Raw genomic sequence first — 144,179 nt, 5'->3', positions numbered from 1 at the left:
AATCTGCGTTCGGTAACGTGATCAAAGATGGAGTATGTTCGGCTGGGATCGAGGCTCTTATGAAACGCCCACAGACAGTAAATTTTTTTTTTCAATCGCCCTCAATGATACTGCAGTGGAGCGATGGCGCCCCTAAGCGGATCTGGCCGGTATTGCATGTTTCGAAAATCAAATATGCGGGTAGGTCCTGCAAGTCGATCGGGGACGTTAACACTTTGAGTGCCACGCCCGAGAATATTCGGGTTTACGCCCCGACCGTTGAGTGCCACGTCACGGCTATTCTCGGTATTTTTATTTTTTTTTTATTAGCAATCTGAAATCATATTGCATCACGGGAGCCTACCGTTGGAAATCCAGGGACCGCCGGCGCTCAGATCTGAAAAAAGCGCCCCCTATCCTCTCATAGATGGTAAATCACCCTTTTGGAATGGACTCAATGAAAGTGAATGGGAGAACGGATTTCTGACTCCACATTTTACTTCTCACTGATGCAGCCGGGGTCTACCAGAGTTCATTCTGGAGCCTCTGACCCGCGCGGATAATGTGTTCTACTGTATACACGGTTGATCAATACATTTATCGATTTTTTCGAATGGCGATCGGAAATTGGAATAAACCATTTGGATACCATCTGACCTCAGGTAAGGAAGCTATGTTATCAGTGTTAGGATAATCAGACTCGTTTTCACGGAGATATAAGCGTTTCCACTATATGTGATATAGCTGTTTTGACTGTAAAAGCCATGAGGAAATAACAGCAGCGATTATCAGCGCACGGCACGAGCGTGCGTGCGCACACATATACTATCGATCATCTAGCGTTTATTTGAAAACGATTCATAAATAGGCCGACAAATGACAACGTTCTGGAATATTCCAGTAAAAGGCGATTATCATAGAATGTGTTGTTTTTCCCCGGAAAACGGGTGATTTTCAAAATGCTATCAAACGGAAATGAAGCGATAAAAATACAATCTGCCTTGCCAATGTTGACTGGAAAATGAGTCTTTGATAAGCGACGGGCAGATTAGACACATAGCCATAATTTAAAACATAGATTAGGCGATATTAACGTTAACATTGGGAGTGGATGGTGGCATCAAGGGGGGTAAAAAGGAAAACCCGGCGTGGCACTCAAAGTGTTAATATGGAATAAAACAATAACAACTTGCCACGGCTATATACGTGGCTCTGGTCCACAACGGGTGGAATCGAAACCCGTACTTATACGTGGCCGGTCCTCAAAGTGTTAATGTTATTGTATTGTGATGTCTTGTTCTATGTTGAAAAATGGAAAATAAAAACATTTATAAAAAATATATATATATCAAGTCCCAAAAAACAGGACTACTCTCAATAAAGAGGTATAGTATAAAAGTAAATAAGCCACAAGGATACCTCCTAATAAAGGAGTTTATATTGGAAAAAGTAAAACAATAAACCTCCACTAAGGGAGTTTATGTGTAGAATCACGTGAGTAGCCTAAAATAAGAATGACTACCATAAAGCTCAATTCTGAATCAGAGATCAGACTACACTTCAATATAATGAGCGTGACCAAAAGGACAGCCAACACTTAAAAAGCAGTTGACACTGCGATCTCCAAACTTAAATAGACTCCACATGGCCATAGGCACAGCTGCACTGCATCAGGTGCAATCAAGCCCACACACCTGCCGACCCATGAGGCAATTAACCACAGGGAACGGATTGACAGCTATCCCTCACAGAGAGGTGAAATAAAGCAAAAATAGACAGCTGTCCCTCACAGAAAGGTGAAATAAGGCAAAAACCATGACACTTTCTTAGCTGAGAGAAGGAAAATGTTAATACTTATCTTAACGTTATAAGTTATAGCAACCTAACTTGTGACAAATGCAGTGTCTATATTACAAAGACCTTCATCATAAAACACGAGTCGGGACTCAGGTGTATTGTCATTAAACAACATTAAAACACATTTAGAATGTCACAAATTTTATTGAATTTATTGCAACCTAATGGCATAAGAAAGTAAATTCATTCAATAGGGAAACTCAAAGAAAATAACAAACAACTTATGTATTATATTTCATCAGCATTTTCCATACAGGCGCCTTTCAAGATGCGCTATTGATCAGGACAGGCCGCGGAGTGATACCAATGCATTCCGTTTCATTCGGAGCGAGAGAGGGGGAGGGATGGTGTGTGTGCGAGCAGCGAGCTGTGCTCCTGATGCATGCTGAATGAAAACAGACAAAATCCTTTCACTACCACACTACAGAAGGTTAACTCTTTCACTACCACACTACAGAAGGTTAACTCTTTCACTACCACACTACAGAAGGTTAACTCTTTCACTACCACACTACAGAAGGTCAACCTTTCACTACCACACTACAGAAGGTTAACCCTTTGTTGAGGAGCCACGAAGTGACCCTTTTATTCTGACATCCTGTTCTCTCTGTCACTTGTATGATGCGGTATATTGAGCATTTAACATGTAGAGGATTAAATATGAGTACTGTATTGTACAGGTATATATCTGTATATATCTGTATATATATATATAAGCGTATAGGCTATTCATGCTAGAAGGACCATGTATTGTATATTACACAGGGCAATTGCTACATTCAATACTGCTGGACGCCCTCAGGAATGTGCCTACGACCTTGTGGGCCTCTGCTAGCCTGCTGGAAACAGATAGGAATTCTAGGGGCTTTCCACAGCCATAAGTAATCTGTTACTTCTCAAGTTACAGTAACGACTGGAAAAGGGAGGAGTGGTCATTTTATGTGTTAAGTGTTGATTGGCTGGTAGAATGACATCACTATGACATCACTGTTTTTAGACCAATAGCAAAGAGGTCTTGAGCCCGTATATAAGGGCCAGCTAGCTGGATCCCAGGAGATTTTCAGTTAATTTTGTCATTAATTGTGTACGCGAGGTGGTCGCTCAGTGACGACGCTAACATGAGCTAGGTTAGCTAGCATGAGCTACCGGGAGGCAGAAGACTAACGTTACTGGTGAAAATGTGATTTACGTTGGAATACTCCTTTGCCAACTTGCTGTACTTTGCTTGCAGGTCTGCAGCCATTATTGCTGGATTATGAATAGCCCCAACTTTAGCCAACGTAACGTTATGGCTAAACCTTTAACATTAGTTAACGCTAGCTTTCGGTTAGCTGTTCAATGCTAATAACACAACCAAGCGAACCCATCAGAGCTCCCCATCAACACCGCTCTGTCGGGAGGATGGCATTTAAGAAAGTATCTGCTGTTAAAATGACACAAACATTCGTTTTGTGACATTAACATTATATAGTTAGTTACACGTTCAATTACATCAGCATAGTATTTACCCGAAGATAGCAAGCAAGCCGTTCATAGCTCGGTCCCATTCCGTTGCTCATTCCGTACCCAACTACCCATTCTGCAATCTGTTAATAAAGTTTTCAACCAGACAAATGTATAGAAAGGCTTTGTTTTATTATAACATTTGTTGCAGTAAAATCATTGTGTCTCGTTTGGCCATCCTGTGGAGCGCGCTGGTCGGCGGGCACTGCCGGGCAGCTAACGTATTAGCTTGTTGTGGTTCTGGGTTTGACTCGCATTCTCGCAAGCAGATCAATGGCGGCATGCCCCGAAGTAGAAAATGAATAAACGCTTGCCGATTGGTGGTAAGAACAGCAGGAGGTGGGTGCTAGCGGTGTGGTGTAATTGGCCGAATCGACTGTCAATCAAAATGGTTCCATTGCATTGGTTGAAAGCTCTGGTTGAGAGAATAGTATCCTGCTGCAGGCCGCCAGAATGGTTCCATTGCATTGGTTGAAAGCTCTGGTTGAGAAAATAGTATCCCTCTGCAGGCCGCCAGACGATACTGGGAGAGGGATAGTGATACCATAAACATATTTCTTGATGTTTCCTTTTTTTAAGTAAGTAAAGAGGCCTACAAATACAAACATACACATACAAATATATAGTAGTTTCATTAAAAAATAAATATATATTAGAAAAAATTACAAATACTTATTTTTTGCCTCAAGTATCGGTATCAGCCGATTGTGTTAGTTGAACAATCGGTATCGGTGGCCAATTTTCATATCGGTGCATCCCTCTTTTCCATTTTGACTTGAGGCCTTTTTTTCTGCTGTAATAGATCCTATGATAATTGTGCATTTCTTTTGTAACTTGTATTTTTTAATTAAAACTTTTTGAAACTAAATCTTTTTCTTCGTGTTACTTCTAAAAATACTGGGAAGCTATAATATCATTTCTACTTTTTAGCACCCATTCAAAGTCATGCGGTGTAAATTGAGACTTGAATGAAAGGTCGTTTCGAGAAGATACTTTTTCCTATGATGGTATTGGTATTCATTAGCTCCTAAAATAGCATTCTGTCACTGTTTAAATGTTAGATTAGGTCAGAAACACGGCAGAAACGCTGCATGGATCAGAAACACGGCAGAAACGCTGCATGGATCTATTTCATTTATTATGTATAGATCTTAGGTGTAATGGGTACAGATGTCAGTCTTTTCTCAAAAAAATAGCAAAAGAAGTAAATAAGAATCAGTAATCTATTTGTATTCAATGCAAAAGGGGATAATTCCAGAACAGCAAGCATTTAGAAAGAGATTACCTCACTCATTTAAGCTCCGAGATGAACTCTCACCGGCGCCGTTTGACAAATGAGGGAGGGATAATCACTTGATTGATGACAAAACTATTGTTATACTCAAGTAAATTTACTAATGACAGACTTGTCAAATAAATCTTCCTTGTTATGAATAAAATATAGATCTCGCAACCTCTATCACTTATCTACATCAGTGCCGGAGGGGGTCGGGACGAGCATACGGTATAGCAGGTCTATTGATACAACTCTTTTTTAGATTCACTGGGGTTCGAGTGTCAAGGCATTGCAGGACGCTGTTTGATGTCAGATGAGCGGACCACTGAGTGATGGGCTTATCAAACTGACCTGATATACTGGGGCTTAATACACCCTTTCACTACCACACTACAGACGGTTAACCTTTCACTACCACACTACAGAAGGTTAACCCTTTCACTACCATACTACAGAAGGTTAACCTTTCACTACCACACTACAGAAGGTTAACCCTTTCACTACCACACTACAGACGGTCTATCATGACTTTTCCTTCTATGGGTAGATATAGTTTTATTGTCATTAACACATTGGGCGCCAAAAACACTTTCCAGCGCTATTGCCCGCCATGCGTTGACCGCCAACATCGCTGTACAGCGTTTTTTAGATCAATATTAAATTTTTTCGCCATGGCATTCATAATTCATCCACCCACCCCCGGTGCTGTAACTGGACCCTAAATGGGACTGCAACGGCTCAATACCGCCGCCTGGTGGATGGTCGGGCGAGTTACACTCTCGCCAAAACCGGATGTTGTCATCGGTGCGTCAAGGAAATTCCTCCGGCAGTCACATCTCGCTACGGGACTCCTGACAAACACTATAGTACATATGGATCGCTGCCATAACGCAATAATCGATATGATTTCGGCGTTTATTGCGCCATACAAACCGGAAATGGATATAGGCGATCGGCATCGAATAATTGGGATCTTTCTCCTCCAGTATCATTGGCGCACGGTAAGAGGACACTAACGTTATTTTCAACCTGATTGTGCGTTTTCTTGTTTGCAATCAGTCTGATCAATATATCCACCCAACCTACATAAAGCCGTTACTGACGATCAAGGAATTATAAACGATCCCCCCCCCTTTCCTCCACGCATGATGAAGCATAATGTATACCGATCATATACATTTGAATTTTTAATATAGCGTGTATGGGAAAGAAACGCCAATCGATAACCTATCATATGCGTCAGGGCCTATAACTAGCGTTTTTGGAATTACAGCAGAAAAGATTAAAAACATACTTATATTCTAGAAGGTATTAACACAACAATGTATGAATGAAAAAGTATAATGTTCCCACATCCTGAACGATAGATAATCGATGTTGAATGGGCCATAGTAATGTCAATATAGCAATACAATTTAAAAAGTTATAGCCCTGCAAAGAAGGTAAACATCTCCATAGGGTTATAGTGCTGGCAGACTGGCTATATTGATGGATATAACCTATGGCGGGGAATGTGTTAAACATCCACTTTGTTATTGCGTGGCTTGAATCTGCGGCAGTAAGCCTGATATTATTAACGTGCCTTTCAAGATGCGCTATTGGTCAGTACATTAACCGTTTCGGGGCCAACCACGGATAAATCCGTGTTTCGAATCCAACGGTTGAGGACCGGCAAGGTTGTTTTGGCTTTTATTCCATTGTAATATCCTACTCGATGTCACCGAGCTGCACTGCAGATCTACCCTCCTCTTCGAATTCTGAAAAGTGCATTACCGGCCAGATCCTCTTAGGGGCACTGTCTCGATAATGCAGTGTGCCCTGTGGCAGAACGGTGCATTTTTTTTTTTTTTTTTACTTTCAATGGAGTTTCAAGTTAGCTGGATTCTGGATGTGCAGCCTAGTAGCTTGGAATACCTTTTGCGACACCGAATTCACTATGCAGTAAAGGAATATATCATCAGCCAATGGACATATGGATCTACCAGATGGCGATCGATAACTGGGAAATGCTTTGGGGGATCCAACCGGCCCACGGTAAGATCTTTTTCACGTAAATTACATGCTGATCAGGGCTTGTTATGATAGCCATCCACCCGATCAGCGAATGAGGCTAACGCGGTTATTGGTAATCAATAATCAGAAACGACGTCCCCCGCCCCCCCCTGCATGCATTCATGGTGGACCGTCATACCGATCATATGCAGTTTGAGTTTTAACTGTAGCTTCTGTATATCCGAAATGCCATTGGATTTAACGTTAGTAGCTATTAGCCCTGTATCTCGCGTTCCAGGAAATATCCCAGCCGAAATCCCTTATAACGCTTATATTCAAGATGCTATAAAATGAGAACGTATTGATGAAAAAATTATTTCTTTAAGCCATTTTGAAGGGACGGTTTATGGTCTCAATTGACAATGAGAATGGACAGATAGCAATATTATAAAGTATAGATTTAGCTCTACAAACAGCCCCACGGACTATGCAAGTCTGTTTAGAAATGCTGGCTGTCTACAGTGATTTTAGATGGATCCAAGTGGCAGCGAAAGTGTTAAGACCCATCTTTTCTCTCTTTCCTTCAACCTACCCTGATCTCACCTGGTCGGGGCCTGACCCTTAGATTAATCTGTCTAGTTTAGTTAGGATGTCTATTTTCTCCCTTGTCTGCTTTTCTGCAGACATGGGAGAACCTTTTAACCTCTGTCTCTGTCTTCACAATTTTCTTATATACTATGATTCTACTGTCACCATGTATGCATATGCTCACTACATGTATGTACTGTATTGCTCCATCTCCGCCCACTACAAACATGGGAACTCTCTAACCCCCTCCTATTGCTAGGTTGTAGTGAGTTTTTCCTTACCTTCGCGTGGGGTATGTCTGGGAGTGTTGCATTTATTTTATTTTGCATTTATTTAATATTTTTTGGACCTTATGGTGTTCTTGTTTTGTTCTTGACTTATTGTGATGTTTCTTCTTGACTTGTTTAACCACACATTCGGGACGGGCCACGTATATATCCGAGTTTCGAATCCATGCTTACCCATTCTCTGCCACGCTTATATCCATCGCTGTACCCTCTCTGCCAGCGCTATTTGTCTATGGAGATGTTCACCTTCTTTGCAGGGCTATAACTTTTTAAATTGTATTGCTAAATTGACATTACTATGGCCCATTCAACATCGATTATCTATCGTTCAGGATGTAGGAACGTTTTACTTTTTCATTCACACATGCATACGAAAATACCGTCTAGAGTATAAATATGTTTTTATCGTTTTCTGCAGTATTTCCCAGAATGTGAGATATAGGCACAAATGCATATATTAGATCATCAAATGCAGTTTGATACCGATCGATGCTATATTAAAAATTTCAACTGTACATGGTCCTAACCGTTATGACCTGATCATCTGTGGGTGAACGGAGGGGGGGGGGGGGGGGGGGGGGTCGTTTATAATTCCGTGACCGACGTTAAATGATTTATGTAGTATGGGTGATATATTGATCAGAGCAGTTTGTATCGAAAATGATAAACAAAAACGCTGAAACTCACGTCAGTCAACTCGTACCGTTGGGCGATGAGAGTGGAGCAAACAGATCCCAGTTATGTGGTGGGGATCGAGGCGATCCAGTTCCGGTTTGTATAATACTAATATACGCCCAAGTCATGTGGATTATTGAGTTATGGCAAAGATCCATATCCATGGTGTGTGGATTGAGTCCCGGGACGATAAACGAGTGGCCGGACGGAATTAGGGGACGGACCGAGCTGCAACGGTCATTTCCGGTTTGGCAACTCGCCGATCAGCCACCAGGTGGCAGTATTGAAGCATTGCAGAGTTGTGCTGGCTCACACAGCATCCCACAAGGCTCCGTGAGTGAAATATGAATACCATGACGAAAATATGAAATATGAACTTGAAACACATCGTACGCCGTTATTGGCAGAATTCGCATGAACTTGAAACACGTCGTACAACGTTAATGCAAGGAAAAGGGTTAACACATTGATGGCCATTTGGATGCGTCTAAAATTACTGTAGACGGCCAGCATATGTAAACAGACTTGCACAGTCCGTGGGGCTGTTTGTAGAGCTAAATCTATACTTTATAGTATTGCTATCTGTCCATTCTCATTGTCAATTGAGACCATAAACCATCCCTTCAAAATGGCTTAAAGAAATAATTTTTTCATCAATACGTTCTCATTTTATAGCGTCTTGAATATAAGCGGTATACGGGATTTGGTCTAGTATATTTCCTGGAAGGCTGGATAAAGGGCTAATAGCTACTAAAGTTATATCCAATGGCATTTCGGTTATACAGAAGCTACAGTTAAAACTCAAACTGCAACGGCTCTTGAGCGACCTGAGTTTTGTCTTTTGTATACCTGTATGTATGCAATAAGATTGTTGTTTTATTTTTCTTGTTTATGATGTTACAGTTCTTTTTATACAATTTTATACAATTTGACTCAATTTGACTACTTTTCAACAGTTCAATCTCCGAAGCCAGGTCTTCAGGGTCACTGAAGGGTCGCACATTTACTCTGCTATGCCTGGCTTCGTGCTCTGGCCTGCGTGTGGGGTCTTCTCTTGAGGTGGCTGACCTAAGACAGTCCATAAATATTAGTGAACATGAACAACTCTTTTCTAAATCCCCGAGGTGGCTGATCTAAGACAGTCCATAAATATTAGTGAACATGAACAACTCTTTTCTAAATCCCCAAACTAGAGTCCTACTCAAATGTGTAATGTCATCAGGTCTAAAGTCTGAAGCTGCTCCATATACAGTGGACTGGGAGATATGCCACTGTGAACACACATGGGGGAAGTTCTGAATATATGGGTACATGTTCTGTTTCAAAACTGAGAACATTACAATAGAATAAAGATCATTTGGATATAGACCATTTCACTTGGATTATGTTGCTACTGCTAGGGAACAGTTTGGACCCAAGTGTATTCCTTGTCAACTATTGCATTAGCAAACATTGCAATAGGAAATAAACGTTGGCGAATTTAGAATGTTTCTAAGAAGTTAAAACATTTTGTGTGTCTACTTTTCTATGCAGCAGCTTCATATTTCATCACAAGTTTGATTATTTTACTTCTCTGGTTTCTGGCTTTGGTATAGGTCATGTTGACAAATTGCGAGAGGAGGGTGAGAATATGTAGAGGGTGCTCCTCCGGTCAACGGCTCTTGAGCGACCTGAGTTTTGTCTTTTGTATACCTGTATGTATGCATATGTTTATGATGTTACAGTTGTAAAAAATAAAAAACTATGTTCTTTTTATACAATTTGACTTGGCTCCTTTAAAAAATCCCACAAAGTCTTTGCTTCTTTTTTGTGTGTGAGTGTTTGTGAGTTAATCTGAATGGCTTCTCTATATTTGTGTACCTCTCTTGACCACCTTTGTCTTCGGGGATAATCTTTACTTGTCTTGGAAGTCATTGGATTATTTTTCACCGTAACACTCTCTTGGCCTGTCAAAACAGTAATGGTGAATGATGACGAGTAAGGAGTTTAAAGGTACATGTATCCGTACCGAACCGTTTCAGTACGGCTGTGTACCGAACAAATACAACGGTACGTTAACCACTAATGAACGCACATGCAGAACTTTTTTTTGCATGCAGAATTTTATTCAAAACTCCCAAGTTCACCCCTTCCCAAAATATAATTTGCACAAATGGCCGCGTGTTCATTGAAATTAACACTTTAATCGCCGGGAACGCGGTAACTCGTCTTTGCTCGCCATGCTCATTCTGCCGAAGACGCCGTAACTCGTCTTTGATATCAATATTTCAAAAATCTGTGATCGAAATCATATTTCTCCTCCGGAGACATGAGATGTACTGGTGAGCTCCACTCAACTGTCTAACGGTTCAAGAGCGCCATCGGCCAACAGGAAGTGACGCGCCAAACAGGAAGTGCTCATCCATATTTCGTCCGGGCACTCGCGATCGTTAGCCGGACTCCATCTCAACACACTGGATAATCAATCGCTCGCCCTAACTCAATAAACAACGTTATTTGGACGTATATAGTATTATACAACCTGGAAATGGTTCATCTAAATCAACATCCCATAATCGAAAACTGTCTACTCCAAGCTGATCGTCCAACGGCGCGAGGAAGATACGGTAAGATTCAGCGTTATTTTCTAACGTGTTCCATATAAACTGCTCTGATGACCATATGACCCACACTAGACGATGATATAACGTTGCCCACGGAATTATAAACGACCCCCCCGCCCATCCGGTCAATATCAGATGATACGTAGTAACTTCTAGAAGTACCTCCAGTTGAAATTTTTCATCTGGCACCGATCGCTACCAAACTGTATTTGATCATCAATATAATGCATTTGGGGCTATAAATCAAGTTCTGGAGAAAGCTGCAGAAAACGATAAAAACATACTTATACTTTAGACCATATTTTAGTATGAATATGTGAATGAAAAAGTATAACGTTGCTACACCCTGAACAATAGATATAGGACATTGAATGGGCCATAATAATGTCAATTTAGCAATACAATTTAAAAAGTTATAGCCCTGCAAAGAAGGGGAACTTCTCCATAGACAAATAGAGATGGCGAGGGATGGTAAATTATGAATTTAACCATGGCGATCAAAGTGTTAACACTTTGGCGACCACAGTCTTGCGCTGATTTATGCCTCAGAGGACAGAGGTTTGTTTACAAACCGATGTACTTTCTAAGAGCTATATATATAATTTATAGTATTGCTATCTGTCCATTCTCATTGTCACTTGAGTGCATAAACCGTGCCTTCATAATGGCTTAAAGAAAATAAAAATCCATCGGTTGGTTGTCATTTTATAAAGTGTCGTGAATATAAGGTATATCGCGTCATAATAAAACGTTCAATTGCACAAGGTCCTAAACGTCTTGCCTCATCATCTGCTGGTGACCGGAGGGGGGGAGGCCCCCTTACTTTTACTTACTGTTCCGCAACTATAAGTTACTTCCGGGGTAGGCCTGATTGGCCCCGACAGGCACGTGACGCGCAACTTTCTCTGCCGCGCGGCACGCTCCGCGGAGCGGCAGAGCTTGCGGAATTATGTAACCGCCCTAATCCGCCATGATTTTCATTCTGCGCTTCAGCTCACCTGGCAGAGCAGCGGTCCTGCGGTCCTGCTGTCCGTTGTTGACGAGTTCGAATCCCATCAAATTTTTTTTTTTTAACATGATTTTTTTTTTAACGTGTATTCTTTCGCCGGTTAAGGTTAGGCATGGTTAAGGTTTTTTTTTTGATCCACTTTTTCTCCCATTTTTCTATATTTTTCTCCCATCCCAATTTCGTATCATCCAATTCAACCCTCCCCTGTCACGAACGCTGTTTCTTGCCTCCCACAAGCCGGCTGCAATGTGGACTAAGTCATACATAGCACAAGTCCCCTCCGGTACTTGAGGTAACAGCAGTCGCATCTTTTCACCTGCGCAGCTCGATCACTCAGTGTCGAGGAGTAACGCGTGGGAGGCTCACGCTGCCCCCGACACTTCCTGATTCTACTGCGCAGGCGCACCAACCGACTTGTAGGAGTCGCTTGTTCACAACGTTCGATCCCCACCCTTCAGTTTTCCCTCCCCGTAATACGGCCAATGTGTATTACTGCGGACGACCAGCCAAACTGAAAAACAATGTGGAGAGCTGGATTCGAACACGCGAATCCTAGCGTCTCCACACTGGTGGCGAGTGCCTTAGACCACTACACCACCTAGCCGCCAGGCATGGTTAAGGTTAAGGTTAGGCATTGTTTCGGAGTTGCTTAAGGTTCGAAGGGTTAAGTTTAGGCGCTGTTAAGGAGCTGGTTAAGGTTAGAGTTTGACTTAGAGAATGGCAATAGACAGCCTATTTCCGCGCGACAGCTCTCAGCAGCCTCGTTGCGCGTCCTGAGTTTGCCGCGTCACGTGCCTGTCGGGGCCAATCAGGCCTACCCCGGAAGTAACTTATAGTTGCGGAACCGGTACACGCGGGGGGAGGGGGGTTTATAAGTCCGTGGCCGACGTTAAATGAATCATGTAGTATGGGTGATATATTGATCATAGCAGTTTGTATCGAAAATGGTAAACAAACAGGCTGAAACTCACCCCAGTCTCCTCGTAGCGTTGGGTGATGAGCGTGGAGCAAAAATATTGCTATTATGGGATGTTGATATATGCGATCCATTTCCAGGTTGTATAATAGTATATACGTCCAAATCATGTTGTTTATCGAGTTATTGGCAACGGATCGCTATCCATTGTGTCGAGCTCGAGTCCCGCGAGTGGCCGGACCGAATATGGATGAGCACCACATCCTGCCGCTCATTTCCTGTTTGGGCGATCCGCCGATCGGCCACCAGATGGCGCTCTTGAACCGTTGGAGAGTTGAGAGGAGATCAACAGGGGATCTCAAGACTCCATGGGTAAAATATGATTGCCATCACAGATTTTTGAAATATTGATCTCAAAGACGCCTTACGGCGTCATTGGCAGATTACGCATGGCGGAGAATGACGTGGAAACTCGTCCTTGGCGAATAAAGGGTTAAACATCCACTTTGTTATTGCGTGGCTTGAATCTGCGGCAGTAAGCCTGATATTATTAACACTTTGGGTGCCGGGAAACGCTTAAACACGTCATTCCCGGCCATGCTCAAGTTGCCGAAGACGCTTTACAGCGTCTTTAATATCAATATTTCAAAAATCTGGGATCGGATTCATATGTCCCCTCCGCTGGCCTGAGATCCACCAGGAGGACCCACTGAGCTCTCTGGCGGTTCAGGAGTGCCATCTGGTGGCCGATCGGCGCAATCACTTAACAGGAAGTGCCGTAGAGGTTGTGCTGGACGGCCGTATTACTTCCGGGCACTCGGTACATGTCCCGGGACTCTGGCTCGTCACACTACATAGCGATCGATTGCCAATAACTCGATAAACAACATGATTTGGACGTATATATACCATTATACAAGCTGTAGATGGACCGGGTAAATCTACATCCCATAATGATAAAATTTCTACTCTACGATGATCGCCCAACGGCGCGCGGAGACTGGGGTGAGTTTTAGCGTGTAAAGTTACCGTCTTCGATACTAACTGCTATTATCAACATTTGACCCACATTAGATGATTGGTATAACGCTGCCCACGGAATTATAAACGCCCCCTAGCCCATCCGGTCAACATCAGATGACGTGTAGTAACTTCTAGAAGTACGTCTAGTTGGAATTTTTTATATCGCGCTGATTGCCATAAAACTGTATTGCATCATCAATATAATGTATTTGGGGCTATAGATCACGTTCTGGAGAAAGCTGCAGAAAGAGATGAAAACATACTTATACATTAGACCATACTTTACTATGAATATGTGAATGAAAACGTGTAACGTTGCTACACAATGAACAATACATATAGGACTTTGAATGGGCCCTAATAATGGCAATGTAGCAATAGAATTTAAAAAGTTATAGCCCTGCAAAGAAGGGGACTTTCTCTATAGACAAATAGAGCCGGCAACCTACGGTTGATAATGAATTTAACCCATGGCAGCCAAAGTGTTAACGTGCCTTTCAAGATGCGCTATTGGTCAGGACATTAACCGTTTCGGGGCCAACCACGGATAAATCCGTGTTTCGAATCCAACGATTGAGGACCGGCAAGGTTGTTTTGGCTTTTATTCCATTGTAATATCCTACTCGATGTCACCGAGCTGCACTGCAGATCTACCCTCCTCTTCGAATTCTGAAAAGTGCATTACCGGCCAGATCCTCTTAGGAGCGCTGTCTCGATAATGCAGTGTGCCCTGTGGCAGAACGGTGCATTATTTTTTTTATACTTTCAATGGAGTTTCCAGTTAGCTGGATTCTGGATGTGCAGCCTAGTAGCTTGGAATACCTTTTGCGACACCGAATTCACTATGCAGTAAAGGAATATATATCATCAGCCAATGGACATATGGATCTACCAGATGGCGATCGATAACTGGGAAATGCTTTGGGGGATCCAACCAGCCCACGGTAAGATCTTTTTCACATAAATTACATGCTGATCAGGGCTTGTTATGATAGCCATCCACCCGATCAGCGAATGAGGCTAATGAGGCTAACGCGGTTATTGGTAATCAATCATCAGAAACGACGCCCCCCCCCCCCCCCCTCTTGCATGCATTCATGGTGGACCATCATACCGATCATATGCAGTTTGAGTTTTAACTGTAGCTTCTGTATATCCGAAATGCCATTGGATTTAACGTTAGTAGCCATTAGCCCTGTATCTCGCGTTCCAGGAAATATCCCAGCCAAAATCCCTTATAACGCTTATATTCAAGACGCTATAAAATGAGAACGTATTGATGAAAAAATTATTTCTTTAAGCCATTTTGAAGGGACGGTTTATGGTCTCAATTGACAATGAGAATGGACAGATAGCAATACTATAAAGTATAGATTTAGCTCTACAAACAGCCCCACGGACTATGCAAGTCTGTTTAGAAATGCTGGCTGTCTACAGTGATTTTAGACGGATCCAAGTGGCCGCGAAAGTGTTAAGACCCATCTTTTCTCTCTTTCCTTCAACCTACCCTGATCTCACCTGGTCGGGGCCTGACCCTTAGATTAATCTGTCTAGTTTAGTTAGGATGTCTATTTGCTCCCTTGTCTGCTTTTCTGCAGACATGGGAGAACCTTTTAACCTCTGTCTCTGTCTTCACAATTTTCTTATATACTATGATTCTACTGTCACCATGTATGCATTATGCTCACTACATGTATGTATTGCTCCATCTCCGCCCACTACAAACATGGGAACTCTCTAACCCCCTCCTATTGCTAGGTTGTAGTGAGTTTTTCCTTACCTTCGCGTGGGGTATGTCTGGGAGTGTTGCATTTATTTTATTTTGCATTTATTTAATATTTTTTGGACCTATATATATATATATATATATATATATATATATATATATATATATATATATATATATATATATATGTATATGTGTATATCCGAGTTTCGAATCCATGCTTACCCATTCTCTGCCACGCTTATATCCATCGCTGTACCCTCTCTGCCAGCGCTATTTGTCTATGGAGATGTTCACCTTCTTTGCAGGGCTATAACTTTTTAAATTGTATTGCTAAATTGACATTACTATGGCCCATTCAACATCGATTATCTATCGTTCAGGATGTAGGAATGTTTTACTTTTTCATTCACACATTCATACGAAAATACCGTCTAGAGTATAAATATGTTTTTATCGTTTTCTGCAGTATTTCCCAGAACGTGAGATATAGGCACAAATGCATATATTAGATCATCAAATGCAGTTTGATACCGATCGATGCTATATAAAAAATTTCAACTGTACATGGTCCTAACCGTTATGACCTGATCATCTGCGGGTGAACGGAGGGGGGGGGGGGTCGTTTATAATTCCGTGACCGACGTTAAATGATTTATGTAGTATGGGTGATATATTGATCAGAGCAGTTTGTATCGAAAATGATAAACAAAAACGCTGAAACTCACGTCAGTCTCCTCGTACCGTTGGGCGATGAGAGTGGAGCAAACAGATCCCAGTTATGTGGTGGGGATCGAGGCGATCCAGTTCCGGTTTGTATAATACTAATATACGCCCAAGTCATGTGGATTATTGAGTTATGGCAAAGATCCATATCCATGGTGTGTGGATTGAGTCCCGGGACGATAAACGAGTGGCCGGACGGAATTAGGGGACGGTCCGAGCTGCAACGGTCATTTCCGGTTTGGCAACTCGCCGATCAGCCACCAGGTGGCAGTATTGAAGCATTGCAGAGTTGTGCTGGCTCACACAGCATCCCACAAGGCTCCGTGAGTGAAATATGAATACCATGACGAAAATATGAAATATGAACTTGAAACACGTCGTACGCCGTTATTGGCAGAATTCGCATGAACTTGAAACACGTCGTACAACGTTATTGGCGGGAAAAGGGTTAACACATTGATGGCCATTTGGATGCGTCTAAAATTACTGTAGACGGCCAGCATATGTAAACAGACTTGCACAGTCCGTGGGGCTGTTTGTAGAGCTAAATCTATACTTTATAGTATTGCTATCTGTCCATTCTCATTGTCAATTGAGACCATAAACCGTCCTTTCAAAATGGCTTAAAGAAGAAAAAAAATCATCAATACATTCTCATTTTATAGCGTCTTGAATATAAGCGGTATACAGCATTTGGTCTAGTATATTTCCTGGAAGGCTGGATAAAGGGCTAATAGCTACTAACGTTATATCCATTTCGGTTATACAGAAGCTACAGTTAAAACTCAAACTGCATATGATCGGTACGATCCTCAAGCATGAATGCATGAAGGGGGGGGCGGGGGACATCGTTTCTGATTATTGATTACCAATAACTAGGCTTGGGCGGTATCCTTTTTTTCACACCGGCAAACCTTTATGTTATAATACCCCGGTGGACGGTATTTGACGGTATGACTTTCATTTTCATCAGCGGGGGGGGGTTTACGTGTTACCAAGTAAACAAATCATCGTCAGCTCTCATGGTAGTCCCGCACCGGTAGAAGCCTGCACCGTTTTAGCGTTAGCATCTAGCCTATAGCCATGGCAGACTATTTGATTCCTTAAGGGTTAGAAATTGCCTGGGTTTTGGTGATATGATCCCGAAATGCTCCCGTTGTTTGGCTACTTCTATGTGCAGTGAAAACTACTCGAATGCTTTATAACCTAGTCATTGATTTAGTTCAGGGTAATCTAAGATTAGCCGCAGAGCTAACGCTACTTAACGTGAGCTAACGCTAGTTATTCAAGCTCAGTAGCTCACAGAGAGAGATAAACAGCTGACAGCGGATAGTACAGGACGGTACAAATACAATAAAAAGGCGGGTGGGGGCTGTTGTGTAAACCTTGTACTCTTTAGTTCACATATAATAAGAGACGGATTATTTGCTTGCTCCACAACAACACTGCTCTCGTCACAACGCTTTACGGTATTTTCACAGCACTGTCGCAACATTACCGTAAAACGTGAACACCGTTGTGACCCACTCGCTCCACTAGAGCGGTCTCGCCCTCTGCTGGCGCGTGTGTGCACTACACTCAAAACTCCGTTTCACTGTTATAGAAACTGAAGCGCATCTGTGATTTTGACGGTGACGGACGGTATTGAAAATCAATACCGTCTGTATTTCTAAATACCCCGGTATACATTAATACCGTCATACCGCCCAAGCCTACCAATAACCGTGTTCGTCTCAGTAGCCACATATGCTGATCGGCTGGTTGAGTATCATACCAAGCCCTGATCAGCATGTAATTTACGTGAAAAAGATCTTACCATGAGCCGGTTGGATCCCCCAGACCATTTCCCAGTTATCGATCTCCATCTGGTAGATCGATATGTCCATTGGCTGATGATATATTCCCTTACTGCACACTGAAATCCGCGTCCCAAAACGTATTCCAAGCTACAGGCTATAGGGATCGCTTCAGGTGAGTAGAAAACTACATTGGAAATCCAGAAAAAAAAGACAACTTCTGCCACAGGGAACACTGCATTATCGATACAGCGCCCCTAAGAGGATCTGGCCGGTAATGCACTTTTTCGAATTCAAAGAGTAGGGTACATCTGCAGTGCCGCTCGGCGACCTTGAATAGGTTATTAAAATGGAACACGGATATATACGTTGTTGGGCGGGAATGTGTTAAGGGACCCCGTGGCAAGGTTGTTTTGGCTTTTATTCCATTTTAACCCTTTGATCGCCGGGGTTAAATTCATAATTTACCATCCCTCGCCAGCCCTATTTAACATGGAGAAGTTCCCCTTCTTTGCAGGGCTATAACTTTTTAAATTGTATTGCTAAATTGACATTACCATGGCCCATTCAAAGTCCTATATCTATTGTTCAGGGTGTAGCAACGTTATACTTTTTCATTCACATATTCATACTAAAATACGGTCTAAAGTATAAGTATGTTTTATCGTTTTCTGCAGCTTTCTCCAGAACTTGATTTATAGCCCTAAATGCATTATATTGATGATCAAATACAGTCTGATAGCGATCAATGCCAGATAAAAAATTTCAACTGCACGTAGAATAGAATAGAATAGATCTTTATTTGTCATTGTTGGCGTAAGTTCACGTACTTCTAGAAGTTACTACATATGATCTGATGTTGACCGGATGGGCGGGGGGTCGTTTATAATTCCGTGGGCAACGTGTGGGTGATATGATCATTAGAGCAGTTAGTATAGAAGACATTAGAAAATAACGCTGAAACTCACCGTAGCTTCCTCTCGCCGTTGGGAGATGAGCGTGGAACAGAATTTTTTCCATTATGGGATGTAGAAATACCCGATCCATTTCCAGGTTGTATAATAGTATATACGTCCAAATCATGTTGTTTATCGAGTTATTGGCAACGGATCGCTATGTATTGTGTCAAGCTCGAGTCCCGGGACCTATAGCGAGTGATCGGACCAAATTGAAATGAGCACCAGCTCTACTTCCTGTTTCTTCCCTGGGCGATCCGCCGATCGGCCACCAGATGGCGCTCTTGAACCGTTAAAGAGTTGACAGGGGCTCACCAGTACATATAATGTCTCCGGGGGAGAAATATGATTTCGATCACAGATTTTTGAAATATTGATATCAAAGACGTGTTACGGCGTCTTCGGCAGAATGAGCATGGCGGGGAATGACGAGTTTCGACGTCTCCGGCGATTAAAGGGTTAATAACCTATTCAAGGTCGCCGAGCTGCACTGCAGATGTACACTACTCTTTGAATTCGAAAAAGTGCATTAGCGGCCAGATCCCCTTAGGAGCGCTGTATCGATAATGCAGTGTTCCCTGTGAGAGAAGTTGTCTTTTTTTTTCTGGATTTCCAATGTGGTTTTCTACTCACCTGAAGCTATCGCTATTGCCTGTTGCACGGAATACGCTTTGGATCGCGGATTTCACGCCCCCCCTTCCATGCATTCATGCTTGAGGATCGTACCGATCATATGCAGTTTGAGTTTTAACTGTAGCTTCTGTATAACCGAAATGCCATTGGATATAACGTTAGTAGCTATTAGCCCTTTATCCAGCCTTCCAGGAAATATACTAGACCAAATCCTGTATAACGCTTATATTCACGGCGCTATAAAATGAGAACGTATTGATGAAAAAATTATTTCTTTAAGCCATTTTGAAGGGACGGTTTATGGACAGTAACAGTGTATTGCACTACCAAAGGACCTAGCATGTCCTCCATGCTCTGTAAATAACTTATGTACAAATACCGATATGCCCTACTATGTTACTGTTTATTGCACAATGTTGTTTTATTGGATCCTATATGTTGTTACTACTGTATTGCACATCTTTGCGGGCAAGACCACCCGCATTTCATTGTATACTTGTATGCCGTGACAAATAAAACTCTTGACTTGACTTGACTTGACTCAATTGACAATGAGAATGGACAGATAGCAATACTATAAAAAAGTATAGATTTAGCTCTACAAACAGCCCCACGGACTGTGCAAGTCTGTTTACATATGCTGGCCGTCTACAGTGATTTTAGACGCATCCAAATGGCCGCCAATGTGTTAATAGAAGAAGTGTACGGCCCATGGGGACATTAACATGTGTTGTCGGGCCTTACAAATAAATGTGATTTGATTTGATAAGGTTTTACAGGTTAACCTTCCTGTGTCCTTTGGTCATTTTTTAACCATTTTGAAATGACTGTACATGTTTGTACATGTTATTTGTGGATAACCTTGTATTGATTTGATGCATATTGCCCTGAAATGAAGTCAGGCAGTTCTTTGGGGGTAAAAAAATTAAGTATTTTTTTTAAGTCTCTAGTTTGCATTGCACCAACATAAGACCTCTCTATGTCCCTTCGGTTAAAAAATTACTTCATTGACTCCCATGTTAATGCTGCATTATACAATTACCAGGGATGCAAACTTGTCACCTTTCGGTAAAATACGAGTCACTGTGGCACAGACTGGACTGCTGGTGAACAGCTGTTAGAACGGGCCGTTCAGGTGTTCAGAGCAGAGCGTGATGTGCACTGAAAAGTGTTTGTTGCAATATTTTTTAAGGAATCGTTGAGCTAGCAGCTAGCTAACTACCATACATTGTCACTATCGGCTAACGTTAGATCTTGATCTTATACTCGAGTAAACGTAGAAGTACTCATTTTATGGCTCCGTTTCTTTTCAGAGAGCCATTCAAAAGAGTTTTTTTTTTAGGGGCTGTTTTTTTCACCGAAAAATGTATAACTTGCTACATCTCTCAGCCAAACTATACTACTCAAGCAGTATGCGTTATTTAGGATGTAGCAACGTTCTACTTTTTCATTCATACTAAAATACTGTCTAAAGCAGGGGTTCCCAACCTTTTTTCCCCCAGGGACCCCCAAACATCTCTGATGAAATTCCTGGACCCCCCTCCTAATAAAATACCATAAAATACCTTTTTTTTGTCATTTTAATACTTTTCTTTGTCATTTTAATAACAAACTGCTTATACACAGGCATATGCATCATAATTAGACCCACTATGCTTCTTTGACTTGTGCCTTCAATCAACAAATCTCATCTTGCACCATATGTATTTCAAAATGTTGGCCAATATTCAAATCCTGTATTCATCCTCTCAAATCAGGCCCTAATGGTGAACGGTTTGCATTTATGTTGAATGAAGTAAGAATCCACTGCAGTAAAAATATCCTCACCTCGAGTGGTGGTAGTAAGGTTGACTGACATGAGAATGTCCTGCTTCAGATCCTCATTTTCGATATACTGCACATAAACGATGAGCACAGCCTCGTCTGCGACAGTTGTAGTTTCATCAAGTTGTATGGCAAATGGACCCGTTCTAAGCTTTTCTGACAGCTGCTGCTTGCAATCACTTGACATCTTATCAATTCGGTCTTTCACTACATTGTTCGAGAGTGGTACTGATTTTAGTTTATCCGCCACCTGTGGGCCGCACAGTTTCTAAACCATTTTGATGCAGGCTGGTTTGATGAGCTGCTCGCCAATATTGTGCGGTTTCTTTGCTTTTGCAATTAAAAGCGAACACTCAAAGGAGGCTTCGGTAGCCTTCTGTAAATCACTGCCACCCCTGCTCCACGCTACTCTAACATCAACGGGCTTGTTCGCCTTGAGAGACTGTTCTTTCCTCCGAAAAAAGTCCGGATCCTTCCCAACGGTTTCTGGGTGCTTAGACGCCTGATGTCTCTTCAGCTTGCTGGGCTTCAGGCTCGAGTTTGCCAACTTTTCTCCACAAATCACACACTCAGGTTGTTTGTCTGGTCCCTCAGTGAAGCCCATGGTGATGTAATTTTCGCGATTGCTGTAGGTCTCAACTTTTTTTGCAGATGAGCTGCCGTCATCTCCTTTTCGTTTGTCACACATTTTCGCCTCTGGCGGCTGAAAGACCTCAAATCATCTGTGGTCTGGCGGACCCCCTGCGCCCCCTGGCGGACCCCTGGACCCCAGGTTGGGAATCACTGGTCTAAAGTATAAGTATGTTTTTATCGTTTTCTGCAGCTTTCTCCAGAACGTGATTTATAGCCCCAAATGCATTATATTGATGATGAAATACAGTTTGATAGGAATCTGCGCGAGATAAAAAATTTCAAATGGACGTGCTTCTAGAAGTTACTACTGATCATCTGATGTTGACCGGATGGGGGGGGGGGGGGGGGGGGGGGTCGTTTATAATTCCGTGGCCAACGTTAGATGATTCATAATAACCCCTCAATATATCTAGAATACCTTGTCTAGATTACCCTACATCTAGAGTACACTGTCTAGAATATCCTATGTCTAGTATACCCTGTATTAGGGCTGGGCAATTAATCGAAATAAAATCGCGATCTCGATTCATAGACCTATGCAATCTCATTTCTAAATTATGACGATTTGTTTTATAAATTATCTAATTGTTTTTACTTAAGTTAACTTTTTAAAATGATGACGATTCTGACTTGAGTTATTTTGTATGTTACAAGAGACTTTTAAGTTTAAGTCAAGCACTTTCATGTATGTTATGTTTAAGTTTAAGTCAATCACTTTGATATGTTATGTTGTCAGTTTAAGAAATAGTGCAATACATGATTTTATTGAAAAAATAAGAATCGTGTGAGAGAATCGTGATCTCAATTCATTCTTAGAGAGACAAATCGTGATTCACATTTGAGCAAGAATCGCCCAGCCCTACCCTGTCTAGAAAGCCATACATCTAGAATACCCTGTCTAGAATACTCTATTTCTAGGATAGCATGGCCCATGTAAAAACGAAGGGCTTTTCAAACCCTGGAACGTGGTTGTGATTCTTGCCTCAGCCACTCTCCTCGCTCACCATCACAGGGGACCAACATGGGATTTAAAACAGCTAATACTTCTTCTTGGACTGAGAATATAGATAGAAAACACACTGTGCCATGGAGGTGTTCTGTGTGGCTGGTGAGGTCTACAGTCCTGTGAGCTGTCTCTTCATCTGTGATCTGTATTCCAGTAGAACCATATAGAGTGGCGACGACCGAAAGGTCAGACACTGTGTCCTGTTTCTTATTACCCTGAAACAATTATTGATCTCCTGTGCTGATAAACTGAACCAGGATTGATCTCCTGTGCTGCCAAACTGAACCAGTATTGATCTCCTGTGCTGATAAACTGAACCAGTATTGATCTCCTGTGCTGCCAAACTGAACCAGTATTGATCTCCTGTGCTGATAAACTGAACCAGGATTGATCTCCTGTGCTGCCAAACTGAACCAGTATTGATCTCCTGTGCTGCCAAACTGAACCAGTATTGATCTCCTGTGCTGCCAAACTGAACCAGTATTGATCTCCTGTGCTGCCAAACTGAAACAGTATTGATCTCCTGTGCTGCCAAACTGAAACAGTATTGATCTCCTGTGCTGCCAAACTGAACCAGTATTGATCTCCTGTGCTGCCAAACTGAACCAGTATTGATCTCCTGTTCTGCCAAACTGAACAAGTATTGATCTCCTGTGCTGCCAAACTGAACCAGTATTGATCTCCTGTGCTGCCAAACTGAACCAGTATTGATCTCCTGTGCTGATAAACTGAACCAGTATTGATCTCCTGTGCTGATAAACTGAACCATCAGATCTCTTGTGCTGCCAATGTTTCTCTGACGTTACATTCAGGATGTTTTTTTATTTTACAGCTTGGGAGGAAGAAAGAGGGGTTACTAGTTAGTTATAGAATGGACTGAAAGAGAGAGAGAGAGAGAGAGAGAGAGAGAGAGAGAGAGGGATAGATAGGTATAGAATTAGAGTAGTGATTACTATGCTCCATGTTGCTGCACAAAGCTCAACAGAGAGATAGGTAGAGTACAGAGAGTGGAAGATAGAGAAAGAGGTGTAGAGAGAGAAAAGTACAGAGCTGTCTGTAGAGAAATAGAGGTAGAGAGAAATAGAGGTAGAGAGAGAGATAGAGAGAGAGGTGTATAGAGAGAAAAGTACAGAGCTTTCAAGAGATGGAGAGAGAGAGATAGGGAGAGTTAGAGTAGTGATTACTATGCTCCATGTTGCTGCACAAAGCTCATCTTCCCAACAGAGAGAGCGGTAGAGTACAGGCCTTTAGTCTCCCTCATAGGATTCCAATTTTCCACTGAAAAAACGTTGTTTTCTGGCATTAATGAAGGTATACGGGCCAGGGTGCAAAACACAGACATGCTAAGGTCCTGCGATAGAGCATACACTGTTAGCTACGGATGAGGCACTGGGTCTTATGTACACTACTATACAATGCTATACTATACAATCTACAGTTATACTATATATCCTTATGCTATCTTGCTATATCCATCTGTTTACTATACAAGAACCACTCCCGTTCTTTAAAAAAAAAAATAAGTGACCTTTTCATTGTGTAAAGTGACCGTTGAGTGTGAGCGTGTGCAGCATGTGTGTGTGTGTGTGTTCATGCTAAAGTGGCTGTTAGTGTGTGAGCGTATACTGTGTGTGTGCTCATGTGTGCTTGTGTGTGGAGAGTTCAGTGTTCAAGACTCTGATGGCCTGGGGGAAGAAGCAACTGGGAGCAATTAGGGGTCTTGCTCAAGGACACTTCGGCACGTTGCCCGGGAGGAGCAGGAATCAAACCGGAACCGTCCTCCCCCCTGATACTATTATTACTACTCTATTATTATTACTATTTCTATTATTGTCTTTTTCCTGCCTGTACCTCCCCTCCCCCATGCTGCTATGACACTTGAATTTCCCCAAGGGGATCAATAAAGGAACACTTGACTTGTCCTGGACTATTGGAGAACGAAGTAGAATACACACAACATGCACACACATACAACATACACACAATATGCACACACAATACATACTGTACATACTACAGGACTACCCGTCCAAAACTAGAAACACAACACATCTTCAAACAATATCAGAAATGAAGAAAGAAAGAAAGACAAATTCTAACCTTCATACTGTCTTTTACTATTATGCATTTTTGCTAACTAAGGAATCTACCGTGCCTATGTTACTACCTACCATGCTAATGTGTCTATACTACTATGCACTCAAGACTGTAGCACCCAAGTTCAACACTGTTTGACGAACAATCTTACTTTACCCGTAGTTGCCAGAGTTGCCTGCTGACTCGTACAGAACCTGTAAGTCTGAAAGCGTTGGCTAAATGACCAGATGTAAATGTAAATGACTCGTATCGCAGCCGCAGGCCAATTGAATTGCAGCCGGGAGAGAGAGGGCGAACGGGGGGCCCAAAATGAATTAATAACATAATTGGGGTCCGGATGAATGCCAGGCTGGCGGGGCCTCGAGTTTGACACGCGTGTGAGGTAGGCCAACCTTTTCTTTCTCACCCTGCAATTAGAATGTGGAAAACAATTACACGTGGTTCGGTCAGCGTGATTACCTCCCGTCACTCCGTCGTTTGATATTTGGCTCTCAGCGGTCGCCCTGGAGGATTCATGAAGGCGAGAGAGCCTCCTCCATTTAACAGGATTCTCCCGGTCATCATCCACTCCGCTTGGGTTTCTCAGTCATCATCATCACCCACTCTGATGTGTGATAAACACGGGGCTGGGAGGGGGGAGGGGAGCGGAGGGGAGGGGAGGGGGGGGGGGAGGCACTCTGCGCTTGACCTGTTCCTCCAGAGACTCTGTGATTATTGCACGCTTCCCCCCCCCCCCCCTGTTTAGCTCTCGGTAACAACTAGCTGTGGGAATCACCAGAGGCCTCACGATACGATACTATCACGATACTTGAGTCACGATACGATAGTATTGCGATACTAGTAAATATATTGCGATATGCTGAGTATTGCGATATTAATATTGCGGTAGATTGCGATGTATAACCCTTTTTTCAACTGCAAAGCAAAAACTTTGTCAACATGTTTTATCTAATAAAATAAAGTTTTCAGTCTGTTCGTCTCACTTCAATAATTTGTATTGCAGAACTTGGTATTTTCTGAAGCAGACAGATGTAAACACTGTAATCTGTGTTGCATGTACCTGACAAACTGAACTGTTTGTATTACAGTCATATTCCAACTTAACTGAATGCACATGTGTGTGGACTACTGTACTAATACAGGTATTGAAATGAACAATGCAACTTCCTTATACAAAAAAAAGACAAAAAAAGATTTTTTCTATATATATATATATATTTTTATAAATAAATAATTAAATATCGATACTTGGCGTCCCTGTATTGATACAGTATCGCCACGCAAAGTATTGCAATACTACTACATTATACGCCCCGGGCCGATGCAACTATTGGTTGATGGGCGTAATATAAATAAATGTATCATATCATATCATATCATACATATCGATATCACACTGGCGCTGCTCTGATGGCTGCCTTTCTGATCGCTCCGACGAGACTGTGCTTTATTTTGTTAATTTTTATAGTATTAGGAGTTTTATTTGCACCAACTGTTGGTGCATTATATGTGTATGACCGTCAGTCAATCATTGACATTGGATTAAGAAAAACTTACCGTTTGGATTGCTCTCTGGATCGGATCGCTGAACAGCAGAAATGGCCCGCCGAGATCCTTTGTTATGCCGGCCATGGCCAAGACCAAAAGCCGCCGCGAAGACGAGGAAAGAGAGCCGGGGTCCGGAACAGACTGAGGTCCAAACGACACAGAACCACATTGCCCAGCATATTGTTGGCCAATGTGCAATCGATAGGAAATGAATTGGACGACATCAGAGCAAGGATCCAATTCCAGAGGGACATTCGGGACTGTAACGTCCTCTGTTTCACAGAAACTTGGCTGAGTCCAGATGTCCCGAATCACGCAATAGAACCGGCAGACCACTTCTTCGTTCTCCGCAAAGACCGGACGGCAGAAGAGTCACTAAAGACGAGAGGAGGCGGCATTGCCTTCATGATAAACAAGGAGTGGTGCGATTTAGGCAACACAAAGGAACTGTCTAACCACTGCTCCCCAGACCTGGAGTTTATCACGATAAAATGTCGACCCTTCTTCCTCCCAAGAGAGTTAACGTCCATCATCCTCATCGGAGTGTACATTCCACCACACGCGAACACTGGGGTCGCACTTTCAAAACTTCACGACGAGGTAAACAAACTCCAGGCAGCTAATGTTGACGCTGCCATTTTGGTCTTGGGGGATTTCAACAGCGCGCGTCTTAAAAAGGTGCTGCCGAATTTCTATCAGCATGTGACCTGTCCCACCAGAGGCGAGAACATATTAGACCATGTATACTCGCAATTTAAGAATGGGTACAAGTCACAGGCTCTTAGTCCATTCGGTAAAAGCGATCACGCCGCCATTTTCCTTTTGCCTAAGTACAAACAGAGTCTCAAGCGAACGCCGGTGGTCTTGCGAGAGGTTAAGCGTTGGGCCGTGACGTCAGTGGAGTCACTCCAAGCAGTGCTGGGAAGCACAGAATGGAGTGTATTCCGTGATAACACAGCCAATATTAACGAATACACCGAAACGGTGATTGACTATGTCTGTACTCAGGTAGAAGTAATAATCCCCTCCACCAAAATTAATATCTACCCAAATCAAAAGCCCTGGGTAGACAAATCCGTCCGTGAGGCTCTGAAAGTGCGCACATCAGCATACAACACCGGGCTGGTGACAGGCAACATGGAAGAACACAAGATGGCAAGATACAACGTCAGGAGAGCAGTAATAGAGGCAAAACGGCGTTACAGGGATAAAGTTGAACTTCAGTTTGAACAGGCTGACTCTAGAGGCATGTGGCAGGGCCTCAGAACAATGACAGACTACAAAGGAACCCCCCTCAAACTGAACAGTGACATCTCCTTAGCAAATGATCTCAACTCCTTCTATGCGAGGTTTGAGGCTGTGAATAACAACACCAGCCTACAAACCACGGCAATGGGGGGGGGGGGGTCTGCTGATGGAGACTCAGTGTTCAGGGTAACAGAGCATGAGGTGAGACGGATCTTTAAAAAAGTGGATATCAGGAAGGCAGCAGGACCGGACGGCATCCCCGGCCGCGTCCTAAAAGTCTGTGCCGACCAACTGGCCCCGGTATTCACTGACATCTTCAACCTGTCCTTGGAACAGGCCGTCATCCCCACCTGTCTGAAGAAGTCCACCATCATCCCTGTACCCAAAAAATCTACGCCCGCTTGCCTCAACGACTACCGCCCTGTAGCCCTCACCTCCATAGCCATGAAGTGCTTTGAGAAGCTAGTGAAGGGCTACATCTGTTCCTCCCTCCCCATCAACCTGGACCCTCTGCAATTTGCATATCGCCCCAACAGGTCCACGGAGGACGCCATAGCCCATGTGCTGCACACAGCAGCATCACATCTGGACAAGAGGCAGGGGAACTATGTGAGAATGCTGTTCATCGACTACAGCTCAGCATTCAATACCATAGTCCCCTCCAAACTCATAGCCAAGCTCAGGGACCTGGGCTTGAACTATGACCTGTGCCAGTGGGTCCTGGACTTCCTGACGGGCAGACCCCAGGTGGTAAGAGCCGGCAACTGCACCTCCTCATCCATCACGCTCAACATAGGGGCCCCCCAGGGCTGTGTTCTGAGCCCCCTCCTCTACTCCCTGTACACACATGACTGCGTAGCACAGCGGAACAACAACACCATCATCAAATTTGCTGATGACACAGTAGTGGTGGGCCTGATCTCTGCCAACGACGAAAGGGCCTACCTGGAAGAGGTAGAGAACCTGTCACAGTGGTGTCAGGAGAACTGCCTCTCCCTGAACGTCAGCAAAACAAAAGAGATGATTGTGGACTTCAGGAGGTCGGGGGTCAAGGACTACAGCCCCCTCAGCATCGACGGGGCACCAGTTGAGAGAGTGAACAGTTTCAAGTACCTCGGAGCCCACATATCCGAGGACTTGACATGGACCACACACATTGACAGTGTTGTGAAGAAGGCACGACAACGCCTCTACTTCCTCAGGCGCCTAAGGAAGTTCCAAGTCAGTCAGAAGATCCTTAGGAACTTCTACTCATGTACAATAGAGAGCATCCTGACCGGCAACATCACCTCCTGGTTTGGGAATAGCACTGCACAAGACCGTAGCAGACTACAAAGAGTGACACGTTCAGCCGAACGCACAATTAGAGGGGGGCTTCCCACCCTCCAGAACATTTACAACAAGCGGTGCAAGGGGAAGGCTAAGAGAATTATTAAGGACTCGAGCCACCCGAACAACTGCCTCTTTGAACTGCTGCCGTCAGGCAAGCGATACCGGAGTCTTATGGCGAGCACAGAAAGACTCAGAAGGAGCTTCTATCCCCAGGCCATCAGGCTGCTAAACGAACAATAATCGCTAAACGAACAATAATCACTATGCAACAACCATCAAATGCACACAGCACACACACCCACACGCACACACTCACTCAAACAAACAACACACTGCAGCACCCACTCTCCACACTTTAGATCACACAAACACACCTACACTTTATATTTATTGATAAAGGATTTGCACTACAACTCGTACACCTACTGTGAATTGTACCTAAACTGCACCTCGTCCATTTATGCCTTGCACTATATAGTATTGTATATTAGTACACTGCACAGTATTGTATATTGTATGGTAACTACGTCTACGAACATTGTACATATGTCTAAACTGAACACTGTGACCTCTTTTTTTACTTCTAATTTTTACTATGTTTTTATTTCATACTTATCTTGTCATGCACAGTCTCTGGAGCGCAACAGTAAGAAGCATTTTGTACAAAAGTATTCTGTACTTCTGTATGACAACTATTAAAGAAACTTGAAACTTGAAACTTGATATTTCCCCCCACCACTAGTAATAATAACGGATTAACCAGACCCGTCCCAACAATGATGGCGCAGTGAAAGTATCAATTTGGGCTCCAAACAATGTAACGCCCTGTGGTGACTTGGTCTGGATATTAGATCACGACAAAGAATCGCAAATCTTCCCGTACCTGAATTTTAATATGACATTTTTTTTTATTTGAATTTTATTCACACTCACACACACACGATACGATACATGTCATCATCATAGGAACATCATCATCAAAATTGTGTGTGCCTGTGCCACGTCTCCCAAGAAGCTATTTAAAGCTTTTGGAGGGAGCCTGATCACAAACAATGGCCTCCAAATATGGACAACATACAACATGCATAAGCTTACACACCTACCTACTTACATACATACAGTACTACATACTAAATACAGACAATAATATTCCCTCCAGTGCCTCTAGTGCTTTCTGAAAGATGCAGTCTTCAGAAAAGTGAGACTTTTGATGGTTTGTAACGACGACACGGAATAAACACATGGTGTCTACGAGTCTACGAGGCTCTCACTTTTACTGGCGGAGAACAATGGAGATGAGATGGGGTCTCGTGGCCCGATTGGAAAAACTTCCCTCGAGGATCTGAGGGACAGAGAGGGTTAGTAGAAGGAGAGGAGGCAGGCTGAGGGGTGAGAGGGTTGGTAGAAGGAGAGAAGGCAGGCTGAGGGGTGAGAGGGTTGGTGGGAGGAGAGGAGGCAGGCTGAGGGGTGAGAGGGTTGGTAGGAGGAGAGGAGGCAGGCTGAGGGGTGAGAGGGTTGGTGGGAGGAGAGGAGGCAGGCTGAGGGGTGAGAGGGTTGGTAGGAGGAGAGGAGGCAGGCTGAGGGGTGAGAGGGTTGGTAGAAGGAGAGGAGGCAGGCTGAGGGGTGAGAGGGTTGGTAGAAGGAGCGAAGGCAGGCTGAGGGGTGAGAGGGTTGGTAGAGGGAGAGGAGGCAGGCTGAGGGGTGAGAGGGTTGGTAGGAGGAGAGGAGGCAGGCTGAGGGGTGAGAGGGTTGGTAGAAGGAGAGGAGGCAGGCTGAGGGGTGAGAGGGTTAGTAGAAGGAGAGAAGGCAGGCTGAGGGGTGAGAGGGTTGGTAGAGGGAGAGGAGGCAGGCTAAGGGGTGAGAGGGTTGGTAGAAGGAGAGGAGGCAGGCTGAGGGGTGAGAGGGTTGGTAGAGGGAGAGGAGGCAGGCTGAGAGGTGAGAGGGTTGGTAGAAGGAGAGAAGGCAGGCTGAGGGGTGAGAGGGTTGGTAGAGGGAGAGGAGGCAGGCTGAGGGGTGAGAGGGTTGGTGGGAGGAGAGGAGGCAGGCTGAGGGATGAGAGGGTTGGTAGAGGGAGAGGAGGCAGGCTGAGGGATGAGAGGGTTAGTAGGAGGAGAGAAGGCAGGCTGAGGGGTGAGAGGGTTGGTAGAAGGAGAGGAGGCAGGCTGAAAATAATGTGCTTTCCATTATGCTTGAGACCATTTGTCAATGTGTTTGTTTTTTCATATTAATGAAAATGGAATATTGTTGGCAGATAGCAATTCTCTACCGCAATGTCTGTTTAATAAATAATTGCCAAGTCTTCCAAACCAGCCTCTGCGGTAACTGGCACGATCGTGAAGTTGTCCCTGAAAAAGTAAACTCAAGAGCAAGAGCGGCCGCCAGGTAATCGGAAGGTTCCAGGTTCGATTCCAACTCCTCCCGGCAGCGCGTCAAAGTGTCCTCGAGCAAGACACTTAAAGGAACACGCCAACTTTTTGGGAACCTACTTCCAGTGAATGACGCTAAGCTAGGCTAACTGTGTGGGTCTTCCTACTCCTACTGCATGCACAGAAGAAAAGGGGAGGATGCAACCCTCTTTGCGCCGCCCCTGTGCCTCAAATAGATCCGCTATCAGCTCTATCTTTAATCTTTCAAAATGTTCAGTTGCTATCGCTATCAGCTCTATCTTAAATTTTTCAAAATGTTCAGTTGCTGTGTTTCACTACACACATGAGTGCATGCTTACCAACTGTCAGTCTGCAACACTACTATCACCGACATCTAAGAAGGGAGATCCCTCCTTGAACGGCCCTTCTAAGGTTTCTCTCCTCCTCCTGCATTTTTTCCTATTGTTAGGTTTTAGTGAGTTTTTCCTTACCTTCGCGTGGGGTATGTCTCAAGTTTCAAGTTTCAAGTTTCTTTAATAGTTGTCATACAGAAGTACAGAATACTTTCATACAAAATGCTTCTTACTGTTACGCTCCAGAGACTGTGCTAGACAAGATAGTATCAAATAACATAGTATAGCATGTAATTTAGAAGAAGAAAATGAGGTCACAGTGTTCGGTATAGACATATGTACAATGTTCTGAGTTACCATATAATATACAATACTATGCAGTGTACTAATGTACAGTACTATATAGTGCAAAGCAGAAATGGGATGAGGTACAATTTAGGTACAATTTACAGTAAGGTGTACGAGTTGTAGTGCAATCCTTCATCAATAAATATAAAGTGTGGGGAGTGGGTGCTACAGTGTGTTTGTTTAAAGTGGGTGTGTGCTATAAAGTGTGTGGAGTGGGTGCTACAGTGTGTTTGTTTAAAGTGAGTGTGTGCGTGTGGATGTGTGTGCTATGTGCGTTTGGTGGTTGTTGTGTAGTGTTCATTGTTCGTTTAGCAGCCTGATGTCTGGGAGTGTTTGCATTCATTCATTTATTTTGCATTTATTTTAAATTTGTTGGACCTTATGGTGTTCTTGTTTTGTTCTTGACTTATTGTTATGTTTCTTCTTGACGCGGGCGGCTAGGTGGTGTAGTGGGCAAGGCACTCGCCACCAGTGTGGAGACGCTAGGATTCGCGTGTTCGAATCCAGCTCTCCACATTGTTTTTCAGTTTGGCTGGTCGTCCGCACTGTAATACACATTGGCCGTATTACGGGGAGGGAAAACTGAAGGGTGGGGATCGAACGTTGTGAACAAGCGACTCCTACAAGTCGGTTGGTGCGCCTGCGCAGTAGAATCAGGAAGTGTCGGGGGCAGCGTGAGCCTCCCACGCGTTACTCCTCGACACTGAGAGATCGAGCTGCGCAGGTGAAAAGATGCGACTGCTGTTACCTCAAGTACCGGAGGGGACTTGTGCTATGTATGACTTAGTCCACATTGCAGCCGGCTTGTGGGAGGCAAGAAACAGCGTTCGTGACAGGGGAGGGTTGAATTGGATGATACGAAATTGGGATGGGAGAAAATATGGAAAAATGGGAGAAAAAGTGGATCAAAAAAAAAATGTTTCTTCTTGACGTGTCCGGCCCATGGGGACATTAACGTGTGTTGTCGGGCCTTACAAATACATTTGATTTGATTTGGGTATGTTTCTGCTTGTCTAACTCCGGGGAAGATTGCAAATAACCTAATTTCCTTTAAGTTCCTTTAACCCCTAGCTTCTCCCGACGAGCAGGTCAACACCTCGCGCGGTCGCCTCCACCATCGGTGTGTGAGTGAACGGGCGAATGTGAGGCACGAGATGTGAAGCGTGTTTGGATAAAAATAACCATATAAAATGCAGTCCAACTGAACAATAAGTGGCGGGAATGAGTTTTACTGGAAATAGTTTAGCAGACATGGCGAAGTGGGGTGCGGATGGGTAGCACAGTGGACTAAGCACTCGCCTACCACCGCAGAGACTCTGGGATCTAATCCAGCTGTGTCCTGGTCGTTGTAAACTGCGACTCCTACTGGTCGGTCGGGGAGCCTGTTCAGCAGGGAGGGAGGGGATCTGGGGGAAATAGCGTGAACCTCCCACGCGTCAGGTTCCCTCAGTGAAACTCTTCACGTCAGGTGAAAAGAAGCGTTTTGCGACTCCACATCTGAGGAGGCATGTGGTAGTTCTACACCCTCCCCAGGCCGACAGTGGGGCAATGCAAGCAACGGCCAGGAAGGGAATTGGCATAACGACTAAATTGGGATGGGTGAAAAAATACAGAAAAAAGCCCAAAAATAAATAGAAAAAATAAATAAATAAAAGACATGGCGAGGTGTCTTGCATGTACTGTCAGGTTCATATCATGCACAGTGGACCTCCTCATTTCACCCACTGAACGGCTCGGTTACATGCTGTGGCATTTATATTGCCGATCGCTTCCGTCTTTCAATTTTGGCAGCCACGATGTTTGGGGAAATGGCGTGCGCTGAATGTCAATGTCATGTCACTGGATTACATTTGGCCAACGGGAATAGGTTAGGTATTGAAACGCCGCTACCCAGAGAACGTCTGCGCCCTGAAAGAAGACACAGGTAGATAAACATGACGGCCTCCGTGGCGTGTTTTTTGTGTGACCTGACCAGTAGTTTATGGAAGGCACCGCTCTGTTATCAGGTTCCACCTTTGATCAAAGAAAAGTGCTCAAAGTGGAATGAAACGACACATCGGGGAGAAGGGTGTGAAGGTGCTTTCAGAGTGATGTTCTCAGTGAATGATTTGAGGCAATGATGTCATTAGCAGCTAGTCAGGTACTTTTCTGATTCATCTACCAGTGTACAGTGTATTTGAATGTGGTGTACAGTGTATTTGAATGTGGTGTACAGTGTATTTGAATGGTGTACAGTGTCATTTGAATGTGGAGTACAGTGTATTTGAATGTGGTGTACAGTGTATTTGAATGTGGTGTACAGTGTATTTGAATGTGGAGTACAGTGTATTTGAATGTGGTGTACAGTGTATTTGAATGTGGAGTACAGTGTATTTGAATGTGGTGTACAGTATATTTGAATGTGGTGTACAGTGTCATTTGAATGTGGAGTACAGTGTATTTGAATGGTGTACAGTGTATTTGAATGTGGAGTACAGTGTATTTGAATGTGGTGTACAGTGTATTTGAATGTGGTGTACAGTGTATTTGAATGTGGTGTACAGTGTATTTGAATGTGGAGTACAGTGTATTTGAATGTGGTGTACAGTGTATTTGAATGTAGAATACAGTGTATTTGAATGGTGTACAGTGTATTTGAATGTGGAGTACAGTGTATTTGAATGTGGAGTACAGTGTATTTGAATGTGGTGTACAGTGTATTTGAATGTGGAGTACAGTGTATTTGAATGTGGAGTACAGTGTATTTGAATGTGGAGTACAGTGTATTTGAATGTGGAGTAGGCCTACAGTGTATTTGAATGTGGTGTACAGTATATTTGAATGTGGAGTACAGTGTATTTGAATGTGGTGTACAGTGTATTTGAATGTGGAGTACAGTGTATTTGAATGTGGTGTACAGTGTAATTTGAATGTGGTGTACAGTGTATTTGAATGTGGTGTACAGTGTATTTGAATGTGGAGTAGGCCTACAGTGTATTTGAATGTGGTGTACAGTATATTTGAATGTGGTGTACAGTGTCATTTGAATGTGGTGTACAGTGTATTTGAATGTGGTGTACAGTGTCATTTGAATGTGGTGTACAGTGTATTTGAATGTGGTGTACAGTGTATTTGAATGTGGAGTACAGTGTATTTGAATGTGGTGTACAGTGTATTTGTATGTGGTATACAGTGTATTTGAATGTGGTGTACAGTGTATTTGAATGTGGTGTAGTGTGTTCTGTGAGAGAGAAGTGGAGAAGTAAAAATAGAATAAAAAGGCAGTGTAAACAATATACAATATTATTAACTCTAATAAGCCGTGGGTCTGCATTGTATAGAGCGGATCCCCCGGCCGTATTCAAGCGCTGGAGCGCTTTGCGATGGATCAAACTGTATTAATATAGTAGTTGGCTAGTTGCGCGCTTCTGGCCACCTCCCGCAGTGCGCGCATACACATGTACATGTAGCTATACAGTACGTGCAAAATTAATTGTCAAGAGCCAATCGCACAGGTTGCCTCATCTCATCTGGCTCTGCAAATAGATCTAGAGTCTGAATATCATATATACTGTAGCCTGCTGATGATCTCTCTCTCTCTCTCTCTCTCTCTCTCTGAGAACGGAATGCAGTGCCCGCGACGAGGGTCTTGATTGATTGATTGATTGATTGATTGATTGATTGATTGATTGAAAATTGTATTAACAGATCATGCTGGACCTACAAAAGGCCTTTGACACTGTCAATCACTCCATTCTTGATTGAACATTTTATTAACAGATTGCAGAATGGGTACAGTACAGTACAGCTCAATACACACAATTGTTAAGGGGATGCAGACCAGAGAAAGACTTTCGCCTTGGGGGGGGGGGGGGGGGGGGGGTCGGGTAGGAGGGGTGGGGGACACTGTACAACTGTACAAGCAAAACTGTACATTGGAATATTGACAAAACCATACTTGGTCATTTACTGTACATTGGAGGGGGTTGGGTTACAACACAGGAGCAGAGTATAAACAACAGTACAGGAATGAGAAACAGTACTGTACTGTTGTTTATACTCTGCTCCTGTGTTGTAACCCAACCCCCTCCAATGTACAGTAAATGACCAAGTATGGTTGTCAATATTCCAATGTACAGTTTTGCTTGTACAGTTGTACAGTGTCCCACCCACCCCTCCTACCCGACCCCCCCCCCCCCCCCCCCCAACCACCTCCAATGTACAGTTTCTACGTCAAATGTATATACTCTCTTTTCTGGACTCTTTTTGTATCAAGGACGACTTCAAGCTGGAAATGGTAACAACAGATGAGGTACTCAATAAACTCAATAAACTGAGCGCCCTCCAACCTAACAAGGCCACTGGCCATGACAACATCCCCTCCAAATTCCTCAGAGACTCAGCAGCCGCCATCACACCAATCATCACACACATAATAAACCTCTCCATAAAACAGGGACACGTCCCCAAGGACTTCAAAATTGCGAGGGTGACCCCTCTGCACAAAAAGGGCAGCAAATTAGACCCAGGCAACTACCGCCCTGTTTCTATTCTCACCTCCATCTCGAAAGTCATGGAAAAAATAGTCTACGAACAGGTCGAAAAGTACCTAGCGGAAAAAAATCTAATCTACGAATTCCAATCTGGCTTCAGAACATCCCACTCCACTGACACATGCCTTCTCTATTTGAATGACCACATCAAACAAGAGGTGGACGCAGGCAAATACTGCGGCATGGTCATGCTGGACCTACAAAAGGCCTTTGACACGGTCAATCACTCCATTCTGATTGACAAGCTAAAAGCAATTGGTTTTGATAGTCTATCAGTGAGCTGGATGCAATCCTACCTTGAGGGGAGGGAACAGATGGTGGAGGTAAACGGTACCCTATCCCCCCCCTCACAGTGAGCTGTGGTGTTCCCCAAGGAAGCATACTAGGACCGCTACTGTTCCTAATTTATGCAAATGACATGTCGTCAGCTTGTGACTGCAACTTGTTCCTGTTTGCGGACGACTCAGCCCTGCTGGTCTCTGACAAGAACAAGTTACAGGTTGAAAAAACCCTCAGCTCGGAACTAGGCAGAATCTGCATATGGCTCGCTGATAACAAACTATCATTACACATGGGCAAAACAGAGTCCATTCTCTTCGGTTCAAATAACAAACTCAGCAAGACCGACGGCTTCTCAGTTACAGTGGGTGACAATATTGTCACAAGGAAAGATGAAATTACCTACCTGGGTTCCATCCTAGAGGCTAATCTCTCCTGTGACAAAATGGCATCCAATGTAATAAAAAAAGTCAACCAACGAACTCGATTCTTGTACCGGATCTCCTCTCTGGTAAACAAGAACACCCTGAAGACTCTGGCAGGAGCACTCATTCAGGGGTACTACGACTATGCTTGCACCTCATGGTACCAAAGCACCTCAAAGGCGCTAAAAACAAAATTACAAACATCTCAAAACAAACTGGTCAGACTACTGCTTGACCTTACTCCTAGAACCCACCTCACCCCTGCCCACTTTGACAACCTAGGATGGCTTAGAGTAGACGACAGAGTACAACAACTTGCAATGGGCCTGGTCTACAAGATACACTACACGACCAAGGTACCCATGTACATGTCAAAATACTTCCCAAAGGTCAGTGAATACCACGATCACAACACCAGAGGGAGCTCCACAAATCATGTTAAACCCAGATTCGGCTCAAATAAGGGACTAAACACGTTTCGCAATTATGCCACATCAATGTGGAACGCCCTACCCAAAGCTGTAAAGGAATGTGGATCACTACCCACTTTCAAAACCTCTCTCAAGGGACACCTACGGGAGACTGCAATTCAACACTGGCCCCTGTAAATATCCTAACCCAACCCCCTCCAATGTACAGTCATTTACCTAGTATGGTTTTGTCAATAGTTCAATGTACAATTGTGTTTGTTTGTACAGTGTCTCCCCCCCCCCCCCCCTCAATGTACAGTGTTACTTGTTTATACAGTGTGCCCCCCGGCCCCCCCCTCCAACCACCTCCAATGTAAATTACCCAGTATGGTTGACAATATCCCAATGTACCCAACCCCCCCCACCCAACCTCCTCCAATGTACAGTTTTCTACGTCAAATGTATATACTCCCTTTTCTTGACTCCTTCTGTATCACAAACAGTACTGTATTTGCAAATCTGGTATGTCATAAATGTATAGATGTAGCAGTACTGACTATCTGTATGTCATGTATGTCATATATGTCTATATGAATTGAAAATGGGGGACCCTGATGGAAACAAGACAAACGTCTTTCTCAGGTCTGCATCCCCTTAACAATTGTATGTATTGAGCCGTACTGTATTGTACCCATTCTGCAATCTGTTAAATAAAGTTTTCATTCATTCATTCATTCATCACAAACAATACTGTATTTGCAAATCTGGTATGTCATAAATGTATAGATGTAGCAGTACTGTCTATCTGTATGTCGTGTATGTCATATGTTATGATGAATTGAAAATGGGGGACCCTGATGTAAACAAGACAAAAGTATTTCTCTGGTCTGCATCCCCTTAACAATTGTGTGTATTGAGCTGTACTGTACCCATTCTGCAATCTGTTAATAAAATGTTCAATCAAGAATGGAGTGATTGACAGTGTCAAAGGCCTTTTGTAGGTCCAGCATGATCTGTTAATACAATTTTCAATCAATCAATCAATCAATCAATCAATCAAGACCCTCGTCGCGGGCACTGCATTCCGTTCTCAGAATGGATTTGACTCGAGAGAGATCATCAGCAGGCTACAGTATATATGATATTCAGACTCTAGATCTATTTGCAGAGCCAGATGAGATGAGGCAACCTGTGCGATTGGATCTTGACAATTAATTTTGCACGTACTGTATAGCTACAGACAGTATGTGTGTATGCGCGCACTGCGGGAGGTGGCCAGAAGCGCGCAACTAGCCAACTACTATATTAATACAGTTTGATCCATCGCAAAGCGCTCCAGCGCTTGAATACGGCCGGGGGATCCGCTCTATACAATGCAGACCCACGGCTTATTAGAGTTAATAATATTGTATATTGTTTACACTGCCTTTTTATTCTATTTTTACTTCTCCACTGTACTATAATTATGTGAACTGTACCTCTATGTCTTCTACTACCTGTACCTCCCCTCCCCCCGGCCCTCCCCATGCTGCTGATTTTATATTATTTTATGAATACAACGTTTAATGTTCGCTAAACGTAGAGAAACGTCAGACGTACTTCGAGATACTTCCGCATAGCCCTGCCACAGGACTATTACGTCAGACGTACTTCGAGATACTTCCGCATAGCCCTGTCACAGGGCGGAAGTACCAATCTGGACCTCGAGGCTCCGAGGTTGCAGCTCGACCCTACTCTTGAAAAGGGTCCTCGAACATAGATATCTGTCCTCGAACGCACCCATCACGTGTGACGCCCCTGTCACGTGGTACAAATCATCCAATCGGACCGCAGCTCTGTGAGAGTGGCTGGTTTGAAAAAGTGCCGCAGTCTGAGTCAGTTGACTTGACTGTCGTCCCACAATAAACACGAACGTTGGAGTATCTGAAAAACATCAACACCGTGAGTTTTGTCTATCAGTGCGAGTTGAAATATAGTTTATTATTGCGTTTTCTTCCGTTTAGATTCGTCCAACTTTAGATTTTCAGACGTTGCGAGTGACTGGTAAGCTAGCTAACGTTAGCTGGATATCTAACGGTGCTAACAGTTAGCTGCTAACAGACGATGCTAACAACAACAAACAGCCGACAATAAGACATCTGTATATTATTGTGTTATTATGTTGAAGTTACTAATGTTGGCCTGGTTGTAATGTATTATGGTTTGGTTATGGTATGAGCTAGCTGCTAACTAGCATTCGTTACTAATCATTTGATTTGGTTCTTCCTATATGATGGGAGCCCAGTCTGTCGCGCATGATTGTGTTTGTGATTGATTGAAAACTTTATTAACAGATTGCAGAATGGCTACAGTACACTACGGCTCAATACACACAATTGTTAAGGGGATGCAGACCAGAGAAAGACTTTCGTCTTGTTTACATCAGGGTCCCCCATTTTCAATTCATCATAACATGACATACACGACATACAGATAGACAGTACTGCTACATCTATACATTGATTTGCAAATACAGTACTGTTTGTGATACAAGAAGAGTCCAGAAAAGAGAGTATATACATTTGACGTAGAAACTGTACATTGAGGGAGGTTTGGTAGGGTGGGTGGGTGGGGGACACTGTACAACCAAAACTGTACATTGGAATATTGACAAGACCATACTTGGTCATTTACTGTACATTGGAGGGGGTTGTGTTAGGACATTTACAGGGGCCAGTTTCGAATTTGAGAGTGGTTTTGAAAGTGGTTAGTGATTCACATTCCTTTACAGCTTTGGGTAGGGCGTTCCACATTGATGTGGCATACTTGCGAAACGTGTTTAGTCCCTTGTTTGAGCCGAATCTGGGTTTAACATGATTTGTGGAGCTCCCTCTGGTGTTGTGGTCGTGGTATTCACTGACCTTTGGGAAGTATTTTGACATGTACATGGGTACCTTAGTCGTATAGTGTATCTTGTAGACTAGGCCCATTGCAAGTTGCTGTACTCTGTCGTCTACTCTAAGCCATCCTAGGTTGTCAAAGTGGGCAGGGGTGAGGTGGGTTCTAGGAGTAAGGTCAAGCAGTAGTCTGACCAGTTTGTTTTGAGATGTTTGTAATTTTGTTTTTAGCGTCTTTGAGGTGCTTTGGTACCATGAGGTGCAAGCATAGTCGTAGTACCCTTGAATGAGTGCTCCTGCCAGTCTTCAGTCGTCAGAAGGTGAAACCAAACAACCTGATTGATTGCTTGATTGAACATTTTATTTAACAGATTGCAGAATGGGGGACCCTGATCATGTAAACAAGACGAAAGTCTTTCTCTGGTCTCTCTGCATCCCCTTAACAATTGTTTGTATTGAGCCGTACTGTATTGTACCCATTCTGCAATCTGTTAAATAAAGTCATCAATCAATCAAACTAAGACTACAAACATCACAACAAGTTCAAGTTTCTTTATTAGTTGTCATACAAAAATACAGAATACTTTTATATGGAATGCTTTTTTCTGTTCTGCTCCTGAGTGTGCTAGATACCAAATAAAATAGATAAGTATAAAATAGAAGTCAAGAGTACGTAACAAGTGTAAACAAATGTGTAAAAGTATTCAATATACATAATACAGAGTAGAAAAATGAGTAACTGAGTTACAATACAATATACAGTACAATGCATAAATGGGATGAGGTACAACGTAGGGTAAGGTGCAATGCTGAGGTATGAGTTGTAGTGCAAATCTCTTTACCAATAAATATAAAGTGGGTGCTACAGTGAGTTGTTACATTTACATTTAGTCATTTAGCTGATGCTTTTATCCAAAGCGACTTACAAGTTCTGTACGACAAGTCATCAGGAAGGGCACAACTCTCAGCTGAGTAACAATGTTCATCAAAGTGTTGAGTGCTACAGTGAGTGTAGGTTAGTTTATTAGGACAAGTGCATGACAGTACTTAGTTAGGGTTAGATTTTTTTCCTTTTTAAATTTTTTCAATTTCAGATAATGGTTGAAGAAGTGCGTCTTTAGTCGACGCCGGCGAAAGTTGTTTATTTAAAGTGAGCATGTGGATGTGTGTGCTGTGAGTGTATTTGGTGGTTTGTTACATAGTGTTATTGTCGTTGAGCATCCTGATGGCCTGGGGATAGAAGCTCCTTCTGAGTCTCTGCTTGCCATGAGACTCCGGTATCGCTTGCCTGACCGCAGCAGTTCAAAGAGGCAGTTGTTTGGGTGGCTAGAGTCTTTGATTATTCTCTTAGCCTTACCCATGCAACGCTTGTTGTAAATGTCTTTAAGAGTGGGAAGCCCCCCTCCAATTGTGTGTTCGGCTGAACGGGCCACTCTCTGTAGTCTGCTACGGTCTTGTGCAGTGCTATTCCCAAACCAGGAGGAGGTGATATTGCCAGTCAGGATGCTCTCTATTGTGCATGAGTAGAAGTTCTTAAGGATCTTCTGACTCACTTTGAACTTCCTTAGGCACCTAAGTAGAGGCGTTGCCGTGCCTTCTTGACTACACTGTCAATGTGTGTTGTCCATGTCAAGTCCTCGTATGTGGACTCCGAGGTACTTAAAAGTAAAACTGTTCACTCTCTCGACTGGTGCCCCCTCGATGCTGAGGGGGCTGTAGTCCCTGAGGGTTAAAAAAAATTCCAGGGCTTTTTTGCCCCCCTTAATTGATTTTTGCAGGGACTTTTTTTGTATTTTGGGGGCACTGAACTTTTATGATGAAAAAGGTTATTAAACATCCTTATCATTTAAAAAATACAACTCAATTAATGACCTCATTTTGTGGCTGCGGCTGTCCTGGTGGTGCAAAGCGCGTATGTCATAAATGTCTAGGTGAATTGAAAATGGGGGACCCTGATGTAAACAAGACAATGTATTTTTCTGGTCTGCATCCCCTTAACAATTGTTTGTTGAGTCGTACTGTATTGTGCCCATTCTGCAATCTGTTAATAAAGTTTTCAATCAATCAATTAGATGACCCGTCAGTCTAACGTCAACTATCCCTCACGTCAGATGGAGGAAGAGGAGCACTCTCTCTCCGACAGAGAGCAGAAGTTTGCAATGCTTCAACAAACGCTCAACAAGATGAGAAGAAATTTCAACGAAGGTAACACAATCCTGTCCACTCAAACATGTGCTTTTTATGGTTAACTCCTCTTGGAGGCATGACTTTGACTATACAGATTATTAGTGCAGAACAGTCATCAGAGCATATTTTTCACATTCTTCCCCTGGAGAGGGAGACCTTCTCTGCCGAAGTTGCCAGATCTCGTGAGAGAAACTATCAACCAAATCTATTAGGGGTAGGGGTGGGAATCGCCAGAGACCTCACGATACGATACTATCGCGATACTTGCGTCACGATACGATAGTATCGCAATACTAAATATATCACGATACGTTGAGTATTGTGAATAATTTTTATTTTCATTACCTTTTTTCAACTGCAAAGTAAAACTTTGTCAACATGTTTTATCTAATCAAATAAAGTTCAGTCTGTTCATCTCACTAGGCTTGGGCGGTATAATTTTTTTCATACCGTCATACCTTGCTGACATAATACCCCTGTATACGGTATATGACTGTATGACTTTCATTTTCATCAGCGGGGGGGGGGGGGGGGGCGGAGCTAACAATATACTTGTTATCACCATACATAACACTTATATTGAAACACGTTGAGATAGGGCTGGGCGATAAAACGATAACGATAACTATCGCAATAAATTATTTCCTCGAAATAAACATGAAACGTGGTTGCAAAGTTTCGATATATTGATTTTCCAAGCTTGGATATCAGCACACGCACTAACAACCAATCAGTGAAGGAGATGGCCGACAGTGAAGGAGACCCGCGGTGCACCTCTGGGTAGAGAGGTAGGACTCTAGTAGTAAACAAGGCTGGCTAGGATAACTAGCTTGCACGGCGCGATTTTATATATTTACGTGCAGAGTATGTGTGTTGCGTGAATTCTGAGGCCACGTTTATAGTAGTGTGGGGTATACAGTGGACGTCGTTTCAATATATTGGGGCGGAAGAGAGTATTTTAGGGTAATATCTAGTACATTTGTCATGAGATACTCCGCTTAGAAACAACAGGCTGGCTAGGATAACTAGCTTGCACGGCACTATTTTATATATTTACGTGCCGAGTATGTGTGTTGCGTGAATTCTGAGGCCACGTTTATAGTAGTGTGGGGTATACAGTGGACGTCGTTTCAATATATTGGGGCGGAAGAGAGTATTTTAGGGTAATATCTAGTATATTGTCATGAGATACTCCGCTTGTCGGCTAACTGCTAACGTGCGCGGACTGATGACGACATCAACATTCGCAGCAGCAAAACAAGTCTATTATATATATCTATGCTATTAATAGCCCGTCCATCGCCGCCGGGCATAAGAAGTTAATTAAACTTGACAGACATTATATCGACGATAATTATCGATATCGAGTTATATGAAAATAATTTTATCGCGATAACGTTTTTGGCCATATCGCCCAGCCCTACGTTGAGATTAGGGCCGTTCTTTCAACCTGAAAGTGCACTTTCTTCAACCTCGAAGTAAACAAATCACAGAACGGTAGCCAGTTAGTAGGTATCAATGTGAGCTCCCGGAACGGTAGCTAGTTAGTTAGCACCATCCAGGTATCAACGTGAGCTCCTGGGACGGTAGCTAGTTAGTTAGCACCATCCAGGTATCAACGTGAGCTCCCGGGACGGTAGCCAGTTAGTTAGCACCATCCAGGTATCAACGTGAGCTCCCGGGACGGTAGCTAGTTAGTTAGAACCATCCAGGTATCAACGTGAGCTCCCGGGATGGTAGCTAGTTAGTTAGCACCATCCAGGTATCAACGTGAGCTCCCGGGACGGTAGCCAGTTAGTTAGCACCATCCAGGTATCAACGTGAGCTCCCGGGACGGTAGCTAGTTAGCTAGCACCATCCAGGTATCAGCGTGAGCTCCCGGGACGGTAGCTAGTTAGTTAGCACCATCCAGGTGTCAACGTGAGCTCCCGGGACAGTAGCTAGTTAGTTAGCACCATCCAGGTATCAACGTGAGCTCCCGGGACGGTAGCCAGTTACCCCGCACCATCCAGGTATCGACGTGAGCTCCCGGGACGGTAGCTAGTTAGTTGGCACCATCCAGGTATCAACGTGAGCTCCCGGGACGGTAGCTAGTTAGTTAGCACCATCCAGGTATCGACGTGAGCTCCCGGGACGGTAGCTAGTTAGTTAGCACCATCCAGGTATCAACGTGAGCTCCCGGGACCGTAGCTAGTTAGTTAGCACCATCCAGGTATCAAAGTGAGCTCCCGGGACAGTAGCTAGTTAGTTAGCACCATCCAGGTATCAACGTGAGCTTCCGGGACGGTAGCTAGTTAGTTAGCACCATCCAGGTATCAACGTGAGCTCCCGGGACGGTAGCTAGTTAGTTAGCACCATCCAGGTATCAACGTGAGCTCCCGGGACGGTAGCTAGTTAGTTAGCACCATCCAGGTATCAACGTGAGCTCCCGGGACGGTAGCTAGTTGGTTAGCGCCATCCAGGTAACAACGTGAGCTCCCGGGACGGTAGCTAGTTAGTTAGCGCCATCCAGGTATCAACGTGAGCTCCCGGGACGGTAGCTAGTTAGTTAGCACCATCCAGGTATCAACGTGAGCTCCCGGGACGGTAGCCAGTTACCCCGCACCATCCAGGTATCAACGTGAGCTCCCGGGACTGTAGCTAGTTAGTTAGCACCATCCAGGTATCAACGTGAGCTCCCGGGACAGTAGCTAGTTAGTTAGCACCATCCAGGTATCAACGTGAGCTCCCGGGACGGTAGCCAGTTACCCCGCACCATCCAGGTATCAACGTGAGCTCCCGGGACGGTAGCTAGTTAGTTAGCACCATCCAGGTATCAACGTAAGCTCCTGGGACGGTAGCTAGTTAGTTAGCACCATCCAGGTATCAACGTGAGCTCCCAGGACTGTTAGCTAGTTAGTTAGCACCATCCAGGTATCAACGTGAGCTCCCCGGACGGTAGCTAGTTAGTTAGCACCATCCAGGTATCAACGTGAGCTCCCGGGACGGTAGCTAGTTAGTTAGCACCATCCAGGTATCAACGTGAGCTCCCGGGACGGTAGCTAGTTAGTTAGGCAAAGTAAAATATATTGTTGGTTTCCTGTTGGTTGTCAGTTTGGCCATGGGTAGGTAGGGAATTTATTTTTTTATTTTATTCTTTCCCACGGCGACTATGGATAGGGAATTTCTTTATTTAATTAAAATGTTCACAACAACATGGATGCATGTACTCTGCCAGCATGTTTAATATCCATAATACTATGAAACTTTATTCAAATTTTATTTATTTTTTTTTATTTTTTTTACTAATTTGTTTTAAAAACTCATAAAATATATTGGGTCGCACCTAAATCGGCAGGGTCGGTCGGCAACCGGAAACCAACTATTAATTTAGTTAGGCCTTAGCACCATCCAGGTATCAACGTGAGCTCCCGGGACGGTAGCCAGTTAGTTGGCACCATCCAGGTACTACTATAACGTTAGCTCCCAGTCCTGGGCCAGAACGATAGCCACGTAACCCTCTGCTGGTGCGTGCTGTGCACTATAATCAACTCAGTGTCAGTGTAATAGCAGTCTGTGACGTCACGGTATTGAGAATCATACCGGTGGGATCTCGAAATACCCTGGTATACCGTCATACCGCCCAAGCCTACATCTCACTTCAATCATTTTTATTGCAGAACATGGTATTTTCTCAAGCAGACGGATGTCAACAAACACTGTAATCTGTGTTGCATGTACCTGACAAACTGAACTGTTTGTATTACATATTCCAACTTAACTGAATGCACACGTGTGTGTGTGGACTACTGTACTATTACAGGTATTGAAATGAACAATGCAACTTCCTTATACAAAAAAAAATATATATATATATATATTTTTTTATGAATAATTAAATATCGATACTTGGCTTCCCTGTATCGATACAGTATCGCCACGCAAAGTATCGCGATACTACCACGTATCGATTCCCCCCCCCCACCCCTAATTAGGGGTGTAACGAATACGATGCATTGATTAATCGAAATGCATAGATTCTAATGTGTTCTATTCGATGCATTGATTTGAATGTTAATCGATTATAATCGAAATTAAAAAAATTATTATATATTTTTAAAATGTTTTTATTTACCTATAGTCCATTCATGCTGAGTGAATCAGTTCCCCCAGCCACATTTGTGTATTCAATTTTTTTTGGGGAATTAATTGATAGAAAATGTATCGAATCGAATCGTGGTCAAATGAAGAGATTTCATGATGCATTGAATCGTTGCCTGAAGAATCGTAATCGAATCGTTGTGAGGTTGAATCGTTACACCCTAAAATCTATAGAAGCAAGCCATAAAGCGACCTTACCTACCACAATATGAGAGGGGCCACTTGATCAATTTATATAAATATAATAAATGCATATCTTTTTGTTTTGCATTTGCAACCAATACTGTAACTTTCAGTCATTACATGTATATTTTTTTTTGATCCACTTTTTCTCCCATTTTTCTATATTTTTCTCCCATCCCAATTTTGTATCATCCAATTCAACCCTCCCCTGTCACGAACGCTGTTTCTTGCCTCCCACAAGCCGGCTGCAATGTGGACTAAGTCATACATAGCACAAGTCCCCTCCGGTACTTGAGGTAACAGCAGTCGCATCTTTTCACCTGCGCAGCTCCATCTCTCAGTGGCGAGGAGTAACGCGTGGGAGGCTCACGCTGCCCCCGACACTTCCTGATTCTACTGCGCAGGCGCACCAACCGACCTGTAGGAGTCGCTGTCCACAACGCCCGATCCCCACCCATCAGTTTCCCACCCTCTAATACTGCCAATTGTATTAGTACGGACGACCAGCCAAATTGAAAACAATGTGGAGAGCTGGATTCGAACACGCGAACCCAGCGTCTCCACATTGGTGGCGAGTGCCTTGCCCACTACACCACCTAGCCGCCCTTCATTACATGTATATTTAAGTCAAAACAATTTGTACGTAGGAAAACACATGATGCCGCAATCACTCAAGTCCTGTAAATAAATAGTCAGATAGCTTTAGCTGTGATTCACGTTGGCAGTCGACAACTAAAAACAATAAAAAAGGATAAGGATATCTTTTATTAATCCCTCACGGGGAAATTTCAGAGGTTAAAGGTTAAGTGGTTCACATTTGCAGAGAGTATAGTGGAGAGAATGGAGGAGGTACATTCCCCCACTTTTCTCAAATCATATTGGTCCAAAAGACATCAAAGTGTAGACTGCAGTAATGGCTATTCACCCAGAGAATAAGCACACAAACATGCTTGTCTGGCTCTTAACAGGACTGGCCTCTGAAGGGTGCAAAGTGGGTGCAAGTGGCCTCTGAAGGGGGCAAAGTGTACTGTATGGAACATAGTCTACATACGGAAGCAAGCCAAAATAAGCAACTACACTTTATAAACAACCTTGAAAAAAAATGCAACCAGTGACTACCAATACCATTCTCCTTTATTTATTTTTTAACCAATATCATTCTCCTTCATACTTTTTTATTAAAATGTTTTTACCTTGCACGTATGGCCGTGAAACGGGTCTTAAATTCTATTCAAAATTGTTTTAAAAAGTCGTAAATGTAACTTGTTGAAACCTGCAGGAACCCTGGATGGAGACATGAGCAGAGACGGCGTTCCGGCTGAGATAAATGGGAATCTCTCTGGTTCTGTTCAGAATCACGAAAAGATCACACATCTCACAGGTAAAAATTTACATATTTATAGAAATTCCAAATGTAATCCCGTCCCGCCCCCTGCCGTTGATTTTTTATTCCTGTGCCGCTCATTTGATTGCTCGTGAAATTTGATTTCAGAGTAGGTATGATGAAATGAATTGGCAATCAGTAGAATTGCATGCAACCAAATAATACCACATCTTGAGTGAAGTGAAAATGGATGACGAGCTTTGAAAAGGGAGACACAGGTGCGCTTGATTTCCATCACAGGCCAGTTTAATCGCACCTAGAAGAGGCAGATGGCCAAAATTAATTGATAAGTGAATTCAGTCTGGGGGCCGGCTAAACATGCCAGATGGGCTGCATTTGGCCCACAGGTCTCGCGTTTGACTCGGATTCAGATTACTTTATTCACCATTTTGCAGAACAAATGTAGAGCCATATGAAATCCGTTTTATTATTTTCCAAATTCCATTTTTTTCCGTTTTAATATTTCAGAATTCTGTATTTTGCCTTTTATGCTCATTTTACCATCAGAAATAGTGTCTAATAAGTGGGAATGAATAAATGTCCACAATTGACTAAGATGTAACAGTCCATTTAATGTTTTTAAGTGCTGCAACTCAGAAATACAGTTCAATTTTACACAATATTTTTCAATTAATATTGTGACAAAATAAAAATACATATTTCAAGTGTAAACAATAGATACAGCTAGCTACTACTGACATTATCACAATGACAATGTCAGTAACCTAGCTATATCTATTATATTGTGATGAAATATAGTAATGCATAATTTAGGCACCTTTAGTTTAGTTTATTTCGTTTATAAAGGACAGTGTATAATGGCAATCGTTTGCATTAAACAAATGGATGGGTGCACTAGATTTAGCAAGAAGCTATCATTTCCATCTATAGTCCTATGTACTGTAACGTTTCATAGCTATTTAAGTTTATTTAGATTATAAAGGGCAGTGTATAATGACAATCGTTTGCATTAAACAAATGGATGGGTGCACCAGATTTAGCTAGAACTTCTAGAAGCTATCATTTCCATAGATAGTCCTATAACGTTACATAGCTATTTAAGTGTATTTAGTTTATAAAGGGCAGTGTATAATGACAATCGTTTGCATTAAACAAATGGATGGGTGCACTAGATTTAGCTAGAAGCTAAACGTCCTAACGTTATAGCTATTTAATCACAATAGTGAATTAGTGTTTTTGCGGGTCCAGTCCACGGAACGTTGACAGAATTAGCAAAACACCTTATCACCGGAGGCATAAAAGTCATTAGGATACTGTTCTGCTCTGAATTGAGGGCTTATTGTGGAATTGTTTAGCTTCTTGACGATGTTAACACTGAAGCAGCCAGACGCTTGAGCACCGCGGCTGTGTTGTGTGTAACACGCTGTAAAGTCCCCGCCTCCCCGGTCGCGTGTGCACCAAACGTTCCACCCAAAAACGAAATTTCAGTCCAGATTAGGCCAAATTCTGCAATATTCCACGTTTTGCAGTTGATTCCATTTTTATTGGTTAATTCCGCGATTCCGTCCGCGATTCCGTGAACGCGGATTTCATATGGCTCTAAACAAATGGAACGTGATTTGACGTTTACAGTGCATGCTTTTATTTTTTTTCACAATTGAGAACAATACAACAGTAAATAAATTTTTTTTTTTTTTGATCCACTTTTTCTCCCATTTTTCTATATTTTCTCCCATCCCAATTTCGTATCATCCAATTCAACCCTCCCCTGTCACGAACGCTGTTTCTTGCCTCCCACAAGCCGGCTGCAATGTGGACTAAGTCATACATAGCACAAGTCCCCTCCGGTACTTGAGGTAACAGCAGTCGCATCTTTTCACCTGCGCAGCTCGACCTCTCAGTGTCGAGGAGTAACGCGTGGGAGGCTCACGCTGCCCCCGACACTTCCTGATTCTACTGCGCAGGCGCACCAACCGACTTGTAGGAGTCGCTTGTTCACAACGTTCGATCCCCACCCTTCAGTTTTCCCTCCCCGTAATACGGCCAATGTGTATTACTGCGGACGACCAGCCAAACTGAAAAACAATGTGGAGAGCTGGATTCGAACACGCGAATCCTAGCGTCTCCACACTGGTGGCGAGTGCCTTTGACCACTACACCACCTAGCCGCCCAACAGTAAATAAATTATTATAAATAAAGTAAAGTGCCAGACAGGACAGGACAGTGAGACAACAATAAGACAGTAAAAGTGCAGTGGTTGGGGACATGGAAACAGTGCAGCACAAAGTTCAAGTCCAGAAGTCCTGCCCTAGCAGCTCGCCATAGGGGGGGGGGAGCAGGGGGACACCTGACTCGTTTACCAGGCTAGCTGCTGAGGGGAAGAAACTTAGTTTATGGCGGGACTTTAATGTCTTGGGCAGCCGTAGCCGCCTGTCGTGGGGGTTTAGTGGTTTAGTTTATAATGTCTGTTCTGTAGTGATGACAAGATTAGTATTTTACAAATTAAGATGTTTTTATTGATGGAAGCAGGCACTGATATGGGACATTTGACCAAATGGGTTTTATTTCTATATATTAAAGAAAATAATAATAAAGCATAACCTGTGGGGGCGGTGGGCAAGTAATCTCTGGATTATTGAAAATCAGGGTCCACCCTCGATAGTCTCGGAGGATCTAAAGGTTAAATGAATCTTCTTGTCTTAACTCTGAAGAAGACTACCGTACTTTTCGGACTATAAGCCGCGGCTTTTTTCCCCATTTTTTGACCCTGCGGCTTATATAACGGCGCGGCTTATGTGACTCGACGTGACCAAACTCGAAAATGTAAACATCTAAATATTGCTTTTTTGACTGCATTGAAATGTTATTTATCTGTTCCCTTATTTGCTAAACTTAATACAACTTGTAAATGAGTTAATGCTTGTTATTTGTCCGACAGTATTGTGTCCCAAAGCTAATTACATATGGAAATTAAACATTAAAACACCTGCGGCTTATAGTCCAGTGCGGCTTATATATGTACACATCATTCAATTTAGCTGCTGCGGCTTATAGTCAGGTGCGGCTTATAGTGCGAAAAGTACGGTAAGTGCTTTTCCCATAATGTTGGTGTTTCTTTAAATTTGATCCATCTTTGCTAATGATTCCAATGATTACCTGACTGTTTTGTACTCTGTCCTTTTTTTTATGCAAAAAAAAAGCTGAGAAACAACTGTTCTTGAATGTTCAATAACACTAATGTTATTGCCGTTTTTCAATCGGTCAACTCCTTGAAACGGTCCTGACATCTTCTCCTCTTTTGTTGCAGATTGTCACGATCAAGACAACACGGACCATATCAACCAGATCATAGGCTCGAACTCTCCTGAAACGTGCCTCTCATATCTGACTGACATGGAACGGGGAGGGGACGTCCACTTGGATGGTGTCCACCTCACCAAGCTGCTGGACTTTTATACCAGAGTGTTCTCCAGGCTGCCACTGAGAAAGTACTGTCATAATGAGAGCTATGCCAAGATGCTGGTCAGATTTGCGGAGCTGAAAGCGTGAGTAGCCATTGACGACCGGTAACTGTGTCTTCAGACACTCTACTCTGGTTTCATATCCAGCCTGTCATTTAAATTGCTACCAAAAGTTATTCAAATTCAGTCTTGAGAGCCCATGAAATTAAATGTATAATGTGAAATACATTTTTTACACATAGTTCCCATCTAATCATTATTTAGCAATAAAATAGACAATAAATTCCTTTTTGTTTTCGTCTAAAGAAATCCATAGTTTTATCTTCCTGGAAAATGTACCTAATCTGTGAGTTAAGACACTTGTACTTGATGTCGAACACCAGGGTTGCCACGGTGATGTGAAATTTTTACACATATGATCTTTTTATTTAACCACTGAGTAGCATAGATGTTTTGCTAGGGCATTGTGTTACTTTATTGAGCATTTATCCTTGTCACTAGGGCACAAGTATCATTTGTTTTATTATAAATAATGTGCTGTGCTAGACTAGCCTGCAGCCGGATAGCTTTCTACTGAACACACAGGGAGGTTATTAGTAGGGATGTCCCGATCACGTGATCGGAGATCGGGGCCGATCACGTGATTTTCAGAAGATCGGAATCGGGGAGAAAAGATCGGGAATTATTATTATTATTATTATTTTTTTTTTTTTTACTAAACTAGTTCATAGTCTAGAATTATTCTGCACTACGCCAATTTTATATTTTATTATTTATGACTGAATGTAACTGAACTTGTGAAGCTAGTCAAGCTACCTCTGTTACTACACTACCTTTGTTATTGCACTATTCTGCACATAATTTGTTTTACTTTACATGGTTATTTTGTGGTGCACCACTGATGCTATATATTTGTTGAATATAATGGATAGTTGGATAATGTTAAATAAAAAAACAACCTTAACCTGTTCCACCCGAGGGGACCGGATCCGGTCCCAAAACGGCATCTGATCATAAATCAATATTTTTCAGTGTTGCAAAAAAATTAGCGATTTTAAAATCAAACTTATTCAAGTATTAACATCACTAACATGTCATAAAAGCATGTAGAATGTATATGATCATCACTACGTTAGTTTAGCAATAGGTTAAAAGTGCCATTAGATAGTTTTACCTATCCGCCTTTCACACTCAACCAATTGCATGCTTTGGGTCTCAAGTTACAAGACGGTATATCCGGCAAGCGTCATTTGACAGGCTGCTCCGTTTAAAAAAAAAAAAAAAAAAACTTGGACCTGTACTACATAAGTCTTCAGGCTATGGAACCGTGGTGTTTTCCAGCTCCTACCTCTATGCTGGAACTTAAAAACAGGAATCTGGCAACCACTAAACAGAAATGTGAGTACACACAATTTATTTCGGCGTGTTCAAACCTCTGTTACTCTATATTTTTTTTGCTTTAACAACTTCAGAGTGTTACCTTTCAAAAGAGACCAGGCTCATCATCATGCATGTGCTATAAGTATAAAGCTAAGCTTTGCAAAAAAAGAATGCAGTCATCAAAAACAAAAATGGCCCTGTTTTGGGGTGATGCTTAACACATTCACGGCCATTGGAATGTGGCTGGAACGCCAGCTTTCCATTACAAACTTTCACTGTGCGTCACGTTGTTTGTAGAGCTAAATCTATATTTTATATTATAGCTATGGATACAATATCATGGTAATTTGACAGTATGAACCTTCCGTTCAAGATACAAAAAAGTTTTTTTTTCCATCCATACTGTTGGATTCTCGTTATCAGCCAGTAATCACCTCGTCACCTGTGGCTCCGTGAAGTTTCGGCGGTGTGTTTATCTCTTTCTCATCGTACTAGCTGATACACGATATCTTCCCCCATTGATGCATTCGTCTCAAAGGAATTAAAGACACACTGGAAACAGGATACCTTTCCTTGGAACATTGTTTATTCTCATAAACATACTCTGTACAAGATGGAAACCGTTCTGAAAAGTCTGAAAACCCCCACCCTCTAGCTCCTGAGTTCTCCCCGTCTACGCTTAGTTTCTTAGTCTGAGTCAAACCAGAAGAACTCACAGCTATAACGTCTTTCCCCTAGCAACCGGTGGCCATCCCCGTAGCCACGCCCCTTCTCTCGTTACTAAGTGACACAACTTCCATGGCAACGGCACTCTTGTCACCTCTGACACACTTTAACGCGTCTCTAGCCGACCAGCTCTAGATGGTGACCGTGGCCCTATCTCTACCACCCTGCCTGCTCTGTTTATGGAGAGTAACACGGTCTTCCCTGTCTGCTCCCCAGCATAAAGCCTGAGTGTCAGAGTCTAACACGGTCTTCCCTGTCTGCTCCCCAGCATAAAGCCTGAGTGTCAGAGTCTAACACGGTCTTCCCTGTCTGCTCCACAGCATAAAGCCTGAGTGTCAGAGTCTAACACGGTCTTCCCTGTCTGCTCCACAGCATAAAGCCTGAGTGTCGGAGTCTAACACGGTCTTCCCTGTCTGCTCCACAGCATAAAGCCTGAGTGTCAGAGTCTAACACGGTCTTCCCTGTCTGCTCCCCAGCATAAAGCCTGAGTGTCAGAGTCTAACACGGTCTTCCCTGTCTGCTCCCCAGCATAAAGCCTGAGTGTCAGAGTCTAACACGGTCTTCCCTGTCTGCTCCACAGCATAAAGCCTGAGTGTCGGAGTCTAACACGGTCTTCCCTGTCTGCTCCCCAGCATAAAGCCTGAGTGTCAGAGTCTAACACGGTCTTCCCTGTCTGCTCCCCAGCATAAAGCCTGAGTGTCAGAGTCTAACACGGTCTTCCTTGTCTGCTCCCCAGCATAAAGCCTGAGTGTCAGAGTCTAACACGGTCTTCCCTGTCTGCTCCACAGCATAAAGCCTGAGTGTCAGAGTCTAACACGGTCTTCCCTGTCTGCTCCACAGCATAAAGCCTGAGTGTCGGAGTCTAACACGGTCTTCCCTGTCTGCTCCCCAGCATAAAGCCTGAGTGTCGGAGTCTAACACGGTCTTCCCTGTCTGCTCCCCAGCATAAAGCCTGAGTGTCGGAGTCTAACACGGTCTTCCCTGTCTGCTCCCCAGCATAAAGCCTGAGTGTCGGAGTCTAACACGGTCTTCCCTGTCTGCTCCACAGCATAAAGCCTGAGTGTCGGAGTCTAACACGGTCTTCCCTGTCTGCTCCCCAGCATAAAGCCTGAGTGTCGGAGTCTAACACGGTCTTCCCTGTCTGCTCCACAGCATAAAGCCTGAGTGTCAGAGTCTAACACGGTCTTCCCTGTCTGCTCCACAGCATAAAGCCTGAGTGTCAGAGTCTAACACGGTCTTCCCTGTCTGCTCCCCAGCATAAAGCCTGAGTGTCAGAGTCTAACACGGTCTTCCCTGTCTGCTCCACAGCATAAAGCCTGAGTGTCAGAGTCTAACACGGTCTTCCCTGTCTGCTCCACAGCATAAAGCCTGAGTGTCGGAGTAGATGTCTGCTGTCATTGACAGATATTCACATTATATACACATTGAAAAAACAGTGCTATTCTTTCAATACGTTCCCGTTTTATACCGTGGTGAATATGAGTGTTATTTCGGGGCTAATTCCTGTGAGGCTATTTATAAGCCGTGATGTGTATTATACCAAATCCATTGGCGTTTTGTCCCTACACACGCTACAGTTAAAAAATCAAATGCATATGAATGATGGGTATTATGTTTCATCATGGGGGTCGTTTCTGATGAATTGATTGCCAATAACGGCATTCGTTATTACCACAACATACGCGGATCAGGGGGATGGCTATGAAATCCTTGCACGATCGAGCTGAAATTGACGTTAAATTGTCCTTACCTGTGGCCGGTCGGATTCCAAAAAGAATATTCCAATTATTTGATTGGTATCTGGTAGATCATTTGGCCCACGATATAACCCACCACAGCGTGGTGAGTTGGGGGTCCCAAGGGCTATTCAATGCGATCGGGTGAAGCCATAGGTTCACGTTAGTAGAAAAGTCCGCCCGGAGGAATTTCATAGACTCACAGCCCCATACACAGAGTCTCGAAGGAAGTGCAACAGGCGGCGGTATTGGACTTTTGCGATCTCAGACTCATTCCCTATGGTAACACAGGCTGCCTGGATGGATAATGAATGGAAATGGCGAATAAAAGAAATAACGATCAAATAAAGAGTATACTCGTCGTTGGCAGGGAATGAGTTAAGAGGTTAAGGAATCATAGTTATTATAGGAGGGCAGGTGAGCTGGAAGCTCAGCAGGCTGTAGTAAAGATGTCTGATCATGGTGTCTCTTCTGTTATCAACTGTCAGTTTTGTGATAAATATTGAATCTTCTTCCTTTTCTTCCGTTAGACTCCAAGATGTCGCCGAGGCAGAAACCAACTTCAACGTGGCGAGATCTCACAGCCAGCGTTTTGCCTTTGTCCACGTTGCCCACGCTCAGTTTGAACATTCTCACGGTACTAGAGAGAGAGATGCACAACATGACCTTTTGTGTACGAAGTAACATCATGCTCTCATTGCACACGACTTGACGCCTGGTGGATCGGTCTGTGTTTCCCCCCCCCTCTGCTTTCTCCTCTCTTCATCAGGCAACACAAAGAAGGGTATTTCCATCCTGCAGGTGGCTCTCGAACGGAACGCTAAACCCAGAGAACTGCTGGAAGTGGCCCTGCAGAGCCTTCAGTCAGGAAACGCACAACCCTCCTGTTCTGAGGATAAAGAGAACGTCTCGGGTCAGTATCTATGCAGCCTAGTTTCAATGTCATGATATTATAGCAGCCTAGTTCCAGTGTCATGTTATTATAGCAGCCTAGTTCCAGTGTTATGTTATTATAGCAGCCTAGTTCCACTGTTATGTTATTATAGCAGCCTAGTTCCAGTGTCATGTTATTATAGCAGCCTAGTTCCACTGTTATGTTATTATAGCAGCCTAGTTCCACTGTTATGTTATTATAGCAGCCTAGTTCCACTGTTATGTTATTATAGCAGCCTAGTTCCACTGTCATGTTATTATAGCAGCCTAGTTCCAGTGTTATGTTATTATAGCAGCCTAGTTCCAGTGTTATGTTATTATAGCAGCCTAGTTCCAGTGTCATGTTATTATAGCAGCCTAGTTCCAGTGTTATGTTATTATAGCAGCCTAGTTCCACTGTTATGTTATTATAGCAGCCTAGTTCCACTGTTATGTTATTATAGCAGCCTAGTTCCAGTGTCATGTTGTTATAGCAGCCTAGTTCCAGTGTCATGTTATTATAGTTCCACTGTCATGTTATTATAGCAGCCTAGTTCCAGTGTCATGTTGTTATAGCAGCCTAGTTCCAGTGTCATGTTATTATAGCAGCCTAGTTCCAGTGTCATGTTATTATAGCAGCCTAGTTCCACTGTTATGTTATTATAGCAGCCTAGTTCCAGTGTCATGTTATTATAGCAGCCTAGTTCCAGTGTCATGTTATTATAGCAGCCTAGTTCCAGTGTCATGTTATTATAGCAGCCTAGTTCCAGTGTCATGTTATTATAGCAGCCTAGTTCCAGTGTCATGTTATTATAGCAGCCTAGTTCCAGTGTCATGTTGTTATAGCAGCCTAGTTCCAGTGTCATGTTATTATAGCAGCCTAGTTCCACTGTCATGTTATTATAGCAGCCTAGTTCCAGTGTTATGTTATTATAGCAGCCTAGTTCCAGTGTCATGTTATTATAGCAGCCTAGTTCCAGTGTCATGTTATTATAGCAGCCTAGTTCCAGTGTTATGTTATTATAGCAGCCTAGTTCCAGTGTTATGTTATTATAGCAGCCTAGTTCCAGTGTCATGTTATTATAGCAGCCTAGTTCCACTGTTATGTTATTATAGCAGCCTAGTTCCAGTGTCATGTTATTATAGCAGCCTAGTTCCAGTGTCATGTTGTTATAGCAGCCTAGTTCCAGTGTCATGTTATTATAGCAGCCTAGTTCCAGTGTCATGTTATTATAGCAGCCTAGTTCCAGTGTTATGTTATTATAGCAGCCTAGTTCCAGTGTCATGTTATTATAGCAGCCTAGTTCCACTGTCATGTTATTATAGCAGCCTAGTTCCAGTGGCATGTTATTATAGCAGCCTAGTTCCAGTGTCATGTTATTATAGCAGCCTAGTTCCAGTGTTATGTTATTATAGCAGCCTAGTTCCACTGTTATGTTATTATAGCAGCCTAGTTCCAGTGTCATGTTATTATAGCAGCCTAGTTCCAGTGTTATGTTATTATAGCAGCCTAGTTCCACTGTTATGTTATTATAGCAGCCTAGTTCCAGTGTTATGTTATTATAGCAGCCTAGTTCCACTGTCATGTTGTTATAGCAGCCTAGTTCCACTGTTATGTTATTATAGCAGCCTAGTTCCAGTGTCATGTTATTATAGCAGCCTAGTTCCAGTGTCATGTTGTTATAGCAGCCTAGTTCCAGTGTCATGTTATTATAGCAGCCTAGTTCCACTGTTATGTTATTATAGCAGCCTAGTTCCAGTGTCATGTTATTATAGCAGCCTAGTTCCAGTGTTATGTTATTATAGCAGCCTAGTTCCAGTGTTATGTTATTATAGCAGCCTAGTTCCAGTGTTATGTTATTATAGCAGCCTAGTTCCAGTGTTATGTTATTATAGCAGCCTAGTTCCACTGTCATGTTATTATAGCAGCCTAGTTCCAGTGTTATGTTATTATAGCAGCCTAGTTCCACTGTCATGTTATTATAGCAGCCTAGTTCCACTGTTATGTTATTATAGCAGCCTAGTTCCACTGTTATGTTATTATAGCAGCCTAGTTCCAGTGTTATGTTATTATAGCAGCCTAGTTCCAGTGTTATGTTATTATAGCAGCCTAGTTCCAGTGTTATGTTATTATAGCAGCCTAGTTCCAGTGTCATGTTATTATAGCAGCCTAGTTCCAGTGTCATGTTATTATAGCAGCCTAGTTCCAGTGTCATGTTATTATAGCAGCCTAGTTCCAGTGTCATGTTATTATAGCAGCCTAGTTCCACTGTCATGTTATTATAGCAGCCTAGTTCCAGTGTTATGTTATTATAGCAGCCTAGTTCCAGTGTCATGTTGTTATAGCAGCCTAGTTCCAGTGTCATGTTATTATAGCAGCCTAGTTCCACTGTTATGTTGTTATAGCAGCCTAGTTCCAGTGTCATGTTATTATAGCAGCCTAGTTCCAGTGTCATGTTATTATAGCAGCCTAGTTCCACTGTCATGTTATTATAGCAGCCTAGTTCCAGTGTTATGTTATTATAGCAGCCTAGTTCCAGTGTCATGTTGTTATAGCAGCCTAGTTCCAGTGTCATGTTATTATAGCAGCCTAGTTCCACTGTTATGTTGTTATAGCAGCCTAGTTCCAGTGTCATGTTATTATAGCAGCCTAGTTCCAGTGTCATGTTATTATAGCAGCCTAGTTCCAGTGTCATGTTATTATAGCAGCCTAGTTCCACTGTCATGTTATTATAGCAGCCTAGTTCCAGTGTCATGTTATTATAGCAGCCTAGTTCCAGTGTTATGTTATTATAGCAGCCTAGTTCCAGTGTCATGTTGTTATAGCAGCCTAGTTCCACTGTCATGTTATTAAACACAGCTGGATAATGAAATTGCACTCTTACTCCATATGCATACAATTTTATTATGGGACCCAGAAGAAACATTGGTGAAATAAAACTGACTTGACCTTAGGAACTTTACCTCGGTGTGCATTCCTCCCCTGCATGTATTAACCTCTTAACGTGCAACGCCCCGCCCCAGGCCCTCTTGAGGACGATTTGCCCACCGGCGCAACACGCCACTTTGGTGACCTCTAGCGGCTCGGGTGTGCATATTTTTTAATACAATATATATATAATTAAAGCTCTATCTGTCCATTGCCATTCCAGGCGACAAAATCCGTTCATCGGTTTTCGAGTTGCATGCCGATATGTGAGGCGTGCGCCGAAGTACACGGCAGACTTTTAATTTTTTCAAATACCACTCATCATTTGGCGATCTTGAAATTTTTTGAAAAGAGTTGTAACCCATGAGTGTGGCTTTCCAATGATACCCCACGTGGGAATGAGTGAATCAGGGATCTATGTGAAAAGTCACGAGCGCAAACGGGAAGAGACATTTTCGCTGAATGCATTGGAGTCAATGAGGAAATGGTTTTCGGCAGACCTTTTTATTTAAATTTTTTAACCAAAATTGCTCCTAATCACTCATTTCTGAATGGATTTTTATGAAATGTGGACATGTACTATACAAGACTTCAGGCTATCGACAGGGTGTTTTCTTTTCAGCCATACCATTTCCCCCCCCCCCGATATACTACTTCTGGATATTGCAACTACTACAGAAAAACATGAGTAACGTGTAACAAACTTCAGAATGTCATCTTTCAAAAGAGACCAGGCTCATGCATGTGTGCTATAAGTATAAAGTATAGTATTTTGGCTTGGAAAAAAAGTATGCAGTCCTCAAGTTCAAGTTAAAAAATTGCCATTTTTGGGGGGCGCCTGTTAAGAGGTTAAACACAGTTGGCCCCCGGAGGACTGGCCTACAATAGCTAATGTCCCCGACTGACTGACTAACTGACTGGGTCCGTTACCAAGCCGGCGTACGCCTGTGGTGCACCGAGTAGAGAGTTTGTACACTATTTGACACAAACACCACAACCATTATGGTCCAATGTCCATACAAACACCACAGCATTATGGTCCAATGTCCATACAAACACCACGACCATTATGGTCCAATGTCCATACAAACACCACGACCATTATGGTCCAATGTCCATACAAACACCACGACCATTATGGTCCAATGTCCATACAAACACCATGACTATTATGGTCCAATGTCCATACAAACACCACAACCATTATGGTCCAATGTCCATACAAACACCATGACCATTATGGTCCAATGTCCATACAAACACCACGACCATTATGGTCCAATGTCCATACAAACACCACAACCATTATGGTCCAATGTCCATACAAACACCACGACCATTATGGTCCAATGTCCATACAAACACCACGATCACATGGTCTATACAAAACGCATCACTGTGACCAAACGCATCGAACATTATGAACATTACTGTCCATGCTGGTAATTATTAGTCAACAAGAAGAGCTCCCATGGCTTTTAGCCTGTAGGCCGACATTGTCGTTGGTTTTGTCCACTGGTCATTAGGTGCTGGCTGGCAGATTTACACTCCACCTGTTTTTAGTGTTTGAACGTTCGCCACGGTTTTTCCGAACGGACCTTCGAACGTTCGTTTTTTTTTATTATTTAATTGTATTATTATAGATTTTACGGGGTGCAGCATAGCTCCTTACGTGACTGCGTCCTGGCTTGCAGATCGCAGTCACGTAAGGGGCTAGGGGCGGCATTGCATAGTCTATCGGTGAAAAAAAAATTGTTTACAGTGGTGGCTGTTCATGTAAACAAAGCACTCAGAAGAAAATAAAGGGAAAAGACGGCAGTCAAACATACCGGTAATATCATATAACGCACTCACTTTTAGTTGAGTATGCCATACACTGCGGTCAAGTGAGCAGCAGTCTTTCACTTTTGCGTGGTCAAACCAGCCACTTCATCCAGGCGTTGCGCGATGTTTACTCCACAATGTTTTATCTCCAGTTCTTTTGTTTCCAAGACATATCCCAGTAGTTCCCACTCGTTTGAAATCGTACTTCAGAGTTAGGTTGTTGCAAACGGTGGATATTTTGGGCATGGTGCTTGAGCACTGCCAGAGCCGCACGGCTCTGAGCACTGCTATGTTGTGTGTAACCCGCTATACCGTCCCCACCTCCCGGGTCGCGTTGCGTGTGCACCAAACGTTTCACCCAAAAGCGGATATTTTTTCCCCCCGAACGTTCGAACCCATTAATTAAAGTCTGAATGCCAGCGTAACGAACGAACGTTCGGGCTCAGCCTTACCTCCACCGTTACATATTTGGTTGCACACCACCACCCGCAAATGGAGTGCTATCGTCGACCAACTGACTCCCCCGGTCTTTGAAACATGCATCATGAGAGTGTTGTGTTCCCCTTAACTAGGCTTGCCTAGTCTTGTTTACAGTTAGGAACTAGTTCTCTCATAGTGATAGACTATCGTTAAGGCCTTTTGGTTCTATTATATTTACCTGTGTTTTGTCTCGTCCAGTACTAGGTCACTGCGCCGGGCAGGCTTCTGCCAAAAACTGCCCTGAATTTAAAAAGGTCTGCAGAATATCAGACGGGACCGATGACTTGCAACTATCCAGTGTTTCTTGGACAGGGTAATACTAATTTCTTATTTGATTTAAGTATAACATAATCATTTACATCTAGGGATGCTCGATATTGGCTTTTTTACCGATATACCGATATTGTCCAACTCTTAATTTCCGATACCGATATCAACCGATACCGATATATGCAGGGTCCCCCCCCCCCCACATTATGCATACTTTGACAATAAATAAAATAATAATTTGTTCTTACTTACTTGCCTAGGTAGATAAAGGTTAAATAAATGTAAAAATATATATATATATATATATAAATATATATTTTTTGAAAACCGATACCGATATTTTCCGAGATCACATTTTTATGCCAATATCGGCCGATAATATCGGACATCCCTATTTACGTCACATTATCATTGAATCGGTAATAATTAACCATCGTTTGGTTGTTCCCACTGGTTCCTGGGACCCTCAGAAGGGACTCTCTGAACGGATCTTCGGACGACCAGTTGCCAGGATGGAGGTCGAGTTCTCAGCGGAGGAGGGTCGTTGGCTTGGTGAGGAGTCTTGAGTATTTTACATTAGATTCTAATTTATTGTCATTATACAGCACAAGTACAGTACAAGTACAGTGGCATCTAACCAGAGTGCAATCATAATATAATGTACATATGATTAAACTGGATTGTATATAAAATGGGTAATAGTGCTAATGACTGAGGTGTATGTATTATGTATAGTGATAAGAGGTATAAAAGGGTTTGTATAGATATAGTGTATATATGCAGGTATGTACGAATAGTAGTATAGGCAGTGGGGTCCAGAGTTGATATGGTATGGGGGGTTGGGGGCTGTCATCGGGGTTCAGAGAGAGATGACTGAGGGTGAACAAGCTGTTCCTGAGGCTTGGGCTGACCTCTGACCTTTTTGTTTTCCAGCCAGGGAGAGTTCCCTTAGTGCCCATTTTAATCCCAGAGTCGGATGGTGATTCTGGTGATGTGGTGTCTGCTAAGAGGAGTGATGCTGTGGTCCCCGGCAGCTTGTCCAGGTAACTGTTCACTAGCGCTGGGGGGTCGGAATTTTTATTTTTCGTGCTGATATTATATCTATACACTGGGGGGGGGGGGGGGGGGTTGTTAACGTTACTAAGCCACCATTTGTAGACTATCACTCCAGTTGACTGTATATTGACGGATCAAAAATCAGATGCAAATTAATGTAAGTGATGCGCCAAAAGATGGCATCCAATGCAGCATGGCAACCATTTAGCTCCCCATCACTTCCAGAGCCTCACGATTATGGTATAGATCCACACACAACGCCATGCGTTTCTACAATACCCAATATAGAAATTGCACAGTGTGGCAGTATTCTAAAATAATTTGCAATGGAAATTGGATAACGGGACCATTTGAAAAGTCACACCATTACAATTTCATTACAGAAAATAATACATCAATAAGATCTTGCATTTGTATTGGAAAGAAACCCATACTAACAAATGATCATACTGTCAAAAAGTAATGAAAATATAGTGGTGTTTTAGCCATATCACCCAGGTCTCAATAATTATAATTTTCTTTGCTATTTTTAAGGACAATCACCTGTGTAATTAAACCGTAACAACTGTAATCTGTAATGACTTCACTGTCATGTCCTCTGGTACACGTTGTTATTCTGCAACATCTTGTGTCTTTATTGGTTTCTTTCTGTTTCAGGCAAACGTCTGGCTCCAGTGCCAGTTTCATGTCCAGCCTCTCGTCTGCCAAAAATAATGTCGCCGATGGAGATTTCCTCCACCTTAAAGTGAGTCAACACTGAGCCCATCCTCCACCTTAAAGTGAGTCAACACTGAGCCCATCCTCCACCTTAAAGTGAGTCAACACTGAGCCCATCCTCCACCTTAAAGTGAGTCAACACTGAGCCCATCCTCCACCTTAAAGTGAGTCAACACTGAGCCCATCCTCCACCTTAAAGTGAGTCAACACTGAGCCCATCCTCCACCTTAAAGTGAGTCAACACTGAGCCCATCCTCCACCTTAAAGTGAGTCAACACTGAGCCCATCCTCCACCTTAAAGTGAGTCAACACTGAGCCCATCCTCCACCTTAAAGTGAGTAAACACTGAGCCCATCCTCCACCTTAAAGTGAGTAAACACTGAGCCCATCCTCCACCTTAAAGTGAGTCAACACTGAGCCCATCCTCCACCTTAAAGTGAGTCAACACTGAGCCCATCCTCCACCTTAAAGTGAGTCAACACTGAGCCCATCCTCCACCTTAAAGTGAGTCAACACTGAGCCCATCCTCCACCTTAAAGTGAGTCAACACTGAGCCCATCCTCCACCTTAAAGTGAGTCAACACTGAGCCCATCCTCCACCTTAAAGTGAGTCAACACTGAGCCCATCCTCCACCTTAAAGTGAGTAAACACTGAGCCCATCCTCCACCTTAAAGTGAGTCAACACTGAGCCCATCCTCCACCTTAAAGTGAGTCAACACTGAGCCCATCCTCCACCTTAAAGTGAGTCAACACTGAGCCCATCCTCCACCTTAAAGTGAGTCAACACTGAGCCCATCCTCCACCTTAAAGTGAGTCAACACTGAGCCCATCCTCCACCTTAAAGTGAGTCAACACTGAGCCCATCCTCCACCTTAAAGTGAGTCAACACTGAGCCCATTTGTGACCTCGTTATGTCGGCAAAGATTGAATGTGAGGTCATTGGCCGGTTGCACAAAACAACTTAAATTCCTTCTCTTTAAATGCTGAATTGTTCCGATTTGTGTCGTGACTTAACTTAAACATTTATTTAACACTATTATGTTATCGTCTGTCTGCATTGTTTTTCCGTTTGCTTAAGTAGATTTGCACTCTGTTTCTGTGGTACACTTAGTTTAAATTGTTCACTCGCGCACAGCCTGCTCATCTACCATCATCTACCAAGTGACTAACATTTGAGGCGACGACAAGGTGATGGAGCGAAGATTCTATCCCACAAATCCAGTACTATCTCATTAAACACTGTGCATTGAATCCACTACCATCTCATTAAACACTGTGCATTGAATCCACTACCATCTCATTAAACAATGTGCACAGTTAGCTTGGTGCATTGAATCCACTACCATCTCATTAAACACTGTGCACAGTTAGCTTGGTGCATTGAATCCACTACCATCTCATTAAACACTGTGCACAGTTAGCTTGGTGCATTGAATCCACTACCATCTCATTAAACACTGTGCACAGTTAGCTTGGTGCATTGAATCCACTACCATCTCTCATTAAAGTAACACTGTGCACAGTTAGCTTGGTGCATTGAATCCACACTGCACAGTTAGCTTGGTGCATTGAATCCACTACCATCTCTCATTAAAGTAACACTGACTGTGCACAGTTAGCTTGGTGCATTGAATCCACACTGTGCACAGTTAGCTTTGTGCATTGAATCCACACTGCACAGTTAGCTTGGTGCATTGAATCCACTACCATCTCTCATTAAAGTAACACTGTGCACAGTTAGCTTGGTGCATTGAATCCACACTGCACAGTTAGCTTGGTGCATTGAATCCACACTGCACAGTTAGCTTGGTGCATTGAATCCACTCATTAAAGTAACACTGTGCACAGTTAGCTTGGTGCATTGAATCCACACTGCACAGTTAGCTTGGTGCATTGAATCCACTCTCATTAAAGTAACACTGTGCACAGTTAGCTTGGTGCATTGAATCCACACTGCACAGTTAGCTTGGTGCATTGAATCCACTACCATCTCTCATTAAAGTAACACTGTGCACAGTTAGCTTGGTGCATTGAATCCACACTGCACAGTTAGCTTGGTGCATTGAATCCACTCTCATTAAAGTAACACTGTGCACAGTTAGCTTGGTGCATTGAATCCACACTGCACAGTTAGCTTGGTGCATTGAATCCACTCTCATTAAAGTAACACTGTGCACAGTTAGCTTGGTGCATTGAATCCACACTGCACAGTTAGCTTGGTGCATTGAATCCACTACCATCTTATTAAAGTAACACTGACTGTGCACAGTTAGCTTGGTGCATTGAAGCACAGACAAACGCACAGAGGGAGGGAGAAAAGCGAGCACACAACAAGCGCAATGTCCGCAGACATTTAGTTTATCGTCCCCCTTGTTAGCGCAGGAATTCTTATGCAGATGATCTCAAAATTGTAAAAATATCTGCTCAATTGATTGGTCGCCCACTAATGTCCAAGTTGTCCTAGTAAGATATATATTCCAGCTCCTCCCTCTTGTGTTAATGTTCTCAGCCGCCCACCGTCAGCCCAGAGATGCGGCCGTGGGAGGAGCTCTCGTCCATGGTGGACTCCACCACCACCACACTCCTTTACAGACGGGACAAGAGGATGGAAGGTACAACAGTTTCACTTTCAGTTTATTTGGATCCCCATTAGCCACGGCAGTGCTGGGGCTATTCTTCCTGGGGTCCATAACACGTAAAATACAGTTACAGACTTATACACTCGCAACATTCACATGTCATACAGACAATTAAAACGACAATAAAAACCCTAATCAAATTTATAATACAATACATACGCCTCATGAATTCATAATACAATACAATTATACCTACTCATAATTAATTCATAATACCGGTACAATACAGCATAATATACTATCCAGCTTTTACATACATTATCTATGTTCATATCGGCCAATTATACAATCTTTTAATAATATATCCCTATCAGACACATGCCTTTTCATCTATATATACCTATCTCTTTATCAGACACATACATTTTCATTTACGTACACACTATCTATTAGGGAATGTCAATTTCTTTGGTTGAAAATGTTGTTTTACCACGATTTTGAAACGACATTTACTATTCTCCTGCTTAACATGTCTGGGAAGAGAGTTCCATTCCTTCATACCACGGAACATGACAGTTCGCTTCATTGCATTCGACCTCACTTTTGGAAGTGTAAAACCTCGTGCAGAAGCATGTCTGGTGGAATGGTTGTCTGTCAAGACTTATAGATAAATTGTTATATAAAATTGAGGGTATCTTTGTAACAAGAATATTCCTAGTGAATACAAGGAGTGAGCAGACTAATTTATGTTTGACAAGTAACCAAGTTAAACAACTGTGCATTGCTGCAACATTAGTTCTGTACTCACAGCGAAGCGCTATACGTGCTGCTTTGTTTTGTACCATTTGCAATTTTTTCAGTTTATTCGTCGTTACATTCCACCATACTGCAGGACAATAGTCAAGATTTGACAACCAGAGCTTGAATTACCTGTTTGATAGAATTTTGTGGTAACAAATGAGCACATCTTTTAACAACAGAAATCCCTCTTCCCATTTTCACTACTATATTGTTTATATGGTGTGACCATGACAATTTACTGTCTAATGTTACCCCTAGGAGTTTAGTCTCCTGGACTTGATTAATTACCACATGACATCACTTATCAAAAGTTTCAAGACTGGGTTCGTTCAGTATGGTTTGAACCGAAAATTATGCTACTTGTCTTTGATATGTTTAGAACTAGTTTGTTATTCTTTATCCATTCCATCACTGATTGCAACTCTGCCTTTAGGACCGTATTTAATTCATTGGCTGTTGAGGCTGATGTGTAAATCGTTGAATCATCCGCATACATAGAAATATAGGACTTATTTAGGACAAGAGGCATGTCATTTGTAAATATGGTGTAGAGCAAAGGCCCAAGGCAACTTCCTTGGGGTACTCCACACCTTACCGTTTTAACTTCTGAGTAACTCCCATTAAAAAAAATATTTGTTTCCGGTTTGCTAAATAAGTTTGAATCCAAGATAAGATAGTGCAGATGAGGAGAAACCGTAACATTCAAGTTTTTTAAGTAAGAATTTGTGATCTATGATGTCGAATGCTGCAGTAAAATCAAGCAAGACAGCGCCAACCATTTTCTTTTTATCTATCTCTCAGCCAATCATCCGTCATTTGGGTTAAAGCAGTCGTTGTTGAATGTCCTTCACGATATGCATGTTGAAAATCAGTGGTTAATGTGTTAAAAGAAAAGTAGCATTTAATCTGTTCACTTACTATTCTTTCCATCAGTTTACTTAAAACTGGCAGTAAACTTATGGGACGACTATTAGATCCTGAGAATGGCAATTTCAATTTTTTTGGCAGTGGTATTACGTTGGCAGTTTTCCACTGTTGCGGATACAAACATTCACTAAATGATTGATTTATAATATGACAGATAGCAGGGGCAATTAAATCAGGGACCAATTTCAGAAGTTTCCCGTCAAGACCGTCAACACCTGGTGGTTTGTTTTTAGTGGTACTTAACATATGTTCTACATTACTTATAGTCACACTATCAAAATAAAATTTACAATTTTTATCTTCCATTATTTTATTCTTTATTAATAAATACAAATTTTCATTGTCTATTGTTTGCATATTATTCCTTCAATTATCTACTTTTCCAATAAAATAATTGTTAATATGATTAGCAATCTCAACTGGTTTGGTGAGGAATTTTCCTTCTGTTTCAAAGGATGGGGTATGTTTCTTATTCCTGCCCATTATTTCATTTAGAGTATTCCATAATAATTTACTGTCATTTTTAATATAATTAAACCTATTTTCATAATACATTTTCTTCTTCTTTTTATTACATTTTGTAACAACATTTCTTAATTTACAATATACCTCCCAGTCTGATTTATAACCTGATGTATTTGCTATTAATTTAGCTCGATTACGTTCTATCATATATTCTTTTAGTTCATCATCCAACCATGAACAACACATGAAGCTTGTAACGCAACACTATACCGTGTGGACATTCTCACTATATAGAGCAGTCATTTTTCAAGGGTGCACCGATGCCAATCTCTACAGAGTATTCAGGGGCTGGATCAATGCTGATACCTGTACCATACAGTAGGGCTGCTTGATTATGGCAAAAATCATAATCACAATCATTTTAGTTTGATATTTAAATCGCAATTATTAAAAACGATTACTCATTGATTTTGAGAACATCATATGACGGCGACTGAATTTGTCCTACCTTTCTTCTCGACCAAAGGCTGCCTTTCTGTCATCTTGTACAAGTTACCATAGACATTTAAAAAAGAAGCCAAAATTGTGATTTAAAAATGAAACTGGATTAATTGTGCTACCACAGACTGTGTTACCGGTTAGTGATTATGCTATATTCATTGATCTGTTCCGTCTTTCTCCCGTCAGATACCTCGTGCAATTTCAAACAGATTCTTAGTTCAAATTCCCCTGAGTCGTGTCGGTCGTATCTCCTGAGTCTGGAGAAGAGGGGCGACCCGCACTCGGACCACAGCCTCTTCACCAAACTCCGAGACTACTACAAAAAGGTCCTGGGCAGATTACACATCGGGAGGTACAGCTCCAACCAGAGCTACGCCAGGATGCTGGTCAGATACGCCGAGCTGATTGGGTGAGTGAGGGGGGTTGAAGTGTGTAGTGTTCCATTGACGATTCTCTTAAATAATTTTGGGAGAAAACTGACTTTTTTTATTCTTAATCATTCATTAAATATTAGACGATAAATTGTATCACCATTATTGATGTAAATTAACAAATAAATGGATGTACTGTGTGTGTATATATATATATATTACAAATTAAACAATGACATCATATATTAAACAATATACACTTTATGATAAACATTGTGAATATTCCGACGTCTGTTCCTCCGCCTGCTTTGAGAGTGGCAGAGTGGATTTTATGGCGTCGCAGAGTGAAGCTGGGTCTTTTTCACCCGGGGGACATCAGGCAGCATGGCTGCCCCTGTGTTCCCTGGATTTTGCGAGACCCTACAGATCAAGTGTTCTGATGAATACCTATTATTTTTCTAATTTTTTTTAACAATCCTTCTATTCATGACTAACATAAAAAAAAAAAAAAAAAAAAAACATTGTGAATATTGCCCGGTCCTAGCACCCGTTATCCGTCTCGTCTTCTGCAGGATGGAGGACGCAGACGACGCCCGGGACCAGTTCACGGCCGCCAGATGCTACTGCAAAGGCTTTGCCTTCGTCCACATTGCATACGCCCAGTTTGAAGTCTCTCAAGGTAGTGTATATTATCATTATGACTCTGTTGAAGTGATTCTTTGTGATCATTTGAAATGAGGACTGTGTCAGATGACTACTGCGTAGCCTCGTCATGTGTGTGTGTGAGAGAGGATTAGTCTAGACTAGGGATGCTCGATATTGGCTTTTTTACTGATACAGATATTTTCCAACTCTTATTTCCGATACCGATATCAACCGATACCGATATATGCAAGGTTTCCCCCCCCAAAAATGGAATAATTTCAGGTCATTAACATTACATATCTCTTGTTGTGGAATTAACACAACATTATGCATACTTTTGACAATAAATAAAATCAGAATTTGTTCTTACTTGCTTGCCTGGGTAAATAAAGGTTATAGAAATGTAAAAAAATTGGAAACCAATACCGATATTTTCCGATATCACATTTTAATGCCGATATCGGCCGATAATATCGGTAGGCCCATAATATCGGACATCCCTAGTCTAGACCTGTTCGCAGTATACATCACCGGGGCAGAAAGGAACGTATGTGTGTCGAGTATATCGGTCTGTATCTGCATCTACCGAAGTGTCTCTTTTTTTTTTTTAAACTTTGACCAGTCACCTGGTTCTTTTAGCGTTTATCGCTTTTTCTTCGCATTCATACTTGGTCAAGTTCGACCGACAGAAGCAGGCTGAAAGGGTTCAGATGGGGGGGAAAGACACTCTGGGAAAGGCACGGCTGCCGTCCGGGATTCGAACGCGCTCAGCCCCAGATCCGCGCAAGCGCGGTTGTCCACGGCGCTGAAATAGCACTCGCGGTACGTGGTGAGCTACTGGAGCTCCCCATACCGAAGTGTCTCTTACTTGAAATGCTGATGACGTTTATGTGCTCATCTTCTGTCCCCTGTTCCCCTTGAAGGCAATGTAAACAAAGCGTCTTCCATCCTTCACAAAGCCCAGTCACTGAGAGCCAGCCCAGCCGAGCAGCTGAAGGAGGCCATCCGCAACCTGAACGCTGGGCAGAAACGGCTGCTTCCCCCCGAGGAGGCAGAGTCACCCCCAGGTACAGTTTGTATTCTATCAGGCCAGCTACGGTGAGTCGTCGATTTCCAGGGATGGTTCAGTAACTCTCTTTAGAGTCCGTATTAAGTGATGTTTCTTTTTCAAATGTAGCCAAGAGTAAAGACCCTAACCCTATCAAAACTGCAGTCAAGTGTGTATTTTCAGCACTACGTTTGTTTAGCAATGATTTTAACTAGGCATTTTAAATGTTCACGTCTTAAACTCATACTGAGGCCCTAGTTTTAAATGACATATCATCATTAATTTATTTATTGTCTCACAGAGCAGAAGAATTTGCCAAAACAAACGCATTTCCTTTGATTTACACCGTCGCACGACAGTGACGTATGCCGAAAAATAGCTGACCTACAAGCTCACAGCGCGTCGCTCCCGCAACACCTGATGACTCGGAGCAGCTAGACAAAATGTCAGAAGTTTGGAAGCATTTTAAAATTGAAACCGAAGCCAGTCCAATAGCCAGTTGCAATGTTTGCAAGGCGGACGTTCCGCGTGGAGGAAAGAACAGAGCTGCGTTCAACACGACCAATCTAATATGTCACGTTATGTGACTAGAGCGAGCAAAGGAATGGGGGAGGCGGCTGGTGCTTTGCCAAACAGCTGTATTGATTGCAATGCCTCGCTTGAATGAAGAACGTTCACCTGGATAACGTCAACATTCGCTTTGAGGAGTATTGTCGGCGTTTCAGACCAAAATGGAGCAAATCATTACGTAAGTCGAACACTGAATGTATACTAATGTGCAAACAGATTGAAACTTTGAATATTTCTCGTTTGAAGCACATTCTCAGGGGCTCAGGGTGAATGTAATGTGAGCCGCCACGCTCGACTGGGGCTATTGAGGCAACATAGGGGCTTGTCTCGCTTTGCCAGTTTCTGACAAATGCGTAAAATTGGTTACTAATGGGAAAGATCGGTATCGGCAGATACTCAAAATCACATGATCGGGATCAGATCGGGAGCAAAAAAATGCGATCGGGACATCCCTAATTTTAACCTCTTAGGCTTATTTTCAGAACATTGGCCTAAAATTTATTAGTGACGTAAAATAAATCTTGTCCCGGTCATAAATGGAACAATACAGTCCGTATTAAGTAATGTTGTGTTTATTTTTCAAATGTAGCCAAGAGTAAAGATCCTAGCCCTATTAAGTGTTAAGTGAAATATGAGTTTATAAAAATCTCCACATTGCATGGGAAACCGGATGATTTAGATGCGAGAAAATGACGCTGTCATGAAATCGTTGTAGTCCTAAGAAAGAGGAGACCCAGGGAAATTTCATAAAACTACACTACCCAGCTCATACCAGCCACTGTCAAAGCTGCAGCCGGCTGACGTGAAAAAATATATATTGACGTTGTTTTCGTGATTTATATCTCACGGGTTGAACAAACCCGAACGTTATTGCCATCAAATACAACATATTGTTTCTTTACCTTTCTGTGAACGTCTACAAGAAAACATGTCGCAATCTGGTGAAAAATGCCAGAGCTATGGACATTATACAAAAGTAACTGTACTTACAGTAGATTTCATTCATGGTCTTTGGAAGAAGTTGCTGAATGAGCTCAGTGGCATCTTTCTGCTTTTAGTCATCGTGGGCATGGTGTTATTCACCATCAAAGATGAGATTTTTTTATTATTTATATTCTCAAGCATAGTAACAGACACAATATTCCGGACACTGGGAATACATACATTCCCTGAAGTCATAGATGTCCCTAGATAACAATAACATGCAAATGGAACTTGTAGAAGTGGATCAATCTTCCATTTACTTGGGTATGTACTTTTAGGCAAATTATCTGCAAATATGTCTAGGGCTTAACGGGTTAAACAACTACTAAGCTGTTAATATATGCAGTGAAACAAATGCTTTGCTCCCCTAAATGGAGAAATAAACACACTGCCCCCAGTGATATACCAAAATGTTGACCTAAGGCTGTCCCCGAACCCTGTTTTTGGGATTCGAACTTCGTCAGGGTTTTTCGAACGAACGTTCAAACCTTCGTTTTTAATATCCACAACTAAATCCTCAATTTGAATAAAGTGATTAATCTGATTAAATTTGTATTCTTTTTTAATTAAATTAACTTTCCAGCCCCAGACCCAGCCCAGGGAGAAGCCCCAGCCCAACTAAATCAATTAAATCAACTTTCTTTAATGAATATAACTAATCAGGTTCTTTTAATGCTATAATATTAGTGTAGCCTAATCTTTATCTGCAACTGTGAAGAAAACCCCCATTGGTTTAAACAGAATTAATAGAAAAAAAATGTAAAACAATTAATTAAAAAAAAAAAAATTATTATTAAAAATAAAAAATTCATATTTTGAATTCGAATGCCAACATAACGAACGAAGGTTCGAACGTTTGGGCTCAGCCCTACTTTGATCATGATACCGGTTCTAAAACAATATCACGCCAAAATCCTAAAATATCAGGAAAAGTAATGGAATATAATATTAAATTACATGAACCAAAATATGAAATTAATAATATATTGATGCTGTTGAAACTTAAATAATGATTGTTACAGCTGCTGAGCTATACTATAGCGAATCTCCATTTCTTATGTGTTATCTCTCCACTCCACACTATGTTAGTGCTTGTGCACAGAGATAAGATGATCTATTTATTAAACTATTATGCCGGGGGTGTAACAATACTAGGTATATATACGAAAAGGCATTGTGTAAATTGACAAAGTAATCTTAAGGTCTCTGCATACTTGCTTTTAACCATGCGTACTAGTAGACCAGCAGCTGCGTTGAGAATAGCATTGTTCACATACTTACCTGCATATTTTGCTGTGTACCTGGAGGCTTGAAAAGTATATCCACTAGGGGCAGATCAGGGCTGAAGCCTCCCTCGCTGACACAGAATAATTTGAAGAATATCTTCCTTGTGAACACAACACCTCAAGGTCATGTTGAGATCACGGCACAAAAAGGTGTCCGACCTGTTTTTCTCGCAGCTTTTCATGTCTGGGTTTAGCATTTTGCCTGTCGCACTGCCCCTACTGTTCACGCGCGTCATTGCATCTTTCAGACACGTTGCGTTCATTTCTGAGGATGTGCACAAAGTACGCTCCAAAGTAACGCCCTCTTGTGCACACGTATTTCAAAGTATACAGAGACCATTCATCTTAATTGTAGTGATTTATTGATACTCACTGACTATGTAATTGTGAATTTTAATCGGCTAACCGAGAGAATCCTTCTGATTACTGAATCCATATAATTTTTCGGACCGGAGGGACACTTTTATAGTTCAGGAACTGTTGGTGGGATCTCCCCCTTTTTGTTCTCACTGCAGGTGGCACTGAGGACAACGGGTAGTTCCCTAACCCTGTTTTTAAGGGACTTTTTTAGCTCATCTCACGGGAGGGACTCCGTCCATCTCAGGATTTCTCCTTCTGTGCTCTATAGCACCACTTTCATCAACTAGTGGTCAAACACTCCATTGGACGCCCCCTTAAATCATTTTCCATAATATATAATAATTTCCATAATTTTCTTTTTACGATCTTTCTGTTTTGCAGAGACACAATCCCATGGTCCTCCAAGTGTGGCAGCTTGTGTTGGGAATCAGGACTTTCAGATTCCAGTTCGCGTACCAGTAAATCTGCCTGTGGAAACACCTAAACCTGTCAGCAAGGAGCCTTCGTCAGCGTGGAAGGAACCTTCGTCAGCGTGGAAGGGGCCATCTCTCCTCAGCCTGCGGGTGTCTCCAGAGGTTTGATACATTATTGGGTTGTTTTAGTTAAAGGAAGGCAGCACTGCAAAACAACATAGATCTATAGTTGGTAGGGTGAACATGCATCTATAGTTGGTAAGGCCCTGGGTGAACAAACATGCATCTATAGTTAGTAAGGTCCTGGGTGAACAAGCATCTATAGTTGGTAAGGTCCTGGGTGAACACGCATATTGTTTATTATGGTCTTGGGTGAACATACGGTTATCCTATAACCATAGTTATACGAGTATAGCGAGCGCTCTGCTCGTAGTGGAACCTTATCCCTTTCAATCTAATTCTGAATAAAATTTCTCCACATGTACACACCCATCCGCCTGGCCACGCCCACATCCGCTCCTCTACATAAGCGGGGACGTGGCCATACTAACAGCTCCTTCCCAAGTCTTTCACCACCGAAGGCGAAGACCACAGGGTCCTCGGTGAGTCCGAGCAGAGCGCTCGCTATACTCATATACCGTACTTTTCGGACTATAAGCCGCGGCTTTTTCCCCCATTTTTCGACCCTGCGGCTTATATAACGGTGCGGCTTATATGTGGACAAAATCCGAAAATCGAAATATTGCTTTTTTTACTGCATTGAAATGTTATTTATCCTTATTTGCTAAACTTAATACAACTTGTAAATGAGTTAATTCTTGTTATTTGTCCGACAGTATTGTGTCCCAATGTCATTCTCTGTAGAGGTGGGAGTCATTCTCTGTAGAGGTGGGAGTTATTCTCTGTAGAGGTGGGAACTTAAAGCTCAATATAAGAGGCCATGCACCACCACCCACAGAATCGAGAAAGAGCAATCAATCTGTCAATCCTTTCCGTGTCCGGGCCGGGTGAGGTTTCCTGTGTTGAGTCAAATTAAGCCGCAGGCTCCACTCCTTACATATGGTAATTAAACATTAAAACACATGCGGCTTATAGTCCAGTGCGGCTTATATATGTACACATCATTCAATTTAGCTGCTGCGGCTTATAGTCAGGTGCGGCTTATAGTGCGAAAAGTACGGTAACTATGGTTATAGGATAACTGTATGTTATATTATCGTATAGCTTACGCTCTGCTCGTAGTGGAACACAGGAGCTGAGCAGAGCGGAAGCTCGACAAATGTACCCGCTGAGGCCCCCCACAACCATCTGCACCGGGGATGACCCGAGACCCCGGACCCCCCTAGAGGGGGACGGGAGGGAATTGTATCCGACTGTGCGAAGAGGGTTTAGCAACTCAAACGCACAGGGTCAGCAGATCGTGGGACTTACCTTCACACAGAAGAACCCACGACTACATCCCACATGCCACTAGGGAACGAACGGGAAGGAAAAAAATCTGTTACAGTCCCTAACATCACGGGGTCAAGAACCCAACCCTGTGGCAAGGCCGTAGCAGCGGAGCGCGAAGGAGGACCCAGCCCCAGGAACATCCTGAGGGTCAGGACCCCCCGGAAAGGGGGCCTGGTGAGGCCAACGATGCCGCAGCATCGAGACCCCACCAGATGGTCACTAGTGACGCCACCCCCCACATCGCCAGCGTATCGGACAGGGCCCAATCCAAGAACAGGCCCTTCCCCCCTACAGCACGCCACCCTGAAGCACTCTACAGAGGCTACACCCCCACAACACTGTGGGGCCAGGCAGCGCACCGGGGAGACAACCCCCAAAGAGGTTGATCCCTCAATCCTGGTCAAAAGCATTACTCGACCTGTGCCCGGAGCACTGCAGACTAGACGGGCGCCTAAGGGGTCTACTGAGAACAGCACCCCGGCGGAAGGGGCGTTCGGTATGCTGTGCACCATGTTGCAGCCTCCACAAAAACCCGCCCCATAGAGAGGCCGAGGCAGAGAAGGCTGACGTCATAAAGTGCGGGGGGCACACTCGCAGGCAGACGGGGTCAAACCCGGCCTAACCCGAGAGTTGACTCCGCTATCAACACACCGGGGAACCAACCACCTCCCTATGTTTAGTTTAACAGGAGGCGGTTGTTCCCTTAACCCCCCCAAGAAAAAACTCTGAAACACAACTGCGCGTATACACCGGCTATACAGCAGTACAAGCGTTTCAGTTTTGTTTTGGAGGAGGGACCCAATCAAGGTTAGTTATTTGTAAATGTTTACTTTATTTTATTTATCCCCCCCCCTTTTTTTTAAATTTACATTTTTACTGTACTGTACTGTCATTGTATTGCTGTTGGCAATAAAGTAAAAAAAATAAATAAAAAATCATCTTCTCACAACAGAGCATCAAATATTTGCCTGCATTACCCCACAGTGAAATGCCTGAGCAAAGAGATAGGTTTTAAGCTGTCTTTTAAAGATGTCTAGCGAGTTGGCTTCTCTGATGTTTTGGGGTAGTTTGTTCCACAATTTTGGGGCATAGTTGATAAAGGCTGCATTACCGATCCTCTTTTGACTGTTTCTGGGAGCTTCTAGTAGTCCAGCAGCTGATGATCGCAGTGTTCTTGCTGGTGTGTAATTTATTAGAGTGTTGGCGATGTAGCTATTATGTCTTAGCTTTTCTCGTAAATTAGCGAGAGAGAGAAAAATAAGATACAATGTACACGTAGCTCCTTTCCAACAACTATTTCGGCACTAAACTCAAGTGGTGTATACAGACACTTGTCGGTGGTGAAAATAGGGAAGGGGCTGTTAGTATGGCCACGTCCCCACTTATGTAGAGGAGTGGGTGTGGCCAGGTGGATGGGTGTGTACATGTGGAGACATTTTATTCAGAATTAGATTGAAAGGGATAAGGTTCCACTAAGCCAGGGGTGGCCAACCAGTCAGAGACTAAGAGCCACAAAAATGACTGTGGTACCACAAAGAGCCACACCATATACCAGCGTTTCTCAACCTTTTTTTTCTGTCACGGCACCCTTCATGTGTTTATAGGTCTCACCCTCTGGCCTCTGAAGTTGCTACTGTCTTTTTTATTTGGGCCTCACAGGGTTAAAAGTACCCTGTGAGACCCACTGTTGCAAAATTACAAAATCACTTTTAGCCATTTAAAAAATTATGTTTATTTAAAAGAAATTTAAGCACATGTATAGTCAATTGGTCCTGTTGTTCAGCCTCACAATGCTATTTGATAGTAAATGTGTTTATATGTCCCACCCTCTGGCCTCTGAAGTTGCTAATGTCTTTTTAATTTGGGCCTCACAGGGTTAACCTCTTAAGCCCGAGATATACAGTAAAAGTGTATATTTTCAGCATTACGTTTGTTTACCAATAATTTTTTAACTCGGGGCATTGAGTCGGAAACCGGCGCATATTGACAGGAGGAAGTGGCACAGCCAAAAGTGAGTAGTCTTTTGAAGGAAGAGACTCAGGGCTTTCGAATTTCAAAAAACGACCCTACCCAGCTCACACCAGCCCCTGTCAATCATCTGACTTCTGCATTTACTTTTTTATTTCTCTTCTTTTTTGGGATTATCTCCCACAAACCTGAACGTTATTGCCATAAAACAGAACACAGTTAGTTCTTTCTGTGAACGTCTTGCAAAAAACGGTGTTGTAATACGATGAAAAATGGTGGAGAAATTTACATTATAAAAAATATGGCAGAATTCAGTACTGTATCTACAAAACCTTCTGTTTAATCATCTTCCCTTTATTCATTTGCTTAGATTTTTCAGGTCTGGTCAATTTTAGCATGGTGTTATTCACAGTCAAAGTTTTTTTTTTTTTTTTTTTATAAAATAGAATTGATATTCTCCTTTGGTTCATTACAATTTACTCAAGCCTAGTAACGGACACAGTATTTCTGACACTGATCCATATATATCCCTAGATTCAGATACCAAGAACATGCAAATGGACCATTTCAATTTTTTTTGTAAATGTTTATTCTATACGTCCTTATGGAATGAGTGACATAAAAAAAAGTAAAAAAAACAAAAAATCTATATATAATTATTTATTTTTTTTATGGAAGAGCCGCACATTGACGGGCAAAGAGCCGCATGTGGCCACCCCTGCACTAAGCTATACGATAATATAACATACATCTATAGTTAGTTGGATGAACATGCATATATAGTTAGTATGGTCTTGGGTGAACATGCATCTATAGTTGATGGGGCCTATAGATGCACTGATGCATACATTCTTGTGTATTTATGTTTATGTCAAGTCTGCATTTCTTTAGTATCTACATCATTAAATCATCTATTTCAAAAACATTCCCCAGCGTGACCCGCAAATAATTGTCTTATCAGGAGAAGCATGTTACTCCTCCTCCTGACTCCATGGCAGCTCCCCGTCCCATGGAGTCCCAGCCCACTCCGTCTCTCCCCGTCCTGCCCAGACCGAACCTGCCTGCTGTCTATCAGACACCCAAGAACTACAAAGACCCCCACGCTAACAGGTAATAGACTGGACCTGGCCAGAAAGCAGGATTCCTACGATGGTCTGGAGAAGTATGGAAAATGTATTGGGTAATTTCTGGGTATTGAAACGTATGTTAATTGCACTCCAATTCAATACCATCCGGGAGATGTTAGGTGGCGGTATTTGCCCTTTGCGAGCTCAGAACCATTCCCAATGATGACATCAGGCTGGATGGATGAAAAATGAATGGATATAGCAAATAAAAGAAATATCGATTTAAAACCCGGGATTTCTCGGGTTTGGCGCCCAGAGCATGGCGAGTTAACCTGACTTATCTCGGGGTTTGGCCTCCAAAGGGTTATCGTGTAATTTCAACGTGGAAATAAGGAATATCAAAATAAAACCACACATTCATGATCATGGAACTATAAACTGTTAGCTTGCTAAATCCTACAGATTGCCAAGATTAGCCAAGTAGAACGACTCACAATATCCTGTTTAGATGTCCAGCTCAGAAAAACAAGCACATTGCAGCTTCCGTCTCTTCCTCCTCAGCTTCGTCACTCCTGTTGTAAAGAGGGACCCAGACGTGGCTCCTTCCGCAGCTCGTAGACCTGTCCCCACCCAGCAGCCCTGCACCCCCGTCAACCAGCTGGCGTACGCCCCAACCCCCCAGGTATAGACCGCTCGGCATCACAACAATAACAAACTACACGGGTATAGACTACATTACATCACAACGATAACAAACCACACGGGTATAGACTACATTACATCACAACAATAACAAACCACACAGGTATATACTACATTACATCACAACAATAACAAACCACACGGGTATAGACTACATTACATCACAACAATAACAAACCACACAGGTATAGACTACATTACATCACAACAATAACAAACCACATGGGTATAGACTACATTACATCACAACAATAACAAACCACATGGGTATAGACCACATTACATCACAACAATAACAAACCACACGGGTATAGACTACATTACATCACAACAATAACAAACCACACGGGTATAGACTACATTACATCACAACAATAACAAACCACACGGGTATAGACTACATTACATCACAACAATAACAAACCACACAGGTATATACCACATTACATCACAACAATAACAAACCACACAGGTATAGACCACATTACATCACAACAATAACAAACTACACGGGTATAGACTACATTACATCACAATAACAAACTACACGGGTATAGACCACATTACATCACAACAATAACAAACTACACGGGTATAGACTACATTACATCACAACAATAACAAACCACACAGGTATAGACTACATTACATCACAACAATAACAAACCACACAGGTATATACCACATTACATCACAACGATAACAAACCACACAGGTGTAGACCACATTACATCACAACAATAACAAACTACACGGGTATAGACCACATTACATCACAACGATAACAAACCACACAGGTGTAGACCACATTACATCACAACAATAACAAACCACACGGGTATAGACTACATTACATCACAACAATAACAAACCACACGGGTATAGACTACATTACATCACAACAATAACAAACCACACAGGTATATACCACATTACATCACAACAATAACAAACTACACAGGTATAGACCACATTACATCACAACAATAACAAACTACACGGGTATAGACTACATTACATCACAATAACAAACTACACGGGTATAGACCACATTACATCACAACAATAACAAACTACACGGGTATAGACTACATTACATCACAACAATAACAAACCACACAGGTATAGACTACATTACATCACAACAATAACAAACCACACAGGTATATACCACATTACATCACAACGATAACAAACCACACAGGTGTAGACCACATTACATCACAACAATAACAAACTACACGGGTATAGACCACATTACATCACAACGATAACAAACCACACAGGTGTAGACCACATTACATCACAACAATAACAAACTACACGGGTATAGACCACATTACATCACAACAATAACAAACTACACGGGTATAGACCACATTACATCACAACGATAACAAACCACACGGGTATAGACCACATTACATCACAACGATAACAAACTACACTGCGCTGCTGTCGGGACAAAACCTCATAACTCCAAAAACCCAACTTTTCAGCAGATGAAAAAAACTAACACAGATTTGAGGGTGAATAGAGTTAGGAGGTTTAGACAGATGATCGGTTTAATGCTTTTCCATTGTTTAAACTTTGTAAAACCCACACACACATATGGAGGATGATCTACAGAGTTGATTTATATAATACAAAAATAATTCAAAAAATGGAGTTATGAGGTTTTGTCCCGACAGCAGCGACTGGTATAGAGACCGCCTGTACGTTAATGCCAAGCAAGCAGTGCAAAAATGCTTCCGCATTCGTCACCGCACGCTAGTGCGGTAAAGCGCCCTCAAATGCTACCGTGCGTGCACCGGCGGCGGCGTGCTCGCTCAGGTGCGTGCGTGCGCCGGCGTGCTCGCGCGAGGTGCCCGCGCATGCGACACGAGCGGAGCTCAATATATATAAGTCACCGCCCCTTATTCAGTATCTAGCAAATAGCTCAATTGGCAAGGACACATGGCTGTGGATCCTATGGCTTGTTTGCTGGCGAGTTCGAATCCCATCGAAAATATTTTTTAACGTGATTTTTTTTTAACGTGTATTCTTTCGCCGATTAAGGTTAGGCATTGTTTCGGAGTTGGTTAAGGTTAGAACGGTTAAGTTTAGGCGCTGTTAAGGAGCTGGTTAAGGTTAGAGTTTGTCAAAGAGAATGGCAATATAATTTCTAAGGTTAAGGTTAAGGTTAGGCATTGTTTCGGAGTTGGTTAAGGTTAGAACGGTTAAGTTTAGGCGTTGTTAAGGAGCTGGTTAAGGTTAGAGTTTGTCAAAGAGAATGGCAATAGACAGCCTATTTCCGCGCGACCTGGGCGCTGGGCGGCGGAAAATGAAAGGCGCATTACTGCATGCCACTACGGTAAATTTTTGCACTGCTTGCTTGGCATAAAGCTACACGCATAGAGACCTCTTGACATCACAACAATAAAGCTCTGAATGTGCACACCTCAGCCAGGCTCGTGACAGGCAGCATGGACGAGCACCAGACGGTGCACTACAACGATATTCGATACCATTTTCGATACCACAGGGAAAAGATTTTAATCTTAAAATGTAAATTTCTTTATTACATTTTTTATTTAGCTTTTGTTGCTGGTCGATTCTCCTCACCTTCTCTCTGGTATTATAAGAGAAGAGAAATATAACACTTTTAAAACCCTTTGTTTTAGGGCTGGGTGATATGGCCTAAAAATAAAATCTCAGATTATTATTTTTTAAATCCGATTTATGATTTTAATCGATTTTTTCTCAAACTAGAAATCATTCAAATAGCCTGTTTTTATTTGATTAAAAAAAAATCAAACCAAGATGAATTGGGATTGAAGTGCAAACCCAACTTTCACAAATCTTCATTAAAAAAAAAATATATATATATAAAAGGTTACTCTTGATCAAACATCCACATGCACACTCACTTTAAACAAACACTCACTTAGACACTTTAACACTACACCATATTTATCTATTTATTAAACGATTTGCACTACATCCATACCTCTATTTTTACTTTATTGAACTTTGTTGTACTTGTACTTTAGTTTGTATATTGTACAAATTGACTTTATTTCTAACTTTTTTTTACTGTATGAAGCACATTCTCAGGGGCTCATACAGAACCAAGCATTTCACTGTAATGTACATGTACTTTATACGTGACAAATAAAAACAAACTTGAGGTATAGACCGCTTGGCATCATAAGAATAACAACATGAACACACTAACGTACCATCTTTAGATAATAACGTTTGAAAACATTGTTCCTCTGAAAACTTAAAATGGACTTACAGTATATGGTTCTTTGTCTGAGTTACTGGGTTATTCAGCCCTGGTGTCTTATGTAATGAAACACTGGTGAAGAATGAAACTGATGGTGGAATGAATCTCTGAATGAATCTGTTTGTTTTCAGGCTTTCTGTCAGGCTTCCAATGCTGCTTTTTCTGCAAACGAGTCGATCTCCATAAATGGCAAACAGTTCTTCATCCTGAAGATGATTGGACGAGGAGGATCCAGCAAGGTACGATGTATTCAATGAAGTAGGGGTGGACGGTATGGTCTAAAATTTATATCACGGTATAATTTGAAGCATAGACGGTAACGGTATATATCACGGTATCATCGTTTTTGATAAAAAAAATTTTTTTATTTTATATAATTTTTTTTTTTTTTTTTTTTATAAAATATATATATTATATAATTAGACTTGTACTTGTATTATCTGCGAGACATCGCCACCACGCAACAAGCTCCACTGTCTGTGTGTACTCTAGTAGCCTCCAGCTACTATTCCCCGGAGCTGCACCTGGACCTATACTCTAGTAGCCTCGAGCAGAGCTACGGCCAGGATTCTCCGGCGCTGCACCTGGACCCTATTAGTTGGGTCAAGAACCAACATTCTGTGACCATTCTCTGGCTAAGATGTTTTGATGATTGATTTGACTTCTATGGACCTTTTATAAAATATTTAGCCCCCGTGTCCCTCCGAAAAATCCCGGCATTTTTTGTCAGATGGCCAAATCCAAAATACCTGCTGACGCCATCTTGAAAAATTTACTTTTGATCCAGAGCACCTAGAATCATGTATGAATACACTTTTTTGTGTAAGTCAACCATGACGATTCCAATTCTGACATCAGTTTGACTCTATGACATCAATTTGTCCCAGAAATCCAAGATGGCCACCATATAGTAGAGCGAAAATGTAACTTTTAATGTCAAAACCAATTTTACCATGGTACTGCTGTACTTTAAACAAACTACCTTCATAAGGATCTCAGCAAAATAATTGATGAATGTACAGTATGATAAGATAACTAATTATACTTCAAAATACGCTCTCTTAAATAGCTGTAACTTGAACAGATTAACTACTTTTTTTTTCTTCTTCTTTTTACTTAATTATTTTTTAACTTTATAGCATTTTCAGCTTTTTCTGGCCACGCAGGACAGATAGAGGGAGAGAGGGAGAACGGGGGGAGAGGTAGGGAAGACATGCAGCAAATGGTTGCCGGGACTGGGAAACGAACCCGGGACGACCGCTTCGCGACTCAGCACGCTATGTGGTGTGCTACTGGAGCGCCCCAACAATGAAACCACTTTAAACATGTCATGATCAGTCCGAATCAGAGCATTCTGCCTCACTAGATTCTGAATCATCAGATTCCAATGAATCACCCCTCCTCCTCCATACATCATCATCTCCCTTCTCATCATCATCCTCCTCACTCTCCTCTTCCTCACTTTCTTCAGCTGGCCCTGGTGCAGGTAGATGTGATGGGAGAGCAGGTCGTGTGTGGCGGACAGGGCGACAGCGACCACCCACCAGCTCCCAGCCATGTCCGAGTGGCGAAGGGTGTCGCTTCAGGGAGGGGTGGCGCACTAGATATGCCAAGTAGTTGGCACGGAGGCAGTGTTGGCGTAGGCTATCTGCATCTGGAGGGAGATGGATGAATGATTTGTTCTTCATTCTCTTCCACTTTGTTGCACGGGCCTCAGCCATGGTGCTACTCTTCTTGTCGCCATAAATAACATGTTGTGTGAACTCGAACAGCTCCTCTAGCACCTCCTCCTCAAGGTCAAGGCTATCTCCACACCGCGAGAGCAGCCGTCGTGCCATAGGGCTCTTTGCCACCTTGTCATACACCGACGACTTACCCTTGTCATAGAAGCCTGAATTGGCATCACAGCCTGTAATGCAGTGTAGCTGCACAATACAATACAATACAAAAAGACTGTGTTCTGCTTTCTCTTGATGCAGAGCATACCGGGCAGCTGTTGAGAGATGACCGCTGCCATGACATAGGCATCGGTGTCGGCTGCATCAATGACCACAGGGCCACTGTAGCCTGACTCACGTAGAACTGTGTAAGCAGAGAAGAGGATGGTGTCAGCCTCAGACTGGTCAAAGCTGTAGTTCTGCATTGGTTGCTGGGTTGACAAGTTGGTGCAGTGGGAGCCAACAGAGTAGACGATCTCTGTATCTACACCCTGTGCAACAAGGTCAGTCAGATAGCTGCATATTACTTTTTGTAGCCGCCCCCTCTTTCTGACGCTACACAGCAGTGTTTTGAACTCTCTGGCAGAGGGGAAGGGGTCGCCCAGCTTCATGTAGGTGTTGGGGACATGTACCTTACCTTGTACCCGCAGATCTCGCTCATCATCTTTAGTTGAGTATGCTACGTCGTACGGGTCATTTACACAGAAAATACGGTCAGCATCACCATGGCGGCCAAGGATGATGGATGATACCTTGTGGACATAGTCCAACCACTTGTATGGGGTGCCATCTTGTGTCTGCTGATGGGGTTGCCATCCTCCAGATCATGCCCATGTTGACAAGAGCGGTGTAGGGTTCTTGCAGATCTACAGATTGGAGAGAGAGCTTCTGAATGAGCTTGCTCTTCTGTGTCTTCCTATATGTGCCATTGGAGTTGAATAAGGCCACACATTCCTCGACAACACGATGTTCCAGCAACTCTGAGAGATTCACAAGTTGACTGACCTCAACCAGGTCGATCACTGCCTTGAGAGCACTCCGCTCCATCTCAGCAGCTCTTGCTTTGAGTTCCTCCCCGGGCTTCTCCATGCAGGGCTGCTTGGCAAATGTCAAGCGTTTGCTCAGAGGGACAGGTGCATGGAGGGAGGTTTTCTTACTGAACACTTGGTCTTGCAAGAAGCTGGTCAACTTCTCCTCTCCCACAGCATAGGCTGAGTTGAAGTCCGCGATGAGTTCATCAGAGGCAGGCATGGCTGACTGTAGGGTGCGGAGGGTGGGTGAGGCTGGATCAAAAGGAATCAAACTCATGCATGCATGCGACCAGGTCCTGCACTCGCTGCTCATCTTCTCTCATCCTTTTCGGACCACATTCTATGTGCTTCCTCTTGGCTTTTTTGTGTGTGGCCAGGGCATTGTGAGCCACCCGGATCTTGGCCAAATTGTTCACATTTCTGGAGTGCACCAGCAGCTGCTTCTCATTCTGGAGGATGGAGAGCCAGCCAGACTTCATTTTACATTTACATTTACATTTAGTCATTTAGCTGACGCTTTTATCCAAAGCGACTTACAAGTTCTGTACGACAAGCCATCAGGAAGGGCACAACTCTATCAGCTGAGCAACAATGTTCATCAAAGTGTTGAGTGCTACAGTGTAGGTTAGTTTATTAGGACAAGTGCATGACAGTACGGTTAGTTAGGGTTAGATTTTTTTTTTTTTTTTTTTTTCTTTTTTTTTTTTTTTAATTCAGATAATGGTTGAAGAAGTGCGTCTTTAGTCGACGGCGAAAGATTGGACGTGATTCGGCTGTCCTAACTGGGGTGGGTAGTTCATTCCACCATTGTGGGGCAAGGACTGAGAATAGGCGACTTCTCTTTGATGACCCTCCCGGAGCTTGGATAGGAGTAGGTCTGAGGCGGCCAGAAGATGCAGAGCGTAGGGGTCTTGAGGGTGTGTAGTTAGAGACCATTGACCGGAGGTAGGCGGGAGCGGTTCCCTTTGCCGCACGGTATGCTAGGTCGAGGGCCTTGAAGCGGATTCGTGCAGCAATGGGGAGCCAGTGCAGGTCCCTAAGAAGTGGGGTGACATGGGCCGACTTCGGTAGGTTTGAGATCAGGCGGGCCGCTGCGTTCTGAATGAGTTGAAGAGGCTTAGTGGCAGTGGCCGGGAGGCCAGCGAGCAGTGCATTGCAGTAGTCGAGGCGGGAGATGACTGTTGATTGGACGAGGAGTTGGGTGGCTTCTTTTGTCAGGAAGGGGCGTATCCTTCTGACGTTGCTCAGAAGGAATCGGCAGGTTCTGGTCGTCGCTGCGATGTGAGCAGAGAAGTTCAACTGGTCGTCGAGGACAACACCAAGGTTCTTGGCGGTCGGGGACGCAGTCACAGCTGCATTCTCGACTGTGATTGAAAGGTCGGTTAGGGGGGAGGATTTGGCCGGCAGGTGGAGCAATTCTGTTTTGCTTAGGTTCAGTTTGAGGTGGTTGGACGTCATCCAGGCTGAGATGTCGGACAGACAGGCCGAGATCCGCACAGAGACGTGGATATCTGAGGGAGGGAAGGAGAGGAAGAGTTGAGTATCGTCGGCATAACAATGGTAGGAGAAGCCATGAGACGTGATAATGTTACCCAGTGATTTAGTGTAGAGGGAGAAGAGAAGGGGTCCTAAAACCGAGCCCTGGGGGACACCCGTCCGCAGGGGGCGGGTGGCCGACAGGGTCCCTCTCCATGACACTTGGTAGGAGCGGTCATTGAGGTATGATGACAGCCATGTCAGCGCAGAGCCAGCCACTCCCATTCCTGCGAGGGCCGCAAGGAGGATCTGGTGGTTGACTGTGTCGAAGGCTGCAGATAGATCTAGGAGAATCAGGACAGAGGAGAGGCCTTTCGCTTTTGCTAAGTGAAGTGCCTCTGTGACCGCAATGAGGGCTGTCTCTGTGGAGTGACCAGTCCTGAAGCCTGACTGATTAGGGTCTAGGAGGTCATTCTGTAAGAGATAAGTAGTAAGTTGGTTGGATACAGCACGTTCAAGTGTTTTAGAAAGGAAGGAGAGAAGAGAGACAGGACGGTAGTTGCCTATGACAGTAGGGTTCAGGGTTGGTTTTTTTATGAGCGGCGTGACTCTGGCTTGTTTTAGGGAGGTGGGGACCACCCCCGAGTTGAGTGAGGAGTTGATGGTTGCAGTTAGGAATGGGAGGATGTCTGGTGCTATGGTCTGGAGGAGTGGGGAGGGTAGCTGGTCCAGCTGGCAAGTAGTCGGACGGTTTGACGTTACCAGTGTCAGGGTCTCTGCTTCTGTAATGGGAGAGAAAGATGACAGAGTGAAGGATGAGGTTCTCGATTCAGCATTTGGAATGGGTGGGGGTTGGGAGAAGGAGCTGCGGATGTTCTCCACTTTTTCCTCAAAGAAGATCGCAAAGTCTTCGGCAGAGAAAGATGAGGGAGGGGGGGGTGGGGGGGGAGTGAGGAGGGAGGACATGGTAGCATGCAGTTTGCGAAGATTCTTGGCAGAGGCCTCGATCCTATGGTGGAAGAAAGAAGCTTTGGCATTAGTGATGGTTTTGGAGAATGTTAACAAGAGGTTGTGATATGTGTCGATGTCAGCAGTGAGGCGTGACTTTCTATACTTCCTTTCAGCTGCTCTCAGGACCTGTCTTTGTTCTCTCACTGGATCTGTCAGCCATGGACTGGGTGGGGAACGGCGGGCAGGTTTCTGTTCATTGTACACTCGATCCACATGTCCCAGGCCATGTTGGAGTAGGGGTTGCCTGTGATGGACTGAGTGAAGTCAGTACGAAGGAAGGCGACCTGATCAGCAGGGAGAGCTGTCAGCATTGCCCAGAAGTCAGGCAGCCACCTTCCATACCTATTGTTGTCGTACACTACCATCCATGGCAGCATGGCACGCAGAGAGTTGACATACTCATCCAAGTTGCAGATATGTACTGCATGCACATTCTGCATGAGTGCATCCGTCATAGACAGGAAGTCCCTCCAGTAGTCCGCCATGTCACTGGCCTCCACCTGGGTGAATAAATTGGTGATGAGGCTCTCGAGGTCAGTATCATCCTCCAGTGCCGCATGTGCAGCTGCACGGGGTTCTTGGGAGAGACTCATATTTCTCAGAATCTCAAGGTTCTCCCTTGTCTCATCAGCCAGGTTGGGCATGAGCCTCCCCTTTACCAGCTGACTCATGAGTGCCTCATAGATGAGCCTCAAGCAACGCAGCCCCCTCTTGTAATGCTTGCCTTTCAGTGCACGTCGACGGAGCCCTCTGCAATAACTCCTCCTGCCACAAGTACATCTCCTAGCTCACTCCCCTTGTAGCGCTTGTAGATAGCGCTCATCATCACACACTGTGTATGGAAGGGACCAAGAAAGGGTACAATGTCATGGTACTTGTTTGGGTTCTCGGCGTTGAGCAGAGTGATGAGGACGTACACAGGATGATCTCCCACTAAGAAGGCGAAGGGCATGTGCTTAGTTGCGATGATGGTAGACAGCTTCTCCATGATGTCATTCACAACTGACTTGTTGGGTGGTTTATTGTAAGATGTATGAAAATAAGCCTTGCTCTTCCTCTGCTCCATATTCAAGCCAGCGTGAAACCCATTGTATGAAGGGATAGTGCACGCATGCACGCACGTACGCACACACACATGTGCACACGCACGTATGCGCACACACACACTCGCAGTCTATTGAAGAAGAAGGCCTGGATGAGCGAGGTCAACAGGAGTTCTTCATGTCAAGGAATGTCGAGATGGCGTGGTCCAAGATACCTTTTGAAACAGAAGGCTGAGCACAAGCTCAGAACATCATCAAAATAACTCCTGAAAGAAACAGCTTTCGAACACAACACAAGGGTTAACAAACCCCAAACACAGGGCTACAATGACTATATTAGCTAACTAGTTGTTGTTGCTAGCTAGCTAGCTATTGGGAAAGTTGTTAGTCTGAAGCCCTGCCCAAACACCAAATCTTACTTTCCCATTCAAAAGTTACATTTTCGCTCTGCTGTCTCTTTCTACATTTTTGCTCTACTGGATGGTGGCCATCTTGGATTTCTGGGTTAAATTGATGTCATAGAGTCAAACTAATGTCAGAATTGGAATCGTCATGGTTGACTTACACAAAAAAGTGTATTCATACATGATTCTAGGTGCTCTGGATCAAAAGTAAAATTTTTAAGATGGCGTCAGCAGATATTTTCGATTTGGCCATCTGACAAAAAATGCCGGGATTTTTCGGAGGGACACGGGGGCTAAATATTTTATAAAAGGTCCATAGAAGTCAAATCAATCATCAAAACATCTTAGCCAGAGAATGGTCACAGAATGTTGGTTCTTGACCCAACTATATTATATTGGAATAACGTTAGCAAGCCCTCAGCTCGAATACGCATCGAATCAGTGTTATAAGACATTGATATCAGGAGCTATCCGGCTAAGCCGGATATATAACGTTAATACAACGCCTCAGTGAATTATTTAGTTCAATGGGACATTTCGTTTTGAACGGTGAACTAACTTGCATTAACGTGAGCTAACGGCTAACAGGTAGCACACACACGTCTCTCTCTACTAGACTTTGTGGAGCGTTTGTTGATGTCAGGAGCTATCGGTAGCTGGCCGACTAGATACCGTTCGGTTAGACAATGCCTCATCATGTATTAAACTAAAAGTGAATAGTTGACTGGGTCATTTTGTAACGGTAGCTAAGCTAACGTTAGCTCAGGGAGACGCCGCCGACAGCTGAGCTCCCGTGTCCCGTCCCACTAGACTACTAGATCCGTGTTTACATGCGTGCGGTTGGGGCTGGCACGCCCACTGCGCGAAGCCTCCTAAATAACTTTTTCCAGTTCGCACATATCTATTATCTATGACTAATTCTATCTATTTTTAGGGGCAAATGCGAGTGAAATAGTCGCGCTGTGGTTACATGACGTCATTGGTATTTTAGAGCTGCACTACCGGTTTAGACGGTATAGTCAAAATCCATACCGTAGAGCAAATTCATACCGTTTATACCGTTTATACCGTCCACCCCTACAATGAAGTGTATGAAGGAATATGTATCACACTGTATTTATGCCCCGATAATACTTTTTTAAAGTAAAAATAAAGTACTTTATTAATCTTTCAGGAGCTTAACTATAACATCAAATGCATAATACATGAAAGATGGCAAAATATACTCAAGTAAGATGCAGTATTATAGAAAATGAGAAATAAAATTATATATATATATATATATACTGGTATATATTATCAGGGCTTCCCACGATGATGCCGAGTCTCAACCACTAGGGGGCGGTCTGCAGGGGGGTGATGGGGCTGAGGCAACCACTAGGGGGCGGTCTGCAGGAGGGTGATGGGGCTGAGGCAACCACTAGGGGGCGGTCTGCAGGGGGGTGATGGGGCTGAGGCAACCACTAGGGGGCGGTCTGCAGGGGGGTGATGGGGCTGAGGCAACCACTAGGGGGCGGTCTGCAGGGGGGTGATGGGGCTGAGGCAACCACTAGGGGGCGGTCTGCAGGGGGGTGATGGGGCTGAGGCAACCACTAGGGGGCGGTCTGCAGGGGGGAGGGTGATGGGGCTGAGGCAACCACTAGGGGGCGGTCTGCAGGGGGGTGATGGGGCTGAGGCAACCACTAGGGGGTGGTCTGCAGGGGGGTGATGGGGCTGAGGCAACCACTAGGGGGCGCTCTGCAGGAGGGTGATGGGGCTGAGGCAACCACTAGGGGGCGCTCTGCAGGGGGGTGATGGGGCTGAGGCAACCACTAGGGGGCGGTCTGCAGGAGGGTGATGGGGCTGAGGCAACCACTAGGGGGCGGTCTGCAGGAGGGTGATGGGGCTGAGGCAACCACTATGGGGCGGTCTGCAGGAGGGTGATGGGGCTGAGGCAACCACTAGGGGGCGGTCTGCAGGGGGGTGATGGGGCTGAGGCAACCACTAGGGGGCGCTCTGCAGGGGGGTGATGGGGCTGAGGCAACCACTAGGGGGCGGTCTGCAGGAGGGTGATGGGGCTGAGGCAACCACTAGGGGGCGGTCTGCAGGGGGGTGATGGGGCTGAGGCAACAAAGACATTTGTTGTAATTTCCTGCAACTTAAAAAATATTATCTCAATATAATAGCAAACACAAGGGTAAGTTCTAAATAGGTTATTTAAGTATAATGTACAAGGTTGCCCAATAGTGGAATGTTGAACACAAAAATGCCTGCATGCAAATACATACACGTACACATGGATATACACACACACACACACACATGGATATACACACACACGCACACATGGATATACACACACACACACACATGGATATACACACACACACATGGATATATACACACGCACACATGGATATACACACACACACGCACACATGGATATACACACGCACACATGGATATACACACACACGCATGGATATACACACACACACACACAGAGGACAGAGCAATCATGTATTAGGCAATGATGCATCGGTTTCTTAGCTGATGCCAAGCTTTCAGTGCAAAAGATTATATTTTATTTATTTTAAACACCCCTACAGCATTGTTATGGAGAAAGCCCTGTATGTTTATATATTGTGCTAATATATAAATATGATCTATAACAAACTATAAATTACCCGTCAAGCCATCTTTGTTAAAGGAATGCCAACATTATGGGAATTCATGAACAAATGAATGGAAGCGAATACGAACCGGCAAGCATAGCTGTTGTCCAAAAACACCCCCCCCAGAGTTTTAAACTAGGCTAGTGGTCCGTAGCCGCTTCCATTGCATTTTTTTTCCCTTTTTAGTATATTTCTGCTGACGGGTAACCTTTTTCCCCCCCCCCAGGTCTACCAGGTCTTGGACCACAAGAAGCAGCTGTTTGCTGTGAAGTACGTGAACTTGAAGGAGGCAGACGCTCAGACCGTAGAGAGCTACAAGAACGAGATTGAGCATCTGAATCACCTGCAGCAGTATAGTGACCAGATTATCAAGCTGTTTGACTAGTGAGTACTTAGTCCCATTACTTGGCTCATCATTACACAACTACTGAAGACTCGACATTATTATTATTAGCTGGTACATCTATCTGTTGTATCGTGGGTGACATTTACACTGGAGTAAATGTAATATGTTATATGTGATCACAGTGTGTTATCAAACTACATCTATACAGTATGTTGTGATAATGGTTGGTTATATGTGTGATCACAGTACATCTGTTATATTAATTAATGGTGGGTTATGTGATCACGGTACATCTGTTATATTAATAATAATGTCATGTGATCGCAGTGAGATATCGAACAGTCACATCTACATGTTGATGGAATGTGGCAACTTGGACCTGAACACGTGGCTGAGGAGCAGAAAGGCCGGCGTCAACTCGCTGGAGAGGAAGTTCTACTGGAAGAACATGCTGGATGCTGTCCACACCATCCACAAGCATGGTGAGTGTGTCTCCTGGAGGTGGGCAGAGTCCACACCGTCCACAAGCATGGTGAGTGTGTCTCCTGGAGGTGGGCAGAGTCCTCACCATCCACAAGCATGGTGAGTGTGTCTCCTGGAGGTGGGCAGAGTCCTCACCGTCCACAAGCATGGTGAGTGTGTCTCCTGGAGGTGGGCAGAGTCCTCACCATCCACAAGCATGGTGAGTGTGTCTCCTGGAGGTGGGCAGAGTCCTCACCGTCCACAAGCATGGTGAGTGTGTCTCCTGGAGGTGGGCAGAGTCCTCACCATCCACAAGCATGGTGAGTGTGTCTCCTGGAGGTGGGCAGAGTCCTCACTGTCCACAAGCATGGTGAGTGTGTCTCCTGGAGGTGGGCAGAGTCCTCACCATCCACAAGCATGGTGAGTGTGTCTCCTGGAGGTGGGCAGAGTCCTCACCGTCCACAAGCATGGTGAGTGTGTCTCCTGGAGGGGGGCAGAGTCCTCACTGCACAGCGCCGTATGAGTCTGTCACGTGATTCTGTAATGAGGTGACATTACTTTTTCCCGCAGACCTACCGGTGACTCCTACATGCAGCTGGCCAAAAGTGTAACTGCGCGTCAAATCGTTGTGACCTGATATATTTACATTTACATTTAGTTATTTAGCTGAACGCTTTTATCCAAATCGACTTACAAGTTCTGTACGACAAGTCATCAGGAAGGGCACAACTCTATCAGCTGAGCAACAATGTTCATCAAAGTGTTGAGTGCTACAGTGTAGGTTAGTTTATTAGGACAGTGCATGACAGTAAGGTTAGTTAGGGTTAGACATTTTTTTTCATTTCAGACAATGGTTGAAGAAGTGCGTCTTTAGTTGACGGCGAAAGATTGGACGGGTTTCTGCGGTCCTAACTGGTGGGCAGTTCGTTCCACCATTGTGGGGCATGGACAGAATACGCGGCTTCTCCTTGATGGCCCTCCCGGAGCTAGGATAGGAGTTGGTCTGAGGCGGCCAGAAGATGCAGAGCGTAGGGGTCTTGAGGGTGTGTAGTTAGAGACCATTGACCGGAGGTAGGCGGGAGTGGTTCCCTTTGCAATGGGGACCCAGTGCCGGTCCCAAGAAGTGGGGTGACATGGGCCGACTTCGGTCGGTAGGTTTGAGATCAGGCGGGCCGCTGCGTTCTGAATGAGTTGAAGAGGCTTGGTGGCAGTGGCCGGAAGGCCAGCAAGCAGTGCGTTGCAGTAGGCGAGGCGTGAGATGACTGTTGATTGGACGAGGAGTTGGGTGGCTTCTTTTGTCAGGAAGGGGCGGATCCTTCTGACGTTTCTCAGGAGGAATCTGCAGGTTCTGGAGAGGAAGAGTTGTGTATCATCGGCATAGCAATGATACGAGAAGCCATGAGACGTGATAATGTTACCCAGATATTTAGTGTAGAGGGAGTAGAGAAGGGGTCCTAGGACCGAGCCCTGGGGGACACCCGTCCGCAGGGGGGGGGGGGGGGGGCGACAGGGTCCCTCTCCATGACACTTGGTAGGAGTGGTCCTTGAGGTATGATGTCAGCGCAGTGCCAGCCACTCCCATTCCTGCGGTGGGCTGCAAGGAGGATCTGATGGTTGACTGTGTCGAAGGCTGCAGACATGTCTAGGAGAATCAGGACAGAGGAGATGCCTTTCGTTTTTGCTAAGTGAAGTGCCTCTGTGACTGAGGGCCTACATTACAAACATGGACCAAATCGAAAGACTGAGGAAGTCTGAAAATATAGCCATTTGTAGAACACAACGCAACACAGCCACCTGGTGGTTCGACGGTGTACTGCAACCCACACATTCAACTGACCTGAAAGTATGTCGATCTAGCTACCACACAAGATTTCGGCGACGCCAACGTTGAAGCATAGCTCAGGCTCAGCCTTCACTCACACACTCTCACTCACACAAATACATGCACACTCTCTCTATCTCACACTCTAATTTACACAATCATTTTTTTTTTTTTTTTTGTCTTTTTCCCCCTCCATTTTCCTCCGATTTTCTCCCATCCCAATGTTAGTCGTATGCCAATTCCCAGTCCCTTCCTGATCGCTGCGCACTTACCCCCCACAGTCAGATCATCTGGGAGAGTGGAGGCTACCACGTGCTTCCTCCGACACACGTCCAGCCAATCACCGCTTCTTTTCACCTGGCAGCGCGGATTCTCATTGAGAGGGCGTAGCGTGTGGGAGGACCACACTATCCCCCTCACGTCCAATCCGCGCTTAGCAGGCGCCCCGACCGAACTGTAGGAGTCGCTGTTTACAACGACCCGGACCCACCCTGCCAGCTTCTCCCACCCTCTGATACAGCCAATTGTATCAGTGCAGACGGCCAGCCAAGCTGGTGACAACCCCGGAGCTGTGAGCTGGATTCGAACAGGCGAATCGAGCTCACAGCTCCGGGGCTGGTGACGAACACAATCTCCGCTCGGCCACCTAACCGCCTACACAATCACTTTTAATCAAATTAAAATCGAGCATAATTGAACGTATGTAATGTGTCTTGCAGGAATTGTCCACAGTGACTTGAAGCCGGCCAATTTTGTCATAGTGAACGCTACCCTGAAGTTGATTGACTTCGGCATATCCAACCGCATCCAACCGGACGTAACGAGCATTATGAAGGATTCACAGGTAAAGATATTCATCCGAGTGACATTCGATCCCTGTTACATTTTGATTATTGTTGTTGTTGTGTGTAAAATATTCCTGCATCCTGTTTTGCAAAACACAGGTAGGAACGCTGAACTACATGCCCCCTGAGGCCATCAAAGACACGTCGTCCAAACCGGGAAAAGCCGGCTCTAAGGTATTGTTAACATCAGCCTGTTGAAAAGGATTGATTCATTGTGTTGCTTCATTTATGCACAGGAAATATAATTTATGATTAATACATTTGTGCAACTGTCACAAATGTAATTATATATTTCTGCACACGTTCTCTTCCCCTCTCACACATACTCATGCCCTGTCTTACACATGGCAGGGCTCTACAGTGTGACCATTTCACTCTCATTTGCCCCTAAAAATAGATTTGTGCGAACCGGAAAAATTATTTGGGAGCACAGTGCGAGTAATAGCTTTGCATAGTGGGCGTGTCGACGCGCAATTGTCATTTCATAATAAACGCAGAGCAGCGCGGACCTTCAATTTTAGACGCTATGACGGCTCTGACGACTTCTCTCGCGAGTCGCGCTGTTTCTGTGTGCAATGAGAACTCCGCGAGCAATGGGTCCAATGGTCTAACCCGCTTTGCATGCGCTCTCTGTGATTTTGGTGGTATGTGCTGCTATTGCACAGATGATTGATTGATGGATGGATTGATTGATTGAAAATGTTATTAACAGATTGCAGAATGGGTACAGTACAGTACAGCTCAATACATACAATTGTTAAGGGGATGCAGACCAGAGAAAGACTTTCGTCTTGTTTACATCAGGGTCCCCCATTTTCAATTCATAACATTTATGACATACACAACATACAGTACTGTTACATCCAGACATTTATGACATAAAAGATATACAAATATACAGTACTGTTTATGTGAGCCTTTAGTATGCACATACACACGCGTAGTATAATACGCATGTAATAAAATGTTTAATAAACTGTTACTTGAGGAAAAATGTCACTGTCCTCCCATGTTTTCATGCATGGTCAAGACATGTGCTTAAAAGATTTGGGGGATTTGGAACAAGATGGTAAATAATTTCACGTCCACATGCACTTGTACACATGGGTGAATGTGAGGCATAAGTTAAGTGCTTTGTCTACTAATGGACTGCAATCATACCGCGCTTTTATCCAAACTAAACAAACTAGTTATAATAACGTCACCCACATGGCCCATCAACAAACATGTTGCCACTCCCCCTCATGTCAGTCCCCCAATTGTCAATTGATTCCAAAAAGTTATATTTTTTGATATATTTGTTGATTTCAAATTTGATTTGTTTTGTGTTCTTATTATTAAATCTTCTCTAAAAAAGACAATTCTCTTCAAAAATCTGCATCGGCCATTGAAGAAACCCATATGGGTCGACCACTACCATGAATGCAGATGTCTTCTCATTGGAGAATCAAAGGTGACTTCTTGTGTGTCCTCAGATCAGTCCCAAAGGTGACGTCTGGTCCCTCGGCTGCATCCTGTACTGCATGACCTATGGGAAGACTCCATTCCAGAGCATCACCAATCAGTTCACCAAGCTGCAGGCCATCATAGACCCCTCCCACCAGATCGAGTTCCCTGACGTTGCAGAGAAGGATCTGCTCAATGTGTTGATGGTGAGAGAGAAAGTTGAGAGCGTTGACTGTATTCTGTTGCATCTGTGGATGAGGCAGTGACTACTAGCGCTGTCTGAACTAATTTCTAAATTTGAAAAACACAACTGCAACTGTAAAATCTTTATTAATGAGGTGAACTGAAAAAACATCATTGATTCCCCTTTTTTTTTTGTCTTGTGATTTTGGAAATGTGCCTGTAATACAATAAATGGGTGTTACAAAGCACAGCCCAATGCCTAATGGTTGTTTCCTATTGGTACAATAATGGAACCCCTAACCCTGGAAATGTTAGTGCCTTGCTCTATACAGGGAATGGAACCCCTAACCCTGGCAGTGTTTGTGACTTGCTCTACCAACTGAGCTACACAGGGACGGGAACCCCTAACTATGGCACTGTTTGTGATATGCCCAACCCACTGAGCTACGCCACTGATGGCCCTTTCACACCGGCAGGGCTCCGGTTCAAGCTCCAGCTCCGTTCTGGAGCCTCTGAACCTTGGTGCTCTCTGGCGAACCAGCCAGCGTTTACACCCATTTAAGCAGAACCAACGTTCCACCGTTTCCGTCATCAAAGGGGGGCGTTACTCAGGCGGAGGTAAAGATAATGCGTGGAGAAAGGCTTAGCGAGCGAGCGCACACACACGCACTGTATACGTTTGAAATGAATCGTTCCAGCAAAGTAGGCTTCTATTATTCAAATGACTTGTTTTAATGGGTATCATAGTAGTAAGTCCTACTGTAGAACATGACATATTAGCATGACATCTGATTTATTAATGCCAATACTGGACGACAAGCGCAATTGGCCCTTGACGAGTGTAAACTATGGATTAGTCGGTAACGGTTCACGTCGGACCGTTTAGCGGGATTAATTGGTTCAGAACGTGACCATTCTGAACCAATTAATCCCGCTGTGAACGCGCCGGCCCGTGCGAGATTACGTTCGGGAACCGGCTCCAGCACGGAGCCTGGCCGGTGTGAAAGTCCTGTGAGTAACCCTTTTGCTGTTAATGCCTTGCTATACCCATTGAACTACACAGGAATGGAACCCTTAACCCTGGCAGTGTTAGCGAGTCTACCCATTGAGCTACAAAACAAATGTGTGGATTAGAGGTTGAATTGGTTGGAATTTATTAATAACTTGGATACGTCTCATTAATGTAATTTCATATTGTGTTTGACCTGCCAGAGATGCTTGGTACGAGACCCCAGAAAGCGGATCTCCATTGCAGAGCTTCTGGATCACCCATACCTTCAACTTCAACCACAGAAGTCACCTGAGACGGGTAAATAAACACACATTATGACCCTGAGACGGGTAAACACACATTATGACCCTGAGACGGGTGATCTCTCTCTCTCTCTCTGAACGTCCAGATAACGGTGATCTCTCTCTCTCTGAACGTCCAGATAACTGTGATCTCTCTCTCTCTCTCTGAACGTCCAGATAACGGTGATCTCTCTCTCTCTCTCTGAACGTCCAGATAACGGTGATCTCTCTCTCTCTCTCTGAACGTCCAGATAATGGTGATCTCTCTCTCTGAACGTCCAGATAACGGTGATCTCTCTCTCTCTCTCTCTCTCTCTCTCTCTCTCTCTCTCTCTGAACGTCCAGATAACGGTGATCTCTCTCTCTCTCTCTCTCTCTGAACGTCCAGATAACGGTGATCTCTCTCTCTCTCTCTCTCTCTCTGAACGTCCAGATAACTGTCTCTCTCTCTCTCTCTCTCAGAATATCCAGACAACAGTGATCTCAGGCGGATCCTCACTGACCTCGCAGCGCTCCAGTCTCCCAGCAGCATCGTCAGAGCTGCCAGTGTAAGCATAGCTGTATAGTCGAGTCAACTTTTTAAAGTTTACAGTATACACACACGGGGTGCAGTATACACAATGTACCCTAACTGGCATGAAACCAGAGAAGTAAGACTCGTCACATTTTACAAAATGTTGTCATGACCGCTTGTCGACTAAGAGTTAGTTTAGTGCAGGACGGCCCTGGAAGCCCGTCTCATCCAACTCATTCTTACCTGCTTTTCTGCTGTTCACAGAATTTGGCGAAAATGTGCAACAGTGGCAGGAAGCTGGACGTGGCAGAGTGTGCGAAGTCAAGCCAGCCGGCGTGGAAAATGTGACCGAACGGATTTCTCCATTTAATTCCTTTACTTTTACTGTCTTCCATTTACGTCCAATCCTTAACGGATAAGTTCAGGATTTCTGACCCCTAGTCGTATGTCCTACATAACATTGACGTTGTCGATCGATAGTCTTGTCTTGGCACAATCCATGCTGTTCTTCCTGCTGGGTAGTCGGCCACTAGGGGCAGCAGTGACCTAATGGTTAGAGAAGTGGGACTGACGGGATAACATCTGATTTTGGGTATTGAATGAATAACGTTCTCTCCCCCCTCAACAGACCTCTGACTATAGACCTCGCTTTAAACCTCTCGCAGGTGGTTAGTAGGAAACAGGGCTAGGGTTAGAGAAGTCATCCTTTTTAAGAGCTTTTCTCATAACCTGAACCACTTTTTGTTTATTTCTTGTTCGAAATGCATCTTTACGTTTGAAAAGGTGTTTCTTTTTCTGAATGCATTAATGCCATTAGCTAACTTGTACTCTTAGTTTATTTGTATTTTACCTTGTGCTCTTATTTGTATTTCCTACAGAGTCTCCTGTAGTCTTGTATCTTTTTTTAAAGTTGTTGGTACTCTTGACTCAGCAGAGTTTAACTTGTCTTTGTCTTTTCCATCAGCCTAATATTTAGGCAGATGTGCCCTCTCTCTGCCGACTGAATCCATTGTTTAAGGAACACGCCAACTGTTTGGGAAATTTGCTTATTTGCCATCTACCCTGGAGTTGGACAAGCAGATACATAATTTCCCCAAGGAGACTAATAATTAAAAAAAAATTATTTTTCCTTTAAAACCTTTTTATTATAATAAGATAATTGTTATTAAATAAAGGTTTGAATGTGTGATGTCACTAATGGGTTGATCTTGAACCTCATGGTGTGATATGTGCTAACAGCTGAGTAGGCATTGAAAGAATATAAGCAAGCCGCCAACTTGGAATTCCTGGTAAATATAAATTGGTGCTTGTTTCAATTTGCATATTCATAAATCCTTACATTCTCAATCCTTACATTCTCTCAATGAGGGTACAGATGCTGCTAGGCCATTTTCAGTAGTTTATTTGGTGGGGAAAACCTTATTTATACAAATTGTTATTCATTATAGAACATTTTAAGGGTTTAGAATCAATCTTTGATTATTTAATTTTAAAATTAAACGAATGAAAGCACCCCTCAATTTGTACATTCATGAGCGAAAAGGATCAGGGAGAAGAACATCTTATTTTGCCTGCCCCTTACTCAAAACAATAAATAACTATGGAAATAAATAGACTGTCAATTACACATTATTTAAAAATCAATACTTACAATAACATGAGAAAAATATTTTTCTTGGAACTGAAAGATATTTGTACAAACTTGGAGGACCTGCAGACCCAGACAGTTCAGTCACAGCTGTTTCCACTTGCGATCAGGAGGCTGTAGTGTAGACTATCACTGGAATTATGTTGCTAGGCAACCGTTTGGACCCAGGTGTATTTCCTGTCCCGTTATTGCGTTAGCAAATATTGCAACAGGAAATAAATGTGGGTCCTTTTCTAATGTTATTGTCGTCACTTTGAAACTATTCTGTCAGTTTTGCCACAAAACACAATGCTTCAGTGGACTATCTGAACTTTCGGCTGAACTCGACATGACCTGCTGCAAGAAATGTGGGAGTGAACTGATCCTGGAGCAGCCATCCACTCCATACTTCAAATATATCTGCTTTTTTGGGGCTACATTTCTGTCGCATATGCGTTTGCATATTAACAAATCACATTATGAAAAGTGCATGCAATAATAGTATAGCGCGGGGAAGCAACTACTGTGACGAGCTTGGTGCACAGAATGCAGTGCCTATATCTAACCACAAGAGGGTTTGCTACTGTGTTTACATAAAAATAAAAACCACCAGTCAGAAATGCAGCCAAGTTTACAAGTTTTAATTTTACTTTAGGTTCGATAGTTATTGAGACTAAATTCGTTTGAATATGGCCACCAGTGATCTGGAACATTGAATCCTTGTTTTGTGTTAATTACAGCTCAGTGAAATGATAAGTTAGCAGACAAGGTATTCCTATTCTTTCATCTGCATCATTTCATGGATCTGTAATTGGTGGCCATATTCAAAGTCATTTACTTTCAATAACTCAAACTAAATATGCCAAACTGATTTAGAGTTTTGTGATGTGTGTGAGATTATGGGCAAAATAATTCAGCATTGTTTTTTGGAGAAGTGCCCCTTTAAGCGGCTTACAGTAATTTCTTGCTACTGTTTAGCCATTTTAAATTCTTCTGGTAATTCTACCCTCCAAGGCCTTCCAGCAGAAGACACGCAGGAGGGTCACAGGGGCTTCTGTCTGTCCTACAAAGACCACCATGTGCTCCTCCACGTGTCACCATGGTTACAGCCAGGTCCGTGCACACCATGCAGCGGAGGTTCCTGAAAAGGAAGAGAGACAAAGGGGCAGAAGATAGTGGTGGTGAAGAATATGAAGACGGTGAGGATTCTGATGAACCCAGTAGAAGTTGAACCCCCCATGGATGCATTTGAGGGATTTCTTTTTTCTTTTGGAGCGGGTGAGGGGCTGCGTGTATGCTTTCTACAACGCAGTTGCGTTTCCGGGTTGCTCTGATTGGCCGCTGACCCCATGTGACCCTACGCTATTACGCCCCCCTTATCTGACGCTCTACAGCTCTCCGTAACTTCCTCGCAGAACAGCTGCTTCCGTATTTATAATATTGGAAACGCTGCGCTGTGATAACAACATTAACGAGCGCTGTGATAACATTAACGAGACTCTCGTTGAGTATTCTGCTAACGTTACCTCTCATTGTGTCTATTCTACAAGCTTCAACGTTACCTAGGCTCTCGTGTCTATCTGCTAACGTTCTCGCGTCTATCTGCTAACGTTAGCATTAGGTAATAACCTCACGTTGTGTCTCTTCTACTAGCATTAACGTTACTAGTACAAACAATCAAACCAAAACATTGACATCTAACTTATCTTTAGATATTTACTCAACCTCTAATGTCTAACTATGAATGAACACAACACTCTAACTGGCGGCACGGTGGTGTAGTGGTTAACACTGTCGCCTCACAGCAAGAAGGTCCAGGGTTCGATTCCCGCTTGGGGACCAGGTTTCCATGATGCCAGGTACCCAGGTGGGGTATCTCCCAGGCCTTTCTGTGTGGAGTTTGCATGTTCTCCCCGTGCTCGCAAGGGTTTCCCCCCCGATAAGATAAAACCCAATGGAAAAACATGCACAACAACAGATCGCTAACGCTGTGGCGTCCTTGACGAAGACGGACAGGAGCACTTGGATTGGTCCCCTGGCGCGGCTCACGTTGGCGCCTGTCTGCTCCCGGCTGCCCTTGGGGGGGAAGGACGACGGGATGGGTTAATCGCAGAGACAAATCGCATCTGCGATCCTAAAGAGACAATGCATGCGTGTGTGTTCCGGTGTGTGTGCTAAACTAACCGCTGTGTGTACCACTAAAACATTGAGTGTCGTTGCATGCCGAATAAAGACCTCTGCAACAGGTCCTGCATTATTATTAACTTAACATCTTTAGCTAATAAAGTACTCAACCTCTACTGTCTTTAACTATGAACAAACACAACACTCTAACTCACCATCTTTAGATAATAAAGTACTCAACCTCTACTGTCTTTAACTATGAACAAACACAACACTCTAACTCACCATCTTTAGATAATAAAGTACTCAACCTCTACTGTCTTTAACTATGAACAAACACAACACTCTAACTCACCATCTTTAGATAATAAAGTACTCAACCTCTACTGTCTTTAACTATGAACAAACACAACACTAACTCACCATCTTTAGATAATAAAGTACTCAACCTCTACTGTCTTTAACTATGAACAAACACAACACTCTAACTTACCATCTTTAGATAATAAAGTACTCAACCTCTACTGTCTTTAACTATGAACAAACACAACACTCTAACTTACCATCTTTAGATAATAAAGTACTCAACCTCTACTGTCCAGTCCGACCCATCCGGTGCAGAGATCTGATTGAGAATAAAATGGAATGGCCCCCAAATGATTTTTGCCCTGGGCCCCCAAAAGACAACTCTGTATAAACACTCACAACACATTTAATCAGATTAATCACTTTATTCAAATTGAGGATTTAGTTTGAGGATATAAAAAAAATATATATGTGAATACTTTTTTTTTATTGAATTTTTTTTATTAAAAACGAAGGTTCGAATGTCCATTTGAAAGACCCTGACAAACTTTGAATCACTTTATTCAAATTAAGGATTAGTTTGAGGATACATTTTATTTTTATTTTTTTATCCACTTTTTCTCCCATTTTCTATATTTTTCTCCCATCCCAATTTCGTATCATCCAATTCAACCCTCCCCTGTCACGAACGCTGTTTCTTGCCTCCCACAAGCCGGCTGCAATGTGGACTAAGTCATACATAGCACAAGTCCCCTCCGGTACTTGAGGTAACAGCAGTCGCATCTTTTCACCTGCGCAGCTCGATCTCTCAGTGGCGAGGAGTAACGCGTGGGAGGCTCACGCTGCCCCCGACACTTCCTGATTCTACTGCGCAGGCGCACCAACCGACCTGTAGGAGTCGCTGTCTACAACGCCCGATCCCCACCCATCAGTTTCCCACCCCCTAATACGGCCAATGTGTATTAGTACGGACGACCAGCTAAACTGAAAGCAAATGTGGAGCGCTGGGCTCGAACAGGCAAGCCCAGCGTCTCCAGATTTTGTGGCGAGCGCCTTGCCCACTACGCCACGTAGCCGCCCAGGATAAAAAAAAAATTTAATTACATTTTTTTAATTAAAAAAACAAAGGTTCGAACATCCGTTCGAAGAACCCTGACGAAGTTTGAATCCCAAAAACAGGCTTCAGGGCCAGCCTTACCAAACATTATTTATATTATTCAAATGGAACTCAAACATGTTACGTTGTCATGTCACAGTATGATGTCAAATAGACCATTTAATCTAGAACATTTGTGATGTCACAGTATGATGTCATAATATAACATTCTAGAACATTGCTGTCACAGTATGATGTCATAATAGAACATTCTATAACATTTGTGATGAGTATGATGTCATAATAGAACATTCTAGAACATTTGTGTTCTATATATATTCAACATTTCTGGGGGAGAGGAGGGAAGAAATACGCCAAGAAAGAAGAAGAAGAGATCATCAAAATAAGTGCGGAGGGCAGTAATACGCCACGATGCGTCTACACTGCCGGAAATTCTAAAGAAGAAGAAGAAGATCTCATTGTTTACCCATTAAAAAAAAAAAAAATTACGGAGGGCAGTAATACGCCACGATGCGTCTACACTGCCGGAAATTCAAATAAGAAGAAGAAGAAGATCTCATTGTGCATCTTGAGACAGGATAGATAGACTGTCTATCCTACAACACATAGACTGAAACCTGCATTTCTCAACCAAGGTGCCTTGCCTACCGTTTTGCTGTGGAAAGGTGAGTGTCCACAACGGCTAGCTAGCTGTCCTACTTGAATACTGAATGTTAATATTGAATCAGACAATATTGAATACTGAATGTTAATTCAGGTTGACAGTTGACATCATTTGACAGTTGACAGGGGGCTGGAAAGTTGATTTAAAGGGGACATGCATTATAAATGCCTTTTTTCTGTGTTTAGCATGGTTTTATAGTAATACAGGTTAGTATCAATGGGTCTGTGTCTCTAATTACCATATTGACTCATCACTCTAGTCTCGAGTTCACAAGATCTTCCCTCACTCAACTAAACTGTTCTGATTTGATGGTTTCTGTGACGTCGACATAGCATTGATCTGCAGTAACGCCCCCTCTATGGTTGTAGACAGTGCAGTGTAACCCGACACTTCCTCAAACGGGTTTTCACAGGCAGAGAACGAGTGAGAGGGAGAGAGAGAGAGAGAGAAAGATAGAGAGAGAGAGAGGGACGGTGGGAGGGACTGCAGAAGTGTGTGTAATGTGTGTGCGCCATCTCTCTCCCTTGTCATACACAAACTTGACTGCGTGTGTCGGGGACGTAGGCATAGTGTAACCGGACACTTCCTCAAACAGGGTTTGACAGGCAGAGAACTAGCGAGGAGAGGGAGGGAGAGAGAGGGAGAGAGAGAGAGAGAGGGACGGCGGGAGGTACTGCAGAAGTGTGTGTAATGTCACGAAAATGTGAGTCTCTCTCCCTCTCTTTCTCCCTCTCTCTCGAACGCAGTGAGCGCTCCGTAATATGATCATGATCATTATGATCGACTGGAATAAAAAATAATAATAATAGGTTTACTACTTACATACTGTTAGTTGTCTCCTTAATACTGTAGTTGTTCATTAATGTTACCTAAATGTCATAAGTGAATTATATAGAAACAACTCACCAAAATTGACTATTGCACAACTGACTTGACAAAAGAAATCCACCCATTTACCCCCCCGCACCCTCCCTTGCCTGACCATGGCATTTATTTTATTAAATTTGATTACTAAACTACTTTACAATAGTTTTGGGTCTGTGTCATAGATGGTTTCTAAATCAAAGTTCTCTCCCCTCCCCTCTTCTTCTCTTCTCTCCTCTCCTCCCCCTCTTCTCTCTTCTTCTCTTCTCCCCTCATCTCTCTTATCTTCTCGTCTCCTCTCTCTCTTCACCCCCACTCTCTGCTCTTCACAATCTCCTCTCTTCTCTTCACCTCTTCTCTCCTCTCTTCACCTCTCTTCTCCTCTCCTATCTTCTCTTCTCTCTTCATCTCTCCTCTCTTCACTTCTCCTCTCTTCACCTCTTCTCTCCTCTTCTCATAACTTCTCTTCTCTCTTCACCTCTCTTCTCCTCTCCTCTCTTCTCTCTTCATCTCTTCTCCTCTTCTCTCCCCTCCTCTCTTATTTTCTCTCCTCTTGTCTCTTCTCTTCTCCTCTTCTCACCTCTCCTATCTTCTCTTCTCCCCTCCCCTCTCTTCTCTTCCTCTTCTCTTCTCTCTTCATCTATCCTCTCTTCTCTCCTCTCTTCACCTCTCTTCTACTCTCCTCTCTCCTCTCTTCACCGCTCTTCTCTTGTCTTCACCTATCTTCTCCTTCTCTTCATCTCGCCTCTCTTCTCTCCTCTCTTCACCTCTCTTCTACTCTCTCCTCTCTCTTCTCTCCTCTCCTCCAGACATGGCCTCAGCCAGCAGTCTCCTGTCTGAGGCCATGTCCCAGTGTTCTATCTGTCTGGATGTCTTCAAAGAGCCGGTCTCTACTCCATGTGGACACAACTACTGCAAGGCGTGCATCACCAGATACTGGGACACCCAGGACCAGTGCTGTTGTCCACTGTGTAAAAAGTGTTTTGTGCTCAGACCAGACCTCCTCGTCAATACTTTGATCTCAGAGATGTCTATGCAGCTCAGGAAGAAGGCTGCATTGAAAGCTGACTTGTCGACCAACACAGACGGTCCCAACCAAGGAGCCGCTCGGCTGAAAGAAGTGCCCTGTGACGTCTGCCCAGCTGGGATCCAACTCCAGGCCCTGAAGTCCTGCCTGGTCTGTCTCACCTCATACTGTGAGACCCACCTGGAGCCTCATCGAAGAGTCGCAGCCTTGCAGCGACACAAGCTGATCCACCCCGGGCTGTTCGAGCTCTTCCGTAGAACTGACCAACCCTCCGCTTGTGTCACGTGTACTGAGCACAAGACCCACGATCGGAAGGAAGGGTATGAGAAGACGAAGGCTCAGCTGGAGACGAAAAAGACAGAAGTGGAGCAGATGATCCAGGTGCGACTGCAGAAGATTCAGGAGATCAAGTGCTCGGCTGTGCTCACGGAGCAGGAGATGGTAGACTGCATTGAAATCGTCACAGCTCTGGTAGCTTCCATTCAAAAGAGCCAGGCTGAGCTCATTGACCTGATGGAGGCAGAGCGGAGGGCAGTAAAGAAACAGGCTGAGGGCTTCATCTCGGCGCTGGAACAGGAGATCACGGAGTTGCAGAAGAGCACGGTTGAAATGGAGAAGCTCTCGCACAACAAGGACCACCTCCACTTCTTCACCCCTATGATTACCAAGGACTGGTCTGAGGTCAGTGTCAGCAGTCACCTGTGTGGGGGGCCAGTTAGTAGAGCTCTAGAGCAGCTAGAGGAGACACTCTGTAAAGAGACGAAGATGCTGCTGAAACGCATGGAAGACATGGTTGACCTGCCTGATCTGCCTGAAGACGTGAAGCTGAAGAGGATCCAGCAGAGGTACGCTGTGGACGTGACCCTCGACCCGGGCACGGCTCACCGCCGGCTCTTCCTCTCTGACAACAGGAAACGGGTGAGGAATGCAGAGGGCCACCCATTGCCTACATACCCAGACCGATTTGAGGAGCGTTACTCCGTCTTGGCAAAGGAGGGCTTTTCTGCGGGGAGATTCTACTACCAGGTTCAGGTTGGAGGGAAGACTCAGTGGGAGGTAGGACTGGTCAGACAGTCCATCACCAGGAAGTGGATTACCAGACAAAACCCTGAGACTGGATACTGGATCATACGGTTGAGAGATGGAAGATGCAGCGCTGTCGGCCATCGCTCCATTCCTCTCCTAAGGGGCAGTCCGGAAAAGATTGGGGTGTTTGTGGATTATGAGGAGGGCCTGATATCCTTCTATGACGTGGAGGCCAAGCATCTTCTCTTCTCTTTCAGCGATTGTACCTTCACTGAGAAGATGTATCCATACTTGAGAATCTGCCCCTATGATCAACACCACCCTATCAAACACCAAGAGTGATCAGCAACATCAGAATGACCAAACGTGGGGGGCGCAGACATCTTCCAATATAGTTGCCCGTTGGGAGATCAGCTGGGATTTGAACCCAGGACCTTGCACCCCTAGACTGACATTTTTGTGGCTAAATCACAAAGCCTGTAACCGTTTTTTTTTTATCACTTTCTGGTACGTAATGTAAGGTATAATATTTTCTTTTTGAATAAAATAATATTAAGTCTATTATGGTGTCTTTTCTAAAAATCTAATGACCTACATTTACATTGTATTAATTTAGCTGACGCTTTTATCCAAAGCGACTTACAAATTGTGTAACAAGTCAGCAGGAGGGGTGCATCTCTGGCGGCTAAGGGTCCGTGGTGTTGTGGTCAAACAGGGTGGAACTTCCTTGCTCCACTCTGTGTTTATAGTAGTATAGACATATTAGTATAGCAGGCAGTATTATAGGCATAGTAGAAGTAGATAATAATAAAAGACAGTAAGAAGGTTCTTTCTTTGTAGACAAGATTTTACTTTATATACATGTAAATAATTCACCTGTAAATTCAATTCATTTTACTTAGTAAAAATCAGTAGAAGCAACATTTTCAATGACTTCTATCTGACCCAGTTGGTCATGTTGATGATGTCATTCTAAAGTGACGGGGGGGGGGGGGCACCTTATCATTCCATTGAGCTGTAATTAACACAACACCTTGTCTTATGGACTGCTACCTTATCACTGAGCTGTAATTAACACAACACCTTGTCTTATAGGGACTGCTACCTTATCATTGAGCTGTAATTAACACAACAGTACAACACCTTGTCTTATAGAGACTGCTACCTTATCATTTAATTGAGCTGTAATTAACACAACACCTTGTCTTATAGGGACTGCTACCGTATAATTTAATTGAGCTGTAATTAACACAACACCTTGTCTTATAGGGACTGCTACCTTATCATTTAATTTGCATAATAGTATTCTTCGCTCACCTCATTGGGTCCCGCCCTTGACATTGGAGGCGCCACCAGACGAGCCCCCCAGACATGGTTCTAGACATGTTCAGACAAGTTCAGACTTGCCCATAGCAGGCGCATTGATTCCGGACAGGTAAATGGGCTGCGCCCTAGAAATCAGTCTGAGTATATATATTGTGGATGGTGCCAGCAGCCGCAGAGCAGTAACATAACCGCAGTGGAAGTAACGAGTCGGCAGTATCAGAACAGGAGAAGCAGCAGAGCGAGAGCGTGATACGTCCGGTACAGTTGTACACAGACCTACCAGCGGTGTATCTTTACAGATAGCTAGTAGCTACTTAGATACGACTATAATATTGTAGAGCCATTATTGGCGCAGTATAGTGACTTGTGTAAGCGAAGTAACGCGGAGAAACGTATAGTTAAACCCAGCGGCGTTTGGATCTAACTACTCATTGAAGACCGTCTGCGGGCTAGCTTCCAGTACAAACGAAGCTAGCTAGCTACCATCTATGCCATCGGGCTTTTGGATTAATAGCTATTAACCCTGCCATCGGGCGCTAGGATTACAAGGACCGGTTCCGTACGAGACCCCTTTTCTTCCAGCGACAACAGGATTATCCGACCAGTCTCCAATTCCTCCGGAGCTTGGAGCTCCAGAGGGGAACCATCGTCTCCAACTACCCTTACTTTGCCCCGTATCGCCTCGTCTCTCCTCACTCCCTGCAGAGCTCCGGTCGAGTATTCTTAACCTAGGAACTATTCATTACCGCTGACTTTGATACTCTGACATTCTATTATTAAAAGAGCAACGTGATAATTCAGATGTATATTGCTATGACGATTAAAATGCTTATAAACCAGGTATCCTTGTCACCGTGCCGTCAATTGAGTGTCCGCCATTTTGTCTAACTATACTGTCTGGCTATTAATATTCTTTAGTAGTGGTTTAATCTAAACAATCTTTAATACAGTCCGGCTTGTGTAGCCCCTTAGCTACAGCTACCATATAATTTAATTGAGCTGTAATTAACACAACACCTTGTCTTATAGGGACTGCTACCTTATCATTTAATTGAGCTCTAATTAACACAACACCTTGTCTTATAGGGACTGCTACCTTATCATTTAATTGAGCTCTAATTAACACAACACCTTGTCTTATAGGGACTGCTACCTTATCATTTAATTGAGCTCTAATTAACACAACACCTTGTCTTATAGGGACTGCTACCTTATCATTTAATTGAGCTGTAATTAACACAACACCTTGTCTTATAGGGACTGCTACCTTATCATTTAATTGAGCTCTAATTAACACAACACCTTGTCTTATAGGGACTGCTACCTTATCATTTAATTGAGCTGTAATTAACACAACACCTTGTCTTATAGGGACTGCTACCTTATCATTTAATTGAGCTCTAATTAACACAACACCTTGTCTTATAGGGACTGCTACCTTATCATTTAATTGAGCTCTAATTAACACTACACAAGGATTCAATGTCCCCGATGACATCACTTGTGGCCATATTCAAACTCATATACTCTCAAATAACTGTCGAACTAAATGAATGCGTGCAAAACTGTTATTGGATGTGTGAGATTATTGGCAAAATAATAGGAATGAATAATTTCCTGAATGACTACTTTAATAAGGGTCACAGAGTTCAGGCAGTCATTGATTGCAAATGATTTGCAACCAAATATTAAATGGGATGACTTTATTTAAGTTTATGTTAACAAGTTTATTTATAATTGATTATTTTGGTCCCATAAAATGGCTAACATTCATACATGGTTTACTCTGGCTGCCCAGAAGTTTGAGTGAAGAATCCCAAGTACAGCCATTCTGATGCACTAGTGCCACCTGCTGGGGACTTGGAGAAGTGACCATGATGATGGAGAAATACAGTAAGTATACAGCAATATATTGTACATGCTATCATACAGAGTTATATGGGTAGACTATAGTGTATGAGGCATGTAGTTACTATGATTACAGTGTAGGGCAGTTGAAGACAGTGAAAGCAGTAGGTACTGTAGGATCTCCTCTCTGGTAAACAAGAATACCCTGAAGACTCTAGCAGGAGCACTCATTCAAGGGTACTACGACTATGCTTGCACCTCATGGTACCAAAGCACCTCAAAGGCACTAAAAAACAAATTACAAACATCTCAAAACAAGCTAGTCAGACTACTGCTTGACCTGACTCCTAGAACCCACCTCACCCCTGCCCACTTTGACAACCTAGGATGGCTTAGAGTAGACGACAGAGTACAGCAACTTGCAATGGGCCTGGTCTACAAGATACACTACGCGACCAAGGTACCCATGTACATGTCAAAATACTTCCCAAAGGTCAGTGAATACCACGATCACAACACCAGAGGGAGCTCCACAAATCATGTAAAACCCAGATTCGGCTCAAACAAGGGACTAAACACGTTTCGCAATTATGCCACATCAATGTGGAACGCCCTACCTAAAGCTGTAAAGGAATGTGAATCACTACCCACTTTCAAAAACACTCTCAAAAAACACCTACGTGAGACTGCAATTCGAAACTGGCCCCTACAAATGTCCTAACCTAGTTGTACAGTAAATGACCAAGTAAGGCTTTGTCAGTATTCCAATGTGTAAAATGTGTAACAGTGTAAAATGTGTGTGTGTCCCCCACCCAACCCCCCCCACCCCCCCACCTCCAATGTACAGCCCTCACCCGCCCACCCAACCCCACCCCACCCACCCAACCTCCTCCAATGTACAGTTTCTACGCCAAATGTATATACATTCTTTTTCTGGACACTTTTGTATCACAAACAGTACTGTATTTGCAAATCTGATATGTGATAAATGTATAGATGTAGTAGCAGTACTGTCTATCTGTATGTCATGTATGTCATATATGTTATGATGAATTGAAAATGGGGGACCCTGATGTAAACAAGACGAAAGTCTTTCTCTGGTCTGCATCCCCTTAACAATTGTATGTATTGAGCTGTACTGTACTGTACCCATTCTGCAATCTGTTAATAAACTTTTCAATCAATCAATCAATCAATACGTTGAGTATAGGTAACAGAGTTCAAAGTTCGTACAGTATGGGTAAAGGAGCCTAGGTTGTAGGCAATGGAGTCAGTTTATATGGTGTTTTTTATTGTGGTACAGTCCAGAGTTCAGGGAGATGACAGCTGAGGGAAATGGAAGACAATCATTAAGAAGGTATGGTAGAAGATTAAAGGGCCATACCAATCTTTTTGACATGTGGCTTCAAAGTAATTTTTGCCTTGATAACAAAAATCAAGGTGCCCTTTTATTTTCGTATACAGTGGAAGCCCATGGCAATTATGAATCTGCAAAAAACAACTACCAACATTTCATTAACGATAAATGGTTATGTGGGGGGGACCGTATAACTTCATTTTTGTATCAAGGCAAGAATAACATGTCAAAAAAGACTGGTATGGTCCTTTAAAACTAAAACCAGGAAGAGAAGACCCATTGTACCCATTCTGCACAATAGTATGCAGCTGCAGAACGTCAGAACCACCACAGTAGCGGCGGGTTGAGGCCCCGGCGGGCTGAGACCCCGGCGGGTTGAGACCCCTCGCTTCCATTGGCTGATTTGGGTCACGTGACCGTCCCACCCAATGGCTGAATTGGAGTGTTGCACTGCGGGCATTGGCTGATTTGGGTCACGTTGCACTGCGGGATTGATTGATTGATTGATTGATTGAAAACTTTATTAACAGATTGCAGAATGGGTACACGTGACTGCCACAGGCCCTGATTGATTGATTGAAAACTTTATTAACAGATTGTAGAATGGGTACAGTGACCGATTGATTGATTGATTGATTGATTGAAAACTTTATTAACAGATTGCAGAATGGGTACAGTGACCGATTGATTGATTGATTGATTGATTGATTGATTGATTGAAAACTTTATTAACAGATTGTAGAATGGGTACAGTGACCGATTGATTGATTGATTGATTGAAAACTTTATTAACAGATTGTAGAATGGGTACAGTGACCGATTGATTGATTGATTGATTGATTGATTGATTGAAAACTTTATTAACAGATTGTAGAATGGGTACAGTGACCGATTGATTGATTGATTGAAAACTTTATTAACAGATTGCAGAATGGGTACAGTGACGTCACAGGCCCGGATTGATTGATTGATTGAAAACTTTATTAACAGATTGCAGAATGGGTATAGAGGTGTGATAGGTGTGAGAGGTGTGATAGGTGTGAGAGGTGTGATAGGTGTGATAGGTGTGATAGGTGTGAGAGGTGTGATAGGTGGGATCGGTGTGATAGGTGTGATAGGTGTGATAGGTGGGATCAGTGTGATAGGTGTGATAGGTGGGATCGGTGTGAGAGGTGTGAGAGGTGTGATAGGTGTGAGAGGTGTGATAGGTGGGATCGGTGTGATAGGTGTGATAGGTGTGATAGGTGTGATAGGTGGGATCGGTGTGATAGGTGTGATAGGTGGGATCGGTGTGATAGGTGTGAGAGGTGTGATAGGTGTGATAGGTGGGATCGGTGTGATAGGTGTGATAGGTGTGAGAGGTGTGATAGGTGTGATAGGTGGGATCGGTGTGATAGGTGTGATAGGTGTGATAGGCAGGGGTGTAAAGTACTTGAGTAATTGTACTTCGTTACAATACTTAAGTACTGTTTTGGGGGATTTGTACTTTACTCAAGTATTATTAGGTTTGTATACTTTGTACTTTTACTCCATTACATTTCAGAGAAGAAAAAAAACATACTTTTTACTCCTTACATTTAAAATGCAGACCTACAAAGTACAAATCTTGCAGGTCCAACCATTTTAATGAGTATTTTTGAATTGTTTATCTGGTCAAACTAACGTTATTAATCCTGCGACCGCAGGTAAACAGCCAATCAAATCCCCATCAATGGAAAATGAACCCGCCCATACCCATGCTGATTGGTCCTTGTGCAAGACTAGAAAGTGGGGATATTTGATTAAACACCTGCTATCAGAAGAATAGAGTCAGTGACTGACAAGACAGGGTGTGTGTCTTGGATGGGGATGTGGTGGGGATTGATGTGTGGGGTGGGGTGTTTGGAAAACTGACTGTTAAATTCCTCAGTCTAAAGAGATGACCTTGCCCCTGGCAAGCCTTCTAGTGATCCATTGTTAAAGCGCCTCAGAGTGAATCTTTTCCAGTAATGAAGAACACTCTTATCTCAGTTTTTGGATGAATCCCACTCATGAGAAACAACTAATATGTGATTCTTCTTGCAGGGAGTGCAGAAACATCTGCACTCCTATCACAGATAGCTGATAAATGACATTATTAAATTAAATGTCCTCTGTTCTTTCATTTCAGCATTGTCTATCGCAGAACACATTCCATTGTGGGCAGAGTGTATGCTTGGTTTCATTCCAGCCTTGCCTAAACACCAGCTGATGATTTCACTAATTGGCTCACCTCTTCAACTAACTCACCTGGTGCAATGTATAGTTAAAATGAAAACTTGGCCGATGATGGAATCCTTAAAAAAAAAAAAAAAAATTACTTTAACTTTTTAGTACTTAAGTACATTTAAAAGTAGGACTTTTTGACTTTTACTCAAGTGTGTTTTTAGCCAGATACTCTGACTTTTACTTGAGTCAGATTTTGAGACAGTACCCATACTTTCACTTAAGTATAATTTCTGGGTACTTTTTACACCCCTGGTGATAGGTGTGATAGGTGGGATCGGTGTGATAGGTGGGATCGGTGTGAGAGGTGTGATAGGTGTGATAGGTGTGAGAGGTGTGATAGGTGTGATAGGTGTGATACATTGACCGTCACAGGCCCGGATTGATTGATTGATTGATTGAAAACTTTATTAACAGATTGCAGAATGCAGTACAGCTCAATACACACAATTGTTAAGGGGATGCAGACCATGCAGTACTGTTACATTTGTGACATACAGTAAATATATACAAGGGGGAGGGAACTGTACATTTATGATGAATTGAAAATGGGGGACCCTGATGTAAACAAGACGGAAGTCTTTCTCTGGTCTGCATCCCCTTAACAATTGTGTGTATTGAGCTGTACTGCAGATATATTTCAATTGCCTTACTTATTTACATAAGTATTATAGGCCTACAGCAGTATTGTACAGACAGTAACTATAGAGAGTGTGCTGACCTACGGTGTGTCTGTGTGGTTCTCCAGCTGCACAAAGGCAGAGCAAGAGGCTCTACAGAGGATGGTGAAGGCGGCAGGCAGGATCGTCGGGACTCCTCTACCAAACATCACCTCCGTCTTCACCTCCCGCTGCCTCCACCGCTCCAAGTGTATCATCAAGGACCAGTCTCACCCAGCACATCACCTCTTTCAGCTCCTTCCCCCAGGGAGGAGATACCGGTCCATACATGCCAAGAGTTCAAGATTTAAGAACAGCTTTTTCCCCCAAGCAGTCAGACTGTTAAACGCTCATTGACTGTCCCCTCACGTGCACCATGCACTTACCTGGACTTGATAATCACTGTTACCACTCATCATGCACTTTATTTAAAATATTCTGTTATGTACAGTGTTATATGTGTTGTTCATGTATGTATATATTGTACTACGGTCTGTGGGAGCTCCCCAGAAATTTCGCCTGTGAAACTTAACATTCAGACAAAGTCACAGAAGATTACAGACTGTATTAAGCCCAAACTGAGTAAAAGATCACGTTCTGACATTGAAGATGCAGAGGAAGCTTCATTGGAGGAAGCGCTGACAATAAGAGAGGTTGACATGAATCTAACATTACAGGCCATCAATAAGAGACTTGATGAACTGGATATGTTGGACTTGATGATGCAGGAAATTAAGAGCCTCAAAGAAAGCTTGGAGTTCAGTCAGAGACAAATTGATGAGCTGGTCAAGGATAATGCTGAGCTGAAAGGAAAGGTGGAATACAGGGAAACAAAGTAGACATAATTGAGATAGACAACAGGAAGTTGAAGGAATCTCTTCTGGATGTACAGTGTAGGTCTATGCAAGACAATCTGGTTTTTACAGGGATAGCAGAGAAGGAGACAATATTGAATACTGAATGTTAATATCAGACCATATTGAATAATGAATATTAATTCAGGTTGACAGTTGACATAATTTGACAGTTGACAGTTGACAGGGGGCTGGAAAGTTGATTTAATAAAAGAAAAAAGGCTAATTTAATCAGATTAATCACTTTATTCAAATTGAGGATTTAGTTTGAGGATATAAAAAAAGAAAGAAAAAAAAAGGATTTAATGTTTGATTATGACATCATACTGTGACATCACAAATGTTCTAGAATGTTCTATTATGACATCATACTGTGACATCACAAATGTTCTAGAATGTTCTATTATACGTCTGTATTGTGTAAAATTATGGAAAGGATGATTACTAATAGATTAGTTTACTTTTTAGAAAGTAAGGATCTTTATGTTGGGTATCAGAATGGGTTTAGAAATGGCAGGTCTACAATGGAATCAGTAGCTGTTCTAGACCAGGACATTAGACAGGCTTTTGACAATAAGGAAGTAGTGATAAGTGTATTTTTGGATATTGAGAAGGCGTATGACTCTTTGTGGAAAGAGGGGCTGCTTTTGAAATTGTATGACCTAGGAGATTGTTTAATTGGCTAAAGGATTTTCTATTAGACAGGACGATCCAAGTACGTGTGGGGGGGCAAACCTCAAAAACTGTAAAAATAGAAAATGGCACCCCGCAAGGAAGCGTGATTAGTCCGGTCCTCTTCGATGTGATGATTAATGACATTTTTGGGCAAATTGGAAGAGGATATGGGTTGTCTTTATTTGCGGACGATGGGGCCATATGGAAAAGAGGGAAGAATGTTGAGTATTGTTTAAAGCAGGTACAAAGAGCTCTGGGGGATGTAGAGGAATGGGGAGACAAGTGGGGTTTTAAAATCTCCGCCTCTAAGTCTAAGTATATGATTTTTGGTTTTAGAAAGAGGGTGCCTAGGGGAAGGCTGGTTATGTATGGATCTCCCTTAGAGAGAGTAAAGGTGTTTAAATTTTTGGGAGTTTGGTTCGACGAAAGACTGAATTGGGCTGTTCATATAGAGAAAACCCTAGCAAAGTGTGAAAGAATAGTGAATGTGCTGAGAAGTTTGGCTGGGAGTGGGTGGGGAGCGGATAGAGAGACCACGTGCATGATATACCAAGCGATGATCAGGTCAATAATTGATTATGGCTGTTATGTGTACGGCTCTGCAGCCAAGTCTAATTTGCGAAAGCTGGATGTGCTTCAGTGCAAGGCTCTGAGAATCTGCTGTGGAGCTTTTAAGACCACCCCAGCTTCAGCACTATTGGTGGAAATGGGGGAGTTGCCCCTAAACCTGAGGAGAGTAAAGTTAGGGCTACAGTACTGGGCAAAATTGAGTGGGACAAGTCTGTCCTTCCCAGCTAGGTGTTTACTTTCAGGAGATGGGGATAAGTATAAGCCTTTTTTGGCCAGTATTGATCAGTGGGCCAGGAAGTTGAGATTGCATCAGGGGGAGTGGCGGAGCACACTCGGTGGCTATCAGTGCCATTTTGGCTAGTGCCTGATCGAGTCATTGAACTTAGGTTCTTGAAGGAGGAGGATAAGGGCGAGATTGTGGAAGAAATAGAGAGGTTCCTTCTGGAATCAGGGTCTCTGGAGGTGTACACTGATGGCTCTGTGGATCCTGAAAGTGGGAGGGCAGGATTTGGGTGGTGGGTGCCTCGGTTAGGGATCCGTAAGGGACAAAGAATATCCGATGGCAGCTCAGTATTTGTGACAGAGTTGCTTGCCATCCTCTGGGCATTGTGGTGGGTGGAGGAAGTGGGACCAAGCCAGGTGATTATATGCTCTGACTCGGCTGCTGCACTGATGGCTCTGAGTGCAGGTGCGTCTAAAGCTCGCCCTGATCTCATTCAGGAAATAATGTTGGTTTTATATAGGATTGCGAAGGCAGGCTGGTCAGTGGAGTTTTGTTGGGTCCCGGGGCACGCTGGGATTGCGGGGAATGAGATGGCTGACTCCCTTGCCAAACAGAGCCTGGGAAGGGAGGAAGAGATAGGCATTTCAATGGGAAGAGTAGAACTCAGAGAGAAGATAAAGAAAGGAGTTGAGGCTGAGTGGCAGGATGAGTGGGAAAGGGGGACCAAGGGAAGGCACTATTTCTCTCTGCAGCCTCGGGTCAAGATCAAGGTGGATGGATATGGGTCAAGGAGTGATAGGGTGAAGATGTGTAGACTGAGGCTGGGACACTGTGGGTTGAACAGTACCTTGTGCACTGTGGGCAAACATCCAGATGGGGTGTGTGAATGTGGAGAGACTGAAACTGTCGGGCATGTCTTCCTAAAATGTGAAAGGTATAGGAAAGAGAGGGAAATCTTTTATAAAAGTCTGGTAGAGTTGGGAGTCTCTTCCTTCTCTCTTAAATCATTCTTTGGCATGGATAATAAGAACCACCAGCTGATCACAGAGGCAGTGCTGACATTTCTGCATGCTTCAGAGTTGTACCAGAGGATATAGCGTTAGTGTATGTATTAGTATTGGACAGGCAAGAGGAGCAGAGAAGAAGGAGAAAGTGTGAGTTGAAGAGGCCTAAAGATGGCACACCACTAGTGTAGTATAAGAACTGAGGAGGGAAGAAATACGCCAAGAAAGAAGAAGAAGAAGAAGAAGAAGAAGAAGAAGAAGAGATCATCAAAAGAAGTGCGGAGGGCAGTAATACGCCACGATGCGTCTACACTGCCGGAAATTCTAAAGAAGAAGAAGAAAGATCTCATTGTGCATCTTGAAACAGTACTGAACAGGACTGAACAGATAGACTAAACAACATAGATTGAAGCCTGCATTTCTCAACCAAGGTGCCTTGCCGACCGTTTTTTGCTGTGGAAAGGTGAGTGTCCACAACGGCTAGCTAGCTGTTCTACTTGAATACTGAATGTTAATATTGAATCAGACAATATTGAATACTAAATGTTACAGCCTTACCATATTATTTATATTATTCAAATAGATCTCAAACATGTTCCGTTGTGATGTCATAATAGAACATTCTAGAACATTTGTGATGTCACAGTATGATGTCATAATAGGACATTCTAGAACATCGCATTGATCTGCAGTAACGCCCCCTCTATGGTTGTAGTGCAGTGTAACCCGACACTTCCTTTTTTTTAAGCTACATTTTCTCCCCATTTTCTATTTTTCTCCCATCCCAATTTTGTATTATCCAATTCTACCCTCCCCTGTCTCGAACGCTGTTAGACCATGCCTCCCACTAGTCGGCTGCAATGTGGACCAAGCCTTGCATCACGTGTTTCCTCCGGTACACGAGGAGGCAGCTGTCGCATCTTTTCACCTGCACAGCACGATCTCTCAGCGGCGAGGCGTAACGCGTGGGAGGGTCACGCCGCCCCCGTTGCTTCCTGATTCTGCTGTACAGGCGCACCAACCGACCTGTAGGAGTCGCTGTCCATAACGTCCGATCCCCACCCACCGGCTTTCCCACCCCCTAACACTGCCAATTGTATTAGTATGAACGACCAGCCAAGCTGGTAGCAACGCCGAGAGCTGGGCTCGAACCCAGCATCTCCTGCGTTAGTGGCGAGCGCCTTGCCCACTGCGCCACTTAGCCGCTCAACCCGACACTTCCTCTATCTCTCTCTCTCTCCCTCTCTTTCTCTTTCCAGAACACAGGGGGTTGAAAACTCAAATTGATTGATTGATTGAAAACTTTATTTAACAGATTGCAGAATGGGTACAATACAGTACGGCTCAATACACACAATTGTTAAGGGGATGCAGACCAGAGAAAGACTTTTGTCTTGTTTACATCGGGGTCCCATGCATTTTCAATTCAATAGTTCATCAGGAATTGAACTAATCTCTCATTCACTAATCACTACTAATGTTATCACTATCATTATTATTACTTTGTTCTATGTACTATTATTATTACTACCTATCCTACCTGTACCCCCCCCCCCCCAAGCTGCTATGTCACTATGAATTTCCCCAAAGGGGTTAATCAAGGAACACTTGACTTGACGCTTGAATTGTCCACTTCTCTCTCTCTCCGCCACATCCATAGAACATGGCAGACATCAAAAAGTTGAAGTTGGTGGGCATCCGCAAGGTGAAGGGGATCCAGACGACTCGGAGCGCTCTGTGTAACATCAAGGTGGAAAAGATCAAGAAGGAGGCTGCTGGGGAAATGCTGGTGAGAGGAGAGCGTTGGGAACTTAAAGTCATTCTGTTGTGTTTTTTTTATTAACTTTAATTATTGAGACAGTTGGAATGCAGAGAGGGAGACAGAATAGGGGTGACACAGGAGAGAATGCTCTGGTGGAATTTAATCCCAGGCCGGCATGGGGTACATACTATATATACTCTGTATGATAGCTTGTACAACAGTGTATATACAGCATATATATATACATACATACATATTTGTCTGAATATACCTGCATATAATATACTTACTTATACATCTGCATATAACCCATAGCTCTGTATGATAGCGTGTACAATAATGCTGTATATACCGTATATATTTATTCACACCCGTCTGTACTTACCTGCACATAAACCTTTTACATATCTGTAGATACTTCTCTTCTCCCTCTACACTAAATCACTGGGTAACATTATCACGTCTCATGGCTTCTCCTACCATTGTTATGCCGACGATACTCAACTCTTCCTCTCCTTCCCTCCCTCAGATATCCACGTCTCTGAGCGGATCTCGGCCTGTCTGTCCGACATCTCAGCCTGGATGACGTCCAACCACCTCAAACTGAACCTAAGCAAAACAGAATTGCTCCACCTGCCGGCCAAATCCTCCCCCCTAACCGACCTTTCAATCACAGTCGAGAATGCAGCTGTGACTGCGTCCCCGACCGCCAAGAACCTTGGTGTTGTCCTCGACGACCAGTTGAACTTCTCTGCTCACATCGCAGCGACGACCAGAACCTGCCGATTCCTCCTGAGCAACGTCAGAAGGATCCGCCCCTTCCTGACAAAAGAAGCCACCCAACTCCTCGTCCAATCAACAGTCATCTCCCGCCTCGACTACTGCAATGCACTGCTCGCTGGCCTCCCGGCCACTGCCACTAAGCCTCTTCAACTCATTCAGAACGCAGCGGCCCGCCTGATCTCAAACCTACCGAAGTCGGCCCATGTCACCCCACTTCTTCTTAGGGACCTGCACTGGCTCCCCATTGCTGCACGAATCCGCTTCAAGGCCCTCGACCTAGCATACCGTGCGGCAAAGGGAACCGCTCCCGCCTACCTCCGGTCAATGGTCTCTAACTACACACCCTCAAGACCCCTACGCTCTGCATCTTCTGGCCGCCTCAGACCTCCTATCCAAGCTCCGGGAGGGTCATCAAAGAGAAGTCGCCTATTCTCAGTCCTTGCCCCACAATGGTGGAATGAACTACCCACCCCAGTTAGGACAGCCGAAACACGTCCAATCTTTCGCCGTCGACTAAAGACGCACTTCTTCAACCATTATCTGAATTAAAAAAAAAAAAACAATAAAAAAAAATCGAACCCTAACTAACCGTACTGTCATGCACTTGTCCTAATAAACTAACCTACACTGTAGCACTCAACACTTTGATGAACATTGTTGCTCAGCTGATAGAGTTGTGCCCTTCCTTCCTGATGGCTTGTCGTACAGAACTTGTAAGTCGCTTTGGATAAAAGCGTCAGCTAAATGACTAAATGTAAAATGTAAATGTACTATATCTATATCTGTACATATCCCTTACCTATATTTACTGCTGGCCAGTATGACTACTACCGTACTGTCTTTATACCTGTATCACTGTACATATCATATTACAACTCTGTACATACATGTGATTAGCACTACACTCATTTATATATTTTATACCCAGTTTAATCACCTGTATATTGTATATTACTATTGCACTTGTATATTACTGTACATTTGCACTCTGGTTGGATGCCGAACTTCTTTACATTGTACTGTAATTTGAATCTATGTACATGATGGGGCCATAGTGACTCAGGAGGTAATTGGAAGGTTCCTGGTAAAATTGCGGCTCCTCTCTGCAGCGTGTCAAAGTGTCCTTGAGCAAGACACTTAACCCCTAACTGCTCCTGATGAGCAGGTCGGCACCGGCCCTTGCTTGGTCGCCTCCGCCGTCGGTGTGTGAGTGTGTGAGTGAACGAGTGAATGTGAGGCGCGAGTTGTAAAGCGCTTTGGATAAAAGAGATATATAAATGCAGTCCATTATACCATTTACATGTGGAATGGAATATTAGTGAAATCGACCGGATCCCACTTTAAAAACCAACGGTCTAAACCACATCATCAGTTCTGAGCACAATACCGTATCTGGTATTCTTTAATAGTTGTCATACAGAAGTACAGAATACTTTTATACAAAATGCTTCTTACTGTTACGCTCCAGAGACTGTGCAAGACAAGATAGTATGAAATAAAATAACATAGTAAAATTAGAAGTAAAAAAAATGAGGTCACAGTGTTCAGTTTAGACATATGTACAATGTTCGATGCAGAATAGACGTAGTTACCATACAATATACAATACTGTGCAGTGTACTAATATACAATACTATATAGTGCAAGGCAGAAATGGGATGAGGTGCAATTTAGGTACAATTTACAGTAGGTGTACGAGTTATAGTGCAAATCCTTTATCAATAAATATAAAGTGTGTTTGTGTGATCTAAAGTGTGGAGAGTGGATGCTGCAGTGTGTTGTTTGTTTAAGTGAATGTGTGCATGTGGGTGTGTGTGCTGTGTGCATTTGATGGTTGTTGCATAGTGTTTATTGTTCGTTTAGCAGCCTGATGGCCTGGGGATAGAAGCTTGAGGTGAAAATTGACATAGAGAACAAGGAAATGACAGTTTAATATCTTGGATAATGTCTCATGCACATTTGCTTGTCCCATTGTAGACCAGAGTTCAAACAGCCGCAGAGTGCAGCACGGAGAGGAGGAGGAAAGTGTTCCACATCACCACCGGGAGCAGCCAAGAGTTAGAGTTAAGATTTGTCCCCCAACATGCACAAATACTCATACACAAATTAGGTGTCGGGAATTCTTGGATCACCGTAATCTTTTTTAAACAAGTCTTAACCTAACTTGATCAGTATCTACCACACTACTGAACATATAATCATAACAAAGTCTTCATAATCCCGAAATTCTTCCTCTCTACTTCGGTAAACTTATGGAGGGTGGAGGTATACAGAGTATGGAAATCACAGAGGCGTGTTGGAGGTAAGTCTTCCTGCTACAGTGTATATATACTACGTTCCTCGGACCCTGATATCCTCCTGTGGTTTCAAGCACAATATGTTGTTATTCTACAGGGTTTCGGACAGGGACGACCCAGCTCTGCCTCTCTCACACCCTTTGTGGTAAGTGATTTAGGAAAGCCCACCTCCACACACAGACACACACCCCGTTAATTGTCCTAGCTCAAACCCTGACCTAGCTCAAACCTTTTCTTGATCCTCCAATCACGAACGTGGCTTCCCGTCTGTCACGGAAACTATAAAAGAAGGAAGGGTCATCACGTCACTGTGTCGCACGTGAACGCACAAGTGTGGAATGAATGAATGAATGAATGAATGAATGAATGAATGAATGAATGAATGAATGAAAACTTTATTTAACAGATTGCAGAATGGGTACAATACAGTACGGCTCAATACATACAATTGTTAAGGGGATGCAGACCTGAGAAAGACGTTTGTCTTGTTTCCATCAGGGTCCCCCATTTTCAATTCATGTAGACATTTATGACATACACAACATACATGACATTTATGGCATAGGGACATATAGGTATTTAGTACTGATACATTTGTGACATAAACGGTATTCAAATATACATTACTGTTACCCCTAGATCCTGACAGAGTGTGACTCAGGCAGGCAGACACTGTATTAATCCATTTAGGGAAATGAGGGCATCACAGCAGCATTGCAAGTCAAATGATACATATCTATAGAAATATCTAGTATAAAGCATTTGTCTCCATGTGCACCTACCGCATAGACTTGTCCTCCGTATGCAGCGACTCCCAGTCCGTCACGCCTGCTGCTCATGGGGGCAATCAGAGTCCACTGGTCGGTGTCTGGGCTGTAGCACTCAGCTGTGAGCTCTAACAAGCCACCACAGATGTAAACCTGTAATAAGAAAGAATATTTTAATTTAGTTTCTATATTCCATTTGATTTCATTCTACTTTAATTGTCTGTTAATGTTGATGCACCAAAGGACCCAGACACATCTTTTGTATGTGCAAGCTTACTTGGCAATAAAGACATTTATGATTTCTGATCTAACGTTCCTTGTGTTCATCTAGCACCTTGTGTCCCTCAGTCCCACCCACCTTGCCCTGGAGGGCTGCTGCCCCGGCGCCGCTCCTGCGCTCCAGCATGGGTGAGATCAGTGTCCACTGGTTGGTTTCAGGCTTGTAGCACTCGGCGGTGTTCAGATCCCCGTGTCCGCCCTGCCCTCCCATGGCGTAGATACGGCTGTCCAACACGACCACGCTGAGCTCTCTGCGGCGTGAGTGCATGGGAGCCGCCTGCAGCCAGCTGCGAGTGACGGGGTTGAACCTGCGCACACTGTTCAAATAACCTCTGCTGTCCCAGCCGCCGACGCAGTAGACCAGACCGTGGAGATAAGCGGTGCCGTGGAAGGCCCGGGGACTCTCCCCCTCAACGCTCACGTCCATCCATCCACCGGCTCGGATATCGTAAGCCTCCATGGTCAGTTTGCCGTGAGTCTGGCCTCCGATGGCCAATAGGACCTGCTGGGGCAGGCGTGGACGCATCAGGGGATTTGGGAGCCTGTCGGAGCCAGGGGAGTTCAGGACGCTGAGGATGAGGGGCCTGCAGTTGTGGCTGTCCCTCACCACAGGGTTGTTCTGGACGTTGTTCAGGAAGTAGTCAGGCCTCATCAAGCCCATGCGAACCTGGGAAGAGACAAGCAGTCAGCGGGTACAACTTAGACATCGGTTGTAGACGGTTTCTGTTGCTAGGGAACAGTTTTGACCCAAATGTTTGACAACCACTGTACTAGGGAACCTAGTGTTGTTTTAATGTAATGCACAGTAATACAATTTTTTTTTTTTTAATAAATGTTTTTATTTTCTTTTATTTTCATACATAAAACAGAACATAAAAGTACAATAATAATAATAATAATAATAACAATGACAACAGCGACGACAACAATAATAACACTAACATGAATCATAATGACCTTGACAAAAGACAAAAAAGTTAAATAATAAAAATTTTATAAAAAATAAATGTGGCTCAGGCACTAGCAACCATGTGTGTGTATCCGTAATACAATTAGTTACCTTGGGCAGCAGCAAAGGGATGTGTGTTTTACGCTCCTCATGGGAGTGGTCGATCCAACGGAGGACTGCCTCGAACACCGTCTCCTCGCTCTTCACGTTCAGATCATCCCTCTCGATGATGTCCAACAGTTGCTGTGGGGACAGCTCTACAAACTCCTGTGAGACATGCAACATCTCCTCAAAGTGGCACACGATGAAGAGATGGGCCTTGCGCCTCAGGTCAGGGCAGCAGTAGATGTCCGTGAACCTCCAGATGCCGACACAGTTTTCCAGAGACAGCTGGCCTTCTAGGAAGTCAGAGCACGCTCCTACTATACCAGTGACGAGAAGCTGGTCTGCAGCCACCAGAAGCTCTTCCACGTTCTCTGCTGTCACCAGCACAAAGCGTGTGTAGGAGTACTCTATGATGAGCTGCATCATACCCGGGGACACCCCAGGGATAGTGTAGACTGCTTTCTCTGAGTCGCTCCAGCGAGTGAAGAGGGCTCTGTGGGACGCATAGTATAGAGATATCTGATGAGTAAACAGTAAGCAACATTCTGTCCTGTGTAGTAATATATTTTCACTGTAGAAGTATAGGGTCTTAGCACAGTAGAAGTATAGTATCGTTTTACAGTAGAAGTGGAGTATAGTATCTGTTTACAGTAGAAGTACAGTATAGTATCATTTTACAGTAGAAGTACAGTATAGTATCCGTTTACAGTAGAAGTACAGTATAGTATCCGTTTACAGTAGAAGTACAGTATAGTATCTGTTTACAGTAGAAGTACAGTATAGTATCTGTTTACAGTAGAAGTATAGTATAGTATATTTTTACAGTAGAAGTACAGTATAGTATCTGTTTACAGTAGAAGTACAGTATAGTATCTGTTTACAGTATAAGTACAGTATATTATCTGTTTACAGTAGAAGTACAGTATAGTATCTTTTTACAGTAGAAGTACAGTATAGTATATTTTTACAGTAGAAGTACAGTATAGTATCTGTTTACAGTAAAAGTCCAGTATGGTATCTGTTTACTAACCAAGCTAACCTGAACCAAGCTAACCTGAACCAAGCTAAACTTACCTGAAATAGTCACTGCAGTCACACAGGAGGGCCTTGTGGGCATTCAACTCAGTGCTGTTGACTTTAATAACCACAGAATCACAGAACCTTCCCTCCAGACGCAGCTCATTAAGTATTGTACAGGACATTGTTTCCTTTTCCATGTGGTGATTTTAAAATGGTATCTACAGAATATATTCAAGCTTACAGACAAGTAGCCGGAAACAACAAGTGAGATCTTCACTTGTCTTCTGAGATCTGAGATCTTCTGAGAGAATTGTTGAATATATACTGTACACAAATGTTCTAGAATGTTGTATTATGACATCATACTGTGACCACAAATGTTCTAGAATGTTCTATTATGACATCATACTGTGACATCACAAATGTTCTAGAATGTTATATTATGACATCATACTGTGACATACTGTGACATCACAAATGTTCTAGAATGTTTGATTATGACATCATACTGTGACATCCAGTGATGGGAATAACAGCGTGTTCTTGGAGAGCTAATACCACAATGGCCACATGTAGCCTATAAAGTATAATGTCCACAGAAATCGAATAGGCTTTAGATTAAATAATAGGAAGTAGATATACATGTATGTACACACACCCTCAGACACAAATAGGCTTTATAGGTGCAGTAATAAGTATGCATGAGTGCCCACAAACACACACCCCTATACACACACCCACACCAAAAAAAACGACAAGGTTCAATGCCAAAAGGTTTAGATTCTCTCTCCCCACAGTCTAACTCTACTTGAATGATAGACAATATGCTGTCTGGTAGAGAGTGGCGAGAAAGAAAATAAAAGAGAAAAATTAATAGTGTTAACCTTGTTATATTCGGCAGATTGTAGTATTAATCCCAATATGAATGGGTTATGGTCTGTGAGGCAAGGTCGTGAGCAACAGTCTGGGTTCATATGACAACGTTTTTAAATTAAATACCTATAAGCCATGGATCTTTGCTAAATTAATAGTATGAGTCTGTTAGGTCGTGTGCGTGGCCCATCCGCGCCTATGCCTTCTACAACGCCGTTCGGTTTCCGGGTTCCTCTGATTGGCCACTAAGCCCACGTGACCGCGCGCTAGCACGCCCCCCTTATCGCCTACTCTCGCGCTGTGAAGCGGAAGCGCCAGCGGGGCGAGGTGGTGGTTTCTCCCCGGCTCCGTGCGCCGCTGACTCGGTCCAGCTCCAGCAGCAGCGGCCGTCTTCCGCCTGCGGTATCCTCCCTCCGAGGCGGCTCGTTCTTATTATTATCCCCCATTGTTCAGGTCGACATGGTCGCACAAACACCCGTTGGAGGAGTAGTGGGGGAGAAGAAGAGGAATATTTTTAAATAGCAAGAATTATCGACTGGCAACTCTGTGCTCGTCAGACATGTTAATGTCATGTATATTGTGTATGTCATAAATGTCGATATGAATTGAAAACGGGGGACCCTGATGTAAACAAGACAAACATCTTTCTCTGGTCTGCATCCCCTTAACAATTGTTCTCCCCCACTACTCCTCCAACGTCGACCATGTCGAACTGAACAATGGGGGATTAATAAGAACGAGCCGCCTCGGAGGGAGGATACCGCAGGCGGAAGACGGCCGCTGGAGCTGGACCGAGTCAGCGGCGCACAGAGCCGGGGAGAAACCACCGCCTCGCCCCGCTGGCGCTTCCGCCGCCTCGCCCCGCTGGCGCTTCCGCTTCACAGCGCGAGAGTGGGCGATAAGGTGGGCATGCTAGCATGCGGTCACGTGGGCTTAGTGGCCAATCAGAGGAAGTATGTTGCGTCACTCACTTGATCACAGAGTTTTGTATACTTTAACACTATGATCGCCGATGACGAGTTAAGACGTCATTCCTAGCCATGCTCATTCTGCCGAAGACGCCGTAACTCGTCTTTGATGTCAATATTTCTAAAATCTGTGATCGAAATCATATTTCCCCTCCGGAGCCCTGAGACACACTGCAAAGCTCCACTCAACTCTCTAGCGGTTCAAGAGCGCCATCTGGTGGCCGATCGGCAGATCGCCAACCGGAAATGACCCTTTGAACCGGAAGTTATAAACGATCCCCCGCCCATCCGGTCAACATCAGATGATAAGTAGTAACTCCTAGAAGCACATCCAGTTGACATTTTTTATCTCGCACAGATTCCTACCAAACTGTATTTGATCATCAATATAATGCATTTAGGGCTATAAATCACGTTCTGAAGAAAGCTGCAGAAAATGATAAAAACATACTTATACTTTAGACCATATTTTAGTATGAATATGTGAATGAAAAAGTTTAACGTTGCTACACCCTGAACAATACATATAGGACATTGAATGGGCCATAATAATGGCAATGTAGCAATAGAATTTAAAAAGTTATAGCCCTGCAAAAAAGGGGAACTTCTCCATAGACAAATAGAGATGGCGAGGGATGGTAAATTATGAATTTAACCCATGGCGATCAAAGAGTTAATTAAGTGTCTCGAAAAAAGCGAATAACAAGCTGCAATAATAATAATAAAAAAAGAGAACAGTAGTGAAGATGATCGTGATAATGATAATAATAATGACAATAATAATACCCGCTACATGGCAGGAGGCTTGACGAGCGAAACGAAACCAATACAGCTGCACTGTATTAATCAACAAGCTACTGCACAGCATAACCAAATTGACTGCTCTAATTCCACACAGTAGATCATTAATTAAATATATTAATATAAATATTCAGTAGGCTCCTATGCAGTTCTTTAGTGATCGATTATCCTCCAATAATAGTAGGCATAGCATTGGTGAAAAAATTATAATAAAGTAAATAGAAAAAACAGTTCAAATGTTCAGAGAAACATAACCAATTGACTGCACTAATTCAACACCGTAGATCATTAATTAAATATAAATATTCAGTAGGCTATGCAGTTCTTTTAGTGATAGATTATCCTCCAATAATAGTAGGCATATGCCTATGACTTGAGTGGAAAAAGAAAAAAGTAAGTAAAGAGATAGAAGTTCAAATGTTCATAGAACAGTCACTTATCTTGATCCGTTGGTTGTCACCTTAGTGTTCAACAGTTGCTGGGCCGCTTTTATTCGTTTTTTGATGAAGATTGTTCTCTTTGAGAAATAAATCAGCGTCCTCTTTTGAATGACACATTATTTGCTTCCCTTTGAAGTCGATCTGTAACGACGTGAGCCAGCGCATTCTATAGACAATGCCATTGTCTTGTAGGGCGATTTTGGCCTCGAGAAACATTTCTTTTCTCATTTTTTGAATAGCCGGTGGGATATCTTTTGCCTTCATTAGGTCACCAAGATTTAATTCCGCTGAGTCTGTCATGACTGTTGGCGGCGTGTGACGTATCCGTCGTCTTGGTTATGTATCTGCAAGAGTGTCGGGAGGAGGGCCTTGGCTCCGTAATCCTTTACTCATTTAATAAATGGCATTTATATTAAATCCGACAATAAACAAAATGTCTAAGCAGGCAGGGGGAGGTTTCAGTGTAACAGTGACATTAGTCAAATCTTTAGGCGAGCATTAAGTTGGTATAATAAGATTGGCATCGGGAGCACAGGGAGTGTGCGACTACCCTCTAGCACTGCATCACAATGCTGTGAATGAATGAATGAAAACTTTATTTAACAGATTGCAGAATGGGTACAATACAGTACGGCTCAATACACACAATTGTTAAGGGGATGCAGACCAGAGAAAGACGGTTGTCTTGTTTCCATCAGGGTCCCCCATTTTCAATTCATATAGACATTTATGACATACACAACATACATGACATTTATGGCATAGGGACATATAGGTATTTAGTACTGATTAGTACTGTTTCAGCCCACACACACACAGCACCCTGTCAGCCCACACACAGGACCCTGTCAGCCCACACACAGGACCATGTCAGCCCACACACAGGACCCTGTCAGCCCACACACAGGACCCTGTCAGCCCACACACAGGACCCTGTCAGCCCACACACAGGACCCTGTCAGCCCACACACAGCACCCTGTCAGCCCACACACAGCACCCTGTCAGCCCACACACAGCACCGTGTCAGCCCACACACAGGACCGTGTCAGCCCACACAGTCGCACACAGAAGGGGCCCCAAGAAGAAAATACTAATTTAATCAGATTAATCACTTTATTCAAATTGAGGATTTAGTTTGAGGATATATAAAAAAAAAAAATTAATTTTAAACGAAGGTTCGAACGTCCGTTAGGAAAAACCCTGACGAAGTTTGAATCCCAAAAACAGGCTTCGGGGACAGCCTTACCAAACATTATTTATATTATTCAAATGGAACTCAAACATGTACCGTTGTGATGTCACAGTATGATGTCATAATAGAACATTCTAGAACATTTGTGATGTCACAGTATGATGTCATAATAGAACATTCCAGAACATTTGTGATGTCACAGTATGATGTCATAATAGAACATTCTAGAACATTTGTGATGTCACAGTATGATGTCATAATAGAACATTCTAGAACATTTGTGATGTCACAGTATGATGTCATAATAGAACATTCCAGAACATTTGTGATGTCACAGTATGATGTCATAATGGAACATTGTAGAACTTTGTGATATCACAGTATGATGTCATAATAGAACATTCTAGAACATTTGTGATGTCACAGTATGATGTCATAATAGAACATTTGTGATGTCACAGTATGATGTCATAATAGAACATTCTAGAACATTTGTGATGTCACAGTATGATGTCATAATAGAACATTCTAGAACATTTGTGATGTCACAGTATGATGTCATAATAGAACATTCCAGAACATTTGTGATGTCACAGTATGATGTCATAATAGAACATTCCAGAACATTTGTGATGTCACAGTATGATGTCATAATGGAACATTCTAGAACTTTGTGATATCACAGTATGATGTCATAATAGAACATTCTAGAACATTTGTGATGTCACAGTATGGTGTCATAATAGAACATTCTAGAACATTTGTGATGTCACAGTATGATGTCATAATAGAACATTGTAGAACATTTGTGATGTCACAGTATGATGTCATAATAGAACATTCTAGAACATTTGTGATGTCACAGTATGGTGTCATAATAGAACATTCTAGAACATTTGTGATGTCACAGTATGATGTCATAATAGAACATTCTAGAACATTTGTGATGTCACAGTATGATAGAACATTCTAGAACATTTGTGTTCTATATATATTCAACAATTCTCTCACAGAAGAAAACAAGACGCCTAAGTTCGGCCATGCCGTATGTTCGTGGGGGGAGGCTGTTGTTTGGAGAGGAAGACAGAAGTGCGGCCTGTTCATGTGGGAGGATGGATTGGGAGAGATGCGCCGAGTGGCGGCGTCTGCGTCCGTCGGAACTGTGCAGCGAAGACATGCGTGGGAGCAGTAAACGGTGGTGGGATGCGGAAGAAGTGGCTGTGAGAGATCAGGAACAGCGAAGGCCCTGCGATTGGTGGCCCCGGCCTGTGAACGGCTACCCAGGGTATTGGGAGGATCGTGATGGAAGTAAATGGTGTGAGAAGGGCGAGGAAGATAGCGAAAGGGAACAGGCAGATATGGAGCTAACGACCGATAACGGAGAGGGAAGTGAGAAGGAGGCCTCGGAGATGGTGGAAGACAAAGGGAAGGAGTCGGATGGTGTAAAGAAGAAGAAGAAGGAAGAGGAAGAACGGGAGAGGGAGGAGGAGGGGTGGGATACGGTGAGGAAGAAGAGGAAGAAGCGGACGGAGAGGAACGACAGCGATGGGGATAGTGAGAGTAGGGGGGAGGAGAGGGGGGGAGAAGGGGGGAAGAGGAAGAAAGGGGGGGACGATAGCTCAAGTGGTCCGGGAGACGAGGGTGCAGGAAAAGATGTGGCAAAAGCGGAAGTGATCCATATAGTGGTCAGGCTTGAGGGGGAGAGGGATGAGAGGAAAGTAGGTAGGCTCGAGTGGCCCAAACTCATTGCCGAGCAATTAGGAGAGGTAAAGTACGTGAACGTTTTGTGGGATGGGAATCTGGCCGTAGGGTGTGGTAGTGAGGGGCAGGTGGAGGTGGCTAGGCAGATGCAGAGCATTGGGGGGGTGGGTATAAGTAAGGTGGCGAGAGTAGGGGAGAAGAGGGGGGGGGGATGTAAGGGGGTGATAGTTGGGGTACCGGTCGAGGTTACAGTAGAGCAGCTGGTGGAAGAGCTAAAGGAGGACAGGCGTAATGGCATAGTTAAGAGTGCAGCAAGGATGAAGAGGGGAGCGGAGAGGGCAGTGACGGGGACGGTAGTGATTACGTTTGAGGGTGGGGTTGTTCCTAGCGAGGTATTAGTAGGGCGTAGGATGTATAGGGTTAGGGAATTTGTTCATAATCCTCTTAGGTGCTATAGGTGCCAGGGGTTTGGCCATATAGCTACCACGTGTATGAAGGGGATGAGGTGCGCTAGGTGTGGCGGGGAACATGAATATGGGAAATGTGGAGAGGGAGTGAAGCCGAGGTGCTGTAGTTGTGGTGGGGAGCACAGTGTAGCGTTTCGGGGGTGCGAGGTGATGATGAAGCAGGTCGCGGATCGGAGAGAGAGAAGGGAGGGTAAGTTGACGTATGCTGGGGCGGTTAGCAGGGCAGGACAGGGGAGCCAAGAAAGGGTGCAGGGGGTTGAAGGAGGGCATTTGGCAGTGAGGGTAGAGCAGGTGGAAAGAGACAGGGGAAGGGAGGAGAAATTAGGTATTGTGGCCTTCGTGGCAGGGGTAGTTACTGGTATGGCAGAGGTTACGGGTAGAACAGAGATGGTGAAGATGATTGTTAGGATAGCGGTTCAACATCTGGGATTGGAAGGTCTGGACTGGAGGGAGGTGTGTGAAGAGTTGGCTGAGGGGGCTGCGAGGGACAGGGCTGCGAGGGACAAAGCAGCCCAGGATAAGATAGCAGGGGGCAAGGAGGGTCCCGCGGAGGGGGGCTCAGACAGGAAGTAGCAGCAGTAGAGGCACTCCAATGGACAATGTAGTTGATGACGGGGTCCAGTAGAAGAAGAAAAAGAAGGTGAAGAAGGATAAGAAGGAGAAGAAGAAGAGCCCATAAAAAGAATTGCGGAGGGCAGTAATACGCCTCGATGCGTCTACTCTGCCGGAAATTCAAATAAGAAGAAGAAGAAGAAGTTCTCATTGTGCATCTTCAAACAGGACTGAACAGGACTGAACAGATAGACTACACAACACAGACTGACACCTGCATTTCTCAACCAAGGTGCCTTGCCGACCGTTTTGCTGTGGAAAGGTGAGTGTCCACAACGGCTAGCTAGCTGTTCTACTTGAATACTGAATGTTAATATTGAATTAGACAATATTGAATACTGAATGTTAATATTGAATTAGACAATATTGAATACTGAATGTTAATATTGAATCAGACAATATTGAATACTGAATGTTAATATCAGACCATATTGAATACTGAATGTTAATTCAGGTTGACAGTTGACATCATTTGACAGTTGACAGGGGGCTGGCAAGTTGATTTAATAAAAGAAAAAATACTAATTTAATCAGATTAATCACTTTATTCAAATGGAGGATTTAGTTTGAGGATATATATAAAAAAAAAATTAAAAAAGAATTTATTAAAAAGAAATGAGAATAATTTTTTTTAATTTAAATGTTTAGTATAATTTAAACCAACGTCCATTCGAAAAACCCTGACGAAGTTTGAATCCCAAAAACAGGCTTCGGGACAGCCTTACCAAACATTATTTATATTATTCAAATGGAACTCAAACATGTTCCGTTGTGATGTCACAGTATGATGTCATAATAGAACATTCTAGAACATTTGTGATGTCACAGTATGAGTCATAATGGAACATTCTAGAACTTTGTGATATCACAGTATGATGTCATAATGAACATTTGTGATGTCACAGTATGATGTCATAATAGAACATTCTAGAACATTTGTGATGTCACAGTATGATGTCATAATACAACATTCTAGAACATTTGTGATGTCACAGTATGATGTCATAATAGAACATTCTAGAACATTTGTGATGTCACAGTATGATGTCATAATAGAACATTCTAGAACATTTGTGATGTCACAGTATGATCTCATAATACACCATTCTAGTACATTTGTGATGTCACAGTATGATGTCATAATGGAACATTCTAGAACTTTGTGATGTCACAGTATGATGTCATAATACAACATTCTAGAACATTTGTGATGTCACAGTATGATGTCATAATAGAACATTCTAGAACATTTGTGATGTCACAGTATGATCTCATAATACACCATTCTAGAACATTTGTGATGTCACAGTATGATGTCATAATAGAACATTATAGAATTTAGTTTGAGGATATAAAAAAATAAAAATAAAAAAAAGAATTTATTAACACTTTGGTTGCCTAAGGTTAAATTAATGATATACCATAGATTGCCAGCGCTATTTGTCTATGGAGAAAGTCCCCTTCTTTGCAGGGCTATAACTTTTTAAATTCTATTGCTACATTGCCATTATTAGGGCCCATTCAAAGTCCTATATGTATTGTTCATTGTGTAGCAACGTTAAACTTTTTCATTCACATATTCATAGTAAAGTATGGTCTAATGTATAAGTATGTTTTCATCTCTTTCTGCAGCTTTCTCCAGAACGTGATATATAGCCCCAAATGCATTATATTGATGATGAAATACAGTTTGATGGCAATCAGCGCGATATAAAAAATTCCAACTAGACGTACTTCTAGAAGTTACTACACGTCATCTGATGTTGACCGGATGGGCGAGGGGGCGTTTATAATTCCGTGGGCAGCGTTATACCAATCATCTAATGTGGGTCAAATGTTGATAATATCAGTTATTATCGAAGACGGTAACGTTACACGCTGAAACTCACCCCAGTCTCCGCGCGCCGTTGGGCGATCATCGTCGAGTAGAAATTTTATCATTATGGGATATATTATTACCCGGTCCATCTCCAGCTTGTATAATGGTATATACGTCCAAATCATGTTGTTTATCGAGTTATTGGCAATCGATCGCTATGTAGAGTGACGAGCTAGAGTCACGGGACATGTACAGAGTGGCCGGAAGCAATACGGACGTCTAGCAAAACCTCTAGTGCGCTTCCTGTTAAGCGCTTGCGCCGATCGGCCACCAGATGGCGCTCCTGAACCGCCAGAGAGCTCAGTGGGTCCTGCTGGTGAATCTCAGGCCAGCGGAGGGACATTATGAATCCGATCGCAGATTTTTGAAATATTGATATAAAGACGACGTACAGCGTCCCCCGGCAACTTTAGCATGGCCAGCAAAGAAATGAGAATAATTATTTTTATTTAAATGTTTTAATTAAAAACGAAGGTTCGAACGTCCGTTAGAAAAACCCTGACGAAGTAGCACTGTGATATGTAGCTAGAGTAGCACTGTGATATGTAGCTAGAGTATCACTGTGATATGTAGCTAGTGTAGCACTGTGATATGTAGCTAGTGTAGCACTGTGATATGTAGCTAGTGTAGCACTGTGATATGTAGCTAGTAGCACTGTGATATGTAGCTAGTGTAGCACTGTGATATGTAGCTAGTAGCACTGTGATATGTAGCTAGTGTAGCACTGTGATATGTAGCTAGTGTAGCACTGTGATATGTAGCTAGTGTAGCACTGTGATATGTAGCTAGTGTAGCACTGTGATATGTAGCTAGTAGCACTGTGATATGTAGCTAGTGTAGCACTGTGATATGTAGCTAGTGTAGCACTGTGATATGTAGCTAGTGTAGCACTGTGATATGTAGCTAGTGTAGCACTGTGATATGTAGCTAGTAGCACTGTGATATGTAGCTAGTAGCACTGTGATATGTAGCTAGAGTAGCACTGTGATATGTAGCTAGTAGCACTGTGATATGTAGCTAGTGTAGCACTGTGATATGTAGCTAGAGTAGCACTGTGATATGTAGCTACTGTAGAGTAGCACTGTGATATGTAGCTAGTGTAGCACTGTGATATGTAGCTAAAGTAGCACTGTGATATGTAGCTACTGTAGAGTAGCACTGTGATATGTAGCTAGTGTAGCACTGTGATATGTAGCTAAAGTAGCACTGTGATATGTAGCTACTGTAGTGTAGCACTGTGATATGTAGCTAGTGTAGCACTGTGATATGTAGCTAGTAGCACTGTGATATGTAGCTAGTGTAGCACTGTGATATGTAGCTAGTAGCACTGTGATATGTAGCTAGAGTAGCACTGTGATATGTAGCTAGAGTAGCACTGTGATATGTAGCTAGTGTAGCACTGTGATATGTAGCTAGAGTAGCACTGTGATATGTAGCTAGAGTAGCACTGTGATATGTAGCTAGAGTAGCACTGTGATATGTAGCTAGAGTAGCACTGTGATATGTAGCTAGTGTAGCATTGTGATATGTAGCTAGAGTAGCACTGTGATATGTAGCTATTGTAGCACTGTGATATGTAGCTAGTGTAGCACTGTGATATGTAGCTAGTAGCACTGTGATATGTAGCTAGAGTAGCACTGTGATATGTAGCTAGTGTAGCACTGTGATATGTAGCTAGTGTAGCACTGTGATATGTAGCTAGTGTAGCACTGTGATATGTAGCTAGTGTAGCACTGTGATATGTAGCTAGAGTAACACTGTGATATGTAGCTAGTAGCACTGTGATATGTAGCTAGTGTAGCACTGTGATATGTAGCTAGTGTAGCACTGTGATATGTAGCTAGAGTAACACTGTGATATGTAGCTAGTGTAGCACTGTGATATGTAGCTAGAGTAACACTGTGATATGTAGCTAGTAGCACTGTGATATGTAGCTAGAGTAGCACTGTGGTATGTAGCTAGTAGCACTGTGATATGTAGCTAGAGTAGCACTGTGATATGTAGCTAGAGTAGCACTGTGGTATGTAGCTAGTAGCACTGTGATATGTTGCTAGAGTAGCACTGTGATATGTAGCTAGTAGCACTGTGGTATGTAGCTAGTGTAGCACTGTGATATGTAGCTAGAGTAGCACTGTGATATGTTGCTAGAGTAGCACTGTGATATGTAGCTAGTAGCACTGTGATATGTAGCTATAGTAGCTGTGAGGTTTTGTCCGCTGCTCACCTACTTTCTCTGTCTTCTTTAAGCCTACTGTTAGGAATTCCCTACTCACTCTCTCTAGCCCCCACCCTCTCGTTCTTTACTCTCGTTTACTCTCAGTGGCCACACCTGGACTATTATCAATTACCTCTCGCACCTGTGGTGGCAGGCTAATTAGTTCCCCTGTGGGCTTTAAATACCAGGGCTCTTCCCCTCGTTTCGGCGTGGGGTCGTGTTGTAGACATGCCGTTTCATATTCTCAAACATCTAGACTCTTTCGGGAGGTCCTCTGTTCTGCCTATGCTGTATTGATTCTCCGGCGTAGAGATGTATGCTCCAGCCTTCGTCTGCTGTCGCCGTTGCCTGAGAGTGGAGACTGGGCTGCGCTCCCTAGACTTCCACGGGAGGCATCCCAGTGATCCACTTCGGACCCCCGCGCAGCTGTTCGTCCTGACGCACATCCAGACCAGCGCAGACGCGCATCTCCTAGACCTTCGAGCTTGGCACGCTCTCCCGACCAGCGCGCAGACGCGCATCTCCTAGACCTTCGAGCTTGGCACGCTCTCCCGACCAGCGCGCAGACGCGCATCTCCTAGACCTTCGAGCTTGGCACGCTCTCCCGACCAGCGCGCAGACGCGCATCTCCTAGACCTTCGGGCTTGGCACGCTCTCCAGTCACCAGCGCGCAACGCGCATCTTCAAGGGCTTGGCACGCTCTCCAGTCTCCAACGCGCATTTTCCAAAGATCCTCGTGCTTGGCACACTCCTCCTCGCAGACGCACCCCGATGCGTCTCTCGGTTCCGACGCGCACACCAAGGTGTGGCGCGCCACTCTGTTCCTCGGCTCCGACAGCGGCTACCCGGTGGACGACACCCTCGCCACCGCCACTGTTCCAGCACTCTGTTCCTCGGCTCCGACAGCGGCTACCCGGTGGACGACACCCTCGCCACCGCCACTGTTCCAGCACTCTGTTCCTCGGCTCCGACAGCGGCTACCCGGTGGACGACACCCTCGCCACCGCCACTGTTCCAGCACTCTGTTCCTCGGCTCCGACAGTCGGCTACCCGGTGGACGACACCCTCGCCACCGCCACTGTTCCAGCACTCTGTTCCTCGGCTCCGACAGCGGCTACCCGGTGGACGACACCCTCGCCACCGCCACTGTTCCAGCACTCTGTTCCTCGGCTCCGACAGTCGGCTACCCGGTGGACGACACCCTCGCCACCGCCACTGTTCCAGCACTCTGTCCCTCGGCTCGGACAGCCAGCCACCCGGTGGCGATGCCCTCGCCCCGCTGCTGTCCCTGTACCATTACGCATACGCCTGGGTGAGTTTTGATTGTGATGTCACTCACCCAGCGTAATGCCTCTTGCCCCCGTTCCCGCTGCTGTTTCCTGTACCATTACGCATACGCCTGGGTGAGTTTTGATTGTGATGTCACTCACCCAGCGTAATGCCTCTTGCCCCCGTTCCCGCTGCTGTTTCCTGTACCATTACGCATACGCCTGGGTGAGTTTTGATTGTGATGTCACTCACCCAGCGTAATGCCTCTTGCCCCCGTCTCGCTGCTGTTCCTGTACCATTACGCATACGCCTGGGTGAGTTTTGATTGTGATGTCACTCACCCAGCGTATTGCCTCCTTTAGTTCTCACTTAGTTAGTAGTTTGGACATTTCATCTCCCACTCTGTTTTTGTTCTCACTTAGATAGTATTTTTGGACATTACATCTCCCCCTGTGTGTTTGTCACACGAAGATATTATTACTTTGTTACTTTGATTATTTGGACTGTTCTGCATCTGCTCTGTTTGTTCCCTTTTGAATATTAACCCTCTCCTCTGTTCTGCAGAGCGGCCCAGATGTTTTTCCCACCAGTCCCCAGTTCCTCCCTGTCCCCAGCCCGCCTCCGCGGGTCTCTGTCCCCAGTTCCTCCCTGTTCCCCAGCCCGCCTCCGCGGGCCTCAGTCCCCTCTGTCCCTAGTTCTCCTAGTCCCCAGTTCTCCTGTTCCCTAGCTCTCCTTGTCCCGACTTCTCCTAGTCTCTAGTTCCCCTAGCGTTCCTTTAATGTTTCCCCTAGCGTTCATTAACCTTCCCTTAGTGTTCCCTTTTCCTGCCCGCCTCTTAAAGGCACCTAGTTTTTCCCCTCTTGTTATATTCCTGTATTTGTGTTCTCCCTTAAAGGGACAGTGCCCTTTTTCCCTGTCTCTCAATAAATATCTGTTTCTTGGCAAACCATCATACCTGTCTTGTGTTGTGCGATTGGGGTCGGTTACAAACCATAACAGTACGACCCCACCAAATCGACGACCCCAGCCAGCACAGACGGTGTATGTTGAGTTTGCCTTTTTTTTTCTCTTGTTCCCTCTAGTTCCCCTCTAGCTCCCCTGTTAGCTCCCCTGTTAGCCCTGTTGGCTTCCCTGTTAGCCCAGTTTAGCTCCCCTGTTAGCCTGTTAGCTCCCCTGTTAGCCTGTTAGCTCCCCTGTTAGCCCTGTTGGCTTCCCTGTTAGCCCTGTTTGACCCCCCTGCAGCTTGTTAGGCCTCTACTACCAGCATGGCCCCTGTAGCTAGCCTTGCCCTGGCAGCTAACCCAGTCCCTCAGCAGAGCCCCAGTCTGCTAGCTTAGCCCCGGCTGCTAGCACAGCCTCTATGTTTTATGCAGCCCTTGCTGCTGGCATGGGCCCTGTAGCTAGCCAGGCCCAAGCAGCTAACCCGGTCCCTCTGCATGGCCTCCACTTTTTTGTGTAGTTTCCCCACTGCTAGGACTGCCCTTTCAGCTAGCAAGGTCAGTTTATCTCCCACTGCTAGGACTGCCCTTTCAGCTAGCAAGGTCAGTATTCCCACTGCTAGGACTGCCCTTTCAGCTAGCAAGGTCAGTATTCCCACTGCTAGGACTGCCCTTTCAGCTAGCAAGGTCAGTTTCCCCACTGCTAGGACTGCCCTTTCAGCTAGCAAGGTCAGTTTATCTCCCACTGCTAGGACTGCCCTTTCAGCTAGCAAGGTCAGTTTTATCCCCACTGCTAGGACTGCCCTTTCAGCTAGCAAGGTCAGTTTCTCTCCCACTGCTAGGACTGCCCCTTCAGCTAGCATGGTCAGTTTGCTCCCACTGCTAGGACTGCCTTTTCAGCTAGCAAGGTCAGTTTATCCCACTGCTAGGACTGCCCTTTCAGCTGGCAAGGTCAGTATTCCCACTGCTAGGACTGCCCTTTCAGCTAGCAAGGTCAGTTTATCTCACACAGCTAGGACTGTCCTTCCAGCTAGCTTGTTCTCTCATGTTGGTCCAGCCCTGTCTGCCAGCCTAGCTCCGGCAGCTAGCGCAGCCTCTATGTTAATGTAGCAGTACAGCTGGCATAGGCCCTGTAGCTATCAGTGCCTTGGCAGCTACCCTTTCCCCCTGCTAGCCTAGCTCGGCAGCTAGCGCAGCCTCTATGTTGATGTAGCAGTACAGCTAGCATAGGCCCTGTAGCTATCAGTGCCCTGGCAGCTACCCTTTCCCTCTGCTAGCCTAGCTCGGCAGCTTGCACAGCCTCTATGTTGATGTAGCAGTACAGCTAGCATAGGCCCTGTAGCTATCAGTGCCCTGGCAGCTAACTTTCCCTCTGCTAGCCCTTTCCCGGTGCTACCATGGTTACCCCTTAGCTACCCTGCTTGCCCCTCAGTTCCTCTAGACCAGTTCTCTAGACCAGTTCTCTAGACCGGTTCTCTAGGCCAGTTCTCTTGGCCAGTTCTCTAGGCCAGTTCTCTAGACCAGTTCCTCTAGACTAGTTCTCTGGACCCAGTTCCTCCTGACCCGGTTCCTCTAGGCCCGGTTTCCTCTAGGCCGGTTCCTCCAGTTACCCCTCGGCGACCCTGTTTCTTTTGCTAGCCCCACTCTTGTGGTGGCTTCCCCTGCTGGCTTGGCCAGTACCTTTTGTTTTTGTCTTGTTTTGCCCCCTGCCACTCTGTCTGTATTTGTTTTGGGTCGCCAGGTGGCTCCCGTTGAGGGGGGGGTACTGTGAGGTTTTGTCCGCTGCTCACCTACTTTCTCTGTCTTCTTTAAGCCTACTGTTAGGAATTCCCTACTCACTCTCTCTAGCCCCCACCCTCTCGTTCTTTACTCTCGTTTACTCTCAGTGGCCACACCTGGACTATTATCAATTACCTCTCGCACCTGTGGTGGCAGGCTAATTAGTTCCCCTGTGGGCTTTAAATACCAGGGCTCTTCCCCTCGTTTCGGCGTGGGGTCGTGTTGTAGACATGCCGTTTCATATTCTCAAACATCTAGACTCTTTCGGGAGGTCCTCTGTTCTGCCTATGCTGTATTGATTCTCCGGCGTAGAGATGTATGCTCCAGCCTTCGTCTGCTGTCGCCGTTGCCTGAGAGTGGAGACTGGGCTGCGCTCCCTAGACTTCCACGGGAGGCATCCCAGTGATCCACTTCGGACCCCCGCGCAGCTGTTCGTCCTGACGCACATCCAGACCAGCGCAGACGCGCATCTCCTAGACCTTCGAGCTTGGCACGCTCTCCCGACCAGCGCGCAGACGCGCATCTCCTAGACCTTCGAGCTTGGCACGCTCTCCCGACCAGCGCGCAGACGCGCATCTCCTAGACCTTCGAGCTTGGCACGCTCTCCCGACCAGCGCGCAGACGCGCATCTCCTAGACCTTCGGGCTTGGCACGCTCTCCAGTCACCAGCGCGCAACGCGCATCTTCAAGGGCTTGGCACGCTCTCCAGTCTCCAACGCGCATTTTCCAAAGATCCTCGTGCTTGGCACACTCCTCCTCGCAGACGCACCCCGATGCGTCTCTCGGTTCCGACGCGCACACCAAGGTGTGGCGCGCCACTCTGTTCCTCGGCTCCGACAGCGGCTACCCGGTGGACGACACCCTCGCCACCGCCACTGTTCCAGCACTCTGTTCCTCGGCTCCGACAGCGGCTACCCGGTGGACGACACCCTCGCCACCGCCACTGTTCCAGCACTCTGTTCCTCGGCTCCGACAGCGGCTACCCGGTGGACGACACCCTCGCCACCGCCACTGTTCCAGCACTCTGTTCCTCGGCTCCGACAGTCGGCTACCCGGTGGACGACACCCTCGCCACCGCCACTGTTCCAGCACTCTGTTCCTCGGCTCCGACAGCGGCTACCCGGTGGACGACACCCTCGCCACCGCCACTGTTCCAGCACTCTGTTCCTCGGCTCCGACAGTCGGCTACCCGGTGGACGACACCCTCGCCACCGCCACTGTTCCAGCACTCTGTCCCTCGGCTCGGACAGCCAGCCACCCGGTGGCGATGCCCTCGCCCCGCTGCTGTCCCTGTACCATTACGCATACGCCTGGGTGAGTTTTGATTGTGATGTCACTCACCCAGCGTAATGCCTCTTGCCCCCGTTCCCGCTGCTGTTTCCTGTACCATTACGCATACGCCTGGGTGAGTTTTGATTGTGATGTCACTCACCCAGCGTAATGCCTCTTGCCCCCGTTCCCGCTGCTGTTTCCTGTACCATTACGCATACGCCTGGGTGAGTTTTGATTGTGATGTCACTCACCCAGCGTAATGCCTCTTGCCCCCGTCTCGCTGCTGTTCCTGTACCATTACGCATACGCCTGGGTGAGTTTTGATTGTGATGTCACTCACCCAGCGTATTGCCTCCTTTAGTTCTCACTTAGTTAGTAGTTTGGACATTTCATCTCCCACTCTGTTTTTGTTCTCACTTAGATAGTATTTTTGGACATTACATCTCCCCCTGTGTGTTTGTCACACG

The 144,179-nt window shown here is 43.9% G+C and overlaps 2 protein-coding genes across 2 annotated transcripts; both read left to right on the top strand.

Moving 5' to 3' along the window:
- The first annotated feature begins 39,800 nt into the window (after positions 1-39,800).
- ttk (ttk protein kinase) lies at positions 39,801-100,958 on the top strand. The gene is made up of 26 exons (XM_084336913.1): positions 39,801-39,887; positions 42,934-43,027; positions 48,612-48,713; positions 51,986-52,223; positions 56,512-56,618; positions 56,751-56,894; positions 62,325-62,439; positions 62,867-62,948; positions 63,330-63,439; positions 64,110-64,197; positions 66,680-66,782; positions 69,630-69,852; positions 70,387-70,493; positions 71,383-71,526; positions 75,089-75,282; positions 79,502-79,650; positions 80,169-80,289; positions 83,712-83,819; positions 93,144-93,301; positions 93,591-93,745; positions 96,267-96,391; positions 96,492-96,566; positions 97,868-98,044; positions 99,234-99,330; positions 99,777-99,862; positions 100,093-100,958. The coding sequence occupies exons 2-26, from the start codon at positions 42,934-42,936 to the stop codon at positions 100,174-100,176; spliced, it is 3,186 nt and encodes a 1,061-aa protein (XP_084193039.1). The 5' UTR covers positions 39,801-39,887; the 3' UTR covers positions 100,177-100,958.
- A 6,383-nt stretch (positions 100,959-107,341) lies between these two features.
- Positions 107,342-108,925, top strand: LOC311245894 (E3 ubiquitin-protein ligase TRIM39-like; the record flags this gene model as incomplete). Its single annotated transcript, XM_084335919.1, has 1 exon — positions 107,342-108,925. One exon carries the CDS (start codon positions 107,342-107,344, stop codon positions 108,923-108,925), a length of 1,584 nt encoding a protein of 527 aa, XP_084192045.1.
- Positions 108,926-144,179: the final 35,254 nt, after the last annotated feature.

This window comes from Notolepis coatsorum, assembly GCF_963971535.1.
Source record: "Notolepis coatsorum genome assembly, chromosome: 19".
NCBI lineage: Eukaryota > Metazoa > Chordata > Actinopteri > Aulopiformes > Paralepididae > Notolepis > Notolepis coatsorum.
The sequence above is the reverse complement of the archived record's forward strand: the minus strand, read 5'-3'. Positions and strand labels throughout refer to the sequence as shown.

Coding starts and splice junctions, on each gene's coding strand:
- ttk (XM_084336913.1), top strand. CDS start 42,934: ATGGAGGAAGAGGAGCACTCTCTCTCCGACAGAGAGCAGAAGTTTGCA. Junction 43,028..48,611: donor GAGAAGAAATTTCAACGAAG/GTAACACAATCC, acceptor TGAAACCTGCAG/GAACCCTGGATGGAGACATG. Junction 99,331..99,776: donor ACAGAAGTCACCTGAGACGG/GTAAATAAACAC, acceptor TCTCTCTCTCAG/AATATCCAGACAACAGTGAT.